We start from the raw sequence: 144,179 nt of genomic DNA on the forward strand, positions 1-144,179 counted from the left end.
GGAGAGTCAAGTTGAGGGGTCCGGCAGCTGGAAAGGTGCACTTTGGCCTCAGTTGCGACACACTGCGTGTCTGATGGAGTGGAGGAGAGGAGACAGGCCGTTGAGCTGCCCCGGGTTATGCCGGCACACCCGACTGAGCAGCGATAGAGAGAGGGCTGCCTTCCGATGAGGACAAGTAGCTGCTGAAAGGCTGCACAGAGTCAGCAAAGGAGACCGGGAGGTGTAAGTACTGCCCGTGGAGTAGATGTGTCGGCTGTAATCCGAGAGCGGTATGACCGGAGGGCTGGGATCAGTCTGAACTCCTGGGCGCAGTAAATCCGGGAGTTTGTTAAAGTGAGCACCAGATGAAAGTGCGGCGCAGTAGAAAATTTCCCAGGCAGGCTAGGATAATTAGAGGTCTGGAATAAAGTCCGATCTTGAAATTTACAGAAAGGTAGTCCCAAGGAGTTAGGGAAGTGAAATGTGATAAATAAAAAAAGGTTTTAAAGGTTTTAGAGGGTACAAAGAGAGAAAAAAACAAAATTGTTCTGCAGAGCTCTTCTGTAATGCGACCACTCGCTATGATGGCAAACTCCGCCCCCGGAACACACCTATTTTAACTAGCTTATCGTACTAACTTCATTTCTATTGGGTAAAGACATAAAGGAGACGTTGTACTATACAATACGTCATGTCTAAACCTCCCATAGATACCCGAGACGTCATCCTTAGTGACACCAATGGGAGACAGCAAATGTGTCTCCATTGATGGTATATACCTATCAGAATTTGATACTTCATTGAATAGTAAAAGACTGACTAATGCACTGTGTATACACACTGCGAATATATATTGTTTACAACCAAATCGTAAATAAACTTCCTAAATAATACAAAAAAACGTACACATATACTTTTAAAATCACAAATTTACGAACATGCGGTTAACTGATGGGATTGTCATTACAAAATGTATTACGAGCGGATCAAAAAACAAATTGAGGAAGGGAACAGGTATGATGTAGACCAAATGGGTCATGTTAATTACAACTGCATGATAATACTGATGTCGTTTGAAACTATTTATCAATTGCTGGGTCATTTATATGTTTTATATTTTATGTATCAACTATAAGCAAATGCGCAAAAGTGTGTTGTCACATATGATGTTTGTTTATAGGATCAAACCTGTTATATTATATTATCAACTTAGACATGTCACTAATGTTATTTGTAACCACCTGAGAATCATGTGATTAATTAAGAGAAACTAGGGTGTGTTTGCTAAACAACCATTACCATTGGTTATTTTAGGGTATATTAAGTAGCAAGTTTTGTATATTTTTATTCAGCCTGAGGAAACAGTACCTGATACTGAGAAACGCGTTGCTGTGTTTTTAATGTGTTTAAATAAACACTTGTAATCATACAAACTTGCTACATTGCCTCTTTTGGATATCCTTGTTTGGAGTAACCCTCTAATTGCTGGAGGTGTTTAGTGCTTCTCCTGATACCCAAGTATCACAGCTTATTTGGTGATTACTATTTTGGTTCCTGGGAGTGCAAGCCTGAGAGGAGAGTTTTACCGGGCAACTCTGAGATTCCGGTCTGTCCAGCCAGCACCACATCTTGGTGCTTTCCAACACGTGAGTGTACCAGAGCTACAATATTATATTTGGTATATCACACAGAATTATGCTATGTGGCGCCTTCTCTGCTTCTTTATAGATTAAACTCATTGTGGATGGCCTTATACTTCGAGTAGAGCTGCCTTACACCCCCCTAATTATTGGGGACTCTTTGGACTCTAATTGTTCATTGGGAAAATATTGTTTGTACAGGTCTAACACCTGGATTTCTTATATGCATGTATATATATACATAGATGATACTCCATCTTGAGACTATATTATACTTAGAATTGTGATTATCTTTTTCTCTGTATATTTTGTCACATTGCATATCTTGTTAGCACCCCTATTTTATATTCCTCTTTTGAGTGTGTATATATATTGTTCTTATTGACTATAATAAAGAGTATTAACCCCTGCCCTCCCTAACATCACTATAATAAATTTATTAACCCCTAAACCTAAGTCTAACCCTAACCCTAACACCCCCCCCTAAGTTAAATATAATTTAAATGAAACAAAATAATATTCCTATTAATAACTAAATTAATCCTATTTAAAACTAAATACTTACCTATAAAATAAACCCTAATATAGCTACAATATAGTGGTTAGGATTTATTTTACATTTAATTTTCTATTTATTTTAACTAGGTAGCTATTAAATAGTTAAAATAAATACAAAGTTGCCTGTAAAATTAATATAAATCCTAAAATAGCTACAATGTAATTATTAGTTATATTGTAGCTATATTAGGGTTTATTTTATAGGTAAGTATTTAGTTTTAAATAGGATTAATTTAGTTATTAATAGGAATATTATTTAGTTTCATTTAAATTATATTTAATTTAGGGGGGTGTTAGGGTTAGGGTTAGACTTAGGTTTAGGGGTTAATAAATTGATTATAGTAGCGCCGACGGTGCGGGCGGGAGATTAGGGGTTAATAATTGCAGGTAGGTGGCGGCGATGTTAGGGAGGGCAGATTAGGGGTTAATACTATTTATTTATAGTGATTGTGAGGCGGGAGTGCGGCGGTTTAGGGTTAATACATTTATTATAGTGGTGGCGAGGTCCGGTCGGCAGATTAGGGGTTAATAAGTGTAGGTATGGTAGCGGCAATGTTGGGGGGGCAGATAAGGGGTTAATAAATATAATATAGGGGTCGGCGGTGTTAGGGGAAGCAGATTAGGGGTTCATAGGGATAATGTAGGTTGCGGCGGTGTCCGGAGCGGCAGATTAGGGGTTAATAGTATAATGCAGGTTTCAGCGATAGCGGGGGCGGCAGATTAGGGGTTAATAAGTGTAAGGTTAGGGGTGTTTAGACTCTGGATTCATGTTAGGGTGTTAGGTGTAGACTTAGAGAGTGTTTCCCCATAGGAAACAATGGTGCTGCGTTCGGAGCTGAACGCTGCTTTTTTGCAGGTGTTAAGTTTTTTTGCAGCCAGCTCAGCCCCATTGATACGTATGGGGATATTGTGCACGAGCACGTTTTCCCAGCTTACCGCTACCGTAAGCAACGCTGGTATTGAGGGTTGAAGTGGAGCTAAATTAGGCTCAACCAACCCTTTTTTGAGCCTAACGCAGCCCCTCAGACAACTCTAAATACCAGCGTTGTTGGAAGGGTGCGTTGGGAAAAAAAGCAGCGTTAGCTACGCGGGTTTTTACCGACAAAACTCTAAATCTAGCGGTAAGAATGCAATATATGTTTTCAATGGTCTTGACCGTTTACTTATATATTGGTGCTATACATAACTATGTGGAGCTTAAGAGCTATGGTATGTTAGGGCCGTGGAACAAAAACATTTCAAATAAATGCAAAACAGATATAATGCTAAATGAGCCTATACATTGGGTTTATAGCGGATGCCTCTTGGTGACTTGCTAAAAACACAAAACACTTTGAATCAGGGGATTCAACTAAACTCCAACAGCCTAATTGAGTGCTAAATCTGTTCACTCATGGCTGAAGTGAGTGAGGGGCTGGAGATCTATCCAACTCCGGTCCTCAAGCGGATCCTTTTTATTAATTGCAATGAGTCCCCAATATCGGCAATGTCCATTCAGTACTCCTCTGGGCATTCCATACACCCCTGATATATTGTTCCAGCAGTGCTGATGTGGGGAGAGCTATCCTTAACCTTAACCGTGGGGAACGATGGGGACTCCCCCTTCGATAGCTAAGTCTGTTGGTGAGCAGGGAAGGCCATGTGAAGTCTCCAACTCAGTGTACTCGACCAAGGAATCTACCACCTCTACTTCTTTGTTCCAAGGAGCATGCCCAACATGTGGCTCTGGTGAGCTTGGAGACACGGCGAAGCCCTTGGCGATTTTTCTAGAGCCATTTTTAGCCTGCATAGTAATCGCTCCCACTCCTGACTCCAGCCATCTAAGAGCTGCATCATCTGGACCTCCCAACCCTCCAACGCCTCCAGGGCTGCAGAGGACCCGGCACCACTTTGGGTAAGCATCCTCTGGTAAGTTTGGCAAAGCTATAAGGGTGTGGCTCAGTCCAGATGCTCGAGAGGGTGGGAGACTGAAGTATTCTTGGCCTGTAAATTGGAGAGCACGTATCTTAAGCCCCCTCCAATACAGGAGACATTCAGGCCTGTGACTGCATCTGATGGATTCCAAAATGGCCGCCACTCGACTATGTTCATTGGCGTATGGCACAAAAGAAAAACAGCACCATTTAAACCATGCTGGTCCTCTATTTACTCCTTAATCTCCAAATTAGGTTTGTCAGCATTAATCCCCTTTGTTGGGTCAATTGGATAGTCCTGAGTGGTCTTAAAACTTGTAAAAATCTGGCTTACAGTCGGAGCTGTGTGAATATGCGACCGCTCGGGTATCTTGCTCACTCCACCCCCCTTGTTGATCTTTTTTTAATATTTTTTTTAAGGGTCTATAAACACCACCAATATTTAATTCTCAATATTTCATTATTTGTTTAAATATTGCCAAAATAAGTGTAAAGTTTTAGGGGCATATTTATCAAGCTCCGTATGGAGCTTGAGGCCCCTTGTTTAAAGACCGCAGCATATTAACTTGTCCACCTGCTCTGAGGCGGCAGACAGAAATCAACCCGATCGAATACGATCGGGTTGATTGCACCCCCTGCTAGCGGCCCATTGGCCGCGAATCTGCAGGGGTGGCATTGCACCAGCAGTTCACAATAACTGCTGGTACAATGATAAATGCCGAAAAGCTTATGCTGTCGGCATTTCTCAATGTGCATCGGACATGATACGCTACTTTGTATCATGTCTGCTCGCACATTGATAAATTCACCCTTACAGTCTTTAAAACAATGGGAGCTGGCATGTTGTAACTTAGGTTACCTTCTCTGCTGTGGTCAATTAGGGACAGTTATAAATAGGTAACTACAGTGTGCAGCCAATGGTTGTGTGGAATACAATAGTGTTCTACACTTCCATTTCTGGCAGGAACTGAAAAGCTCACAATTTTAGAATGAAATTACAGGAAAAGGGGACACAATAAATAATGAAAGTTATTACAGATTTTTTTTTATATAAACAAACAATTTATCATTTTATATTACCAACTCAAAGTGTTTAATGTCCCTTCAACTGGCCACAGGAAGGGAGACACTGTAAACAACAGTCAGAATACTTTTCAAGTGAGTTTCCCAGGACTGCAAAACAATGTAATTTTGCTAAGAGCATGTTATACATACTAATGTTTTGTAATGCAGTGATTAATTCTGATGCATACATTTTACTTAAATGTACCTTTAAGGGCACCAGTTGCATGGGTGTAACTACACCTCTAGTGGGCCTATCTGGCCCTACAATAACTAGCGGTGTCGCTACAGTGGGGAACTGGTGAGACCAGACAGGGCCAGTGCTAGGATTTTTGGCTACACAGGCAAAGACACATTTTGTTCCGCCCCCCCATAAATATAGTGCTAAGCGGCTATCAATAGCTATTTTTTTTTTTTTTTTTTAAATGATAGAGAAAATAGATATGTTATCACATTATTCTGATTTATTATAACTGTAAAAGCTATAATGGTTAATTTTAGCATGACATAATGTGCCAATGTGGTGGCTCTGCACAACATAGCAGGTAACAAAATGTACCTGCACACAAACAAACATTTACATACACACATTTATACTGTACATAAACATATTTACACACACACAACCACATTGATAGTGGAAGGCCCTCTAGTGGGCCAGTAACAACATTAAGGGATTACCAACTTGAAGTCTGTAGAAATGCTAAGCTATGTTTTGTTACAATGTTGCATTTGGAGAGGCAGTGTCTGTTCATACCTTTATAGGGTCCTGCAGCAGTGAATTCAGCCTCTTTCGGTTTCCAGACTTCAAGGAGAAGGTTTTGAAGTTTTGCTGCAAAGAGTAGAGCATGGAGAGATCCAGAAGGAAATCTGTGCCTCCCAAACGTTACAGGGAGGTGGTGGAGCTGTCTGCCAGGAAGAAGGGACCTGCAAAGCAAAGACAGGAACCTGAGTCTGATGATTTGGTACCCCCCACACCCCAAAAGTCCCCACCAGCCAGGCGTTTCAATAAGGAGAAAGGGAAGAAAGGGAGTGGGTTGGGGGATGGAGGCCCTAGTTTGCAGGCCCAGGGGGAGGGGGCCTTAGAGGGATCGCCCAATTTGGATGTGCAGGCCCAGAGGTCAGGTAGGGAGAATCTAGGTGGGCCCAGTAGCCACGAGGTATCACAGGGTACGCAGGGCTCACTGGAACCAGGCATTATTAGCCAGTTTGCGGCCTTGCCGCCGGAAGCCATGGCGGCGGTCCTGGCCTTAGCGCAGTCCTTATCAGGGAGAGCCGCGGTGGCCCCTGCGCAGGGCTCGGGGGCCGTTGTGGTGGCCGGCGGTGAGGTAGGGGGAGTGCGCCCTATTGCAGAGTGCGCAGCGGTAACGGCTCCCTCTGATGGCGGCTCACGCGAGAACTCCTCCTCCGAGATTTCGTCTGAGGAGGAGGAGGAGAGTAGCGGCCGCCATCTTGGGAGCAGGAAGTTGCTGGAAGAGACACCCTCATGCGACCGGAGCTCCACAAGTAACTTGGGGAGACTACCGGTCGCTGGAGGGGCAGCAGCGGGGCCCGTGGTGTGTGAGAGGGGGCACTTACCTCGCGCAGCAGAGGTGGCGGGTCCGAGCGGGGCGCGGCAGTTGTGTGGCGCAGATGTGGGGATGTCTGACAGGCCAAGGGCTGGTGCGCATGTGCAAGCAGGGGTGAATCCCGGTCAGGTGCGGAGGGATCCTGAGGTGGGAGTGAGACCAGATGTGAGGCCTAGCACTAGCGCACAGGCGCAGGCGGAATTGAATGTACGTGTTGGGCAGAGGCCCCAGGAGTTTGCGGTTGCAAGTGAGAGGGGCACATATAGAGGACATATGGGGATTTTGGCAAATGAGGCGCAAGTGGTGGCACGTATGGATGAAGGTGTGATGAGGGGCCGAACGGGGCCTATAGAGCGAGATGATAGGTCAATGTATAGGTCAGGTCTGCCACATGGTTCTCAAGCAGGGTATGGTCAGCATGGGGGGTGGACCCATGCGGGGATAACGCATGGTTATCAGCAGTCAAGCCAGGTTGTGACTGGTGAACGTTGGAGACAGGGTGATATGGAGCGTGACAGGCAGTATGATATGGCGCACATACAAATAGGAGTGAATGAGGACACGATTAGAAGGGCAGTAGAAGCTGCACTGCATGAGGTTCATGATGCTAGGCCCCTGCCTGGGTTTAGTGATCACGCCCAGGAGGTGGCACGGCAGGAACAGGCTATTAGGAGTGCTGTGGCTAGAGCTTTGGGCATGCGCGGGGGTGAGAGAGAAGGGGGGGAGAGGATGGGTGCTTCTGTTGATGCACCTCCTGTAGACCGGAGTACTCCCCAAGTTGTTTTGTCCCAGCAGGTGCCGGAACAGTCGACAGCACGAATGGATGCGGGATCCAATAGCACCATGGTGGTGGCAGGGCCCAGCAACAGTCAGCAGGGTGCAACACAGCAGGGGCCAGCAGGAGCAGAGATGACAGGAGATGGTGAGTGCAATGCACATGACAGTATGCACACTGACACGGGGTCTTCCACAAGTGGGTCTGGTTCTGACAGTGGGGAGGATCTAGGCCTAGTGGGAAAGGGACAGCGCAGAATGTTCAGATGGATAAAGAAGATGGCGACTGCGCAGGCTAAGGACAGGGCAGGGGTCAAAAGCCAGGCAATGGAGGTTCAAGGGTCACAGGGACCAGGGGGCTCTATGGCCCCGGTGGGCCCGGTGCCCTGTAAGGTAGCAGCGCAAGGGGATACTTACCCCTGTTTAGTACACTCACTTTACGGACATCTGAAGCAGAAGGTCGTAAAGAAGATTCAGGAGGGTAAATACATGAACGTGTTTGACCTCTCCCTGGATGCTTATAGGGCGAAAGAGAGGGCGGCCGATGGGTCTGGCCCTAAGAGGGTGCGTAGGGCAGAGACATACGAGGAATGGCTTAAATGCTTCCGTGTCTTGGCCGCGTGCTACGTAGACAGGTGGCCCTTGCAGGGGCACAACCTGTTTAAGTACCAGGAAACAGTGGAGGATATACACACGAGGTTTAAGGAAGGCGCATGGCGGGAGTACGACATGGCCTTCAGGAGAAAGATGGTGGGTAACCCTTTGCTGCATTTTGGCACTCAGGACATGCACCTGTGGTCTAAACTGGGGCTGGAGGGAGGTTCACCCTCCCCGGTGGCGGCACGCCAGACGCAGCAACGCCAGGGTGCCCGGCTCGGTAGACGGGGTAGGGAATGTTGGAAATTCCAAGATAAGCAGTGTGACAGGGGGAGTAACTGCTCCTTTCGTCACATATGCAAATTCTGCGCGGGACCACACCCAGGAGCTGAGTGTGGAAAATGGAGAGAGCAGGGTCAGATCAAACCGGCTCCTAAGCCTGGAGTTACGGTCAAGGGCCCCAACCCCGCTTAGGTTGTCGGCCATGCTGATATGGCTGGCTAACTACCCTGACCGGGAGGCGGCAGAATTGCTCAGGTCAGGGTTGGAAGGGGGGTTTCACATTCCAATTACTGGGATGGTTAGGGGTTCGTCAGTGCACAGGAACCTCAAAACAGCCTACGAATTCCCGCATGTAGTGAGGGAAAAATTGGCTAAGGAAGTCGCATTGGGCAGGGTCTCTGGCCCATTCGCGGATTGCCCACTGGGTGATCTTGTGATCTCGCCATTGGGGGTCGTACCAAAAAAGGAGGAAGGGAAGTTCAGGTTGATACACCACCTGTCCTTTCCGAAGGGGAGTTCGGTCAATGACGCAATCGATCCCGAGATAAGTTCGGTACATTATCAATCATTTGATAAAGCGCTGGACGTTGTTCGGACATGCGGTTCAGGCACACTCTTAGCGAAACTGGACATCGAATCGGCATTTCGGCTGCTGCCCTTGCATCCCTCGGCCTTCAGACTGATGGGCATGAAGTTTGAGGGTGCATATTATGTGGATCGTTGCTTGCCGATGGGGTGCTCCCTGTCTTGCTCGCTGTTTGAATGCTTCAGCTCTTTCCTCCATTGGGTGGTATACAAGGCTTCAGGGGGTGGAGCATTGGCCCACTACCTTGATGATTTCTTATTGGTAGGGAGAGCAGGTTCGACAGAGTGTGAACAGCTCATGGGCGTTATGCAGGATATGATGAAGCGTTTTGGCGTCCCGCTTGCGGACGATAAAACACAGGGCCCGTGCACGTGTCTGACTTTCTTGGGAATTGAAATCGACACCGTGCTGGAGATATGCAGGTTACCAATGGAGAAGGTGACGCGTATGCGGTCGGCGGTACGGGCAGCATGCAGCAGGGACAAGGTCACTGTCAGGGATGTCCAGTCCTTGCTTGGTTTGCTGAATTTCACGGGGAGAGTTATACCTATGGGACGGATTTTTAACCGTAGGTTGGAGGGCCTGTTGAAGGGCCCTACTGGCCACACCAAATGGGTACTCGTCACATCTGAGGTGAAGGAAGACCTGGCGGTCTGGGATCATTTCCTTCAGAGCTTTAACGGGGTGTGCTTATGGAGACAGCCATCTGTACCGAACCGTTTGCTGAACCTGTTCACGGACGCAGCGGGCGGTTTTGGTTATGGGGCATATTTGGATGGGGAATGAAGCGCAGCTCCGTGGCCACGGGAGTGGGTGGCATCAGGTTACTTCAAAAATCTGACTTTGTTAGAGCTATTCCCCATCGTTGTGGCTATTGAAATCTGGGGAGAGAAGTTAGCCAATAGGTCGGTGGTGTTCTGGACAGACAACATGAGTGTGGTGTATGCCATTAACAGGTTGTCCGCGTCATCACCAGCAGTAGTGTGCTATCTGAGGCACTTGGTGTTGCGCTGCTTACAGCGTAACATTCACTTCACCGCCAAACACGTCCTGGGAGTGCATAACGTTATCGCGGATGCACTCTCTCGATTTAAATGGGGGCAGTTTAGGGAAGCAGCTCCCATGGCGGCGGTTGAGGGTCTAACGTGCCCAATTTTTCTTTGGCAGTTATTGAAGATTGGGCAAGCATCTTACCGTTAGTTAAGGCATCTTTGGCGCCCAGGACGTGGTCGGCATACAGGAGCCACTGGAGCAGCTGGGAAGCTTTCTGCCTACAAAGGGGCGTGCAGGTACAAAGGGCCACTAGGGTGCAGACTTTAGATTGGTTGGCGCAGCTGAGGCGTGATGGGGTCAGTAGGGCTGGTGCGGCTGGGAGACTGTCGGCTGTTGCATTTTTTAACAAACTCTAGGTCACGCCGACCACTCTGGAGCCTTTCTGGTTAGGAAGGTGTTGAAAGGGTGGGGAAGGGTGGCTCCCCGGCCGAAGGACCGAAGGGAGCCAATAACACAGGACAGGCTGAGGCGGTTAGCCTTGAGCGTGGCTTTTGTGTGTAAATCTGAATACGAGAGGCTGTTGTTTAGGGCAGCTTTTGCTGTGGCATTTGCGGGAGCGCTACGAGTGGGGGAGCTCGTGGCTTCTTCCAAGGTGAAAGGCTCAGGGGGTGTACGGTTGGAGCACGTCCGGGTGACGGACGGGGGCCTTCTATTGTTCGTGCCAAGGTCGAAAACTGACCAGGAAGGCAGAGGAGCGTGGTTGCCACTTACAAAGTAGGATTGCGTTGACAGTTGTCCGGTCAGTTGCGTTGAACAATACCTGTCTGCGCGACCGGCGGGAGGTGAGCTGTTCTTTGTACATGAGGACGGGTCAGCATTGTCCTCGTTCCAATTCCGTAGGGTGCTCGCTAAGGCGACTGAGAAAGCGGGGTTGGACCCCAAAAGGATTGCTCCGCATTCATTTAGAATAGGCGCAGCAACCAGCGCGGCGCAGAAGTGCCTCCCAGCAGCGGAGATTAAACGTCTCGGTAGATGGAAGTCTACACAATATAGAACATACATTAGACCGACAGAGGGGCAAAATTAGTAGCAGTTCTGGGCTGGGAGTCTGGGGTTCTTTATTGTGGTCAAATTTGGCGGGTTAGTCATGATGGTACTCTGTTTTAACAGGTGTTGTAAATGAGAAAGCCCCGACAGTTCGCGTGTGGATTGTAGGGCATTCATACGTCCACTGGGCTCACATCAGGGTGCTGCGGTCGCCGGAGGGACAGCAGCTTGGATTCCCAACGTCCAAGGCAAACTTCCGGTGGGTAGGGCGCAGGGGATTGTTGTGGGCTGATTTGCCGGCGCTCTTGCAGGATGCGCACAGACGGTGGGGGAGGCCTAACATTTTAGTGCTGCACCTCGGGGGGAATGATTTGGGGGCACTTCCTGCATTGGACCTGATCAAAAGGATGTCAGCAGATGTGCATTGGGTGCACACTTGGTTGAAGGAGGTGACTGTGGGGTGGTCGAATGTGGTTGCTAGACTGCATTGGAGACACATTGTCACTCAGAAGGCCGCGTATAACATGCGCAAAAAGGTGAACAGGGAGATGGGAAGGACGGTCACGGGCTTGGGGGGTTTCATGATCAGGCACGAAACTATAACGGCCGACAAAAAGGACCTATTTAGGCCTGATGGTGTCCACCTGACAGACGTTGGGCTGGATATCTTTCTAAAGGACATCAGGGGAGCCCTATTGAGGGTTATTGTATAAAGTTCAGAAATATGGTTATGTGATTGCTGTTGTTATTGTTATTATTGTTACTGTTATTGTAGTGTTTGAGTTATAGGTGCCTGTTGGTTTTGTTTGGCGGCAAGAGTTCACCTGGCTCTTGTGGCGGGTGGTCAATGCCCTGGGGTGCGGGCACAAGGAGAGAAGAGTGACGGTCCAAAAAGAAAGGAGAAGTTATGCCCGCCAGGCGCCGGTCTGGGGGTCCCCTCCCTCGCGAATGTGGGCCGAAGATCTCTCACCATCACAACTCTCTCTGAGTGCCATTGGGCGTGTCAGCCGGGTGTCACGCTGCAGGTATCGGAAGGGGCCTTGACCATCTGCTAGTAGGGGCTAGGATAGGGAGAGATGCCGCCAACGTTGATTCATTACGAACTTGTTGCCAAGTTTTGATTAGGTTGATTAAGTGCATAAGCGTAATTAGAGTAACGCTTAGGCACTAGTTAAAGCGTTTATTTAATAAACGTGGACCGTGACCAGTTCTTTCTCCCAATAATGGTGTGTGTTGTCTTATTTATTTAGATAAGCATTACAGTTTGGAGGACGGAATAGGGGGTTTAGACCTTAATACATTTACATACACACATTTATACTGTACATACACATATTTACACACACACAACCACATATACATTTACATACACACATTTATACTGTCCATACACATATTTACACACACACATCCACATATACATTTATACACACATATTTACACACACACAAAAACACATTTATACACATACAGACACATACACATTTAGACACATACAGACACACACAGGCACATACACATTTATACACATACAGACACACACAGGCACATACACATTAATACACATACAGACACACACAGGCACATACACATTTATACACATACAGACACACACAGGCACATACACATTAATACACATACAGACACACACAGGCACATACACATTTATACACATACAGACACACACAGGCACATACACATTTATACACATACATACACACACAGGCACCCACACATTAATACACATACAGACACACACAGGCACATACACATTTATACACATAGAACAAAAAAGGTGTCCAATGGCACTACTTAAAATGAAATGATATTATCCCCTCTATTCATAAATGACTTATGTGTATTCTACACATTAGTACGGTTGAGGAAGTAGGTGCTATGTAGTAAAAGGAGTTTAGACAAAAAACTGGCAGATAGGTTGGGTGACCTTATCTGGGATAGACTACATTTATAGCACTCTGGGGATTACTCAATTAAATCAAATTGTGGTAACAGAGAGAGTCGTGCAAGGATGTGCAAAGAACAAAGACAAAACTGTCTGAATAAACTAAATTTTTTTAAAAATTAACTTTTATTAAAGGCTAGTTAAAATTGGAAGACAAACACTCTTAGGAGCCAAGATAATCTTACTTATAGAGCGTGTACTAGTTGGTATAGTGGATATATAGTATCTTGAATAAATTGAATATATGGTATGGGGGCTAGTAGCAATACTTCGTATTCAATGTACACCAATAATGAAAACTTGAGTAAGGTTAATCAGTGTGTTATTACTGATGATTGTTGAATGGTTATACACTTTTATTCACTAGTCGTGATATTAGGGACTTTCTATAGAATCCCTTTAAGTTACTCTTTGAGTTTCAGTACATATATACATGTATGGCTATATTATAGCCTGTTCAGGAGCTCAAATGTTAACATTGTCATGGTTTAAATTGTGAGCATTTAATAAAATAAAGGCTTCGTACTAAATATTTGATAATGTCTTCGATATTTAAATATACAAAGTCTGGCAAACATACACACTGTCATACAAGGTATCAGTGAAATTAGAGGTCACACTTCTTAGTAATATTATCACCATTAATAATACAGTGTTTTAATGTTTGTATCGGTGTTACTGTATCTTACATAAGAGATTTATACCAAATGAGGAGATATTGTTAATCTAACATTCATAAGGTTCCATTAAATTTATCCCTGCAGGTGCAAAGATACCTGATATTTGGGACCCTTTGAAAAAGCCGCGAGGCGAAACATGTTAGGGACGTTAGGGACGCTAGGGTACTGGTGATGAGCCCTTGGAGCTCATGTATTTTTAGCTAGCCTTAGGAACCTTGATCATAAACTATACTTTGTACCGTATTAAACTAACCGTAGTTGGGAGTAGTCAATGGGGGCAGAACGCTGGCGTTCATATAAGCTGCTGGATAATTTACAGCTCAAACTTTTTACTATGACAGCCAGCTTATGATTGAATATTGTTGAACGTCAGCAGTAGGAACACCGAAGTATAACTATACATGTATTATCGGTTATGTAATACCTATACACAATACTGAATTAAAGCAACAGGAGTAAATTACTCGTTAATCCACTTAGCTGTTTTCCAAATCAGCCTGTGTTTTGGCTAACAGCATGACAGTCTTCAAAATTAGATTAACTGAGATTTAACTGTTAGCAGTACTCATATTATTTCTAAAAAGCTTTGACTATACAGGTGCTAAATACCGCACTTATATGTTTTCGTCTGGGAATGCTAAACCGCAATTAATATATATTTATCTACTGATTATATCTGCTGGATTGTAACACAACGAAGTTGTTGTGCAGTCTATGTAGCAGCGGTCATTCTATTACTACCCAGAGCACTGATATTATGCTATCCACTTAAAGGCACATTTAGAACTTTTATAACAACAGTCTGTATTATATAACAACAGGAACGCCATTTACTCAGTGTTTATCACTATGTAATAACATTGACAGGGGTATTCAAAAATAAGAATTTTAGAACCAATCTAAATACAATATTAACTAATAAGGTCCCAGTCCCAAATATCAGGTATCTTTGCACCTGCAGGGATAAATTTAATGGAACCTTATGAATGTTAGATTAACAATATCTCCTCATTTGGTATAAATCTCTTATGTAAGATACAGTAACATCGATACAAACATTAAAACACTGTATTATTAATGGTGATAATATTACTAAGAAGTGTGACCTCTAATTTCACTGATACCTTGTATGACAGTGTGTATGTTTGCTAGACTTTGTATATTTAAATATCGAAGACATTATCAAATATTTAGCACAAAGCCTTTATTTTATTAAATGCTCACAATTTAAACCATGACAATGTTAACATTTGAGCTCCTGAACAGGCTATAATATAGCCATACATGTATATATGTACTGAAACTCAAAGAGTAACTTAAAGGGATTCTATAGAAAGTCCCTAATATCACGACTAGTGAATAAAAGTGTATAACCATTCAACAATCATCAGTAATAACACACTGATTAACCTTACTCGAGTTTTCATTATTGGTGTACATTGAATACGAAGTATTGCTACTAGCCCCCATACCATATATTCAATTTATTCAAGATACTATATATCCACTATACCAACTAGTACACGCTCTATAAGTAAGATTATCTTGGCTCCTAAGAGTGTTTTTAAGTGTGTGTCTTCCAATTTTAACTAGCCTTTAATAAAAGTTAATTTTTAAAAAAATTTAGTTTATTCAGACAGTTTTGTCTTTGTTCTTTGCACATCCTTGCACGACTCTCTCTGTTACCACAATTTGATTTAATTGAGTAATCCCCAGAGTGCTATAAATGTAGTCTATCCCAGATAAGGTCACCCAACCTATCTGCCAGTTTTTTGTCTAAACATTTATACACATACAGACACACACAGGCACATACACATTAATACACATACAGACACACACAGGCACATACACATACAGACACACACAGGCACATACACATTAATACACATTCAGACACACACAGGCACATACACATTTATACACATACATACAAACACAGGCACATACACATTTATACACACACACACATACACATACACATTTATACACATACAGACATACACAGGCACATACACATTTATACACATACATACAAACACAGACACATTCACATTTATACACATACATACACACACAGGCAGGTGCACATTTATACACATACATACAAACACAGGCACATACACATTTATACACATACAGAAACACAGGCACATACACATTTATACACATACAGACACACACAGGCACATACACATTTATACACATACATACAAACACAGGCAAATACACATTTATACACATACACACACACTAAGGCACATATACATTTATACACATGCATACACACACAGGCACAAATACACATGCATAAACATACAGACACACACAGGCACATACACATTATTACACATACAGACACACACAGGCACATACACATTTATACACATACACATACAAACACAGGCACATACACATTTATACACATACAGACACACACAGGCAAATACACATTTATACACATACATACACACAGGCACATACATAATGTATACACATACAGACAAACACAGGCACATACACATTTATACACATAGAGACACACACAGGTGCATACACATTTATACACATACATACAGACACAGGCACATACACATTTATACACATACAGACACACACAGGCACATACACATTAATACACATACAGACACACACACAGGCACATACACATTTATACACATACAGACACACACAGGCACATACACATTTATACACATACATACACACACACACAGGCACCCACACATTAATACACATACAGACACACACACAGGCACATACACATTTATACACATACAGACACACACAGGCACATACACATTAATACACATACAGACACACACAGGCACATACACATTTATACACATACAGACACACACAAGCACATACACATTTATACACATACATACAAACACAGGCACATACACATTTATACACACACACACACATACACATACACATTTATACACATACAGACATACACGGCACATACACATTTATACACATACATACAAACACAGGCACGTGCACATTTATACACATACATACAAACACAGGCACATACACATTTATACACATACAGAAACACAGGCACATACACATTTATACACATACAGACACACACAGGCACATACACATTTATACACATACATACACACACAGGCAAATACACATTTATACACATACACACACACACACTAAGGCACATATACATTTATACACATGCATACACACACAGGCACAAATACACATGCATAAACATACAGACACACACAGGCACATACACATTATTACACATACAGACACACACAGGCACATACACATTTATACACATACACATACAAACACAGGCACATACACATTTATACACATACAGACACACACAGGCAAATACACATTTATACACATACATACACACAGGCACATACATAATGTATACACATACAGACAAACACAGGCACATACACATTTATACACATAGAGACACACACAGGTGCATACACATTTATACACATACATACAGACACAGGCACATACACATTTATACACATACAGACACACACAGGCACATACACATTAATACACATACAGACACACACAGGCACATACACATTTATACACATACAGACACACACAGGCACATACACATTTATACACATACATACACACACACACAGGCACCCACACATTAATACACATACAGACACACACACAGGCACATACACATTTATACACATACAGACACACACAGGCACATACACATTAATACACATACAGACACACACAGGCACATACACATTTATACACATACAGACACACACAGGCACATACACATTAATACACATACAGACACACACAGGCACATACACATTTATACACATACAGACACACACAGGCACATACACATTAATACACATACAGACACACACAGGCACATACACATTTATACACATACAGACACACACAGGCACATACACATTTATACACATACATACACACACAGGCACCCACACATTAATACACATACAGACACACACACAGGCACATACACATTTATACACATACAGACACACACAGGCACATACATATACAGACACACACAGGCACATACACATTAATACACATACAGACACACACAGGCACATACACATTTATACACATACAGACACACACAGGCACATACACATTAATACACATACAGACACACACAGGCACATACACATTTATACACATACAGACACACACAGGCACATACACATTTATACACATACATACACACAGGCACATACACATTTATACACATACAGACAAACACAGGCATATACACATTTATACACATACATACACACAGGCACATACACATTTATACACACACAGGCACATACACATTTATACACAAACAGACACACACAGGCACATACACATTTATACACATACAAAGAAACACAGGCACATACACATTTATACACATACAGACAAACACAGGCACATACATATACAGACACACACAGGCACATACACATTTATACACATACAGACACACACAAGTGCATACACAATTATACACATGCATAGAAACACAGGCACACACATTTACCCACATACAAACATACACAGGCACATACACATTTATACATATACATACAAACATACACAGGCACATACACATTTATACATATACATACAAACACAGGCACATACACATGTATACACATACAAACAAACACAGGCACATACACATTTATACACATACAGACAAACACAGGCACATACACATAGAGACACACACATGCACATACACATTTATACACATACAGACACAGACAGGCACATACACATTTATACACATACCGACACACACAGGTGCATACAAATTTATACACATACATAGAAACACAGACACACACACACATTTACACACATACAAACATACACAGGCACATACACATTTATACATATACATACAAACACAGGCACATGCACATTTATACACATATAGAAACACACAGGTGCATACACATTTCTACAGTCTACACATACATACAAACACAGGAACATACACATTTATACACATACAGACACACACAAGCACATACACATTTATACACATACATACAAACACAGGCACATACACATTTATACACATATACACACACACATACACATACACATTTATACACATACAGACATACACAGGCACATACACATTTATACACATACATACAAACACAGACACATTCACATTTATACACATACATACACACACAGGCACGTGCACATTTATACACATACATACAAACACAGGCACATACACATTTATACACATACAGAAACACAGGCACATACACATTTATACACATACAGACACACACAGGCACATACACATTTATACACATACATACAAACACAGGCAAATACACATTTATACACATACACACACACACACTAAGGCACATATACATTTATACACATGCATACACACACAGGCACAAATACACATGCATACACATACAGACACACACAGGCACATACACATTATTTATTACACATACACATACAAACACAGGCACATACACATTTATACACATAGAGACACACACAGGTGCATACACATTTATACACATACATACAGACATAGGCACATACACATTTATACACATACAGGCACATACACATTTATACTAGTGATGTCGCGAATTGTTCGCCGGCGAATAGTTCCCGGCGAACATAGCTTGTTCGCTTTCACAACGGCGTGCGAACATATGCGATGTTCGATCTGCCCCCTATCCATCATCATTGAGTAAACTTTGACCCTGTATCTCACAGTCTGCAGACACATTCCAGCCAATCAGCAGCAGACCCTCCCTCCCAGACCCTCCCAGCTCCTGGACAGCAGCCATTTTAGATTCATTCGGAAGCTGCATTCTTAGTGAGAGGAGGGACAGTGTAGCTGCTGCTGATAGGGAAATTGATAGCTAGGCTAGTGTATTCAGTGTCCACTACAGTCCTGAAGGACTCATCTGATATCTGCTGTAAGGACAGCACCCAAAAAAAGCCCTTTTTAGGGCTAGAACATCAGTCTGTTTTTTTTTTTTTTCCTGTGTAATCTAATTGCAGTTGCCTGCCTGCCAAGCCACTTGCCCAGTGCCACCACTCATATCTGGTGTAACAGTAGTGTAAATAAAAAATAAAATAAAAAATTTTTGACTGTGAAACATCAGTCTGCTTGTGTAATCTAATTGCAGTTGCCTGCCTGCCAGCGTGTGTGCCAGGCCCACCTGCCCAGTGCCACCACTCATATCTGTTGTAACAGTAGTGTAAATTTAAAAAAAAACTTTTTTCACTGTGAAACATCAGTCTGCTAGTGTAATCTAATTGCAGTTGATCTAATGGGAATTAGGTCTATTGTGTCCAGTGTGGTGGGTCTGTCGCCTCACATCCTGTATGTACCCAGAATTATCATCATGGTCATATATTTCTCTATGGTATTGAGTTGATTGAAAACCCCTATTTTGGCCATATTGGGGGAATCTCTCCCTATATCCATAATATTGCTTAGGTCCTCCATATCTATGATTTTCTTTAAATCTATTTGTGGGTGGCCCATTATGATGTTGGGGTCTATAATTATGGCCAGATGGGGTACAATTTCTACTGTCCCTCCTATCTCTGTATTGGTCATTATTGGCATATTGTTCAGAATATACCCTCATATTTATATCGGATTCATAAGAATATTCTGGTGTACGAGTCATCTGTTGTTTAAACAGTCTATTATCACCCCCTCTCCCTATATGTCTATTGGGGTAGATGTATTTTTTATTATTATTATTGGATGTGGTCCATTCATCTCTCTTAGGTTTATTAATGACCGCATCTATTTTAGGTTCTGTTTCTATAGTCTGTGCAGAAACATTATTCTCTAGTCTCTCTTGTGCCATATTCAAAACTCTATTGATTTTTTGGTCTTTTTAGCAATAGTATCGTCCTTTAATTTATTGATCTTAATATATAGATTTTCTTGTTTTTCCTTAAATGTCTGTGAATCCTTAAAAAGCTCCATATTGCTTTCCTCAGTCTTGATCTCTAGATCAATATTAATTAATAAGAATTCCTATTTAATAATCACTTTCATTAATTCTCTTGAGGCGTCATTAATGATTCGGTTCCATTTGTCAGAGATTTCTTGGGAGTTAAGTGTGAAAGCACAGACTTTGACTATAGTCAGACCTTTAGGAACTATATTAAGTTCCAGACACTTATTAAAAAATGATATTTCAATTTTATATTTGGTTTCTGAGACTAGAAGTTTCTCCAAATTCTTAAAGATAGTGTTAATATCTGTCACTGTGTTAGTCCCAGTATTGTCTTCTCTGTTAAGAGCAGAATTAATGTCTGAGCTCACATCAGCTCTGAGACTGCTTAAAGACATATGGGAAGTCATATAGAGACAGATGATAAGCTTTAGAGATCAAAAACAGTATGTTATAATATAGCAGTTCTCAATAATTGAGATCAATGTATTATAAAATAAGAATATAAAAAATATAAAAATACTAGCAACTCTTTACAAGTAAATAGTACAATAAGGAGCATAAACTCAATATTGTTTCTTGAGATATCCGAGGACAGATATTATAACAAACCAGAGGGAATCAACTAAAAACAGAGTAAGATAACCAGTGGCTAACCCTAACAACCGTTACCAAAGTATCATGTGAAATAAACACTATATAAGTGTAAGTACATAGGCAGAGGAAAATTGCCCTAAAACCTTAAATCCTGGTAGCTGTCAATACCTGTTAGGGGGAAGATGTGTATCAATTATGACAATGGTGAAGGACTGCACCCAGATTATGAAACCAAGCTCACTATAAAGGGACCTCCTAACAACAGGACACAAAAAAATGAATGAGATAAAGACGAAATTATAAGAGCGCCAGATGGCTTGAGGTTACTAATAAGCTAAATGGTGTTAAGAAACCAATAAGACAAAACAGATTATAAGTAAATAATAAAACTGTGGTTAAATCCAAAACCAAGTATTTAATATAAATAAACTACAACAGGCTAATATCAAACAGATCAATAGGACTGATCAAATGAGTGAAACATAAAATTTTGCTAATGACCACCTAAAGGTGTAGAGAGCATTGACCAATCGGGCAGTGTTAAAAGTTAAACAATGCTAAAACAATACAAGTAAATGTTTAAAGTGTACATAAACAGTAAACATAAACAGCAGACTCCCTGCTAGGGCAGGTGGGCCAAATCAAAAAGTGAAATGGGAGGATGGTACACGTGTACAAAAATGAAAAAATGAAAAAATAAAAAATATAAAAATAATAATAATAACAGTGTCAATCAAGTGGCAAAAAGAGCCAATATTGGTAATGAAAATTGATCCTATATAAAGTCCTAAATGATGTCCTGGAGAGCGACCAAAAAGAATCCTTATACAAGATCCCAGGTGATGCAGAAAACAATGTGAGGCGTGGGACTTGGTGATCCGTGGCCTACGGATACGTCTAACATCGCACAACTGGAAGTAACAATACCGCGCGAAAATCGGAAACACAAAGACGGATATGACGTATGTCCACTAAACCTTAAGTACTTCTGACGGAACCGGAAGCATCTACGGCGTCACATACGTGATACGCTTGTGGACGCTATTGTTTTTTGGCGGCAATCCTTTCTTTAGTAATATTAATATGATTGATAGATAGATAATTTATAAGGTCCATCTTTATATTCCTCCTTATGTCTTAAAAAAGGCCCATTTTACGGGCCGAAACACGTAGACCTGAGCATAAGGAGGCTTTTATTCTTCCCTGGTGAATCTATTTCCTATAAGACTACTATAAGGATTTTTTTTTTTGGTCGCTTTCCAGGACATCATTTAGGACTTTATTTAGGATCACTTTTCATTACCCATATAGTCTCTTTTTGCCACTTGATTGACACTGTTATCATTTTTATATATTTTTAATTTTTTTATTTTTTTATTTTTGCATATGTGTACCATCCTCCCATTTCACTTTTTGATTTAGCTCACCTGCCCTAGCAGGGTGTCTACTGTTTATGTTTACTGTTTATGTACACTTTAAACATTTACTTGTATTGTTTTAGCATTGTTTAACTTTTAACACTGCCCAATTGGTCAATGCTCTCTACACCTTTAGGTGGTCATTAGTAAAATCTTGTATGCATTTGTTACTTATGTTTCACTCATTTGATCAGTCCTATTGATATGTTATTAGCCTGTTTTAGATCATTTACATTAAATACTTGGTTTTAGTTTTAACCACAGTTTATTATTTACTTATAATCTGTTTTGTCTTATTGGTTTCTTAACATCATTTAGCTTATTAGTAACCTCAAGCCATCTGGCACTCCTATAATTTCATCTTTGTCTTGAAAAAGGCTGTCTAGAACAGCCGAAATGTCGAATTTGCAATGTTGTGAAATACATAAATAAAAACAAATCTTTTTGGAAAAGACCTGTGAGTGCCCTCCCACTTCTTCCACTGCATATCCTGATTTGAGGATTCACCTAGGCAATTCATTGATGAAAGGGGAGTGAGTGCATGTCTCTTTTGGATGATATAAATAAATATATACAGTGTATATATATATATATATATATATATATATATATATATATATACAGGTGGCCCTCGATTTACAACGGTTCAGAATAACAACCTTTTTTTTCAGTCATGTGACTGCTATTGAAAAGCATTGAGAAGCAGTGCATTGATTAAAATAGCCAGTAGGTAAAGCTGTCCTCTTGTGTTGCAGCAAAGATATGCAAGCCAAGCATGCTAAAATTAATCAGTTTAACCAGACCTGAGCTATCGAGCAGCTTGCAAAGGAACAAGATCTTCCTGTCTATAAATCAGTCCAGAACTGTTTGCAGAAAAATGCAAGTAAAGTTTGTGTTGTGTGATTATTCTATTTGGTATATAATGCTGTTTAGCAAATGTATTTGTTCATTTAATTAAGTTTAATTATGTATGCTGTGTTATGTGATTATTTTATTAGGTTTATAATGCTGTTTAGCATTTAAAGTCTTCATTTCAAAGCTTTAAAAATAATGTATTAGGTGTTACTTATGCCAAGTTTGAGAGGGGCCTGGAACCTAACTGCCTCACTTCCCATTGACTTACATTATCAATTTACAATGTTTTAGATTTACAACCATTCCTCCTGGAACCTAACCCTGGCGTAAACTGAGGGCTATATATATATATATATATATAGAGAGAGAGAGAGAGAGAGAGAGAGAGAGAGAGAGAGAGAGAGAGAGCAAGACAGAGTAAATACAGAGAAAATTGGACCAAGGAAAAAACCTACAGCATTAAAACAGAGAAACAAAAAAGGGGAGGTGAGGACTACAACTGCAAGAAAGGAACGATTGGGTGCTTGAGGGAAACGGAGCAATATTTGCATTCCACTGTGTAATACCAGTGCATGCAAATGTGCGCTGGTATTACAGGTAAGGTGCAATGTGAACGCGACCTCGGGTTCGCATTGTACAGAATCATTCTATGGGAGCCTCTTTCTCATGCCCTAAGACACAGCCTGAGAACCTAGCACAGCGAAAATGGTAAGTTGCGCAGTGATGGGCAGCAAATGTAAATATATATATATATGCTTATATACACGTTAACGCATAAATATATATGTATATAAACATATACATATATATTTACAGGAAAAACACAGTTCCCATGGACCGCAATGTACTTTTTAGTGCCGTTTTTTTTTTCTAAAACACCAAACTCGTCAACTTTAATCCCTCATAACTGCTTATTGCAGTTATTTTATTAAAAAATAAAGATGACTATCTATTACCTAGATTACGAGTTTTACATTGCGGCTTTTAACGCTGAAAAAATGGCAATTTCAGCGTAAAAGCCGGAACGCACTATTGGGAGTCGTGTCGGTATAGCTATACCACAAGCATTGAAGCCTGTGACACAACGTCAACCCCACACTAAAAAAAAATATGTTTTTGTGTGGGATTTCCATAGCGCCGGTATAACAGGTTGTGCGGTGGGGCTAAAATGCTTGCCTATACCAACACAATCCATACCGCCATCTGAGAGCAGTAGTTATGGTTTTTTTGTAACAAAAATGTTTTACAAAACTCATAACTAAACTGTTACAAAGTACACTAACACCTATAAACTACCTATTAACCCCTAAACCGAGGCACTCCCGCATTGCAAACACTATATTAAACTTATTAACCCCTAATCTGCCACCCACCCACATTGCGGCTATTAAATAAACATATTAACCCCTAATTTGCTGCCCACCCGCATCGCCAACACTATTTAAATATACAGTTGTGCTCATAAGTTTACATACCCTGGCAGAATTTATGATTTCTTGGCCATTTTTCAGAGAATATGAATGATAACACAAAAACGTTTCTTTCACTCATGGTTAGTGTTTGGCTGAAGCCATTTATTATTAATCAACTGTGTTTACTCTTTTTAAATCATAATGACTACAGAAACTACCCAAATGACCCTGATCAAAAGTTTACATACCCTTGTGATTTTGGCCTGATAACATGCACACAAGTTGACACAAAGGGCTCCATGTACTAAGCAGTCAGCGAGCTACCCGCAACAAATCTCGCATCAAAACTCGCAAACTGATATGTACAAAGCCGTCAATTATGTTAAAACTCGCATCTTTAAAATTGCGAGCGTACTTATCCGCCAAACCTCGCTACCTCTCCATTTTTTACTGTAATTAGACACATTTGACCACCAACTCGCCAAAAATGAATGTACTAAAAAATCTATTTGTCCGCTCGCGTCAATCTCCGCCCCCACCTCGTTATTTTTGCCTCGCCACCTTTTAGGTGGCGGGCAAGGTACAAAACAATAGGAAAGTCACTCTAGACGCCAGTCTAGACATATATAAAAGGCAGTAATATCAGCATTGTACTTACATTGTTCATTTCAGCAGCTATGGAGAGAATTCTGTTTTTGTTTATTCTCCGTGTGATGCAAATCCGGGCTAGAAGACAGAATACTGGAAATGTAGCTAATCAATAATCATGTCAATCAAAATGACGTTTTGCTGATGAGAAAAGTGAGGATTCTTGGATTTTGAAGCGGTTTCAGATCCAGATGAAGCCATATCGAATTTGTAAATAAAGATCACAAAAAAGAGGTGCTCTGTAATTACTCTCCAAAACAATAATAAAGTTGTTTAGAAAAGTTGTACATTTATAGGAGCAAAATTCTATTCCCGCGACTACTATGACGTTCATGACACCTTACATGTCACGTGTTAACAATTGGCCAGACAATTCAACTGAAAGTTAAGTACATCAGCTTAGTCGCGGCGAGCGAGGCGTCAAATTTATCAATATTCCGCCACTGCTTGCGGCGGGCTAGATGTGTCTATTTATTGTGGGATTATTAGTACATAGCAACAGCGGACACCATTTCGCCCGCGGCGAGTAAGTTTAGCCGTGTCTAAAATGATGGATGAATTGACGGCTTAGTACATGGAGCCCAAAGTGGTATTAAAGGTAACCATCCTCACCTGTGATCTGTTTTATTGTAATTAGTGTGTGTGTATAAAAGGTCAATGAGTTTTAGGACTCCTGACAGACCCTTGCATCTTTCATCCAGCGCTGCCCTGACGATTCTGGATTCTGAGTCATGGGGAAAGCAAAATAATTGTCAAAGGATCTGCGGGAAAAGGTAGTTGCACTGTATAAAACAGGAAAGGGATAAAAAAGATATCCAAGGAATTGAGAATGCAAATTAGCAGTGTTCAAACTCTAATAAAGAAGTGGAAAATGAGGGATTTTGTTGAAACCAAACCACGGTCAGGTAGACCAACTAAAATTTCAGCCACAACTGCCAGGAAAATTGTTTGGGATGCAAAGACAAACCCACAAATAACTTCAGGTGAAATACATGACATGTGGTGTGGCTGTTTCAAGATGCACAATAAGGAGGCACTTGAAGAAAGATGGGCTGCATGGTTGAGTCGCCAGAAGAAAGCCATTACTACGCAAATGCCACAAAGTATCCTGCTTACAATACGCCAAACAGCACAGAGACAAGCCTCAAACCTTCTGGCACAAAGTCATTTGGAGTGATGAGACCAAAATTGAGCTTTTTGGCCACAACCATAAACGCTACATTTGGAGAGGAGTCCACAAAGCTTATGATGAAAGGTACACCACTACTACTGTGAAACACGAAGTAAATCAAACAGAAATGCCTCATTTTCTACTTCTTGATTAGAGTTTGAACACTGCTGATTTGCATTCCCAATTCCTTGGATACCTTTTGATATCCCTTTCCTGATTTATATACTTCAACTACCTTTTTCCCACAGATCCTTTGACAATTTTTTTTTCTTTCCCCATAACTCAGAATCCAGAAACGTCAGTGCAGCACTGGATGAAAGATGCAAGGGTCTGTCAAGAGTCCAGAAACTCATTGACCTTTTATACACACACACTAATTACAAGCAAACAGATCACAGATGATGATGGTTACCTTTAATAGCCATTCAAACCCCTTTGTGTCAACTTGTGTGCATGTTATCAGGCCAAAATCACCAGGGTATGTAAACTTTTGATCAGGGTCATTTGGGTAGTTTCTGTTTCATTATGATTTAAAAAGAGTAAACACAGTTGATTGATAATAAATGGCTTCAGCCAAACACTAACCATGAGTGAAAGAAAAGTTTTTGTGTTATCATTCATATTCTCTGAAAAATGGCCAAGAAATCATAAATTCTGCCAGGGTATGTAAACTTATGAGCACAACTGTATTAACCCCTATTCCGCCGCACCCCGATATCGATGCCACTATAATAAAGTTATTAACCCCTATTCCGCCTCTCCCCGATATCGCCGCCAGTAAATAAAGTTATTAACCCCTAAACCTCCAGCCTCTCACATCTCCACCACTAAATAAACCTATTAACCCCTAAACCGCCGGCCCCCAACATAGCAAAACACTATATTAAAATATTAACCCCTAAACCTAACACCCCCTAACTTTAAAATAAAATTACAATATAACTATAGTTAAATAAAAACTTACCTGTGAAATAAAAATAAACCTAACATTAAACTATAAATTAACCTAACCTCTCTATTATAATAAAATAAAAAAACTACCAATTAAAATATCGAAATTACAAATTTTAAAAAAACTAATACTACGAAAAAAAATAAAAAATATAAATTACAAATATAAAAAACAAATCCTACGAAAAATTTAAAAAATCTAAGTTTACCAAAAATTATAAACACTAAAATCACGAAAAATAAAAAAAACACTAAGATTACAAAAAAATAAACGAAATTATCAAAAATAAAAACAATTACACCTAATCTAATAGCCCTATAAAAATAAAAAAGCCCCCCAAAATAAAAACAAAAGAAATCAGCTCTTTTACCTGTAAAAAAAATACAAAATACAGAATAACTCACCACCCAACCAACCCCCCAAAATAAAAAACCTAACTCTAAAAAAACCTAAGCTACCCATTGCCCCTAAAGGGGAATTTGTATGGGCATTGCCCTTAAAAGGGCATTTAGCTCTTTTGCATTGCCCAAACCCTAATCTAAAAAAAAAACCACCCCCCCCCAAAAAAAAAAAAACTAACACTAACCCCAGAAGATCAACTCACGGTTTCTGAAGTCTTGACATCCAGGCGGCGATAAGTCTTCATCCAGGCGGCGAGGTCTTCATCCATCCCGGGGGCGTCTTCTATCTTTATCTCGGCCGCACGGAGCAGAGCCATCCTGGAAGCTGATCCCCTCCTGTGCAGAGCATCCTCTTTATATAGTCGCCGCCGTACACTGACGTTGAATGCAAGGTAGCCTTTTCAAAATGGCGTTCCCTTGCATTCCTATTGGCTGATTTGATTCTTCCAATTCATATTTAATGCAAGGGATGCCTGGCATCAGCCAATAGGAATGGAGGGGTTTAGGGGTTAATAGATTTATTTAGTGGCAGAGATGTGGGAGGCCGGAGGTTTAGGGGTTAATAACTTTATTTAGTGGCGGCAATGTCAGGGAGCAGCGTAATAGGGGTTAATAGCTTTTATTAGTGGCGGCAATGTCGGGGCGGCAGATTAGGGGTTAATAACTTTATTATAGTGGCAGCGATGTCAAGGAGTGGCGGAAAAGGGGTTAATAACTTTATTATAGTAACTTTTTTTTCCCCCTTAGACATCAATGGGGTTGCGTTACGGAGATCGCCATTCCGCACTTCAGGTGCAAGGTTTTTTTCTAACACTCTCTGCCCATTGATGTCTAAGGGGGAAAGCATGCACAAGAACGTCAAAGCAGCCCTTGGATTTTGTGCGTTATGGAGCTTAACGCCACCATATCGACGGCACAAGGAGGCTTTCCTGAAACTCATAATAGCAGCAATATGGAGGGTGAAATAACGCAACTTTTGTTGTGTTCGTTTTGCACCCTGTTTACCGCAAAACTCGTAATCTAGGTGTTCATTTTTTAATAAAGAACATGAAACTTTATTTTTGGGGCATTTGGGGGACATTTATACAATTAACCAGAGATTTGTTTTCTGGTTAATTTTATAAGCACTAATTGCTACAGAGAGCTCATGGTAACCCCTAATCTGCCGCCCCCAACATCGCTGACACCTACATTATACTTATTAACCCCTAATCTGCTGCCTCCAACATCGCCGCCACCTACATTATATTTATTAACCCCTAATCTCCTGCCCCCAATGTCGCTACAACTTACCTATACTTATTAACCCTTAATCTGCCGCCCCCAACATCGTTGCCACTATAATAAACATATTAACCCCTAAACCACCGTACTCCCGCATCGCAAACACTAGTTAAATATTATTAACCCCTATTCTGCCGTCCCTAACATCGCCGCCACCTACCTACATTTATTAACCCCTAATCTGCCGCCCCCAACTTCGCCGCCACTACACTAAATTTATTAACCCCTAAACCTTAGTCTAACCCTAACACCCCCTAACTTAAATATAATTAAAATAAATCTAAATAAAACCTACTATTAATAACTAAATAATTCATATTTAAAACTAAATACTTACCTATAAAATAAACCCTAAGCTAGCTACAATATAACTAATAGTTACATTGTATCTAGCTAAGGGTTTATTTTTATTTTACAGGCAAGTTTGTATTTATTTTAACTAGGTAGAATAGTTACTAAATAGTTACTAACTATTTACTAACTACCTAGCTAAAATAAATACACATTTACCTGCAAAATAAAACCTAACCTGTCTTACACTAACACCTAACCTTACACTACAATTAAATCAAGTACATAAATTAAATACAATTACCTAAATTACAAAAAAAAACCCACTAAATCACACAAAATAAAAAAATAAATTATAAGATATTTAAACTAATTAACCTAATCTAATAGCCCTATTGAAATAAAAAAGCCCCCCCAAAATAAAAAATAAACCCTATCCTAAACTAAACTACCAATAGCCCTTAAAAAGGCCTTTTGCAGGGCATTGCCCCAAAGAAATCAGCTCTTTTACCTGTTAAAAAGATACAAACAACCCCTCAACATTAAAACCCACCACCCACACAACCAACCCCCCAAATAAAAACCTAACTAAAAAAACCTAATCTCCCCATTACCCTGAAAAGGGCATTTGTATGGGCATTGCCCTTAAAAGGGCATTTAGCTCTTTTTCTGCCCAAACCCTAACCAAAAAATAAAACCCACCCAATAAACCCTAAATAAAACCTAACACTAACCCCCGAAGATCCACTTACAGTTTTTGAAGACCCGACATCCATCCTCAACAAAGCCAGGAGAAGTCTTCATCCAAGCCGGCAGAAGTGGTCCTCCAGACGGGCAGAAGTCTTCATCCAGACGGCATCTTCAAAAACTGTAAGTGGATCTTCGGGGTTTAGTTTTAGGTTTTGTTAAGGGTTTATTGGGTGGGTTTTATTTTTAGGTTAGGGTTTGGGCAGAAAAAGAGCTAAATGCCCTTTTAAGGGCAATTCCCATCCAAATGTCCTTTTCAGGGCAATGGGGAGCTTAGGTTTTTTTAGTTAGGTTTTTATTTGGGGGGGTTGGTTGTGTGGGTGGTGGGTTTTACTGTTGGGGGGTTCTTTGTATTTTTTTTTTTTACAGGTAAAAGAACTGATTTGTTTGGGGCAATGCCCGCAAAAGGCCCTTTTAAGGGCTATTGGTAGTTAAGTTTAGGCTAGGAGGCTAGGGGTTTTTTTTTTGGGGGGGGGGCTTTTTTATTTTGATAAGGCTATTAGATTAGGTGTAATTAGCTTAAATATCTTATAATTTATTTTTTTATTTTGTGTAATTTAGTGGGGGGGGGGGGTTGTAATTTAGGTAATTGTATTTAATTTATGTAATTGATTTAATTGTAGTGTAAGGTTAGGTGTTAGTGTAAGACAGGTTAGGTTTTATTTTACAGGTAAATTTGTATTTATTTTAGCTAGGTAGTTAGTAAATAATTAATAGCTATTTAGTAACTATTCAATCTAGTTAAAATAAATACAAACTAAAAATAAACCCTAAGCTAGCTACAATGTAACTATTAGTTATATTGTAACCAGCTTAGGGTTTATTTTACAGGTAAGTATTTAGTTTTAAATAGGAATTATTTAGTTATTAATAGTAGGTTTAATTTAGATTTATTTTAATTATATTTAAGTTAGGGGGTGTTAGGGTTAGGGTTAATAAATTTAGTACAGTGGCTGCAACGGTGGGGGTGGCAGATTAGGGGTCAATAAATGTAGGTAGGTGGCGGCGATGTTAGGGACAGCAGATTAGGGGTTAATAATATTTAACTAGTGTTTGCGTTCCAGGAGTGTGGCGGTTTAGGGGTTAATATGTTTATTATAGTGGAGGTGATGTCCGGAGCGGCCTATTAGTGGTTAATAATTTTATTTTAGTCTTTGCGATGCGGGAGGGCCTTGGTTTAGGGGTTAATAGGTAGTTTATAGTTGTTAGTGTACTTTTTAGCACTTTAGTTATGAGTTTTATGCTACAGCTTTGTAGCGTAAAACTCATAACTACTGACTTTAGATTGCGTTACGAATCTTGCAGGATAGGCTGTACCGCTCACTTTTTGTCCTCCCAGAAAAAGCTTGTAATATCGGCGCTATGGAAGTCCCATTGAAAAAAGACTTTACGCAAATTGCGTAAGTTAATTTGCGTTACGGCCAAAAAGTGTGCGCTACAGCTTTTTTGACAAGACTCGAAATAGCAGCGGTAGTGAAAAAGCAGCATTATAACCCACTGCTTTTTCACTCATAACGCAAGACTCGTAATCTTGCCGATTATTAATTAATATTAAATTATTTAAACATATTATATTGTGTTCTGTTGCAAATTTGGGTTCGCGAACGGCGAACGCGAACTTCCGCAAAACCGGGCGAACCGCCATAGACTTCAATAGGCAGGCGAATTTTAAAACCCACAGGGACTCTTTCTGGCCACAATAGTAATGGAAAAGCATGCTGGAGGGGGATCCATGGCAAAACTCCCATGGAAAATTACATAGTTGATGCCAAGTCTGGTTTTAATCCATAAAGGGCATACATCACCTAACATTCCTAAATTGTTTGGAATAACGTGCTTTAAAACATCAGGTATGATGTTGTATCGATCAGGTAGTGTAAGGGTTACGCCCGATTCACAGTGCGCAGTGTAGGTGACATGCTTTGCAGACCAGGTATCAGTGGTCAGATAGACCCTTGCCCCAACACTGTGTGCCAGACATGCCATTATAGCACACTTATATGGCTTTGGCGTTCTTTTTGGTAAATAGAAGGCTGCTAAATGCCACTGCGCACCACACGTGTTTTATGCCCAGCAGTGAAGGGGTTAATTAGGGAGCATGTAGGCAGCTTGTAGAGTTAATTTTAGCTTAAGTGTAGTGTAGTAGACAACCCAAAGTATTGATCTAGGCCCATTTTGGTATATTTCATGCCACCATTTCACCGCCAAATGCAATCAAATAAAAAAAAATTGTTCACTTTTTCACAAACTTTAGGTTTCTCACAGAAATTATTTACAAACAACTTATGCAATTATGGCATAAATGGTTGTAAATGCTTCTCTGGGATCCCCTTTGTTCAGAAATAGCAGACTTATATGGCTTTGGCGTTGCTTTTTGGTAATTAGAAGGCTGCGAAATGCCACTGCGCACCACACTTGTTTTATGCCCAGCAGTGAAGGGGTTAATTAGGGAGCATGTAGGGAGCTTGCAGAGTAAATTTTAGCTTAAGTGTAGTGTAGTAGACAACCCAAAGTATTGATCTAGGCCCATTTTGGTATATTTCATGCCACCATTTCACCGCCAAATGCGATCAAATAAAAAAAAATTGTTCACTTTTTCACAAACTTTAGGTTTCTCACAGAAATTATTTACAAACAACTTATGTAATTATGACATAAATGGTTGTAAATGCTTCTCTGGGATCCCCATTGTTCAGAAATAGCAGACTTATATGGCTTTGGTGTTGCTTTTTGGTAATTAGAAGGCTGCTAAATTCCACTGCGCACCACACGTGTTTTATGCCCAGCAGTGTAGGGGTTAATTAGGGAGCATGTAGGCAGCTTGTAGAGTTAATTTTAGTTTAAGTGTAGTGTAGTAGACAACCCAAAGTATTGATCTAGGCCCATTTTGGTATATTTCATGCCACCATTTCACCGCCAAATGTGATCAAATAAAAAAAAATTGTTCACTTTTTCACAAACTTTAGTTTTCTCACAGAAATTATTTACAAACAACTTATGCAATTATGGCATAAATGGTTGTAAATGCTTCTCTGGCATCCCCTTTGTTCAGAAATAGCAGACTTATATGGCTTTGGCGTTGCTTTTTGGTAATTAGAAGGCTGCTAAATGCCACTGCGCACCACACGTGTTTTATGCCCAGCAGTGAAGGGATTAATTAGGGAGCATGTAGGCAGCTTGTAGAGTTAATTTTAGCTTAAGTGTAGTGTAGTAGACAACCCAAAGTATTGATCTAGGCCCATTTTGGTATATTTAATGCCACCATTTCACCGCCAAATGCGATCAAATTTAAAAAAAACAAATTTTTTCGCAATTTTAGGTTTCTCACTGAAATTATTTATAAACAACTTGTGCAATTATGGCACAAATGGTTGTAAATGCTTCTCTGGGATCCCCTTTGTTAAAAAATAGTAGACATATATGACTTTGGCGTTGCTTTCTGGTAATTAGAAGACCGCTAAATGCTGCTGCGCGTCACACGTGTATTATGGCTAGCAGTGAAGGGGTTAATTAGGTAGTTTGTATGGAGCTTGCAGGGCTAATTTTAGCTTTAGTGTAGAGATCAGCCTCCCACCTGACGCATCAGACCCCCTGATCCCTCCCAAACAGCTCCCTTCCCTCCCCCACCCCACAATTGTCCCCGCCATCTTAAGTACTGGCAGAAAGTCTGCCAGTACTAAAATAAAAGGATTTAAAAAAATGTTATAGCATATTTACATATGCTGTGGTGTAGCATCCCCCCTTAGCCCCCAACCTCCCTGATCCCCCCCAAAACAGCTCTCTAACCCTCCCCATCTGCCTTATTGGCGGCCATCTTGGGTACTGGCAGCTGTCTGTTATTATTTCACAGTCAAAAAAGTGGTGTTTTTTTAAGTGTACACTACTGTTACACCAGATATGAGTGGTGGCACTGGGCAAGTGGGCACAGTATACGCTGTGAGCCTGACACACACGCTGGCAGGCAGGCAACTGCAATTAGATTACACAGGAAAAAAAAAAGCAGACTGTCTGATGTTCTAGCCCTAAAAAGGGCTTTTTGGGGTGCTGTCCTTACAGCAGAGATCAGATGAGTCCTTCAGGACTGTAGTGGACACTGAATACACTAGCCTAGCTATCGGTTTCCCTATTAAATCAGCAGCAGCTACACTGTCCCTCCTCTCACTAAGAATGCAGCTTCCGAATAAATCTAAAATGGATGCTGTCCAGGAGATGGGAGGGTCTGGGAGGGAGGGTCTGCTGCTGATTGGCTGGAATGTGTCTGCTGACTGTGAGGTACAGGGTCAAAGTTTACTCAATGATGACGTATAGGGTGCGGACCGAACATCGCATATGCGGCGAACGCAAACATGCTATGTTCGCCGGGAACTATTCACCGGCGAACTATTCGCGACATCACTAGTTGCAATATATTTTTATTTTTAATATTCTGATGCTTAAGAATAGCAGTATTATAATTCACCCTAGCTTTTGAGTGCTTCCCACTTTAACAATTCTCTTTGCAATTTCTTGTCTGTGTATTGGGAGATCACAGATTTTCTGGGACAGCCAAGGGTTTGAGCTATAGACCTATCTTGTTTGTTTTTTCACACATAAATATATATGTAAATCATGCAAAATATTTGGGGGGATTTTAACATATGTTTTACCTTCACATTCTGTACCCTGAATAACTAGTTAAATAGCTCTCACGCTAAAATTTGCCTTTCTAATTTTTTGTGGAAGGACCTTGAAGTACTAATGAGATAATCTTCCCATATCCAAGAGCTTTAGATCATGAAGCCTTAAAGAGACTTTCCAGCCAAAATTGGAATCCACGTAGATGCATTTCAGTTTTGATTAGATGTATTTTTGTAATATGCATGCATTAGCAAAAAAGCTGCTACTAAAAGTTATAGCTGTTTCAAAAGTGTATTTAAGTAAGCACCGTGCGCAGAACCGTCTTTAACACAGGGCAAAAGGGGCAGCTGCCCTGGCCCCAGTCTTTGTTGAGGGGCCCAAGAGTCCTAAAAAAAAAAAAATTTTTTTTTTTTTTAGTTCATGCCAGACTGCTGATGTCATGTGACATGGAGGACACACACAGTCAGTCCTAATATTGTCACAGTCAAAAGTTCTTTGCTTATATTTATTTGTGAGAAACTGTGCCAGACCATGCCGATGTCATGTGACATTCCAAGCTAGTGCCATGTGCTGTTTTAGATGTGCACTGTGCAGCACTGGATGCTAAGCCCTAACTAGGCATCCAGTCAATCCCACTGCATCAGAAAAGGTCCTGCTGGGGTTACTACTGTCACCAGGTAACTGCTCTGGTGGTGGAGATTGTTTCTGGGTAGGGCTCACTATAGGCGCATGCAGCAGAAAGCTGGAGTGGCAGGCACGTGAGGATTTGAGCATCTGTGCAGCTGCACACACTGCTCTCTTCAGTCTTGAGGCTGTGTGACTAGTCTGTATCCATGCAGCCTTGGGCAGACAGCATCCAGTCTGCTGGTCCCCTTAGCCCTGCTCTTTCTGCTGTGGCTCTAAGATCAACTAACTGAAGTTTGTTAGGAAAACAGTGTTTTGTAGAAAGGTGTCAGAAGAATAAGTGAGTGTACACATGCCCGTCCCCCATGCAGCATTGTCTAGTGCAGGATGAGAGGGAACTTGTTCCTAGCAAAGTAGTGACATGTGCTGCTGTGGCTGATGTATAGTGTCATGCTGATACTTCACACATTAAGGTAAGGTTTATTTTTATAGTTTTTATTTCTCTCTGTTTCAGATTTTACAGCTTCCCATAGTAGTTCTACTGTTCCAGTCAGTAAACTTCTGTCTGCACCTCTATGCTTCCGCCTCAGTCTTTACCTTGCTTTGCTCCTGTTGGCTGCCCTAAATCTCTTTAACCAGCTAACCTCACACCAGAATCACATTCAAAAGCATATTAAATTAATCCAGAGGGGAGGAATTTATATATTTATTTACTTATTAGTACTGCTTAGGTCCAGTTTCACATATTGCAATTTTTTTTAATGATTAGCCCAGCAGTGATTTAGTTGTTTTTTTGGTATATTGGGGTGGAGAGCGAAATTGCATGGGGGGGGGGGGGGGCAAGAAAATGTTTGCCCAGGGTCCAGTCAGTAATAAAGACGGCCCTGACCGTGCGCAAGCATTTTAAACACAGCATTTGCTCAGAGAGCCTAAGGTGCTTTTACCATATGGTAACGACTACGTTTGTTAATTTCTGATACAATACAAGCCCCTCTAGAGCTCTTAGCAGCTGCAGTATTTAACATGCTGGTGTACTGAAATTATTTAATTATGTTTCACATGCACGTGCAGAGAAGAAATGTTAACACTAAAACAATGATAACTTTTAATAGAAGCATTTTTGACAATACATGTATATTGCAAAAAAGTTTCTAAGCAAAGATGTAATTCATCTATGTGCATTTAAATTTTGACCGGAATGTCCCTATAAGTAATAAATTGTGATTTTAAGAATAACCATTATGTGAATTGATGTGTATATAATGAGGCTGATTTACCAAATGTCTGTCTGACAAAGCAATACGCTCTCCATATTCAGCATTTCACCACCGCAACTCCGCCCCTGCAGACTCACGGCCAATGGGCCACCAGCAGGGAGGTGTCAATCAGCCCAATCGTACTCGATCGGGTTGAATTTTGGTGATTCCTGTCTGCCTCATCAGAACAGGCGGACAGGGTTATGGAGCACATGTCTTTAGACCGCTGCTACATAACTTGTGTTTCAGGCGAGTCTGAAGACTCGCCAGAAACACGGAGCCCTCAAGCACCGTTCGGAGCTTGATAAATGGGCCTCAATGACCCTATTCCTCCATAGTTTGAGTAAACAAATATCTTCTTTACAGAGTTAATAAGAATATAATAAATATGTATTCAAGCAAATATCAATCATATTTGAAGAACAAAGAAAAAATATGTGTTCTGCAATGTTTTTGCATCTAGGGCATAAAACTACCACATTTAAACTCCAAATCACATTACAAGTAAATGTTTTGTTCAGTTCCAATTAACCTTTTGTTGTTGGTTATCGCTATTTCTCTTGACTTTACAGTCAGTATTTGTAAAGATATCTATTGAAAAATGACATCAATATATTGTAACGTTAGACAGAGAGCAGATAATATTCAGAGGTTACAAAGCTCCAAGTTCTCACTTTTAGATCCACCACAACTATTTAGAACAACAACATTGCTAATTACTAATGTGCATTTTTAGCAAAAATTTGATATTTGTTGCCTTTAATTTTGTAAGGGGTTTATACTTACCTTAAAGTGAAGGTCAATTTTTGGGCTTTTAAATACATCATGTTGAAGATTATGTTTAAAACATTAAAATCGCTGACTTTATATGTTTAAAAAACTAACCCTTTGCCAAAAATATGTATTTATAATGTTCCTCCGTTACTGCGATTATCTCCGCCCATACCAGACTTCCTGATTCTGCTTTGATGACTTCGTTTTTTTTATTACAAGCGGACTACTCTTGTGCATCCTTGTAATGTTTGAAATGCGCATGCGTATGGTCAGCTCAATAGTGCATGCGTTTCATTAACGGTCGTCACTTTGTATGCAGTAAAGGAAACAATTTGCGCGTAACATGGACGAACATGCCGATGATGACGCGCTATGTATTAACACGCATGCACATTAGGTTTCGATGACGAAACTGAAAAGGGGCTGGACGCCACGGGGTTAAACAATCGATTGGAGCGTGAATATGTCAATCAAGGAAGGCACAAGGTAGAGATGAAGCGGAGCGGTTATAAAAAGTAAAAATTAAAACTTTTGATTGAATTTATCGATAATTTGATGAATGAACCTCATACTTTTTTTAGGTAACATATTGAATACTGCTACCCACAACCCCAGACTTGACCTTCACTTTAACGAGCTCTAGAGAACGCACTAACCTGAAACTCTTCATGCCAGAGCCCCGCTGCGCTAACAGGAGACTTAGAGCACTTGGCTCTCAGAATCTGCACTAAAGTTATTACACTCTACTCATGCTGAAATAATATTTTTATTATTTTTTGCTTTACTACATGTTTCAACACTCATGGCTGTTTAGTCAGTAACTACTGTATCTTGTACAGTGTTCCTTCCCATCCATTCTAGTATTCTGGTAACCAGCACGACCTACCTAGGATTTCTGGTGTTTCTCTGTGGTCAACCATCAATCTGTGAGTCTTCAGTTTTTCTACAGTTGCAATCTGAAGCTTTGGTCTGTGCAATAAAAATCCTGTTTTCATAGGTTAATAGCTGAGTCCTTCCTGTGCAACACTTGTGGATCTGTAGCTAACAGCTCCATTATCACTGCCTCTTATGGCTAAATAAAGTCAGAACTAGTGATGTCGCGAACATAAAATTTTCCGTTCGCAAACGGCGAACGCGAATTTCCGCAAATGTTCGTGAACGGGCGAACTGGGCGAACCGCCATAGACTTCAATAGGCAGGCGAATTTTAAAACCGACAGGGACTCTTTCTGGCCACAATAGTGATGGAAAAGTTGTTTCAAGGGGACTAACACCTGGACTGTGGCATGCCGGAGGGGGATCCATGGAAAAACTCCCATGGAAAATTACATAGTTGATGCAGAGTCTAGTTTTAATCCATAAAGGGCATAAATCACCTAACATTCCTAAATTGTTTGGAATAACGTGCTTTAAAACATCAGGTATGATGTATTGATCAGGTAGTGCAAGGGTTACGCCCGCTTCATAGTGACAGACCAAACTCCCCGTGTAACGCACCGCAAACAACCGCAAACAGTCCATTTGCACAATCGCAAACTCCCCGTTTGCACAAGGTTGGATACCAAGCTAGCCATGTCCCGTTCCTTGTCCTCACTGATGTCATTGAAGGTCTCTTCCTCCACCCAGCCACGTACAACACCAAGGGTCCCTGAAAGGTGACAACAAGCCCCCTGGAACGCCTGCTGTGTTTGGTCTTCCACCTCCTCAAAGCCACCTTCCTCTTCTGACTCCTCTTCTTCAGACTCCTCTCTCTGCATTGCCTCTCTCTGCATTATTATAAGGTGTGTTAAGTAGTACTATTCCTATCAGTTTAATCCCTGTTACGTCCCCTATCAGGGGACGTGTATATGGCATGGATTTTAGGAACCGGGAGATGGAAAAAGATGCTTGGTCGGTCCTCCTACTTCAAATTTGGGCACTGCGCGTGCAATCTAATGTGCCACCAGATAGGAGTGGTGTGTTAAGTAGTACTATTCTTATCAGTTTAATCCCTGTTACGTCCCCTATCAGGGGACGTGTATATGGCATCGATTTTAGGAACCGGGAGATGGAAAAAGATGCTTGGTCGGTCCTCCTACTTCAAATTTGGGGCACTGCGTGTGCAATCTAATGTGCCACCAGATAGGAGTGGTGTGTTAAGTAGTTCTATTCTTATCAGTTTAATCCCTGTTACGTCCCCTATCAGGGGACGTGTATATGCCATCAATTTTAGGAACCGGGAGATGGAAAAAGATGCTTGGTCGGTCCTCCTACTTCAAATTTGGGGCACTGCGCGTGCAATCTAATGTGCCACCATATAGGAGTGGTGTGTTAAGTAGTACTATTCTTATCAGTTTAATCCCTGTTACGTCCCCTATCAGGGGACGTGTATATGGCATGGATTTTAGGAACCGGGAGATGGAAAAAGATGCTTGGTCGGTCCTCCTACTTCAAATTTGGGGCACTGCGCGTGCAATCTAATGTGCCACCAGATAGGAGTGGTAAGTTAAGTAGTTATATTCTTATCAGTTTAATCCCTGTTACGTCCCCTATCAGGGGATGTGTATATGGCATCGATTTTAGGAACCGGGAGATGGAAAAAGATGCTTGGTCGGACCTCCTACTTCAAATTTGGGGCACTGCGCGTGCAATCTAATGTACCACCAGATAGGAGTGGTGTGTTAAGTAGTACTATTCCTATCAGTTTAATCCCTGTTATGTGCCTTTTTTTTTGGTTTGGTTTTTGAAGCCACAGTGCAGCACCAGAGGCCAGAAAACTTAGGCATGTACACATGCCTGAAAAATTAGGTATTGTTGCAGCCGCTGCTGTACCAGCAGCCAGAAAAATTGATGTTTGTTTCCCAGGCAGAAAGTGCCCTAAAACATTGCGGCTTGAACCCTAGTTGTTGGCGGATAAGTCACGCAAGTCATCCGGCATTCAGAGATAAAATACAGCAGCGTGTGGACCATTTTTAGCCCAAGGCAGCTCATCTCATCAGGCCTTTTTTAGTCGAATGTATCGCCCACTGTCAGTCCCTTCGGGATCCATCCCTCATTCATCTTAATAAAGGTGAGGTAATCTAGACTTTTTTGACCTAGGCGACTTCTCTTCTCAGTGACAATACCTCCTGCTCCACTGAAGGTCCTTTCTGACAGGACACTTGAAGTGGAGCAGGCCAGAAGTTCTATCACAAATTGGGATAGCTCAGGCCACAGTTCAAGCCTGCACACCCAGTAGTCAAGGGGTTCATTGCTCCTCAGAGTGTCAATATCTGCAGTTAAGACGAGGTAGTCTGCTACCTGTCGGTCGAGTCGTTCTCTGAGGGTGGACCCCGAAGGGCTGTGGCGATGCGTAGGACTTAAAAAGCTCCGTATGTCCTCCATCAACAACACGTCTGTAAAGCGTCCTGTCCTTGCCGGCGTGGTCAAGGGAGGAGGAGGATTACTTTCACCTCTTCCCCTGTTAGATTCCCGTTGTGCTGTGACATAACCCTTATACGCTGTGTAAAACATAATTTTTTATTTATTTTGGAACTGCTGCATCCTTTCTGACTTGCGGTAATTTGGTAACATTTCTGGCACTTTCTGCTTATACCGGAGGTCTAGTAGTGTGGACACCCAGTACAGGTCGTTCTCCTTCAGCCTTTTTATACGAGGGTCCCTCAACAGGCACGACAGCATGAAAGACCCCATGTGCACAAGGTTGGATGCCGAGCTACTCATGTCCCGCTCCTCATCCTCAGTGATCTCGCTGAAGGTATGTTCTTCCCCCCAGACACGTACAACACCACGGGTACCAGATAGGTGACAACAAGCACCCTGGGATGCCTGTTGTGGTTGGTCTTCCTCCTCCTCCTCAAAGCCACATTCCTCCTCTGACTCCTCTTCCTCACAATCCTCTTCCAGCGTTGCCGCAGGTCCAGCAAGTGATGCTGAAAAGGATGTTTCTGGTGGTGACCACAACTCTTCCTCTTCACGCTCATCTATGGCCTGATCCAGCACTCTTCGCAGGGCACGCTCCAGGAAGAAAACAAATGGTATGATGTCACTGATGGTGCCTTTGGTGCAACTGACTAGGTTTGTCACCTCCTCAAAAGGACGCATTAGCCTACAGGCATTGCACATGAGCGTCCAGTAACGTGGCAAAATAATTCCCTGCTCCGCAGAGGCTGTCCTAGCACCCCGGTCATACATATAGTCATTAACGGCTTTTTCTTGTTGGAGCAGGCGGTCGAACATTAGGAGTGTTGAATTCCAACGTGTCGGGCTGTCGCAAATCAAGCGCCTCACTGGCATGTTGTTTCGCCACTGGATATCTGAAAAGTGCGCCATGGCCATGTAGGAACGCCTGAAATGGCCACACACCTTCCTGGCCTGCTTCAGGACGTCCTGTAAGCCTGGGTACTTATGCACAAAGCATTGTACGATCAGATTACACACATGTGCCATGCACGGCACATGTGTCAACTTGCCCAAATTCAATGCCGCCAACAAATTTCTTCTGTTGTCACAAACCACTTTGCCGATCTCCAGTTGGTGCGGAGTCAGTCACTGATCCACCTGTGCGTTCAGGGCAGACAGGAGTGCTGGTCCGGTGTGACTCTCTACTTTCAGGCAAGTCAACCCCAAGACGGCGTGACACTGCTGTATCCGGGATGTGGAATATTACCTGGGGAGCTGGGGGGGTGCCGTTGATGTGGAGCAAGACGCAGCAGCAGAAGAGGACTCAGCCGAGGAGGTTATGGAAGAGGATGGAGTATGAGGAGTAGAGGAGATGGCAGCAGGCCTGCCTGCAAGTTGTGTTGGTGTTACCAACTCCTCTGCAGAGCCACACATTCCATGCTTGGCAGCCATTAGCAGGTTTACCCAATGCGCAGTGTAGGTGATATACCTGCCCTGACCATGCTTTGCAGACCAGGTATCAGTGGTCAGATGGACTCTTGCCCCAACACTGTGTGCCAGACATGCCATTACTTCCTTTTGCACAATTGAGTACAGGTTGGGGATTGCCTTTTGTGCAAAGAAATTATGGCCGGGTACCTTTCACTGCGGTGTCCCAATAGCTACAAATTTTTGGAACGCCTCAGACTACACCAGCTTGTATGGTAAAAGCTGGTGGGCTAAGAGTTCAGACAAGCCAGCTGTCAGATGCCGGGCAAGGGGGTGACTTTGTGACATTGGCTTCTTACGCTCAAACATGTCCTTGACAGACACCTGACTGTGGGCAGATGAGCAGGAACTGCTCAATGCGAGAGACGGAGTGGCGGATGGTTGAGAGGGGGCAAGGAGGATAGCAGTGGTTGACGTGGCTGAAGATGCTGGACCAGGAGGAGGATGGCGGCTTTGAGTTTGTGTGCTGCTTGTACACATGGGTTGATCCCATAGGCATTTGTGATGTGCGATCATGTGCCTTCGCAAAGCAGTTGTACCTAGGTGGGTGTTGGACTTCCCAGGACTCAGTTTCTTTTGGCACAGGTTGCAAATGGCATCGCTGTTGTCAGAGGCAGACACACAAAAAAAATGCCACACGGCTGAGCTTTGCATTGACGGCATTCTGGTGGTGGCAACAGCATGCGTTGATTGGCGTGCTGTCTGGCTGACCCCGGGTGCTGATGCATGCTGTCTGACTGTGCCACTAGCTCCTTGCAATGACCTCCCCCTGCTTCCAACTCGTCTCCTCCTTCTCTCTGTCTCCCCATCTGAACTTTCCCCCCTGTTCTTCTTCTCTTCTAGCGGGCACCCACGTGACATCCACGGACGCATCGTCATCATCAACCGCTTCACTTGTATCTGACAACTCAGCAAAGGAAGCAGCAGCGGGTACAACATCATCATCATCACACCGTACGTCCATGTGTGTAATGCTGCCTGACTGAGACATATCCCTGTTATCTACATCCTCTGGCAATAATGGTTGTGCATCACTCATTTCTTCCAACTGATGTGTAAATAACTTCTCTGACAGATCAAGTGAAGCGGCTGTTGTGCTAGTGTTGGTGGTGGCGGCAGGCGGGTGAGTGGTAACTTGAGAGGGTGGAGGAGGTGCCCGAAGCTAAGCTGGAGGAGGATGGTGCGTCAAGGTTCCGAGCGGAAGCTGTAGAAGATTGGGTATCCTGTGTTAGCCGCTCAACTATGTACTCAGAACTTTTCGAGTTCAGGGTATGTGGCCTCTGAACACTGGGCATTATTCTAGGGTCAAAGGGAATCACAGCACCATGACCACGACGGCCCCTGCGGGGTGGCCTGCCTCTGCCTGTCATTTTTTTTTTTCGATTAGTGGTACTATGCATGCAAGCTACTGTGACAACAGATATGAATGGCACTGTGCACTGGCAGAAGTTGGCAGAGTAGACGCTGTAGGCCTGACACACACGCTTGCAGACAACTAACTGCTATTCAATCTATTACAGTCAAAAAAAATTTTTTTTTTTAAATGTACTCTACTGTTACACCAGATATGAGTTGCACTGGTGTGACACTGTGCCCTGGCAGGCCCTGAAATGCACACGTGTGAATGAAACTGACTGCTATTATTTCACAGTCAAATTTCTAGTTTTTTTTTTAATGTACACTACTGTTACACCAGATATGAGTTGCACTGGTGTGACACTGTGCCCTGGCAGGCCCTGAAATGCACACGTGTGAAGGAAACTGACTGCTATTATTTCACAGTCAAAAAAGTGTTTTTTTTTTTAAATGTACACTACTGTTACACCAGATATGAGTTGCACTGGTGTGACACTGTGTCCTGGCAGGCAGGCCCTGAGACGCACACGTGTGAAGGAAACTGACTGCTATTATTTCACAGTCAAATTTCTAGGTTTTTTTTAATGTACACTACTGTTACACCAGATATGAGTTGCACTGGTGTGACACTGTGCCCTGGCAGGCCCTGAAACGCACACGTGTGAAGGAAACTGACTGCTATTATTTCACAGTCAAAAAAGTGTTGTTTTTTTTTTAAATGTACACTACTGTTACACTAGATATGAGTTGCACTGGTGTGACACTGTGCCCTGGCAGGCCCTGAAACGCACACGTGTGAAGGAAACTGACTGCTATTATTTCACAGTCAAATTTCTAGTTTTTTTTTTTAATGTACACTACTGTTACACCAGATATGAGTTGCACTGGTGTGACACTGTGCCCTGGCAGGCCCTGAAACGCACACGTGTGAAGGAAACTGACTGCTATTATTTCACAGTCAAAAAAGTGTTTGGTTTTTTTAAATGTACACTACTGTTACACCAGATATGAGTTGCACTGGTGTGACACTGTGCCCTGGCAGGCCCTGACGCACACGTGTGAAGGAAACTGACTGCTATTATTTCACAGTCAAAAAAGTTTTTTTTTTTTTTAAATGTACACTACTGTTACACCAGATATGAGTTGCACTGGTGTGACACTGTGCCCTGGCAGGCCCTGAAACGCACACGTGTGAAGGAAACTGACTGCTATTATTTCACAGTCAAATTTCTAGTTTTTTTTTTTAATGTACACTACTGTTACACCAGATATGAGTTGCACTGGTGTGACACTGTGCCCTGGCAGGCCCTGAAACGCACACGCGTGAAGGAAACTGACTGCTATTATTTCACAGTTAAATTTCTAGTTTTTTTTTTAATGTACACTACTGTTACACCAGATATGAGTTGCACTGGTGTGACACTGTGCCCTGGCAGACCCTGAAACGCACGCGTGTGAAGGAAACTGACTGCTATTATTTCACAGTCAAAAAAGTGTTGTTTTTTTTAAATGTACACTACTGTTACACCAGATATGAGTTGCACTGGTGTGACACTGTGCCCTGGCAGGCCCTGAAACGCACACGTGTGAAGGAAACTGACTGCTATTATTTCACAGTCAAAAAAGTGTTGTTTTTTTTAAATGTACACTACTGTTACACCAGATATGAGTTGCACTGGTGTGACACTGTGCTCTGGCAGGCCCTGAAAGGCACACGTGTGAAGGAAACTGACTGCTATTATTTCACAGTCAAATTTCTAGTTTTTTTTGTAATGTACACTACTGTTACACCAGATATGAGTTGCACTGGTGTGACACTGTGCCCTGGCAGGCCCTGAAATGCACACATGTGAAGGAAACTGACTGCTATTATTTCAAAGTCAAAAAAGTGTTGTTTTTTTAAATGTACACTACTGTTACACCAGATATGAGTGGTGGCACTGGGCAAGTGGGCACAGTATACACTGCAATTAGATTACACAGGGAAAAAAAAAAAGCAGACTGATGTTCTAGCCCTAAAAAGGGCTTTTTGGGGTGCTGTCCTTACAGCAGAGATCAGATGAGTCCTTCAGGACTGTAGTGGACACTGAATACACTAGCCTAGCTATCGATTTCCCTATTAAATCAGCAGCAGCTACACTGTCCCTCCTCTCACTAAGAATGCAGCTTCCGAATGAATGTAAAATGGATGCTGTCCAGGAGGTGGGAGGGTCTGGGAGGGAGGGTCTGCTGCTGATTGGCTGGAATGTGTCTGCTGACTGTGAGGTACAGGGTCAAACTTTACTCAATGATGACGAATAGGGGGCGGACCGAACATCGCATATGTTCGCCCGCCGCGGCGAATGCAAACAAGCTATGTTCGCCGGGAACTATTCGCCGGCGAACTATTCAGGACATCTCTAGTCAGAACACTTCCCCACTTCACCATCTTTGTTTTTCTGTGCACCTGCAATTAAGGAAGCCTTACTGAATACTCTTCATTTCTCTGAACTTTACTTTAAAAAGTATTATAAAGTTTTGCCTGCAGTCTGACCTTTGACCTTTTGATCTACTCTATAGACTCTGGACACTTTCCCTATTTTATAGAGGCTTTGGTTTGTACTCCACTGTTACTTTTTTTTAGTAAAGTTTGTATTGACTTTATCTAATACACTTGCTCCTTGTGGCTCCACATCTGGCTAATATTGACAAGCTTAAAACTTTTACAATGTTGACAGCTCCTGATATTCTTGTGCCAATGTGGAATGCTTGATTATAACACATGGTATGTTTGGTTGTACTCTATACATGATGTATGATTCCAACTTATAGGGGCTGTCAAAATAATATATGATACAATTAATATAAGTTTTATAAACTAGTTTGATGAAAATATATAATTAATTCCCTTATCAGCATGATATATTTTTCACACACCATTGATGATCTGTTCCATATACATATCATGACAGTACCCCAACATCGTTATAGTTTAAAATACACCATAACTGTACAAAGCTATATTTTATAGATTTAAAAAAAAAAAATAAGATAATTGTCTGGAACACTGAAACATTGTTCACAACTGCTTGTGTTTCAGAATTGTACCATGATACTTTTCACGTTCCTACGTTGAAAAAAACAGCATCTCACACACTGATGTAACTGATGAGGTGCAGTGTTACTTTAGATGTAGAGGGCAACTAATAAATAGCCTGATGAATTGGAATATTTGATCCATTTGAAAAAGAGTGAATTTATTAGCTAAAAATCCTATGTGTTCCAAGACATGAGGGAGATTAATGTCATAACCTACTCTATAGAAAGCAAATTCATTCATGAGGTCATTAATCATATTTTGAGACATAATCCATTATGGACCCTAGTTTGCCACAAAATAGCCCTGAAGATGGGCATGAATTTTAAAATGTTGTGTATTAAAAGGATTCACTATTCCGTGAATTACAATTTTGTCTACTGATGCAAAACCAATTATAGGTGAAGGGTTCAGGCATTTTAAAGTTTCTGCACCTAACTTGTTCCATTGCAACTTTTATTTTGAACTACTGGTGCTTCACATACAAACATATTTGAACTTAAATATTTTTTTCTTCTTGAGTATGGGCTTTGATTAGTAACATACATGTTTTTTTATCTTTATTATGTAGTATATTTGATGTGCCTATTATTATCAATGAATACAATACACATAGCAAGTGCACGACCAGTCAAACATATTTTAGATTTATATTTAGTTAAACAACATATAGATAGGCAAATTGATCCTGATTAACCCTAAAAAAATGTTCACTAAACAAACACAATTTTCCTGTGTTATTGAATACTACAGGCCATTATGCCTACAGCAACATGCCCTTATTCATCAGCTCCACACTGCATTCTGAATTAGTTTTTTTATTCCTTCTCCGTGCATATCTTTATAATTGTGATTAGTTAATCCATTAAACCAATCAGGACTGTGAACAAGCGGGCCATCAACAGATAAGCCTGTCCACTCTTCTAATTTTTTAATATAAATTTTACATGGGCATATATTAGGGTGTGAGAAAAACACATCTACTTGTCAAATGTATGTAAAGAATATTCAGTTACTTATATTTTTTTCTGACAACATGAAACCTCCTCATTATCGCACTTGGTGAAAACAAAAGATACTACAACCCAATTTCCGAAAAAAGTTGTGACAGTATGGAAAATGCAAAAAAACAAACAAAAATAGTCATTTGAAAATTCATTTTTAATTTGTGAATTTCCATAGTGACCAGGTGGGTTTTACTTTGGGGACGTCAGGGACCTGACAATACTAGGAGACTATTGAATAATTATTTCGAGACCCATAGACTATGTCTACCCTGTGTCACCCTGTCGTTGGATGCTGAAAAAGCATTCGACAGGGTGAACTGGAAATACATGTTCGTGGTTTTACGACGGTTTGGTTTTCCTGCCTCATTTATCACTTCTATAGCGGCCTTGTATTCCAACCCCTCTGCTGCAGTCAAGGGGCTGGGATTTTGTTCTGAGCCCTTCTTAATCTCTAACGGTACCAGACAGGGGTGTCCTCTGTCACCCCTTATATTCACTCTTATCATGGAACCGTTAGCCACAGCCATACACTCCTGTCCCCAAATAATAGGTGTAGAACTACACCATACAATCCAGACCACAGCCCTGTTCGCAGATGACCTGACAGTGCTGGTTTCAGATCCTATCGCCTCCCTACCACATCTATTCTCTCTACTCAAGAGATTTGCGTTAGCTAGTTATTACAAGCTTAATATATCAAAAACGGAAGCCTATGTCATACATATTCCTGAAGACACTCTTTCTACCCTTAAGAATATATATAAATTTCAATGGTCCACATCACACATTAAACATCTGGGTGTTTATTTGTCTCATAATATTCCAACCATAATCGCTATGAACTTTTCTCCCCTTTTGTCAGACATCGCAACGTCCACGGAGGCATGGAGTGTTCCATCACTGTCCTGGATGGGGCGAATAGCTGCCTTCAAAATGAGTCTCCTCCCCAAATTGACCTATCTTTTTAGGTCCCTACCTATTCCAATCCCCAAATCCTTGATACGCAAATTTCAACAACAGTGCAATAAATTCATTTGGCGCAATAAAGTCCCCAGAATTGCTACCAATACTCTACAGCAACCTATATTGTCCGGAGGGGCAGCAGCTCCTAATATACTCCATTATCACGAAGCTGCTAGATTATCTCAGGTAACACAATGGGGTACAACCACACAGAGCAGATAGGCAGAGATAGAACAGGCATCGATTCTGCCAGGATACTCCTTGGGGGATTTGATCTGGCTCCCTAAACACTCTAGGCTGCAAACTTTCGGCTAGATTACGAGTTTGGCGTTAGGCTTCAAAAGCAGCATTGGCCGGTCCCAATGCTGCTTTTTAACGCCCGCTGGTATTACGAGTCTTGAAGGTACAGGTGTACCGCTCACTTTTTTGGCCAGACTCAGAAATACCGCAAATCCACTTACGTCAATTGCGTATCCTCTTTTTTCAATGGGACTTGCATAGCGCCGGTATTACAAGTCTGACAAAAAGTGAGCGGTAGACCCTCTCCTGTCAAGACTGGTACCGCATTTTAAAGTCAGTAGTTAAGAGTTTTACACTACAACGCCGTAGCATAAAACTCTTAACTAAGGTGCTAAAAAGTACACTAACACCCATAAACTACCTATTAACTCCTAAACCGAGGCCCTCCCACATCGCAAACACTAAAAGAAAAAATGTAACCCCTAATCTGCCGAACCGGACATTGCCGCCACTAAAATAAATATATTAACCCCTAAACCGCCTCGCAAACACTAGTTAAATTTAATTAACCTCTAATCTGCAGTCCCTAACATCGCCGACACCTACCTAAATGTATTAACTCCTAATCTGCTGCCCCCCAACGTCGCTGCCACTATATTAAAGTTATTAACCCCTAAATCTAAGTCTAACCCTAACCCCCCAAACTTAAATATAATTTCAATAAATATAAATAAAATAACTATCATTAACTAAATTATTCCTATTTAAAACTAAATAATTACCTATAAAATAAACCCTAAGCTAGCTACAATATAACTAATAGTTACATTGTAGCTATCTTAGGGTTTATTTTTATTTTACAGGAAAGTTTGTATTTATTTTAACTAGGTAGAATAGTTACAAAATAGTTATTAACTATTTAATAACTACCTAGCTAAAATAGAGACAAAAGTACCCGTAAAATAAAACCTAACCTAAGTTACAATTACACTTAACACTACCACTATAATTAAATTAATTCCCTAAATTAAATAAAATTATCTAAAGTACAACCCCCCCCCCCACTAAATTACAGAAAATAATACAAAAATTACAATATTTTTAATCTAATTACACCTAATCTAATCCCCCTAACAAAATAAAAAAGCCCCCCCAAAATTAAATAAACCCTACCCTACACTAAAATACAAATAGCCCTTAAAAGGGCCTTTTGCAGGGCATTGCCCCAAAGTAATCAGCTCTTTTACCTGTAAAAAAAATTACAAATCCCCCCTCCAACATTAAAACCCACCACCCACACAACCAACCCTACTCTAAAACCCACCCAATCCCCCCTTAAAAAAAACTAACACTAACCCCCTGAAGATCACCCTACTGGGAGACGTCTTCATCAAACCGGGCAGAAGTGGTCCTCCAGACGGGCAGAAGTCTTCATCCAAGCTGGGCAGAAGTGGTCCTCCAGACGGGCAGGTCTTCATCCAGATGGCATCTTCTATCTTCATCCATGCGGAGCGGGTCCATCTTCAAGACATACAACGCGGAGCATCCTCTTCTTCCAACGGCTACGACTGAATGAAGGTTCCTTTAAATGACGTCATCCAAGATGGCGTCCCTTCAATTCCAATTGGTTGATAGAATTCTATCAGCCAATCGGAATTAAGGTAGAAAAAATCCTATTCGCTAAACTCGTAATCTAGCCGTTTACTTCTTAATCCCATTATAGCTTCTCACTTGAAATTTTAAAATAAGATCCATAATTTGATTACCATAGCTCCGCATCCGTCTCCATCCCATACGATAAAAGGGTTACTTCTTGCACTACCAGATACCCATCCAATACTCTGGTCTGATTTATGTATCACTAAAATTGTAGATCTCTATGAAGATAATTACTTGATCACATACCAAACTTTCCTCCAAAGGTTCAACCTGCCCCTATCGCTACACTTTGAATTCTGGAGATTACAGAGTTTTCTCCAATCTTGGGGCTTTGACAAGGGCCCATTGAGAACTAGAACTAAGTGGGAAGTGAGATGGGACTCCAAAATTCCTTTAAAAAAATTACTCTCGCTCTCATATCAGGATATCTTGCACCCCCCACTCTTCTATAAATCCCATCCGATAAAGCACTGGGAATCCTCCCTTGAAATAACTTACGAACCACTTGTGTGGAAATCGGCGATCCGGCTAACCAAAAAAGGGGTCCATTGCATCACCTTATATGATCTGTTCCTCAAAGTCCTGTTACAATGGCATATGACGCCTATTCACTTGTTTAAAATCTCACACGCTAACTCTACGAAGTGTTGGAGAGGTTGTGATGAGTTGGAAACACCACTACACATATGGTGGATGTGCCCAATATTTAGACCCCTCTGGCAAAAGGCAATTTAACACTGCACTGTGAAAAACACCCAAATATCACTCTCACCGAGTGTAGGCATGCTCCACATCCTACCCATGGACCTTACTCTCCCACAGAAACTGTTCTGCATCTACCTATTCCTAGCAATCAAGCTATCCATAGCCCGAATGTGGCTTCAATCAGCTTCACCGCTCTGGGAACAGGTTGTAGATACCCTACAATATATGAAATCGATGGAATCATATGAATCCCACATGCAAGGCTCTGAAAACCTCCAAGCCCTTATCTGGAGTCATGGCCCCATGTAAGTCCTCCCTCTATCCTCATCACATAATACCCCAGATTATAATACTGCTTCATGTCACAGGGACATGAACTGTACTAAATAAGTCCCTATGGCTGCCCCCCCTTTTTCCCCAACCCCTCTCCCCTCCCGCCCCTTCTTTCTCCCCTTTTTTATCCTTTTTGTCCTTCTTTCTCTTTTCTTTTCACTCAGTGATGTTTCGACAGCTGATAGTCGGCAAAAATTGGTCAACTGACGGTACTGATGAGAACAGATCTATCACCACGTGTTTAATATATGTTTGCATACCAAGTGTCTAATATGATGTTTTAGTTATCTTGTTATACACTTTCTGTTGGATATTGTCAAAGAGCATGAGTATCTTTTCCATGATGTTAAGTTAACTAAAGACACTGGACCCCGCCTAACTGGAGAGCTTAGGGGTACCTTGGATAATGGACTAGGTTTACTAAAGCATACTCTCTGATGTAGTCCCTTTGTCGATAATGGCTCCTTGACAATACTATGTTATATGCTTTTATTCTATATGTATTTTGAATATTCTAATAAAAAAACTATTAAAAAAAAATAAAAAAATTGTGAATTTAATCTATATTTGGAAAATATACACTCATTTCAAATCTGATGACTGCAACACACTCCAAAAAAAGTTGGGACAGTTGACTGTTTACCACTGTGTAACATCACCTTTTCTTTTAATAACACTTATTAAACGTTTGGGCACTGAAGCCACCAGTTGCTTAAGTTTAGCAAGCAGAATTTCCCCCAATGTATCCATTATGCATGTCTTCAGCTGGGCAACTGTACAGGGCCTCTGTTGACTTATTTTGAGCTTCATAATGCACCACACCTTCTCAATTGGAGGCAGGCTAGGACTGCAGGCAGGCCATGCTAGCACACACAATCGCTGCTTATGCAACCATGTGCTTGTAATCTGGGCAGAATGTGGTTTGACTTTGTCCTTCTGGAAAATGCAGGGACATCCTGGAAAAAGAAGATGTCTGGATGACAGCATATGTTACTCCAAAATGTATACATACCTTTCTGCAATCATGGTTCCCTCACAGATGTGCAAGTTACCGATGCCATGGGCACTGATACACCCCCATACAATGACATACGCTAGCTTTGGACCTGACACTGATAACAGCTTGGATGGTCCTTTTCCTCTTTGGCCCTGAGAACACAACGACTATTTGAAATGTTGTTTTGTCGGACAACAAAACACGATTCCACTGTGCAACTGTCCAGCTCAGATGAGGCCGAGCCCAGAGAAGTCGGCCGTGCTTCTGGACAGTGTTGATGTATGACTCATATTTTGCATAGTAAATCCTTAACTTTACCAAAGTATTCCCAAGCCCATGTCAGGATATCCATTACACACTTATGACGGTTTTTGAGACAGTGACACAGAGATCATGCGCATTCAAAAGTGGTTTTCGACCATGCCCTTTATGCAACTGAGATTTGACCGGATTCCTTGAATTTTTTAATTATATTGTGCACTGTAGAAGGTGAAATGCCCAAAATCCTACTGATTTGTCTTTGGGGAAAGTTGTTCTCAAAGTGTTCGACTATTCACTGACCGCAAAAGGTTCCAAAGCACTTATATATATGTCTATATATGTATACATGTGTATTTATGTGTTTATATGTGTACATATGTCTGTAAATACACATATACACATATAAATACATAAATACATATTTACATATATATATATATATATATATATATATATAAAACACAATTTATGCTTACCTGATAAATTTATTTCTCTAGTGGTGTATCCAGTCCACGGATCATCCATTACTTATGGGATATTCTCACTCCCAACAGGAAGTTGCAAGAGGACCCACAGCAAAGCTGTTATATAGCTCCTCCCCTCACTACCATATCCAGTCATTCGACCGAAAACAAGCAGAGAAAGGAGAAACCATAGGGTGCAGTGGTGACTGTAGTTTAAATTTAAAAATAACCTGCCTTAAAATGACAGGGCGGGCCGTGGACTGGATACACCACAAGAGAAATAAATTTATCAGGTAAGCATAAATTGTGTTTTCTCTAGTAAGGTGTATCCAGTCCACGGATCATCCATTACTTATGGGATACCAATACCAAAGCTAAAGTATACGGATGAAGGGAGGGACAAGGCAGGTACTTAAACGGAAGGTACCACTGCCTGTAAAACCTTTCTCCCAAAAATAGCCTCCGAAGAAGCAAAAGTATCAAATTTGTAGAATTTTGAAAAAGTATGAAGCGAAGACCAAGTCGCCGCCTTGCAAATCTGTTCAACAGAAGCCTCATTTTTAAAGGTCCAAGTGGAAGCCACAGCTCTAGTAGAATGAGCTGTAATCCTTTCAGGGGGCTGCTGTCCAGCAGTCTCATAGGCTAAGCGTATTATGCTTCTAAGCCAAAAAGAAAGAGAGGTTGCCGAAGCCTTTTGACCTCTCCTCTGTCCAGAGTAAACAACAAACAAAGCAGATGTTTGTCGAAAATCTTTAGTAGCTTGTAAGTAAAACTTTAAAGCACGGACCACGTCCAGATTGTGTAATAGACGTTCCTTCTTTGAAGAAGGATTGGGACACAAGGATGGAACAACAATCTCTTGATTGATATTCTTGTTAGATACCACCTTAGGTAAAAACCCAGGCTTGGTACGTAGAACTACCTTATCAGAATGAAAGATCAGATAAGGAGAATCACATTGTAAGGCAGATAGCTCAGACACTCTACGAGCCGAGTAAATAGCTACCAAAAAAAGGACTTTCCAAGATAAAAGCTTTATATCTATGGAATGAAGAGGTTCAAACGGAACTCCTTGAAGAACCTTAAGAACCAAATTTAAGCTCCATGGTGTAGCAACAGGTTTGAACACAGGCTTGATTCTGACTAAAGCCTGACAAAATGCCTGAACGTCTGGAACATCTGCCAGACGCTTGTGCAAAAGAATAGACAGAGCAGAAATCTGTCCCTTTAAGGAACTAGCTGACAAACCCTTTCCCAAGCCTTCTTGGAGAAAAGATAATATCCTGGGAATCCTGACCTTACTCCATGAGTAACCCTTGGATTCGCACCAATAAAGATATTTACGCCATATCTTATGGTAAATTCTCCTAGTGACAGGCTTTCGTGCCTGTATTAAGGTATCAATGACTGACTCAGAGAAGCCACGCTTTGATAAAATCAAGCGTTCAATCTCCATGCAGTCAGTCTCAGAGAAATTAGATTTGGATGGAGGAAAGGACCCTGAAGTAGAAGGTCCTGTCTCAGAGGCAGAGTCCATGGTGGCAATGATGACATGCCCACTAGATCTGCATACCAGGTCCTGCGTGGAAACGCAGGCGCTATTAGAATCACTGATGCTCTCTCCTGCTTGATCTTGGCAATCAGACGAGGGAGCAGAGGAAACGGTGGAAACACATAAGCCAGGTTGAAAGACCAGGGCGCTGCTAGAGTGTCTATCAGCGTCACCCTGGGGTCCCTGGACCTGGATCGGTAACAAGGAAGCTTGGCGTTCTGTCGAGACACCATGAGATCCAGTTCTGGTTTGCCCCAGCGATGAATCACTTGTGCAAACACCTCCGGATGGAGTTCCCACTCCCCCGGATGAAAAGTCTGTCGACTTAGAAAATCCGCCTCCCAGTTCTCTACACCTGGGATATGAATAGCTGATAGATGGCAAGAGTGTATCTCTGCCCAATGAATAATCTTTGAGACTTCTAACATCGCTTGGGCACTTCTTGTTCCCCCTTGATGGCTGATGTAAGCCACAGTCGTGATGTTGTCCGACTGAAATCTGATGTACCTCAGAGTTGCCAACTGAGGCCAAGCCTGAAGAGCATTGAATATCGCTCTTAGCTCCAGAATATTTATTGGAAGGAGAGACTCCTCCTGAGTCCACGATCCCTGAGCCTTCAGGGAGTTCCAGACTGCACCCCAACCTAGAAGGCTGGCATCTGTTGTTACAATTGTCCAATCTGGCCTGCGAAAGGTCATACCTTTGGACAGATGGACCCGAGATAGCCACCAGAGAAGAGAATCCCTGGTCATTTGGTCCAGATTCAGTTGAGGAGACAAATCTGTGTAATCCCCGTTCCACTGACTGAGCATGCATAGTTGCAGCGGTCTGAGATGTAAGCGGGCAAACGGCACTATGTCCATTGCCGCTACCATTAAGCCGATTACTTCAATACACTGAGCCACCGAAGGGCGCGGAATGGAATGAAGAACCCGGCAGGAATTTAGAAGCTTTGATAACCTGGACTCCGTCAGGTAAATCTTCATTTCTACAGAATCTATTAGAGTCCCTAGAAAGGAAACTCTTGTGAGTGGGGATAGAGAACTCTTTTCCTCGTTCACTTTCCACCCATGCGACCTCAGAAATGCCAGTACTATGTCTGTATGAGACCTGGCAATTTGGAAATTTGACGCCTGTATCAGGATGTCATCTAAATAAGGGGCTACTGCTATGCCCCTCGGCCTTAGGACCGCCAGAAGGGACCCTAGAATCTTCGTGAAGATTCTTGGGGCTGTAGCTAATCCAAAGGGAAGAGCTACAAACTGGTAATGCCTGTCTAGAAAGGCAAACCTGAGAAACCGATGATGATCTTTGTGTATCGGAATGTGAAGGTAAGCATCCTTTAGAGCCACTGTAGTCATATATTGACCCTCCTGGATCATAGGTAGGATGGTACGAATAGTTCCATCTTGAATGATGGAACTCTGAGGAATTTGTTTAAGATCTTTAGATCCAGAATTGGTCTGAATGTTCCCTCTTTCTTGGGAACCACAAACAGATTTGAGTAAAAACCCTGTCCCTGTTCCTCTTTTGGAACTGGATGGATCACTCCCATAACTAGGAGGTCTCTTATACAGTGTAAGAGTGCCTCTCTCTTTATCTGGTTTGCAGATAATTGTGAAAGGTGAAATCTCCCTATGGGGGGAGAAGCTTTGAAGTCCAGAAGATACCCCTGGGATATAATTTCCAACGCCCAGGGATCTTGAACATCTCTTGCCCATGCCTGGGCAAAGAGTGAAAGTCTGCCCCCACTAGATCCGTTACCGGACAGGGGGCCGTTCCTTCATGCTGTTTTAGAAGCAGCAGCAGGTTTTTTAGCCTGCTTACCTTTGTTCCAGGTCTGGTTTGGCCTCCAGACCGCTTTGGACTGAGCAACAGTTCCCTCTTGTCTTGCATTAGAGGAGGTTGATGCTGCAGTTGCCTTGAAGTTTCGAAAGGCACGAAAATTAGACTGTTTGGCCCTGGATTTTGACCTGTCCTGAGGAAGGGCATGACCTTTACCCCTAGTGATATCAGCAATAATCTCCTTCAAACCAGGCCCGAATAAGGTCTGCCCCTTGAAGGGAATGTTAAGCAGCTTAGATTTTGAAGTCACGTCAGCTGACCATGATTTAAGCCATAGCGCTCTGCGCACCTGTATAGCAAAACCAGAATTCTTAGCCGTTAGTTTAGTTAAATGAACAATGGCATCAGAGACAAAAGAATTGGCTATTTTAAGTGCCCTAAGTTTGCCAAGTATGTCATCCAATGGAGTCGCTACCTGTAAGGCCTCTTCCAGAGACTCAAACCAGAACGCCGCAGCAGCAGTGACAGGGGCAATGTATGCAAGGGGCTGTAGGATAAAACCTTGTTGACAAAATATTTTCTTAAGGTAACCTTCTAATTTTTTATCCATTGGATCTGAAAAAGCACAACTGTCCTCGACAGGGATAGTAGTACACTTTGCTAAAGTAGAAACTGCTCCCTCCACCTTAGGGACTGTCTGCCATAAGTCCCGTGTGGTGGCGTCTATCGTAAACATTTTTCTAAAAATAGGAGGGGGAGTAAAACGGCACACCTGGTCTATCCCATTCCTTATTAATAATTTCTGTAAACCTTTTAGGTACTGGAAAAACATCAGTACACACCGGCACTGCATAGTATTTATCCAGTCTACACAATTTCTCTGGCACTGCAATTGTGTCACAGTCATTCAGAGCAGCTAAAACCTCTTTAAGTAATACGCGGAGGTGTTCAAGCTTAAATTTAAATGTAGAAATATCAGAATCAGGGATTCTCCCTGAATCAGAAACATCACCCACAGACTGAAGTTCTCCTTCTTCAGCTTCAGCATATTGTGAGGCAGTATCAGACATGGTTCTTAAAGCGTCAGTATGCTCTGTATTTAGTCTAACTCCAGAGTTATCTCGCTTTCCTCTAAATTCAGGTAGTCTGGCTAATACCGCTGACAGTGTATTATCCATGACTGCCGCCATGTCTTGTAAAGTAAACTCTATGGGTGCCCTTGATGTACTTGGCGCCATTTCAGCGTGAGTCCCTTGAGCGGGAGTCAAAGAATCTTACACGTGGGGAGAGTTAGTCAGCATAACTTCCCCCTCGTTAGATTCCTCTGGTGATAAATTTTTTAAAGACATAATATGATCTTTATTACTTAGAGTGAAGTCAGTACAATTGGTACACATTCTAAGAGGGGGTTCCAACATGGCCTTTAAACATAATGAACAAGGAGTTTCCTCTATGTCAGATATGTTTATACAGACTAGCAATGAGACTAGCAAGCTTGGAAAACACTTTAATTCAAGTTAACAAGCAATATAAAAAAAACGGTACTGTGCCTTTAAGAGAAACAAATTTTGTCAAAATTTGAAAAACAATGAAAAAAGGCAGTTACACAAACGAAATTTTTACAGTGTATGTAATAGGCTAACAGAGCATTGCACCCACTTGCAAATGGATGATTAACCCCTTAGTTCAAAAAACGGATCAAAAAAACAACATAGACGTTTTTTAACAGTCCCAGCAAAGTGCCACAGCTTTACTGTGGCTCCTACCTTCCCCAATAAACAATTTTAGGCTCTTTAGAGATGTCCTATAGCATTCAGGGGACTCCTGTTGAAAACTGGATGTCTCAGTCTGTAATTTTAACTGCGCAAAAAAGCGCTAAAATAGGCCCCTCCCACTCATATTACAACAGTGGAAAGCCTCAGGAAACTGTTTCTAGGCAAAAATACAGCCAGCCATGTGGAAAAAATTAGGACCCAATAAGTTTTATCACCAAGCATATATAAAAAACGATTAAACATGCCAGCAAACGTTTTATATAGCATATCTATAAGGGTATTACCCCTGAGAGTAAGCATGATACCAGTCGTTAATTAAATCACTGTATCCAGGCTTAACTTACATTTATCAGGATTCAGCAGCATTTTCTAGCATTTCCAATCCTAGAAAAAATCATAACTGCACATACCTGATAGCAGAATAAACTGCACGCCATTCTCCCTCTGAAGTTACCTCACTCCTCAGACATATGTGAGAACAGCAATGGATCTTAGTTACAACCTGCTAAGATCATAGAAAACTCAGGCAAATTCCTCTTCTATCTCTGCCTGAGAAAAAATAGCACAACTCCGGTACTATTTAAAATAACAAACTTTTGATTGAAGTTAATAAACTAACTATTTTTCACCACTCTCCTCTTACTACCTCCATGCGCGTTGAGAGTTGCAAGAGAATGACTGGATATGGTAGTGACAGGAGGAGCTATATAACAGCTTTGCTGTGGGTCCTCTTGCAACTTCCTGTTGGGAGTGAGAATATCCCATAAGTAATGGATGATCCGTGGACTGGATACACCTTACTAGAGAAATATATATATATATATATATATATATACTGTATATAGCAAAAATTCCCAGGAGAGAAATTAGGGGGGACGTACAAAGTTAATGGTTTGACGATGTGTAAATTGTTACCAGAGTTCCCTCCTTGTGGAATTGAGGTAGTAATCCGGCAATGTGGATCTGTGTCATAATTAAATGGTTAAACAGAGACTGCTCCACTTGGACCCGGTGTGACGTAATCTATAGAAATGATATAAGAAAAAGAGGGCGCCTCATAGTGTAAAATGTCCCCAATGGGCTTGTAAGTGTAGAAAGTGAAAGACTTACCAGGAGTAGCACAATACTATGACAGGTGCCAACGAGCAGGCTAGCACTAAGCAGTGGCTAGTACATTGTTCTTGAAATCCCCAATCTGTGCTGTCAATGCTGTCAACCAGAGTCCAATGGTAGGTATACATTTTTATTGCCTGAAGAAACGACCTGTATGTTTGGTTGAGAAACGCATTGCTGGAAAGATTAAAGCGTTGTTTTTATTATATAAAAACATCGGAAGTTGTCCTTATTGTTTTTCCTAACACCCACTTGGTGGACTCAGAGGGACATCACACCCCTATCTGAAAATATACCCACCATTGGACTCTGGCTGACAGCATTGACAGCACCGATTGGGGATTTCAAGAACAGTGTACTAGCCACTGCTGAGTGCTAGCCTGCTAGTTGGCACTGGTCAAAGCACGGTGCTACACCTTCTGATATACTGTATATAAACTGCGCGCATACAAAAGCAAAACCCTGATATCACTTGTGCGCAAACGTTTGCGCTCCACTTGTAATCTGGCTCAAAGTAGTTTATTTTAACCAATAGCACTCTTTATTTATATTTAGGAAAATAAGACTGACATTTTAAATTAATTTTATTGAAAACTGATAGTATTAGAAGACATATTTAGCAGTTTAAATGCATAATATAGGTTTTATGCAATCCCTAATTGTAGCGTGTCTAATTGGTGACAAACGTCCAGTTATACTACACAGTAAAAATGTTAATTTGAAGTTCAGCTTTGAGGAAACTGAAATTGCAAAACCATCTGTCATATATAAGCAAATCGCAGGATCATTTAGGCTATTCATGTCATTGCAAATCAGATCTTACTAGATCTTCTCTACAGCTATCATCTGTTTTCAAGTACAGTAGCAAATGAAAAGTGTAAATTGGGCATAGTTGTGACCTTTTCTTATTTCATCTAATTGTACAGTTAAAATATGTTCATGGAAGAATATTGCACTTTAAAGTCCTAACATTAATCTGCCCTTCAATTAACTTACATTTAACATATTTTAAATTTGAAAGGACATTAAAGTATTTTTTTTTTCTATGTTGCATTTAATATGGGCCTTTTTTAAATATATTTGTTTTTGATTTTTGTTTTTTTTTAAATTTAATTTTATTTGGTGAAAAATATTTTCCTGCACTGAGAAAACAAACAAATATTTGTATGTGTTCTTATGAGGTTTGTCACTGTTCACAAATAACTCAGTGAGAGTTTTTCATGTTAGCCAGTGAGAAATCAGTCTTAAAGGGATATGAAATCCAATTTTTTTCTTTCATGATTCAGATTGAGGGGCCAAATTATCATTGTACGAGCGGACATGATCCGATATTGTGGATCATGTCAGCTGCACATCGATAAATGCCGACAGCATACGCTCTCGGCATTTATCATTGCACCAGCAGTTCTTGTGAACTGCTGGTACAATGCTTCCCCCTGCAGATTCGCGGCCAATCGGCCGCTAGCAGGGGAGTCAATCAACCCGATCGTATTCGATCGTGTTGATTTCTGGCGATGTCTGTCCGCCGCCTCGAGCAGGAGGACAGGTTATGGAGCAGGAGTCTTTAGACCGCTTCTTCATAACTTGTGTTTCCGGCGAGCCTGGGGCTTGAAAAATATGCCCCATAGCATGCAATTTTAAGCACCTTTCTAATTTACTCCTATTATTATCAATTTTTCTTCATTCTCTTGGTATCTTTATTTGAAAAAGCAGTAATGTAAGCTTAGAAGCCAGCCCATTTTTCGTCCAGCACCTAGGTTGTGCTTGCTGATTGGTGGCTACATTTAGCCACCAATAAGCAAGCTCTGTCCAGGTGGTGAACCAAAAATCATCCAATAGAATGAGAGCTGCTTATATCCTATTGGCTGATTTGAACAGTCAGTAGGATTTTAGCAGCTCTTATTCCAATTGGCTGATAAAACATTTTCAGCCAATAGGAATACAAGGGACGACATCTTGGATCACGTACCTTGCATTGAAGATTCAGTGTACGGCGGCGACCGTATAAAGAGGATGCTCTGCGCCGGATGTCTTCAGGATGGACCTGCTCCGCGCCCGGGATCAAGATAGAAGATGCTACCTGGATGAAGATTGAAGAGGCCGTCTGGATGAAGACTTCTCGTCGCTTGGATGAGGACTTCGTCGCCGGGATGAAGATGGAAGAGGCCGGGGTTAGTGATAGGTTTTTAAAGGGTTTTTTGGGTGGGTTTTTATTTTAGATTAGGGGTTGGGCATGTAAAAGAGCTAAATGCCATTTTAAGAGCAATGCCCATCCAAATGTCCTTCCCAGGGCAATGGGTAGCTTAGTTTTTTTAGATAGTTTTTTTATTTTGTGGGTTTGGGGGGGTGGGGGTTCGTAATGTTAGTGGGTGTAATTTTTTTTCATAAACAGAGCTGATTTCTTTAGGGCAATGCCCTACAAAAGACCCTTTTAAGGGCCATTGGTAGTTTATTCTAGATTAGGTTTTTTATTTTGGTGGGGTTTTTTTTAATGGGTATTAGAATAGGAATAATTTTTATTATTTTTGATAATTTGTTATGTTGTGTAATGTATTTTTAAGGGGGTGTTTGGGTTTGTTGTAGCAAAAGAGCTGTTTAATTTTGGGCAATGCCCTACAAAAGTCCTTTTTAAGGGCCCCCAAAAGGCCTTTTAAGGGTCCTTGGGGGGTGGGGGTTTCTATACTGTTAGGGTTTTTTTGTTTTTTTGTAGCAAAAGAACATTTTAAATTAGGGCAATGCCCTACAAAAGGCCCTTTTAAGGATATATATATATTTTTGTAATGGTAGGTTTTTATTATTTTTTGCAATGGTAGGTTTTTATTATTTTTTGTGATGGTAGGTATTTTTATTTTTTGTAATGTTAGGTTTTAGTGTAGGGCAGCTTAGGTTTTATTTCACAGGTAATTTTGTATTTATTTTAACTAGGTAGTTATTAAATAGTTAATAACTATTTACTAACTAGTCTACCTAGTTAAAATAAATACAAACTTACCTGTGAAATAAAAATAAAACCTAAGCTAGATACAATATAACTATTAGTAATATTGTAGCTAGCTTAGGTTTTATTTTACAGGCAAGTATGTATTTAGTTTTAAATAGGTATTATTTATTTAATAACTGTAAATTTAATTTAGGTTTATTTTAATTATGTTAAAGTTAGGGGGTGTTAGGGTTAGGGATACATTAGGGTTAGGATTAGGTTTAGGTTTAGGGTTAGGGTAAGGTTTAGGGTTAGGTTTAGGGGTTAATAGTTTAATTTAGGTAGTTGCGATTTGGGGGGCTGGCGGTTTAGGGGTTAATAGGTTTATTTAGTGGTAGTGATGTGGGGGGCCAGAGGTTTAGTGGTTAATAACTTTATTTAGTTGCGGCGATGTTGGGGAGCAGCGGAATAGGGGTTAATAACTTTAATATAGTGGTGGCGATGTTGGGTTGCGGCGGAATAGGGGTTAATAACTTTAGTATAGTGGTGGCGATATCAGAGTGGCAGATTAGGGGTTAATACCTTTATTTAGGTGGTGGCGATATAGGGAGCAGCAAATTAGGGGTTAATAACTGTAGGTAGGTTTTGGCGATGTCGGGGGCAGCAGATTAGGGGTGTTTAAAAGTGGAGTTTATGTTAGGTGTAAGGTTTAAACATAACTTATTTTCCCCATAGACATCAATGAGGCTGCGTTACGGAGCTTTTCTTTCTGCGATCGCAGGTGTTAGACTTTTTTCTTACCCGCTCTCCCCATTGATGTCTATGGGGAAAGCGTGCACGAGCACGTCAAAATAACGCTGGTTTTTGGTGCGGTATGGAGCTTAAAAGCATCATATCGCCCGCAAAAGCCGGGTTTTTTTAAAACTTGTAATGGCAGCGCTATAGGGGATTAAATTAAAAACCACTTTTGTTGCGTTTGTTAATTTTCCTTTAGCGCTCAAAACTTGGAATCTAGGCGTATGTGAGGCAGAGCAGTACCTTAAACTATCAGTTCATCTGCAAGCTGATACCAGGCATATGTGAGGCCAGAAAGAGGCAGAAACAGATTTACTATAATCAGATATACACAAATACACACCAGATATAAACACACACACATACAGATATGTGCACACACACACACACAGATATATATATATATACACATACGCACACATAGATGAACACACGCAGATATATACACACACACACACATACACACACATACAGATATACACACGGACACACATATAGATATATACACACACACGCAAACAAACAAATAAATATATATATATATATATATATATACATGCACACACACATACACACATAGATACACACACACACACACAAATACATATACATACACATACAGATATATACATGCACACACACAGATATATATACACACATACACGTACAAACACACAGATATATGTACACACACACAGATATATATATATATATATATACACACACAGATATATACACACACACATAGATATATACACACACACACATATATATACACATGCCCACCCATGTATACACACACACAAACAAACATGCACACAGATATATACACATGCACACACACATACAGATATACATACACGCACACACACACACACACACACACACTCACAGATATAAACACACGCACACACATATACATATGACTGTTGGCAACTATGAGCCACATCAGTAAACAGTACTGTGCAGCCAACACTAGATGAAACTCTTTGCAACACCAGAACTATTTTATAACCGTTATTAGGGAACTGATTCACAATAGCATCAGTTCTGGTCCTGGCGTCTGGGAGCTGTTGGGAGGGGCAATTGCCACCCTGGGGCGCGATCTGATATACGGCGTAGTTTTCGGCGCAAGCAAGGGAACCCGCGCCGCCTGTAGTTTCACCTCGAATATCGGGGTATTACATATACCCCGTTGGCAGTTGCTAAAGTGCCGTAAGTCGGACAAACTAGCGATGTCCAGAAATAAGCGTAAGTACAATTTTCTGGAGTCGGCAGTGACTTATGGCACTTTAGAAACTGCCTGCGCCTACAAAAACTTACTAAAATATGAAATCTCCCGTAACTGTCTAACACGGACACGTATACCCCTATATCCGCAATCCCCCCTCTCACTCCTAATAATAAATGTATTAACCCCTAGACCGACAACCCCCACAATGCAAAAAGCCTAATTATTAACCCACCACAACGCCATAGCCCACACTGCAATAAACCTATCCTAGTATTAACCCCTAAACCGCCGCTCCCGGACCCCACCGCCACCTACATTATATGTATTAACCCCTAAACCGCCACTCCCGGACCCCGCCACCACCTACATTAAATATATTAACCCCTAATCTGACCCCCCTACACCGCCGCCACCTACATTAAATATATTACCCCCTAAACCTAAGTCTAACCCTAACACCCCCTAACTTAATTATTATTTAAATAAATCTAAATAATATTAATATTATTAACTAAATTATTCCTATTTAAAACTAAATACTTACCTATAAAATAAACCCTAATAATTACATTGTAGCTATTTTAGGATTTATATTTATTTTACAGGTAACTTTGTATTTATTTTAACTAGGTACAATAGCTATTAAATAGTTAATAACTATTTAATAGCTACCTAGTTAAAATAATTACAAAATTACCTGTAAAATAAATCCTAACCTAAGTTACAAATACACCTAGCACTACACTATCAATAAATTAATTAAATAAATTAACTTCAATTATCTAATATAAAATACAATTAAATAAACTAAACTATATTACAAAAAAAACAAACACTAAATTACAAAAAATAAAAAAATATTATAAGAAGTTTAATCTAATTACACCTAATCTAAGCCCCTAATAAAATAAAAAAGCCCCCCAAAATAATAAAATTTCCCTACCCTAAACTAGGATGGATGAAGATAGAAGATGCCGCTTGGATGAAAACTTCTGCTGGATGGAGGACCTCTTCTGCCCCGATCGGATGAAGACATCTGCCGCTCCGGATGTCCTATTCTGGCCCATCGGTGCCTGGCTGGGTGAACACGGCTCAAGGTAGGGTGATCTTCAATGGGGTAGTGTTAGGTTTTTTTAAGGGGGGATCGGGTGGGTTTTAGAGTAGGGGTGTGTGGGTGGTGGATTGTAATGTTGGGGGGGTATTGTATTTTATTTTACAGGTAAAAGAGCTGATTACTTTGGGGCAATGCCCCGCAAAAAGCCATTTTAAGAGCTGGTAAAAGAGCTGATTACTTTTGTAATTTAGTATAGGGTAGGGAATTTTATTATTTTGTTTTTTTTTATTTTATTAGGCGGCTTAGATTAGGTGTAATTAGATTAAAATTCTTGTAATATTTTTTTATTTTTTGTAATTTAGTGTTTGTTTTTGGTAATATACTTTAGTTTATTTAATTGTATTTTAGTTTAGATCATTGTCGGTAGTTTATTTAATTAATTGATTGATAGTGTAGTGTTAGGTGTATTTGTAACTTAGGTTAGGATTTATTTTACAGGTAATTTTGTAATTATTTTAACTAGGTAGCTATTAAATAGTTATTAACTATTTAATAGCTATTGTACCTAGTTAAAATAAATACAAAGTTGCCTGTAAAATAAATATAAATCCTAAAATAGCTACAGTGTAACTAATAGTTATATTGTAGCTATATTAGGGTTTATTTTATAGGTAAGTATTTATTTTGAAATAGGAATAATTTATTTAATTATAGTAAATGTATTTAGATTTATTTAAATTATATTTAACTTAGGGGGGGTTAGGGTTAGACTTAGGTTTAGGGGTTAATAACTTTATTATAGTAGCGGCGACATTGGGGGCGGCAGATTAGGGGTTAATAATTGTAGGTAGGTTGCGGCGACGTTGGGGGGCAGATTAGGGGTTAATAAAATTTATTATAGTGTTTGCGAGGCAGGATTGCGGCGGTTTAGGGGTTAATACATTTATTATAGTGGCGGCGATGTCCGGTCAGCAGATTAGGGGTTAATAAGTGTAGGTAGGTGGCGGCAACATTGGGGGGGCAGATTAGGGGTTAATAAATATAATATAGGTGTCGGAGATGTTAGGGACAGCAGATTAGGGGTTCATATCTATAATGTAGGTGGCGGCGGTGTCCGGTTGGCAGATTAGGGGTTAAATAATTTTATTATAGTGTTTGCGATGTGGTGGGGCCTCGGTTTAGGGGTTAATAGGTAGTTTATGGGTGTTAGTGTACTTTGTAGCACTTTAGTTAAGAGCTTTATGTTCCGGCGTTAGCCCATAAAACTCTTAACTACTGACTTTTAAATGCGGTAGGAGACTTGGAGGTAGAGGCTGTACTGCTCACTTCTTCCTTGTAATACCGGCGTTAGGCAAATCCCATTAAAAAGATAGGATACGCAATTGACGTAAGGGGATTTGTGGTAGCCAAAAGTCGCTGAAGAAAAGTGAGCAGTACACCTGTACCTGCCATACTCGTAATACCAGCGGGCGTTAAAAAGCAGCGTTAGGACCCCTTAACGCTGCTTTTTAAGGCTAACGCAGAACTCTAAATCTAGGCGTATGTGCGCTAACCCAACACTCCATTATACCTATATAGCAAAACATGAAAAGCGATATGCATATTTTACATTGCTATGTTCTTCAAATAGAAAATAATATAATTTGTATTATTAAATATATATATATATATATGATAATGTTAATGTAAAATAGATATCGATACCTATATACCTATCTATACCTAAGACGCTATTTCCAGGCTTGGTTTTTTTAAGAAACACTTATGTTTTAATGTGTTTTTGCCTCTGCGTCAATAAAGTTTGTTTTACTTCACACCTAGAGACTCGCCGGTTCTTTCTGTTTTTGCTATCTATACCTATATATCTATAGGAATATAGCTGAACACAAAACTGGCACTGGCTGGTCTTTCCAAAAAAATCTTTTACTGTGAAAGTAGTGACGCTTCGGGGACAAAGTATCCCCTTCCTCAGACACAGTGTATACAAAGTGCAAAAAATATATAGCAAACATTGCACAAACCCCACCCCCCAATTAGGACAAAAAAAAACCGCCAAAAGGTAGTCATGGTAACCACCCAATCACATAGTAAACAAATATAGTGTGTAATTAATTACAGCAAAGCTAATGCACAAATCTGTCTGAGCTTAATAATAAGTGCATGTGAATGAGATATATGTGACATGTATCATGTAACAAGATCAATATGGTCTGCATGAGGGAGTAGGCACAACATAGAGGAACAGGCAAACAATGAAATGCACAGTAGCATGTTAGCATGCGTATCTTACTTTGACCGCAACTTAATCACTATACAGCAAATTTCATATACTGTACAGACAATGCAAAAAAAACCTGTTATACATAAATGGGGCTCTGTAAAGCCATTGTTACTTACAGAACCGTTACAGCCTGATCAGAAAACATAATCCAACAAGTACTTACTGAAAGGGCACATGCCTACTATGCCCAATCAGCAGCTCGCATCAGTGTTGCCATGGCAACGCATCGTTCACTGCCAAAGTGCTCATAATAGTAAAAGGAAGACCCAATCGATAACGCAGATCCAATGGGCGGTGCGTGGTCACAGCAAACCAAGGCCATGTTAATTGCATTAATCAAATGAGTACATAATGAAAAGTCTAAAACATTGGCTAACCCTAAGGATATATATCCCCATATATAGTATGCATTGAAAAACATATTACTAGATCCAATACAAAATAATGTGTGTATAAAAACATAATTTGTGTATAGTACGGATAAGAGCCTATGACAAGAGGAAACAATTAACGTTAAACTCAAAGGCATACACAATACAAACTAGTAGAGGCAAATACAGTGTTATCAAAACTATGTGAGGGAAGCAAACCATTCATGTTTAATGCACTATGCCCCAAATTGAATTGTTAAAGGGAAACTGTACCCAATTTTTTTCTTTTGTAATTCAGAAAGAGCATGCAATTTTAAGCAACTTTCTAATTTACTCCTATTATCACTTTTTCTTCGTTCTCTTGCTATCATTATTTGAAAAAGAAGGCATCTAAGCTTTTTTTTGGTTTCAGCACTCTGGACAGCAGTTTTTTATTGGTGGATGAATTTATCCACCAATCAGCAAGGACAACCCAGGTTGTTCACCAAAAATGGGCCGGCATCTAAACTTACATTCTTGCATTTCAAATAAAGATACCAAGAGAATGAAGAAAATTTGATAATTGGAGTAAATTAGAAAGTTGCTTAAAATGTCCTGCTCTATCTGAATCACGAAAGAAATTTTTTGGGTACAGTGTCCCTTTAAGGAAGTTATCCTAAAACCAAAATATACTGCAAGGGGATAATCGTCTATTGGAAATAAATAATGTACCAAATCTAGTACATGATTAATACTAACCTATTATGTATAATCTAAAATGGAGCCTATGACAAGAGGATAAAGTGGACCCTAAACTCAAACGTTTATACCAATGGTCTTGGACTCTCATTAGATTTAAAACAGACATGGACCCTCATTATTGATGACAAGATAGTCCCAAAGTCACAAAAAACAGTGCCAGTCTATGACGGTATTGAGTCCATTAGGTTGCACAGTGTTCAGGCGATAGATCCACCTCGCTTCTGTTTGCAGGAGTATTCTATTTCTGTCACCCCCACGTTTCAGAGGGGGGATATGATCTATCAGAACAAAGCAAAGATCATTCACCATATGGCCAGCCTCGAAGAAATGCCTCGCCACTGGCTGCTCACTCTTCTGATTCTTTATGGCAGTCCTGATGGCTGATCTGTGGTTGGCAATCTGTGTCCTGGCATCATCTGAGGTCTTAAATAAAAAGAGAGAAGCGCTCAACCTGGGAACGAAGCTTGTTCAATGGCTAGTTACCACCCAAGAAGCAGCCTCTTTTCCTGAAGCATATCAGTCTGATCCTGACTTCACAGTACAGTCCAGCCCTGAAATACCAGGCAATCCCTCTCTGAACGAGAGAAACAGCAAAACCCCAGACGTAAGTTCCGGCCTATTGTGGGCCTCATCAGTGAGGTGCAGCCATATTCCTCTAGGCACACTGAGCAACGGGTCCACGTCTGGATTCCCGCATCACACTTAGGGAGACTTCCCTAAGTGTCATAATTTGCATAAATAAAAAGAGAGAAGCGCTCAACCTGGGAACAACAATAGCATAATAGCTTGTTCAATGGCTAGTTACCACCCAAGAAGCAGCCTCTTTTTGCTCAACATGTGAGGTCTCACCAACGTAAAATCTCCAACAACTACAATTCAACAAATAGACCACATAAGTGGTAGTGCAGGTGATGAAATGCCAGATAGAAAATCTCTTTTTTGTATGTGGATGTCAAAAAGTAGAGCCAGGTAGCATAGCATTGCAGGTCATACACCCTGCACACCTGAAACAGCCCTGTTTTTATTTCGTTGGAGCCCATTCGTTTTCTTATACTGTACAGTATATGAAATTTGCTGTATAGTGATTAAGTTGCGGTCAAAGTAAGATACGCATGCTAACATGCTACTGTGCATTTCATTGTTTGCCTGTTCCTCTATGTTGTGCCTACTCCCTCATGCAGACCATATTGATCTAGTTACATGATACATGTCACGTATATCTTATTCACATGCAGTTATTATTAAGCTCAGACAGATTTGTGCATTAGCTTTGCTGTAATTAATTACACACTATATTTGTTTACTATGTGATTGGGTGGTTACCATGACTACCTTTTGGCGTTTTTTGGGGTCCTAATTGGGGGTGGGGTTTGTGTAATGTTTGCTATGTATTGTTTGCACTTTGTATACACTGTGTCTAAGAAAGGTTATACTTTATCCCCGAAACGTCACTACTTTCACAGTAAAAGATTTTTTTGTAAAGACCAGCGAGTGCCAGTTTTGTGTTCAGCTATATTTAATTACACTAGCACCCTGGCAGTTGATACTGAGTGAGAGTGCTCTCCCTTGTTACTATATCTATAGGAATAGATATTCAGGTAAGGGTATATATATATATATATATATATATATAGTTAACAATAGCAATATGTATTTACAATAAAAATTACATTGTTCTGTATGTGAAGAACATTGGAATGTGAAATATTCATAACTCATGTCGGGTTAGTGCACGTGCGATAGGTGTTCTTCTGCGCATTCTAACGACTTCTATGGATAGAATACGTTAAATTGGTCACAATGTTTGGTTAGTGCACTTCAGGTTTTGCTCTCGTGCTAATTTTTTGCTTTCAACTTGTAATTCGAGCACAACCCAACACAAGCAAAAAGCTTACTTCTAGCAAAGTTTACGATCAAGCGAAAGCACTAAATAGCATACCACTTGTAATCTGGTCCTTGATATTGCATACATCTCTCTTTTTAAAAGTGTCAGAATAATTATACAACTTGTATTTCATCCTACATATGTCAATGGCTATGACTCATACTCCTCCAGAGATATGAATCTCCCATCAAGATTAGACACCCATGTGTATTTATTAGATTGTTGTTTTCAATGTACTTTTTTTATTTGCGTGCCTCCTAATTAGTCTCTGGAGAGAAATATTTGCAGATGTGAAAAAACCCAAAGTAAAATGACAAACAAATGCAAACTGAAAGTCATTTAATTGAATTCAGAAGTAATAAATGAACGTACATGTCAACTATTCTGCATCTTTATCAATTATATTCTGAATGTCATAAAACCACTGCAGGTATCAGTTGTATAAAAACATGTATTTGATGAGCAACATAAAAGGTTATTTACAGTACAGTGGAAAATGTCATAAATGTTCTAAAAGGAAGAAAAAACACACCCATAAAAAAGCTTTGTTATATCAGTTATATTTTATTGCTTTATTAGTATAATTACTTTTATAAATGAGGATTAGTTTTATGAATGCAAGTGTTGGCTCAAAGGCTAGGTGCAGAATACAGGCAGATGGTGATTATGCTCAGTTGTTATATTTTGAAAGTAGCTATTATACTTTATGACAGTGATGATGTACTCGCTTATTGATTTTCACGTCTTTGTTTTCAATCCAAACAATATAATGTAGTCATAGAATGTAGATACAGATGCATTTTAACACCTGAAGCAAATTGTGAAAATTTATGTTTTGCCTCATTTTTTTTGCCAGAAGCCAAATTAATAGGCACAAACATCTGTACATACAATGCAAAATTTATGAGAAGTATATGTTTTGACTTATTTCTACCAGCTGAGAGGAAGCAAACTAATGAAACTGCTCATGTGTATGTGGGAAAGCTGGTTCAGTATGACTACTTATTCATTTTGCAATGGGATATAGTTAGCCCGGAGTGAATGCCTAGAATAGGAGGGCTTTTGACCTCATGATGCCTTCAGCAAGAGGGTGGGATTTTGTGTGAGTACGTGGGGGGTATTAGATGGCAGTGGGACAGGAAGTAGGCGTCTTTTGAAGAAGCAAGGTGTGAAGCTGTTACCTGTTCACACCTCAACCTCGGGACAGCACGCCTAATTGAGGCCTCAATGGAGCTGCAGGAGCTGCTGGACATTGCGAAAGCCTTGTCGCGGGACAGAGGGGCTGGATGGGTGCTCGAGCAATTGCAGCTGGTGGCAGGAAGGAACACAGAGCAGGAGACAACGGCGGCGTGGCCACCCAGGAGTGCAGGACCAGGCCCATACAGCGCTCCAAACCACCAGAGTGCCTGAGCCTGGATGCGGCTACTCATCAGAGAGCCAGAGGGGGGTTGGCCCTGGCTGGGGAACGGAGCAGGAGGACCCGGACATCAGTGGCATCGGCCGGAGGAGATCAAAGGAGTGATGCGGCAATGGATGGAGAGGGGAGGAGTGCGGCAGGACCGGAGCTGGTAGTGCGGCCTGTGGGGGCCTCCGGGAGGAGCAGCGCATCAGCTGTAAGAGCCGGTAAGTTATGCTAAACTGCCAATGTGGGGGCTGACATGCATGGAGCTAATGCTGGGACGGCCACGGCTATGGTGGGCTAAGGGGTGTGTGGTGGGTGCCTGATGGCCAGATCATATGGGAGTAGCCTAGGCAACATGAGACAGAGTTAGGTACCGCGGGGGGTCTTAGAGGTTTAGTCAGGGTAAGGACAGCTAGTCCAGGATGCGGGAATGCGGGAGGGGAACCTGAAGGTATGACACTTGTGCTTTAAAAGCACGTCAATGTGTGTGTGAGGGGAGATTAGACAAACCATGGGGTTTATTGGTTAGTGTAGCTTGGACAGGGATAGGATTAATAAGGCTACTGGGGGAGTATAGTGAATGTTTTGGGGTCCGGGCAGATGGTGGGAGTGGCAGCAGGGGAAGAGCTGCTAGAAGCCAGGGGGCACTGGGGGTAAGAGGATAGGGCTGGAGGCAGGCAAAAAAAAAGAATAAATAAATAAAAAAATAAAAAAATTGTTTTAATAATAATTTGTTAGTGCATAGATCATGGCCAATACATTCTTGGAGAGTAGTGATGTGTACACAGTGAGGACAGCCTGTGAAGGAAACTATTTTACTTCTTCCTTTTATGCTCCTTATCCGGAGGTGGTGAGGGAAAAACTAATGAAGGAGGTGCATTTAGGGTGAATGGCAGGTCCCTTTTTGGAGTGTCCCATGTCCAATCTGCGGGTGTCGACATTGGAAGTAATTCCTAAAAATGCGGCAGGTTAGTTTCGCATGATACATCATCTATCGTATTCGAAAGGATCATCTGTGAATGACGGAATCGACCCAGCACTGGCTGCCGTTTGGTATGCCTCCTTTGAGCAGGCTGCGGCATTAGTGTGGAAGATGGGAAAGGGGGCTTTATTGGCCAAAGTTGATGTTGAAGCTCCTTTCTGGCTGCTCCAGGTGCACTGGACCTGTCACCATTTACTGGAATGTTTCTTTGACGGTTTATATTTCATAGACTTAGACTTCCTATGGGTTGTTGAATTTCATGTTCATATTTCGAAAAATTCAGTTCTTTTGTTGAATTGGTGGTGGCGCGGCAGGCGGGAGTTTCATTCGTCGTTCACTACCTATACAACTTCCTGTTTGTGGGACCGCACAATGGCGGTGAGTGCCAGCGGTTATTGGAGGCTTTTCAGGGGGTAGCGGAGGAATCTAGAATACCAGTGGCAGAGAAAAAAACTGAGGGGCCCTGCACGTCCCTGAATTTCTTAGGAATCTGCATTGATTCGGTCAAAATGAAGTGTAGCTTGCTGGAAGACAATCTGGCAGACCTGAAGTCGACATTGGTGGTTCTGACGGAAAGCAGAAGGAGACGTTGAGGGAGTTGCAGTCTTTGCTAGGGAAGCTTTATTTCGCTTGTCATATCATTCCAGTGGGGAGGTTTTTTTTCAACATGGCTATCATTGGCCATTGCTGGGGTTAAGCATCGGCACCATTGCGTACGTATTACTAAGCAGCATAAGGAGAATTTGCAGGTGTGGTGGGATTTCCTGGATGATTTCAATGGGAGATCCATCCTCCCCCAGCCTAGAGTGTTGAACTCTGATCTGGAATTATTCACGGATGCGACTGGGGGGATAGGTTTTGGAGCTTATCTTGGGGGGGCAGTGGTGCATAGGGCAATGCCCGGCGGGTGGGTGGAATCGGGGCTGACAAAGAACCTCACTTTCTTGGAACTCATTCCATTGTGGGTAGCGTTGAGGGTTTGGCCGGGAGAGTTAGCTGACAAGAGGGTTACATTTAGATCCGACAACATGGGGGTGGTGATGGCACTTACCAGACTGACGGCCAGCTCTCTGCCAGTGATACACTTACTTAGGATGTTTGTTTTGGAGTGTATGAGGAACAACGTGTTTTTTAGGGCTATGCATGTAGCAGGGAAGATGAATGGGGTTGCTGACGCTCTTTCCTATTTACAGTGGGATCGCTTTGGAGACTGTCTCCAGACGCAGAAGAAATTGGGGATAAGTGCCCAGAAGATCTGTGGTCCATGGTGTTCCCAAATTAGCTATGCTGGTGAGGGGAGCTTTAGCTCAAAGCAAATGGAGAGCATATTGGCAGGTATGGCAGCAATGGTGGTTATTTATGGTCGAGGAGGAGCGGAGTGGTAGGTCTGGGGATAAGCAGCAAGCCTTGTTGAGATTGATGGGGATATGGCAGGAAGAAGGGGTGTCTAGGGTTATAGTGCAGCGGAGGTTGGCAGCGTTGGCTTTCCTTTTTCAAATGAGGGGTTGGAAAGATGTGACAAAAACATTTTTTGTACGTTTGGTGGCTAGAGGATGGAAAAGGGGGAAGAGTGTAGGAGATGCTTGGATACCTGTTGTATTTTCAATTTTGAAAAGAGTAGTTGGGGTTTTACAGTCTGTTTTCAGTTAACAGTTTGAGTTTTTGTTTGTTTAGGGCAGTTTATATTTTGGCATTCTTTTGGGCTTTTCGGATTACTGAGCTGGTAGGGGGGAATAAGCGGGATCCAAGGAGCATCCATTATTCTGAAGTGTGGTTCGAAGGGGGCCGGGTTCACATTTGGTTAAGACGGTCAAAAACTGACCAGCAGGGGAAGGGGTGTTTGATCAACTTAGGGGCTATTGGAGGGGATTGTTGCCTGGTTTCAAGCTTAGAGAGATATCTGACAGTGCGGGGACAGGTTGGGGGTCCCTTATTCATTCATGAGGATGGATCTTTTCTATCAAGTTTTTAATTTGTGGCTGTGTTTAGGAGGGCACTGGCAAAGGCAGGGTTTGAGGCCTCAGATTTTGCTCACACTCATTTAGAATAGGAGCTGCTACTGAGGCCAGTTAATTGGGTTTGGGGAAACATGTGATTAGGAGAATTGGGAGGTGTGAATCGGGGAGATTTAAATGTTATGTATGGCCGGCTTTGGTGATTTAAGTAATGTTTGTGGTTTTTGTCTCATTGCTGTATTTCAGGTCCCATTTCATGTTGGTTGATTGGGCACTCTTACATTGCAAGAGCTAGGAAGACAGCCATGTTAAAGGAAAAGGGTGGCCAGTTGGGGATTGGTATCGACATGGCTGCTTTGAGGTGGTTTGGTTTTGGGGGCATGAAATGGGACCAGGTTCTTATCAAAGTGCTTGAGTACGCTTGATTGTTTCAACCTCCAGGTATGATGTTATTCATGCAGGGGGGAATGATTTAGGATCTATGCCACGGAAGGTTTTGGTGGACAAGATTAAGAGGGACATAGGGAGGTTGTTAGATTTGTTCCTATGTTAGATTTTGATTTGGTCCGAGATGGAGACTAGGTTGGAGTGGAGGTTTGCATGGGATGAGGCAAGACTGGATGCTTCCAGATGGAAGATCAACAGAACGATCAGTAGTTTTGAAGCAAAAAATGGTGGAGTTTTGATTAGGCATACCAAATTTGAAGGGGATTCAGGGATTTTTTTTTTTTCAAGAATGATGGGTTGCACTTGAATGAGGTGGGTTGCTATCGCTTTATCTTTAACTTGAGGGAAGGGATTGTAAAGGCCTTGCAGTTCTGTGGCGGGGCTTGGCTTTGACTGCCGGGCCTGTGGCGGGGGGTGCTTACTGGGGAGAATTAATCAGGAAAAGTGGAGTGTACCCCCTGGGTGTCCAGGGGAGATAAAAGATTTGTGAGGATGTGGTGGACTAACTATGAGGAAATGGACTCATTAAGTAATACGTTTTAGGCAAGCACCTCCTGGGGGTTTTGTGGGAATATTCTGTTTACAGTTGTTTATATATTTAAGGCAAATAATACAAATATAACCTAAAGTAAACTAAGTCACACTAGGATATTAAAATGTGGTGTCGCTAGCAACCAAATTTAATAGGTAACAGTCTGTGGGATATACAATAAATTTATATGTATGTTCAAAACTGTGGATAGAGAGAGTAGGGCTCACTGTGTGAGAACTAGCTATATGTTAATATTGCCTATATGTCAAGCTAGGTGTTAGCGAATATGCGCAGCATATGAGTTTTATGTGTTTATATTTATAATAAACCAATAACGGGTTAATAACCTGGATGATACTAGACCCGGAAGGGGTCTTCTCGATCTAATAATATGAGTGTAGTATCAGTCCTATAGAGGAGACCTCTAAAAAAAAATACTAAATTAGTGTATTGAACCACATAAAAACAGTACATTAAATTGCGATCACAATTCACATATAAATTAAAAACAAAATGGAAAGTCCATAAAAAAGGGGGTCCAATTGCGTTCCGGAAAAAAAAGTTAAAATCATGTAAGGCAGATCCAAGTATTTCCTGCAGTGATACAAGTATGGACAAGTAATTACTTTAAGGTGTTTATATTTACTTACACCGTAAAGTTTAAAGTTGTGTCCCGCTGGCTCCTATTCGACTTGTCTTAGCCCTTGATTGTATGCAGCTCTGATCAAACTACGGATCCTTCCGGTGGTCAAATTAGTGCAGGGTTCTTGATTGTACTGCGGATCCTTGCCGCAGTTGATATTATTGAGACTGTCCTTATTTAAATGGACATAATACTCAAATGCTAAATCACTTGAAACTGATGCAGTATAACTGTAAAAAGCTGACAGGAAAATATCACCTGAGCATCTCTATGTAAAAAAAGATATTTTACCTCACAAGTTCTGTGTAGAAAAATATACTTCAGCTGTTGCTCAGCTGCAGGTAAAAAAAAAAAAATGAAGAAATGAACAGCAGCCAATCAGCATCAGCAGTGCTGAGGTCATGAACTCTTTTTCTGTGATCTCATGAGCTTTTATAGTGAACTTCCTTAAACTGAATAGGTAAATAAGAGGAGTGTGCTTCCCTTAGCTGTCCCGGGACAGACATACTGATTTGCTGCTTAGAAATCCTTTGCAATGGGATGTGGCTACTGAGGAATTTTTGGGGTAAAATATCTTTCTTTTTTACATAGAGATGTTCAGGTGATATTTTCCAGTCAGCTTTTTACAGCTATGCTGCATCACAAGTGTTTCAACATTTGGGTATCATGGCCCTTTAAGGTACGCTACTTCAGTCTGTAAGTGCCCTAGTATAGATTTGCCTCTATGTACTCCTGGGTGCTTTATTTTCTGTTGATATTATGCTTTATTGGATTGCATGCTTGTTAGTGAATCCTGCATTGCCTTGTGACCATTCCTTTGCTTAACGTTTGGGGTCTCAGAAAAATTGAACTGCCTGCTCTCATTGAACTGTGCACCACCTACTGAGCATTCCTTTTAATTTTTAGCTTCTCAGGGGTATAGAACTTCTTACTTCTGATCCTTACTCAGCTCTGTAACCAGCTCCTTATTAACCCCTTGCTGCTTATGGTTTTTGTTGTTCCTGTACTACCTTATTCCTTCTATCTGTTAATCTTAGTTCTGGGATTTTCCCTTATCTTTACACTTGATGCTGGTATAAGAAGACTACTGGCCATGATTGGTCTGATAATAAAATATCCCATGAACATTACACTGTCCATCCAACGTTTTTCAAGTTATCATGATACTGACAGGAATTTGTAAGGGAATGAGATATTGGGCTATATTTATAGTTGGTCATGAGGTTTCTGAGGGGCCTTGATGGTAAGGGGAGATTATGTTAGAAATATTTTAGCATCTCTTCACCTATATTTCTTCAGATTTCTTAGTGAGAGTTCCTACCATTAACATCTAAAGCTGCATTATGTCCCAAATACATGAAATATTGCGCATGAAAAAGCAGTTAAAACATTTACTGAAATTTACTTTGCATACATGCTTAAAACACAGTTAATTTAAAAGTATAAAATATTCGCAATGTCTGTTTGGTAGTTAAATGAGGATAGAATGAGAGCTGTCTCAGAGACCACAGTGCATGAATGAAGGGCGCAGTTCTATGGGAGTGCTGAGGGTTGATATGCAGCCCCTTTGAGCTGCAAAGGACTTCATGTATTATGTTCATCTCCTTTTTTAGACCCCCAAATATTAAGCAATACTACTGGAAGCTTATAGGGGGCCTGGTCAGGGTTTTTAACCTACACTAATGCTAACCATGTGGAATTCATAAAGATTCTAATTTCTAGTGAAGTATCTTGTTTCACGTTCATGTTTCACAAGCTGAAAAGATTTACTTGAATCTTTTACGACTTTTTTTCGTGGATAAATTAAAGTAGACTGTATATTCGTTTGTTCTGTGTTAAAGGTATTTAGGGATGTATGTATCCTTAACAGTGGATTATGTGCAAAGAGGTGAACTGTTATGAGATAGATGCTGCTCCACTGATTATAATTAAGAGTCAATTGCAGCTTGTGGATATGATGGTGTCAGGTACAAATATCATTGAATTGTGCAATTTTCAGCTTGCAACGTTACAGTAAGTTTTTTCCATAATATATTAGTTTCCTTTTTATTTTATTCAATGCCATTGTGGTTAGAATGTTTGTTCCTTTGCTGTACACTCACCCAGTGATTTCAGGGATACATAACCTTAACTTTTGGTTAAAATAATGTTGCTTATACAGTATCTCACAAAAGTGAGTACACCCCTCATATTTTTGTAAATATTTTATTATATCTTTTCATGTGACAACACTGAAGAAATGACACTTTGCTACAATGTAAAGTAGTGAGTGTACAGCCTGTATAACAGTGTCAAATTTCTGTCCCCTCAAAATAACTCAACACACAGCCATTAATGTCTAAACCATTGGCAACAAAATTGAGTAAACCCCTAAGTGGAAAAGTCCATATTGGGCCCAAAGTGTCAATATTTTGTGTGGCCACCATTATTTTCCAGCACTGACTTAACCCTCTTGGGCATGGAGTTCACCAGAGCTTCACAGGTTGCCACTTGAGTCCTCTTCCACTCCTCCATGATGACATCACAGAGCTGGTGTATGTTAGAGACCTTGTGCTCCCCCACCTTCCGTTTGAGGATGCCCCACAGATGCTCAATAGAGTTTAGGTCTGGAGACATGCTTGACCAGTCCATCACCTTTACCCTCAGCTTCTTTAGCAAGGCAGTGGTCATCTTGGAGGTGTGTTTGGGGTTGTTATCATGTTGGAATACTGCCCTGCGGCCCAGTCTCTGAAAGGAGGGGATCATGTTCTGCTTCAGTGTGTAACATGTTCTGCTTCAGTATGTAACAGTACATGTTGGCAAGACTCACCTGGTTGCCGCCACACACGCTTGAAATCATCTAAACCACAAAGTTTATCTTGGTCTCATCGGACCACAGGACATGGTTTCAGTAATCCATGTCCTTAGTCTGCTTGTCCTCATCAAACTGTTTGCAGGCTTTCTTGTGCATCATCTTTAGAAGAGGCTTCCTTCTGGGACGACAGCCATGCAGACCAATTTGATGCAGTGTACGGCGTATGGTCTGAGCACTGACAGGCTGACCCCCCACCCCTTCAACCTCTGCAGAAATGTTGGCAGCACTCATATGTCTATTTCCCAAAGACAACCTCTGGATATGATGCTGAGCATGTGCACTCAACTTCTTTGGTCGACCATGGTGAGTCCTGTTCTGAGTGGAACCTGTCCTGTGAAACCGCTGTATGCCCACCATGCTGCAGCTCCGTTTCAGGGTTGTGGCAATCTTCTTATAGCCTAGGCCATCTTTATGTAGAGCAACAATTCTTTTTTTCAGATGCTCAGAGAGTTTTTTACCATGAGGTGCCATGTTAAACTTCCAGTGACCAGTATGAGAGTGTGTGAGAGTGATAACACCAAATTTAACACGCCTGCTCCCCATTTACACCTGAGACCTTGTAACACTAATGAGTCACATGACACCGGGGAGGGAAAATGGTCAATTGGGCCCAATTAAAATAGAGCTCTGCTTGAAAGCTTTTTTTGGAAGCAGCAGAATTAATCCTCAGAGAGTTCTTTGCCATGAGGTGCCATGTTGAACTTCCAGTGACCAGTATGAGAGAGTGTGAGAGCGATAACACCAAATTTAACACGCCTGCTCCCCATTTACATCTGAGACCTTGTAACACTAACGAATAACATGACACCGGGGAGGGAAAATGGCCAATTGGGCCCAATTTGGACATTTCCACTTAGCGGTGTACTCATTTATGTTGCCAACTGTTTAGACATTAATGGCTGTGTGTTGAGTTATTTTGAGGGGACAGCAAATTTGTACTGTTATACAGTATCTACACTCACTACTTTACATTGTAGCAAAGTGTCATTTCTTCAGTGTTGTCATATGAAAAGATATAATAAAATATTTACAAAAATGTGAGGGGTGTACTCACTTTTGTGAGATACTGTACATGCTCAGTGAATGGACAATTCCAACATTTGCTAATCTGGGAATTAGAAGAAGCCTTTTTTTCTACACAGATTCTTTTTAGCTTTAAATTAATTTTGCCTAAAAATTGAGATATGAGGAGAAAGAGCTCAGTAGGCACAATTGGCTCATTTAGTATCCTAAAAACGTAGGTACTTAAATGAATATTAAAATAGAGCTCTGCTTGAAAGCGTTTTTTGGAAGCAGAAGAATTAATTGCTCCTGTTGCAAAAAAACAGATACCTGCTTCACAAGACGTCAAAGTCAGATAAAGCATTTGAGCCCCTTGTACTAAGTGACTGATGGACATAGTTCCCAACTAAGGGAGCCTGTCTGCCCATCTTCACATAAAGTGGACAGCAGATGTTGTTTGTCCACTGCCCACAGTTACTGATCACAAAAGAGCAGGGACCGTCAATCATCCTAAATGAACAAGATTGGGGTGATATAGCTTCACAAGCTCAGAGGTAGTGGAGGGATTAAGAAGCAAACGGTCCTGTGAAACTTTCGCCCACATAACAATTTGATCATTTTAAAAATTATTTATTGAATAAAAAGGCATCTCTCCTTATAAAATGCTAGTTATAATGTAATTATCAAGTGTATTCATGTGTAAAACAAAGTATGTTTTCTCATTCAATATTGCTCAGGTTGCCAATACTTTTGGAATAAGCAGGAACAATCCTGGCTATGAAAGTAATTGTGAGCCCATACCATCTGGTGATTGATGTGACCTTTGATAGTAGCAACTAACATACCCTCTAGACAACAGATTAGATATGAGAAGGAAAACAACTGTATAATTGTTGGACAATGGAGGAGACACAGGAAAGTGCTGAAGGTATTACTAACCAAACATGGGCTTGATGCCCTAATAGACAGAGAAATACAACAATTAAAACTAAAAAAAAAGAATGACTGTAAAGACTCACTGCCGATTGTATTGCATTTGGTTTATATAAAAGGTGTCATGAGTTTCCAGAGATTATCTTATTAGGGCTAGATTACAAGTGGCGACTGAATGTTAAATTTTAGCGCAAAAGCAAAACCCGATGCATGCTAACTTGATGAGTTCGGCTATCGCAACCTCCTTCTTTTCCCCATAGATTTCAATGGAGTGTGCTGTAAAACAAACAAACACTTAGCGTTCGTGCACTTACCCAACAAAATGTAAGACCTACAGTGCTAAACCCTATCGGCTAGATTACGAGTTGTGCATTAGGGTTAAAAAGCAGGGTTGAGAGGTCCCAACGCTGCTTTTTAAAGCCCACTGGTATTACGAGTCTTGAAATGACAGGCTCACCGCTCACTTTTTTGGCCAGACTCGGAAATACTGCAAATCCACTTCACGTCAATTGCTTATCCTATATTTTCAATAGGACTTGCATAGCGCCGGTATTACGAGTCTAACCAAAAGTGAGCAGTAGACCCTCTCCTGTCAAGACTGATTCCGCATTTAAAAGTCAGTAGTTAAGAGTTTTACGCTACAACGCCGTAGCATAAAACTTTTAACTAAAGTGCTAAAAAGTACACTAAAACCCATAAACTACTTATTAACCCCTAAACTGAGGCCCCCCCCCCCCACAACGCACACACTAAAATAAATATTTTAACCCCTAATCTGCCGAACCGGATATCGCCGCCACTATAATAAATATATTAACCCCTAAACCACCGCACTCCCGCATCGCAAACACTATTTAAATATTATTAACCCCTAATCTGCCTGCCCTAACATCGCCAACACCTACCTACATTTATTAACCCCTAATCTGCCGCTCCCAACGTCGCTGCCACTATATTAAATGTATTAACCCCTAAACCTAAGTCTAACCCTAAACCTAACACCCCCTAACTGAAATATAATTTTAATAATTCTAAATAAAATTACTATCATTAACTAAATTATTCCTATTTAAAACTAAATACTTACCTGTAAAATAAATCCTAAGGCCTAGATTTAGAGTTTGGCGTTAGCCGTGAAAACCAGCGTTAGAGGCTCCTAACGCTGGTTTTAGGCTACCTCCGGTATTTGGAGTCACTCAAAAAAGGGTCTAACGCTCACTTTTCAGCCGCAACTTTTCCATACCGCAGATCCCCTTACGTAAATTGCGTATCCTATCTTTTCAATTGGATTTTTCTAACTCCGGTATTTAGAGTCGTGTCTGAAGTGAGCGACAAAACTCCAGCCGCAGGAAAAAAGTCAGTAGTTAAGAGCTTTCTGGGCTAACGCCGGTTTATAAAGCTCCTAACTACTGTACTCTAAAGTACACTAACACCCATAAACTACCTATGTACCCCTAAACCGAGGTCCCCCCACATCGCCGCAACTCGATTCAATTTTTTTAACCCCTAATCTGCCGACCGCCAACTACGTTATCCTTATGTACCCCTAATCTGCTGCCCCTAACACCGCCGACCCCTATATTATATTTATTAACCCCTAATCTGCCCCCCTCAACGTCGCCTCCACCTGCCTACACTTATTAACCCCTAATCTGCCGAGCGGACCGCACCGCTACTATAATAAAGTTATTAACCCCTAATCTGCCTCACTAACCCTATAATAAATAGTATTAACCCCTAATCTGCCCTCCCTAACATCGCCGACACCTAACTTCAATTATTAACCCCTAATCTGCCGACCGGAGCTCACCGCTATTCTAATAAATGTATTAACCCCTAAAGCTAAGTCTAACCCTAACACTAACACCCCCCTAAATTAAATATAATTTTAATCTAACGAAATTAATTAACTCTTATTAAATAAATTATTCCTATTTAAAGCTAAATACTTACATGTAAAATAAATCCTAATATAGCTACAATATAAATTATAATTACATTGTAGCTATTTTAGGATTAATATTTATTTTACAGGCAACTTTGTAATTATTTTAACCAGGTACAATAGCTATTAAATAAATTAATTAAATAAAATACCTATAATTACCTACAATTAAACCTAACACTACACTATCAATACATTAATTAAATACAATATCTACAAATAACTAAAATGAAATAAACTAACTAAAGTACAAAAAATAAAAAAGAACTAAGTTACAAAAAATAAAAAAATATTTACAAACATAAGAAAAATATTACAACAATTTTAAACTAATTACACCTACTCTAAGCCCCCTAATAAAATAACAAAGACCCCCAAAATAAAAAATGCCCTACCCTATTCTAAATTACTAAAGTTCAAAGCTCTTTTACCTTACCAGCCCTGAACAGGGCCCTTTGCGGGGCATGCCCCAAGAAGTTAAGCTCTTTTGCCTGTAAAAAAAAACATACAATACCCCCCCCAACATTACAACCCACCACCCACATACCCCTAATCTAACCCAAACCCCCCTTAAATAAACCTAACACTAAGCCCCTGAAGATCATCCTACCTTGTCTTCACCTCACCAGGTATCACCGATCCATCCTGGCTCCAAAATCTTCATCCAACCCAAGCGGGGGCTGGCGATCCATCATCCGGTGGCTGAAGAGGTCCAGAAGAGGCTCCAAAGTCTTCATCCTATCCGGGAAGAAGAGGCGATCCGGACCGGCAACCATCTTGATCCAAGCGGCATCTTCTATCTTCATCCGATGACGACCGGCTCCATCCTGAAGACCTCCACCACGGACCCATCTTCTTCCGGCGACGTCCAACTGAAGAATGACGGTTCCTTTAAGGGACGTCATCCAAGATGGCGTCCCTCGAATTCCGATTGGCTGATAGGATTCTATCAGCCAATCGGAATTAAGGTAGGAATATTCTGATTGGCTGATGGAATCAGCCAATCAGAATCAAGTTCAATCCGATTGGCTGATCGGATCAGATTAGGGGTTAATAATTGAAGTTAGGTGTCGGCGATGTTAGGGAGGGCAGATTAGGGGTTAATACTATTTTTATAGGGTTAGTGAGGCGGATTAGGGGTTAATAACTTTATTATAGTAGCGCTCAGGTCCGCTCGGCAGATTAGGGGTTAATAAGTGTAGGCAGGTGGAGGCGACGTTGTGGGGGGCAGATTAGGGGTTAATAAATATAATATAGGGGTCGGCGATGTTAGGGCAGCAGATTAGGGGTACATAGGGATAATGTAAGTAGGGGCGGTTTACGAAGCGGCAGATTAGGGGTTAATAATAATATGCAGGGGTCAGCGATAGGGGGGGCGGCAGATTAGGGGTTAATAAGTGTAAGGTTAGGGATGTTTAGACTCGGGGTACATGTTAGAGTGTTAGGTGCAGACGTAGGAAGTGTTTCCGCATAGCAAACAATGGGGCTGCGTTAGGAGCTGAACGCGGCTTTTTTGCAGGTGTTAGGTTTTTTTTCAGCTCAAACAGCCCCATTGTTTTCTATGGGGGAATCGTGCACGAGCACGTTTTTGAGGCTGGCCGCTTGCGTAAGCAACTCTGGTATCGAGAGTTGAAGCTGCGTTAAATATGCTCTACGCTCCTTTTTTGGAGCCTAACGCAGCCTTTATATGGACTCTCAATACCAGAGTTATTTTTATGGTGCGGCCAGAAAAAAGCCGGCGTTAGCTTTTCGGGTCCTTACCGACAAAACTCTAAATCTAGCCGTAAGATAGCTACAATATAAATAATAGTTACATTGTATCTATCTTAGGGTTTATTTTTATTTTACAGGCAACTTTGTATTTATTTTAACTAGGTACAATAGTTATTAAATAGTTATTAACTATTTAATAACTACCTAGTTAAAATAAATACAAATTTACCTGTAAAATAAAACCTAACCTATGTTACAATTACACCTAACACTACACTATAATTAAATTAATTACCTAAACTAAATACAATTAATTACAATTTATTTATTTTTTCTAAAGTACGGAAAAAAACACTAAATTACAGAAAATAATAAAATAATTACAAGAATTTTAAACTAATTACACCTACTCTAATCCCCCTGACAAAATAAAAAAGCCCCCCAAAATAAAAAAAGCCCTACCCTACACTAAATTACAAATAGCCCTTAAAAGGGCCTTTTTGCGGGGCATTGCCCCAAAGTAATCATCTCTTTTACCTGTAAAAAAAAAGTACAAATACCCCCCCAACATTAAAACCCACCACCCACACAACCCACCCAATCCCCCCTTAAAAAACCTAACACTAACCCTTTAAAGATCACCCTACCTTGAGAAGTCTTCACCCAACCGGAATTAAGGTAGAAAAAATCCTATTGGCTGATTTTTTCTACCTTAATTCCGATTGGCTGATAGAATTCTATCAGCCAATCGGAATTGAAGGGACGCCATCTTGGATGACGTCATTTAAAGGAACCTTTATTCTTCAGTTGGACGTCATTTGAAGAGGATGCTCCGCGTCGGATGTCTTGAAGATGGAGCCGCTCCGCGCCGGATGGATGAATATAGAAGATAACAACAAATTTGTATAAGATTTGCACAGATCTTTGTGTGTAGCACTATTAAACTAATACATCTGGCTCCAAAAAGAGCTAAATGCTGCGACTCACTGCCATATTCAGCCTTTTTGTATACAAATGAATGTCAAATGCACATGTCCAATTGCTACACGGCTGTATAATGGGGGGAAAAAGCTAAATCTTCAACCAATCCAAGTAGGAAGGAGACAGTCCAAACAAACAAGAGGAAAATGGTCCCCTCACAATCACATTAAGTGGGCAGCATCGTGCTTCATGCATTTATCATTGAAGCCAATCACACAAAAGCAGGGACTATCAATCACACCATTCTAATTAGTTTGGGGTGATTTTAATTCTCAAAAAAAAAATTACTTTAATACCCCTTTAAGTTTGCTCGTGTCAATAGTACCCTCAATATTTCTTGCATCCTGGAAAATCAATGATAAACAATTTGATTTTTTTTTTAAGTTTTGGATCTGTGCGACAAGTTATTGCAAGGTTAGTAGACTTGTTTTCATGCAGGAAGAAAAAAATCTTTCTTTAAAATGTGATAGTGTTTTGTTCTCCCTTAAACATAGTCACTTGGTCCATTCACAACTATAATCAAAATGAAAACCACTTACCATGAAGAGAAACACAAATCTTTGTCACTTTTCTAAATCTAGTTAAAAGGTTCTGTAAGTAGGAAGAGAATTTATCACCTCATGACAAAAAAAATCACTAAAATTGATCAACAAAGGAAATGCCATAGCTCAGTGAATTTTATCTCTAAGTGCATTTGTTCAAGGGAATTCCCCAGATTTATTTGCCCTCCTTAAAAATAAATAAATTAGTACCAAAAAGAAGCATATTTTTATGTCCATTATATTATTTGTATAGGGCATTGATTCAACTGATGCCAAGATTCACTAATATGTGTCATATATTCCTCCCTTTATAAGATAGGAGAGATAGGAAGAGGAGTGTTATTATTATCATCGGTTATTTGTAGAGCGCTAACAGATTTAACAGATGTCACAGGACAAACATTTCTGGTTTACTTTTCACTTTACATTATACTGTTTAACATGTTTATCTCTTAACATTAGAAGTGACATGTTTCTCACATATATATATAATTCAGGCATTAATTAGTCACTTCTTTGCCAGAAGCTATATTTCTGATGTAATATAACTGTAAAATGTTTAATGGGACAAACCAGATGTGACTAATGCTTTTCATATGGTTCCATTTTTTATGTTTTGTATCTAACTTGGACCCCATGACATTAAAAAAAAATGCCATGCTGAATAATGCAATGGTAACAAAATGTACATATATGAATATAAAACATAAAACATATATAAACACATAAAAAAATGTTCTTTTAATCTGAAGGGACACTTAAATGCAGAAAGCTGTGCAAATGTGCAGCCTTATATGTACCGTCCTATTATGTTTTATAAAAAAAAAATATTCAGATTAAAAATAAATGCATATCTTTCCATTAACATACTTATTGTAAAGTAAAATTAGTATTACATGTAAGCTTAGGGCCGCTAAATACAATGCAATAACACTCTGAATTTCACAAAAGCACTAGATTTTTTTTCTGCCAAATTTATTTTTCCTCCCGTTTGCCAGCCCACTGTACCATGTGACAGACATCAGCCAATCACAGACTAGTATGCATATACCCTGTGAGCTTGTGCATCAAAAAATGTGCATATAAAAGATTGTGCAAAATTGATAATGAAAGAAAATTTGAAAAATTCTTAAAATTGTGTGCTCTTTCTGAATAATGACAGTTTAATTTTGACTTGAGAGTCCCTTTAAGGTTTTTAACTGCATATTGATTGAAAGACTTACCAGCACTACAAATAATTGGGACCTTCAGTAGTGACTTTTTAAAAATGGTATGTTAAAGGCACTGTGCCGTTTGCTAGCTTGGCTATTGGCTAAAAGGTGGAACTTAGTACATTTAACATACCTTTTTAAAAAGTGATCACTAAAGGTCCCATTTATTTTTAGTGCTGGTAAATCCTAACATTTTTGAAATGCTAAGATTTACCATCACTTTAACCACTTTGATGCACATAACAAGCTATGCTCTTTATGCACATTGCGGCTTGTGAGTGCATGGCAAGCCCTTTTCATCATGCAAAGGGATCCCCAATCAAACACTGTTTTCATCAATTCCCCACACTACAAGCTGGGGTTTATTGGTGGTCTAGTGGGCAGCACTTCTAGGCTTCACTGGTGATGTTACCACGTACGCACGTGGTGATGTCACAAAGGGGGCAGAACCGGGAAGTTTAATGTAGCTGCATGGAAGCTGGATCGGGAGAGAATCTTCAAACCTCTCAATCTCAACTCATTTAAAAGCTACAAACCTCCAAGACTCCAAGAATCGCTTGTTCTTTCAAATGGTGGTGGTGGTTGGAGCAGTACTACACAGCAGATGTTTTAAAATAAAGTAAAAAAGCACACAGGGATTTGCTTGGGAATGGGTCATGACCCCACATTCCACATACTTAATTTTATAAATAAGACTCTGACACAGATATGGGTGAAAAGGCCGTAGCCCGCAAGTTAAATATTAACCACAACTTTAACTTTTAAGAAGGTCCTTGCCCCTCAACACATAATGTGCCTTCCACTGGCACTTAGCCAGGCATGCCCCCCAGGAAATAACCTCTCCCCCTACATGAGGAGGTACCATTTTAATCAACTTAACCCAAACTCACCCTGCCACAGCTGCAACAACCACTAAAATCAGGGCGGGAGGGCAGCATCTTCCCGCTCAACTGTGACAGCTTCTGCTGACAACCCCTCTTATCACTCCCTTACACTCCCACATTACGTGGCTTAAGTGGGGTCAAAAATCCCTCCAGACAATTTCATTGTTCCGGGGTTGCCTTTATATGTGCAATAAAAACAGAAAATCTGGTAACTGTGAACACCTTGCAAGAAAAAACTGCTTTTATTTCTCTACTGCACAATAGGGCCTCTCTAATCTATATTATAACCCCTAAAAGCCCATATGGGTCCCTATCTCCCATGTGGCTACTGTTTATGACAATTTAATAAGGTGATCACAGTATCTTCAGTGATCACTTTGCCAGTTTCAAAATTATTTACTAAAATCTAAGCAAAAGTTTTATAGGTTTTTTTTACAGTTTTTGCTGTAGCTATCCCACATGCCATTAATTATAAACATAATAATAGTATATTCTGAATCAGCAGGGCCTGCTGAAAAAAAACCAATATATAATTTGTGTGGGTCACTCATTGAAATTTGACTTACAGTAAGGTTTAAATGTATGTAGCAAAAAAGCTCAAAATTGGCTCAACAGTGGGGTGAAAAAAAGGCTTAGCTGTGAAAGGGTTAAGGGAAATGAAAACTTAACTCTGGTGGAGGAGTGTGTCATGTCTATCTCCAAAACAACAATGCGCACACAGCTGCAGGCAGGGCAGGCACTCAGTCTTGCAATGCTTCGTGTAGGAGTAGGACTAGCATGTCAGACAGTTAGAGACAGGACGAGAAGAAACCTGCAGGGAGGCTGCAAGGGAAGAAGTAAGGAAATAAAAAACAGAGAAGCACTCAACCTGGGAACGAACAACAGCATAATAGCTTGCTCTATGGTTAGTTATCACCAAAGAAGCAGCCTCTTTTTGCTCAACATGTGCCTTTCACAGAGAATAACTGTCCTGTAGCATATCAGTCTGATCCTGACTTAACAGTGCAGTCCCTCTCTGAACGAGAGAAACAGCAAAACCCCAGACGTAGGTTTTGGCCTAGTGTGGGCCTTTTCAGTAAGGTGCAGCCATATCCCTCTGGGCACACTGAGCAACAGGTTCATGTCTGGCTTCCCACATCACCCTTAGAGAGACTTCCCTCAGGGTCAATAATTACTGACGAGGCCCACACTAGGCCGAATCATACGTCTGGGGTTTTGCCGTTTTCTCTCATTCAAAGAGGGATTGCCTAGTATTTCTGGACTGGACTGTACTGTTAAGTCAGGATCAGACTGATATATTAAAGGAAAGTTCTTCTCTGTGAAAGACACGTGTTGAGCAAAAAGAGGCTGCTTCTTAGGTGGTAACTAGCCATAGAACAAGCTTTAATACTATTGTTTGTTCCCAGGTTGAGTGCTTCTCTCTTTTTATTTATGCAAATTATGACCCTGAGGGAAGTCTCACTAAGGGTGATGAGGGAAGCCAGATATGGACCCGTGGCTCAGTGTGCCTATAGGGATATTGCTACACCTCACTGTTATATCAGGATCAGACTAATATATTACAGGAAAATTCTTCTCTGTGAAAGGCACATGTTGAGCAAAAAGAGGCTGCTTCTTGGGTGGTAACTAGCCATTGAACAAGCTAATACTTCTTTCTTTTTATTTAAGAAGTAAGGAAATGCCAGACAGCAGAGACTAAAAGAAGGCAAGTTACATCTCTATTAGACAGGAGACAGAGTAAATTATTTAGTGAATATGTGAGCAATACAGAGAGTTCATGCTGGAAATGTGGCAAAGTCCATGGTTTTCGTAATGTCAAGCACATGGGCAGAAATTTAAGCTTTGCAAGAAATATAATAATTTTGCCTCACTGTCCTAACAGGTACTTGGCTAGGAGAGTAATTTCTGTCCCTGCTGCAGTAAGACATACTGTACCTTTAAGGAGGCCTAGAAGATCATGTAGGCCCTAATTGTAGTAGTCTTTATAAGCTCTCTGTTTTCAGCATCAGGTTGCTTGTGTATTGCGTTAGTCTTACTCTGGCAGTTAACAAATTGGGTTTACTGAGTTGACTTCTGCTTCCCTTGACAACGCTTTTGTATTTACCATTGGTTTTAGACTGACTTGGTATATGACTTTAGCTTGTTTGTTGACTCTATATTTGTTTCACTATTTGTGCTGCTTTTCCCTGTGAGGCCTTGACTCGGACTGCCTGACTTAGATTTCCTTACCCTGGATTCCTCTGCTATCAGATAATTTGCATTTAAGTAACTTATGCAAATTCCCCTTCATCTGGATAGTAAGACTAAACTTTTACAAAGGTATGGTTTTCTTTGATTGAATTTATAACTTCCAGTTACTTTCTTGTATTTAATTGATGTGTTTTTTTGAAACAACAGTGATCCACCTAACACTAGAGAAGAGGTGTGCCGGCCAGGAAAGTGGTTTGCTGTTTGTTACATTCAATGTCTAAGCAATGCATGCTGTTGAGACAAATACCACTGGCGAGAAGGATATGATGAAGCTGGTGTCCATGCCTGATAAAAAATCAATAGTAAAAGTGGTAGCTCATGGCACAGTGATAGCATTCAAAGTTGATACTGGAGAAAATACTAATGTGATTCCTGAGATACTATGGACAAGCCTAGACTAAAACTGCAGATACAAAAGAAAATATTGAGAGCATATAATGGACTTGACATCCCTATACTTTGTTTACAGTCTAAACAAAAGCTAGGGCTGGTCAAAAAACTGTTTGAAATTACAGAAATAAAACATTAGAGCACTACTACCTTGCTAGAGGACTACAAGGTCTGCTTTGTAAGCTCCTGTAGAAAAAAAATATATATTTAAAACCTGGAGCAGCACCAGTAATTGATTCAGCACAGAAAGTACCAGTAGCCTTAAGAGATAAGCTTAAAATGAGCTACACCACCTCCTAAAATTGTCATAGAACATGTTACATGAGCCAACATAGTGAGTTCCCTTTTTAGCTATTGTGACTAAAAAGGATGGTTCATTAAGACTGTGTTTGGAACCATAGGGTTGAATGCCAACATTAAAAGAGAACATTACCATATTCCAACAAGAAAGATGGCAGGTTGGATTGTGGGAGGAAAAGGGTCATAAATATGTATCCCAAGCTCTTTCAGAGAGTAGGGAAATGTTCCCTCACGGGGCTCTTTTTCATCAATTTGGTCTATCTGAGAATAATCTATTTGCTTACCTTCAATTATGTCACTTTTATTATAAGCAGCTTGGTGCTTCAGCGACTCTCAGTAATTGGGCAGAGATTGATATATGTATTAACAGCTACAGGAAAGGTAATATTGCAATCTCTCTAGTCTATGATCTTATGTTAGCTAAAGAGAGCTTGCCTTTTATTGACAGCTATGTAATGTTTGGATCAGTATGTTCCCGGAGATTGAGGCAGACACCATTAAGCAAAGCTTTGTCTCTTTAGAGAAATGCATTATCCCGATAAACTGGAAATAATCTCACTTTAAACTTATTAATAACTATTACCTATCACCATTTAAGATGTTGCTTTTTTTTCCTAAACAGCTTTTCGCTTGTAATCGATGTCGATATCTGAGTGCTAATGTATTGCAAATGTTATAGTTATGTCCTAAAGTGTTTCAGTTCTGGCAGAAAATTCAGTATTGGTTTTCTCAATTGTTTAAAGTATCTTTTCAATTTCTGCCAGAACAGATAATATTTTTGAGGACTCCTAGTGATTTGTCTCCATATTATCAATATGCGTTAAAAACTGTCATTCTAACAGCCAGGTTTCTGATTATTAAGAATTGGCTAGCTTTTACAGCACCTTCCATGGCTAAATTTATTAAAGAAATTCAACTCCATATAATATTTGAATCCTTTTACAAGTGATTAGCTTCAGAAAAAAAAATCTCTAAATTTATACATAGCTGGTTGCCAGTAATTAAATCTTACCCTCTATCGGTGCAAAAAAATATTCTCACCCCTTTCCTCAGCTCCAAGTGTTTTGCGGATCTGGTACTTTTGAATGAATTTCCTCCTATGTGGGCTGCGAACTTTAGAGAGATGTGACAGGCCGTGGGAGAGTTGGGGTGTTTTTTTGTTTTTTGTTTTTTTTCTTCTTCCTCCCCCCCCCCTTTTTTTCTTCTCTTCTTTTTTGCCTTGTCAGAAAATTGTATCCATTTAGGGGTAAATAAGATGCTATGTCGATCATTAAGATGTAACAGTATGAATATTGTTGGGGGGTTTTATTCGTGCTTTGTGGCCTACTTGTATCTTATTCCCCAAGTATGTAAATATTGTGTTAATATTCTGTCTTTTTTTCTGTACCCTGAATTGGATTACCATTAAAAAGTAAACTTTAAAAAAAAAAAAAAAAAAGAAAGATGGCAGGTACCCAGGTGTTTTGGACTATGAGTAGAATGTATATAGTCTAAGAAGCGCCTCAAAGTGCGCAAAGGATTTAGTTAGGAGTATATTAAAACATTTATTATATAATGCAATCAAAAACAATAAAAAATAGTAGAAAATTACCAGTTACAGTGCTAAGTGCTAATAGTCACTGTTCATATAATCACTCATGGATCCATGTGATATCTTAAAAATATATAAAAATACATAAAAAATACAATACAAAAATACATAACAAAGTTTGGGTAAATGCAGTATGTCTTATCCTGTGCAGAATTTGCCTGTTATGTATCTTGTCCCAGTCCAAAATGTTTGTAAAGTTCAGTGTGTAGATCCTCACAAATGTGATATAAATCCTGCTTAGTGGTGCATGCAAGGGTATGTAAAAGGTAATAATCCAAAAACCCTGTAATGTTCCCAAATCCAAATGTGGGAAATTCACAAAAAAAAACAATAAAGATATAAGAAAACTCCAATGATGTGCAAAGTAAAAAAATTGTTGTGTTCTCAAAAGAAAAAAATTGAAAAAATTATAAATTAAAGACGAAAAAATGTGAAAAACTGTGAGTCTGAAAGATGTGAAACAAAGATATAACTTTCTGGTGCTCCTTAGTTCTGTTAGAATGAGTAATCCTACAGAAGGTAGCAATAATCCAAAATTGAAGATATAAAAAAAAAAAAAAATACTCCCAGTGTAGACCTGTGGAATACAAAAACAAAATAGTGCAAAATCGCTTATAATAACATAAATATGAATGAAATGAGGCTTACCATAAAAAGACAGTCTTGAGAAAGGCCTAAGGAAGGGCCGAAACGCGTATACATTCTACTCATTATCATATTCAAGATAGACTAGGTATCCTGATTTTAAGGAGCTATAAGGATCTTGTTTGGGAGGGCGCTGTGAGACACCAATTTTCCATTGCAACTCTGTTTTGGACTATGTTTAGCCCCTGAAACATTTAATCAAACCATACAGCAATTATTTGACAAGGTGTCTAAGTTTACATTGATGACATACTAATTTGGGGTACTACAGAAAGTGAACATAACAACAGACATAGCAATTGCATGTAACACAGATTGCTCAGGAAAATGAATTAAAAACAAAATGTAATCTGGGAGAAATCATCTCCAGCAAAGGTGACCTGTTCCAACTAAAGTACAGGCTACTGAGGAAATGGAATCCTCTCCTAGCAAGAAGGATTTACAGATAAGTCTGGGCATGGTAACTTACTTGGGAATATTTATACCTAATCTGTCAGAAAAAAATAAACATATGAGATGGTTATTGTTGAAGGATGCTGAATGGTATTGGGAAAAGAACATAAAGCAGATTTTTTGTTAATGATAAAATTGCTCAGCATAGCACTTACTTTGCATTATTTTGATATCTAACATAAAACTAAGATTTTCCTGGATGCATCTAAAGATGGACTAGGTACAGTTGGAGGCCTATTGTATATGCTGCAAGAACTGTCACTGATATACTACTTGTGCTTCAGTAATATAGTCATAGTGAAAAGCAATATTATAACAATCTGATATTTTCTTGATACAACATAAATTAAAGTTGTTTTCATTCAATCAATAAATCAATCAGAAATATCAACACAAAACAAAAAAAAAAACGTAGTGGCTTATTCACAAGAGCATCTTCTCTTTGCTTGTCGCTTGTACTCCTCTTCTGGGCCATCTTTTGTCAATGTCCAACAGTAATCAGCATACATAGAAGTGTTCCTCCTACCCTGATATCCATGAAATGCCTTGGTGGAACCGTTCACTGTGTTCATCACTGCACTACAGTTGTCATGAAAGAAGTCCAAATGAGAGTCAAGAAAGCTAGGGCTTCAAAGTATATACACATATGTATATGTGTATACATTTATATATATATATATGCATGTGTTTATATGCATACATAATGTATGTATATACATAAATATAAATACACATATAAACATAAAACCATATGTAAACACACACACACACACACACACATATATATATATATATATATACATATATATATATATATATACATATACATACATACACATACATCCATTATAGTCCTTTACATTCAAGCACCTTGTTCACATAACATATACCTTTTAACCCTTATAACTTATTTTTTTTATATTTATATGAATAATATTTATTAGATATTGTATATATGAGTGTAACACGTTGTGTTAATGTTTTATGCAACTTTTTTTTTAGTCCTAACCCTTTACACAAGGTCTTCAGTTGTGTTAACTGGACAAGCACAAATTTAGTTTGCGCTCGTGCAGTTGCTTTTATTTTAAACTTGTAATACACAAGTAAGTTAAAGGCACACTGAACCTAATTTTTTTCTTTCATGATTCAGATAGAGAATGCAATTTTAAGCAACTTTCTAATTTACTTCTATTATCAATTTTTCATAGTTCTCTTGCTATCTTTATTTGAAAAAGAAGGCATCTTAGCTAAGGAGCCAGCAAATTGTTGGTTCAGAACCATGAACAGCACTTGTTTATTGGTGCTGTCCAATCAGCAAGGACAACCCAGGTTGTTCACCAAAAATGGGCCAGCATTTTAACTTACATTCTTGCTTTTCAAATAAACATACCAAGAGAATGAAGAACATTTGATAATAGAAGTAAATTAGAAAGTTGCTTAAAATTTCATGCTCTATCTGAATCACGAAAGAAAAAACTTTGGGTTCAGTGTCCCTTTAACACAGGAGCTATATTCCAATATCGTGTGCATGCTAATGTTAGCACGCCACTTGCAATCTAGCCCAATGTGAGTATTGTTATTTAGTGAGATACAGTATATAGATACATAGATAGCTAAGTAATATCTTATATATTGAATTATTAATTACCTTATAATATTTCATGTTTTAATATAATTTTATATGTATATTTTTAGGTACTTTTGTATATAACATATTAGATTCAGCATCATTCGTAAATATTCATATGATTTCATTGAATATGTAAATTAAAAGTGTTTCATGTTTGCATTACAATTTGTAATGGTCATTCTGTCCCCTTAGAGGTCAATATAATTTTTGTACACTATCAGCATTTAGTTAATGGAAAGTTGCTAATGGCTTCAGAATAAATTGAACCAAAATTAACACTTTAGGTTGTAATGGAAGCTGAAAGTGACCCTTAGGTACTGTAATGTAGTTAGCGCAAAACAAAAATTTAATAGTTTTGTGAGCAGCCATTGTAACTGTTGGACCGTCAAAAATAATTGCAGACCTCAAAATAAACATGACCTAAATTGTTAAAAATACAAATAACTCTATTATATTAAAACTATATTTATACTATTTAATGTTTAGTTAGTGAGAGGCCTTACAAAATAGCATAAATATAGTTTTAATATAATAGAGTTATTTGTATTTTTAACAATTTAGGTCATGTTTATTTTGAGATCGGTAATTAATTTTGACAGTCCAACAGTGTCCACTAGAATTGCATAATCAACAGATGCAAAAACAAGACAATGCAATAGCAGTTACTCTGAATTTTAAATGAGCAGTAGATTTTTTTTTTGGATACATTTTAAGATTGACGTTGATCTGATAAATTTCAAGATTGATTTCAATTTATCAGTCCCCTATATCATGTGACAGTCATCAGCCAATATATATTGTAAACTCTTGCAAATGCTCTGTAGTAGTTGCAGAGGGCTTAAAGGGACAGTAAAGTCATAATTAGACATTCATGATTTAGACAGAGCATACAATTTTAAACAACTTTCCAATTTACTTTTATTATTTAATTTGCTTCCTTCTCCTGTTATCCTTTGCTGAAAGGTTTATCTAGGAAAGCTCAGGCGCAGCAAATAATCTAGGTTCTAGATACTGATTGGTGGCTGCATATATATATCGATTGTCATATGTTCACTCATGTTTTCAGTTAGAAACAAGAAGTGCATTGCTGCTCCTTCAACAAATTAAATACATTTTATAAGCACGGTTTTTTGAGGTTATTCCCCACCTCCCTCTAGTCAGGGGTCTCTTTAAGGAAGCTGAATGGAAGGGTAAGTATTAGCTCTCTGCTTCCTTAAGCCCTAGGGACCCCCAGGCAATATTTTGCTCTTTCAAACAATGGCAACTTGGTTTAAAAAACAAAACAAAAAAACAAAAAAAAACACACATTTTGTAGGAAAGGAATCTCTAAAGGCCTGTAACAACTAATCAAAAGATGGCTACAGACCCCCCAAGACGCCTAGATTTTAAGGTCTAAACCCCCTATTACGTCCTACGTAGTGTAGCATAACCTGAATAAATAAGACAGCACACCAAGTTGGGAGAAAAAGACCGGTCACGGTCGCGTTTATTAAATAAACAAATAACTAGTGCCTAATGTGTTATTCAAATTATCTTAGGCACTTTAAACTCTTAATTCCAAAAGTTCGTAAACAAAAAATGTTGGCGGCATCTTTCCCTAACCTAGCCCCTTTAAGCAGATGGTCACGGCCCCTTTCGATGTTTGCAGCGTTACACCCGGCTGTCACACCCAATGGCACTGAGAGAGAGCTGTGATGGTTTAGAGGTATTCAGTCTTGTTCGCAAGGGAGAGGATCCCCAGACCGGCGCCTGGGGGGCGTAACCCCTCCCCTTTTTAGACCATCACTCTTCTCTCTCCATGCCCGCTCCCCAGGGTCCTGACCACCCACCTGCCAAGGCATCAACCCAACCCGGTAAGGTGACCTCCATCAATCGAATTGTACAACTCTATTGATAGAGGTGGGTGACTAAATTAAGAACCCGGTCTTACACAAAGCTAGCTCAAGTAAACCTACCCCTGCCGGGTTAACTCACCCTACCACAGCCACATCGCCGCCAATTCACTGCTACTCCAGGGACAGGTGGGCGGGAAACTTTCTCCTTGAAGTCTGGAACCCAAACGAGGCCGGATACCCTGCTGCAGGACCCTATAAAGGTAAGAACAAACACCGCCTCCTCTCCTGCAACATTGTAACAAAACACAATCTCACATCCTCCAGACTTCAAGTTGGTAATCCCTTAATGTTGTTACAGGCCCACTAGAGGGCCCTCCACTCTCATAAGGTCTAAACCCCTATTACGTCCTACGTAGTGTAGCATAACCTGAATAAATAAGACAGCACACCAAGTTGGGAGAAAAAGACCGGTCACGGTCACGTTTATTAAATAAACGAATAACTAGTGCCTAATGTGTTATTCAAATTATCTTAGGCACTTTAAACTCTTAATTCCAAACTTGGCAACAAGTTAGTAAACAGAAAACGTTGGCGGCATCTTTCCCTAACCTAGCCCCTTTAAGCAGATGGTCAAGGCCCCTTTCGATGTTTGCAGCGTGACACCCGGCTGTCACACCCAATGGCACTGAGAGAGAGCTGTGATGGTTTAGAGGTATTCAGTCTTGTTCGCAAGGGAGAGGATCCCCAGACCGGCGCCTGGCGGGCGTAACCCCTCCCCTTTTTAGACCGTCACTCTTCTCTCTCCGTGCCCGCTCCCCAGGGCCCTGACCACCCGCCACAAGAGCCAGGCTTTCTCTTGCCACCACACAAACCGACAGGCACCTATAATAACTTAACATATCAACTGTAACAATAACCTTAATAACAAATAACAATCAAACTTTTTTTTTTAAAAACTATAGTACCCTTAACAAAGCGCTCCTAATGTCCTTTAAGAACATGTCCAACCCAACATCGGTCAGGTGGACCCCATCAGGACAAAATAGGTCCTTCTTGTCGTCTGTTATCCCATCTTGTCTAATCACGAAGTCCCCCAACTCTCTTTTGACCTTTTTTCGCACGTTATATGCAGCTTTCTGGGTCACAATGTGACTCCAATGCAGCCGAGCAACCACATTGGACCAACCTATTTTGACCTCTTTCAACCACGTGTGAACCCACTTAATATCCACTGTCATCCTCTTAATAAGGTCCAGGGCCAGCAATGAGCCTAAGTCATTACCCCCCAGATGCAGCAATATAACATTAGGCTATCCCCACCTCCTATGTGCCTCCTGCAACAATGCTGGCAAATCGTCCCACACAAGGCCCCTGCATCCTAACCACCAGAAGTTGGCCCTGGATGTTTGGAATCCAAGCTGTTGCCCTTCCGGCGTCCGCAGCACCCTGATGGATGCCCAATGGATAAATGAGTGGCCTATTATCCACACTCGAACAGGGGGTGAACTTCCTAATGTACCTGGTGAAACAGACAACACCCTATTAGCCTGAGCCAGAGCCCTGGCCCACGATACAGCCCCCACTGCTCAACTCCCTTATCAGCAGCCCCCCACCCCTGCACCAACCCACTAACCCCCTCGGGTACCCCTTTGGTGCCAACCTTACATGAATCAATTAAGTGTAATTGAACCACATCCTTTCCTAGGAATGTGGTCCTGGTGTGGGCCTAATATACGTTTTATACTGGGCTGATCTCCATCTTCCCAAGCGCTTTATCTCGGCTGATGATTCCCTTTTCCCCGCTGTGCTAGTTGCTGCGCCGATCCTAAACGAATGGGCAGCTATTCTTTTGGGGTCTAACCCAGTTATCTCCGCTGGTTTTGCGAGAACCCTCCTAAACTGAAATATCGACAATGCAGTCCCATCCTCGTGCATGAGGAACTGAGCACAATGCCCCGGACGGAGTTTCGCAAACTCTTCCACACATCGCACAGGGCAGCATACTGCTTCCTCCTGTCTCGCCAGGGGCAACCATGTGCCTTTACCCTCCTGATCCGTTTTGGACCTTGGGACAAATAATAGCACACCCCCTTGGGCTAACCGCACATGTTCCGCCAGTACCCCCCCCTGTCCCTTTCGTTTTGGATGATGACACTAATTCGCTCACACGCAGAGTCCCTGCAAATGCTATTGCAAAAGCTGTTCTAAAGAGTAACCTCTCATATTCCGATTTGCAGACCTCCTGTAAACCAAGTGCCAACTGCCTCAGTCTACTGGATGTAATAGGTTCCCTGTAGTCCTTTATACAGGGAACCATTCTCCCCCACCCCTTCAGCACTTTTCTAAGCAGAAAAGCCCTTGAGTGATCCACACAACCCAGTGCCTTGTTAAAGAAGGACACTGCTGCCAGCCTACCTGCAGCTCCTGCCTTGCTAATGCCTTCCCGTCTCAACAAAGCCAGCCATTCCAACACATGCACCCTAGTGGCCCCTTGTACCTGTACGCCCCTCTGACGAGAGAAAGTCTCCCATCTGTTCCAGTGGCCCAAGTAGGTCGCCCAAGTCTTCGGAGCCAAGGGACGCCTTAACTAAACTGAGGATGCCTTCCCAACCTTCATCAACTGCCAAAGAGAAGATGGGCACGTTAGACCCTCCTTCGCCGCCCTGGGTGCTGCTTTCCTAAACTGCCCCCAATTGAATCGAGAGAGTGCATCAGCAATCACATTCTGCACTCCCGGGACGTGTTTGGCGTTGAAACAGATGTTGAGCTGCAAGCAGCGCAACACCAGGTGCCTCAAATAGCATACCACATTTGGTGAAGCCGCAGACAACCTATTAATGGCATACACCACACTCAGGTTGTCCGTCCAGAACACCACAACCTGTTCGCTAACCGAACACCCCATGTTTCTACAGCTGCAACTATGGGGAACAGCTCCAATAGCGTCAAGTTCCTGACACACCCGGCCTCTATCCATTCTCTGGGCCACGGAGCTGCACTCCACTCCCCATCCAGGTAAGCTCCATACCCAGAGCCGCCTGCCTCGTCCGTGAAGAGGTGAAGAGCTTGATTAGAAACTGGCGGGTGCCTCCAGAGGCAAACCCCGTTGAAGTTGACCAGGAACCTGGCCCAAACCTCTAAATCCTCCTTCACCTCAGCCGTGACACGCGCCCATTTAGCCCGCCCCGGAGGGCCATTCAATTGGCCCTCAAGGCGGCGATTGAATACCCTTCCCATTGGAATCACACGCCCTGCAAAATTCAGAAGGCCGAGCAATGACTGAACCTCCCTAATAGGGACCCTATCGCGCCCCATAAATGACCTGACCATCTGCAGCATTCGCTGCACTTTGTCGTCAGGCAATCTGCAGACCGCATGCACCGTGTCAATTTCTATCCCAAGAAATGTTATACACGTACAGGGACCCTGCGTCTTCTCATCCGCCAGGGGTACCCCGAAACTGGCCATCAATTCCTTCATGACTTTCATGAGCTGTTCACAATCTGCGCAACCCGCTCTCCCCACCAAAAGGAAGTCGTCGAGGTAATGAGCAATCGCCCCACCTCCTGACGCCGTCTCGACCACCCAGTGCAAAAAGGAACTGAAACACTCGAACAACGAACAGGACAAGGAACACCCCATTGGTAGGCACCTGTCCACGTAGTAAGACCCCTTGAACTTCATCCCCATGAGCCTAAATGCTGAGGGATGGAGGGGCAGCAGCCAGAACGCAGACTCTATGTCGAGCTTTGCCAGCAGCGCCCCCGGGCCACACGCCCTAACCACCTCTAGAGCATTATCAAAAGATTGATAATGCTCCGAGCTGATTTCTGGGTCAATACCATCATTGACTGACCCCCCTTTTGGGAAAGACAGGTAATGAATCAACCTAAATTTCCCCGGCTCCTTTTTTGGCACCACTCCCAAAGGCGAGACCACAAGGTTTGCGATGGGGAGCTCCGCGAATGGGCCAGACACCCTACCCATCGCGACTTCCTTTGCCAATTTTTCCCTCACCACGTGTGGGAATTCATAAGCCGTCTTCAAATTTTTGTGCACCCCTGACCCCAGGACATTCCTCGTAACTGGGATCTCAAAACCCCACTCCAGACCCGCCCGGAGCAGCTCCGCTGCCTCCCGGTCTGGATAATTTGCCAGCCATGCTAGTATAGGAGACAGCTTAAGCAGGGTTGGGGCCCTTGACCCCAACTCCAGTTTTCTGTGCTGGTTTAAGCTGCCCCTGGTCCTTGCGTTTACTGCAATCGGCTCCTGGGTGGGGACCCCCACAGTACCTGCAGATGTGCCGAAAGGAGCAGCTGCTCCCCCTGTCACACAACTTGTCCTGAAATTTACAGCACTCTCGCCCCCGCCTACTGACCCTCGCGACCTGCCACGGCAACCCCTGCTGCGCCTGTGCAGGGGGCGTGGCGCCCCCTTCCAGCCCTAGTTTCGACCACAGGTGCATGTCCTGTGTGCCGAAATGCAGTAAGGGATTCCCCACCATCTTACTCCTGAAGGCCATGTCATATTCTCTCCATGCACCCTCTTTAAATCTGTTATGGATATCCTCTATAGTATCCTGATACTTAAAGAGGTTGTGGCCTTGCAGTGGCCACCTATCCACGTAACAGGCCGCTAGCACTCGGAAGCATTTCAGCCATTCTTCGTACGTTTCAGGCCTGCGTACCTTTTTGGACCCAGAGCCGTCCTGGGCCCTTTCTTTTGCCCTAAACGCATCCAGTGAGAGGTCAAAAACGTTCACATAACGACCCTCCTGTATTTTCTTTACTATTTTCATCTTAAGGTGCCCGTATAGTGAATGGACCAGACACGGGTACATATCCCCCTGCACCGCCACCTTACGAGGCACTGCGTCCCCTGGGGTACCGCCCCCAGGCCCTATAGCCCCTTGGTCCCCTTCCACGGGCCCCGGCCCCCTGTCCTCCAGGTCCTCCCCACTATCTGAACCTGATCCGCTAGATGAAGACCCTGTGTCAGCGTGTAATGTGTGAGGTGCATAGTACTCACAATTTCCTGGGCGGTCTGCTTCGATGGGTGCCTGAGTTGTTGATCCAGTCTGATCCAACTGCTCGCTGCTCTGACCTGCCACTACCAGCGCACTGGAAGCCTCGGTTGCCATTGCTGAAGCAGTCCTATTCTGTACCTGTGGAGACAAGGCAACTTGGCCAACAGGTGGTGTGTCAAAAGAGACATTCCTCCCTTCCACCCTATAATCCCCCCCAGCATTCATCCCCAGAGCCGCTGACACAGCCCTTCTAATCAAAACTTCCTGTCCAGGCCCCTCCTGGGCATGGGCACTCAACCCCTGGGGGGCCTGCTGCCTGGCCACCTCATGCAGCGCAGTCTCTACAGCCCTCTTTATGATTTCCTCCTGCACCTGCATACTATTAACCTGGCTTGCAGCCGTCATGCACATAGAAACCCTTAGTCTAGGATAACCCTGCTCCTGGTTCACAGACACCACACACCTATGCTCACCAATCGCCGTATCCCCACTCATGCCATACTGTGACCCATGAGCGCTAACGTGCGTTATCCCCGGATGTGTCCTCCCTCTGCCTCTAGTGGCATCCCCCACACACATGCCACTACTAGAATCTATGCCCCTCACAGTCCTGCTGCCAACGTTTGTGCTCCCTGCTGCTCCAGACATACTCACATGGCCGCAAGCGTCATCCCCCATGTGCGCATGTGCACTTGCATGGGGACCGCTGATACCCAAGGCCGCTGGCGCAATCATCCTAGGCCCATCAGTCCCTGCTGCCACTGACACACACCTCTGGCAGCCAGCCTCAATGCCCATGCGTGCATGCGCCCTTGTGCTAGGCCCATCAGTACTCGCGTGCGCCTGCGCACTTGTACTAGGCCCCTCGACCACGCTGCACCACAGAGCCTAGGGTTGCCACCTCAGCCATGTTTTCCTGGACACTTATAAGTTAAACATTCTGCAGGGTGTGCAGGGAGGAACATGTATTGTGTTTCTGGACAGCGCTATTTATATTCCTCCCTGCACACCCTGCAGCATGTGTAACTTATAAGTGTTCTGTATTTTAAGGGACAGGTGGCAACCCTAGCAGAGCCTCCACCTCACCAGCTGCCCTAACGGCACCCGGTGAGTACTCCTGCCTCCCTCCTGTGCCGCCTGTTGCCACCCCACCCGCGGCCGGAAGCCTCCCCAAGTTACCTGAGCCGCTCCGGTCGCGAGTAGCGTCTACTCCTCCTGTGACCCTCCCTCCAAGATGGCGGCCGAGATCCTCCTCCTCTGACGAACTTGAGGAGTACATCTCCCGCGATCTGACATCTGAGAGGGCTGGGCCCGCTGCGCACTCTGCACTACCTGACCTTGGGGGCCCCGACCCACCGGCCTGAACTACTGCCGCACCACCGACAGCCTGGGCCGCATCCTGGCCCTGCCCTTGCACAGATGGGGCCATGGCTGATGCCAGAGATTGGGCTAAAGCCAGGACTGCCGCCATGGCTGCCGGTGGCAATGCTGGCAAAGAACCAGCATGATCACCCCCCATTATCGACCCCGGTCCACTACTAGGAACCCCCAGCTCCTGAGGGCCTTCCCGCCTTCACTGGGACCAGCCTGGGCCTCTCCACAGCCCTCTCCACCAGGCTGAGAATGAGACACACCCCTAGGGCCTTCCCTAACTGAGATACTAGCTTTGGTCCCAGTACCCCCTCTCCCACCCTTGGCAGGCCCCTTTCCTTTATTAAAACTCCTCTGGGGTGGCGTTTTTTGGGGTGTGTGGGGTACCACATCATCAGACCCATGCTCCTCTGACTGTCTTGCAGGTCCTCTGATGAACTTGAGGAGTACATCTCGCGCGATCCGCCATCTGAGAGGGCTGGGCCCGCTGCGCACTCTGCACTACCTGACCTTGGGGGCCCCGACCCACCGGCCTTAACTACTGCCGCACCACCGACAGCCTGGGCCGCATTCTGGCCCTGCCCTCGCACAGATGGGGACATGGCTGATGCCAGAGATTGGGCTAAAGCTAGGACTGCCGCCATGGCTGCCGGTGGCAACGCTGACAAAGAACCAGCATGATCACCCCCCATTATCGACCCCGGTCCACTACTAGGAACCCCCAGCTCCTGAGGGCCTTCCCGCCCCCCACTGGGACCAGCCTGGGCCTCTCCACAGCCCTCTCCACCAGGCTGAGAATGAGACACACCCCTATGGCCTTCCCTAACTGAGATACTAGCTTTGGGCCCAGTACCCCCTCTCCCACCCTTGGCAGTCTCCTTTCCTTTATTAAAACTCCTCTGGGGTGGCGTTTTTTTGGGGTGTGGGGGGTACCACATCATCAGACCCATGCTCCTCTGACTGTCTTGCAGGTCCTTTCTTCCTGGACGTCATCTCCACGACCTCCCCGTATCTCTTGGGTTGCAGAGATTTCCTCCTGGATCTATCCATCTCCAAATCTTCCTTCAGGGACACAGAAAACTTTCTCCTTGAAGTCTGGAACCGAAAAGAGGCCGGATACCCTGCTGCAGGACCCTATAAAGGTAAGAACAAACACCGCCTCCTCTCCTGCAACATTGTAACAAAACACAATCTCACATCCTCCAGACTTCAAGTTGGTAATCCCTTAATGTTGTTACAGGCCCACTAGAGGGACCTCCACTCTCAAAAGCCCAGTAGGCCCTCTTTAAAAACCATGGCCCCATATAGCTTTTAATAGCCAGTTGATCACTATGGTAATAATGATCACCTGGCTAAATAATTGTTTATTACTTGAGTACAGGCTCAATGGAGCCCCTATCTGCAGATCAAAGTTATTACTAATTTGCCTTTTTGTATATGAGGCTAACCTCTTTCTCTTTTTACAAAAGAGTTAAAACACACATACTATTATTTACATTTAATTATTATACTTTTAATAACAATAACAATTGTATAGTTTCAATCTGCTTCCTCTGCAAAAAAACAAACAAAAAAAACAAGATTTTGAATGTGTAATTTTCTCATTAAAATGATTAAGAGTAGGACTTTGATGTGAGCAGCAGCTAAAACTTCAATAAAATTCAGCACAGGGGTTGGAATAGATTGTCAGTTAAAGGGTTAAATACCAATTACTCTTTAAATTAGAAATGTTAAAATACTGTCTGTCTGATTTTTTTTTACACCTGAGACCTCATATCTTTGAGTCCTTATAACATTTGTGTGCAATATTTTTTTTAATAATATTTATTAGGTAGTGTTATTATAAATGTAAGTGTACTTTGTAATGTATTGTTGATGTGGTTTGTGACACTTTTTTGTTAACCAGGTAACCAGAGCTCTGAGGAGTGGACGCGGTAATCATTCTAGAGTAAATCGCATTTGCGCTCAAGCGATTGCATTTACCTTCAACTCGTAATACCAGTGGCAAACCCAAGGAGTGGGAAAACCCACGATTAACCACTTATCGCTTGCGTGCAAACGTTTGCACTTCCCTCGTAATCTGGCCCTAAGTTGGCAATATTTTGTATTATTAAATTTAAATAAGTAAAACCTGTTTTTATGATTATTCTAAGTATTGTACCATCAGCCTAAACTATTTTTCCTGTTTCAACTATCGGAGGTTATAACAGTTAAAAAGTCCACATTCATATATAAGTGAAAAATACCTGTAGCATAAAATGGAAGTGCAGCTAGAAAGTGGATAATAGAATGCAGCAGGCTAGGGTTGCCACCTTGAAAGAAAAGTGTTTTAGAGAACCCTTAAGAAAGAATACACTTATGACACACACATTCGGCACTCTTCTTGTGAATCAATAACCAAACATGACAAAGTTTTGGGTACAAAAGGCCGCAGCCCGCATTTATTAAACAAACAAGTGTTTACAAATAACACAACCACCTAACCAATGTGGTTACAAAAACTCTGGGGTGCTGTCCATCATCCACCACACGTGCCTTCCACTGGCTGTTGCCAGGCACGCCCCCTTTTCTTAAACTCTCCCCATCGTCCGATGAGGTACCATTACCACATAAAACTCGCCTGATAAGGCCAGCACCCGCCTTTAGCTGCGACTTCCAAATTCTTAAAACAGGGAGGGAGGGAGGGAGCTTTTCCCGCTTCACAAGGGAAATGATGCTGGCTTCCGCCTCACAACCCTCAATATTTATACTCGCTCCTGCTCCTCAGAATTCTGCCTAGCAACCCACTGCTATTGGCCTGTAGTGTGGTCACATGCCCCTGCTCTCAATTCATTCCTTCCGGGGCTTCTTTGACACACACATTCGGCACTCTTCTTGTGAATCAATAACCAAACATGACAAAGTTTTGGGTACAAAAGGCCGCAGCCCGCATTTATTAAACAAACAAGTGTTTACAAATAACACAACCACCTAACCAATGTGGTTACAAAAACTCTGGGGTGCTGTCCATCATCCACCACACGTGCCTTCCACTGGCTGTTGCCAGGCACGCCCCCTTTTCTTAAACTCTCCCCATCGTCCGATGAGGTACCATTACCACATAAAACTCGCCTGATAAGGCCAGCACCCGCCACAGACCGACCTACCGTCGGACACCGCCCAACCGGGCTAAGGCCTTCTGTACCCCTTCTTTTAGGTTAAAATTAAATAAGTGCAACCCCACTTCATTGAGATGCACCCCATCCTTAATAAAAAAGCATCTGCCTGATTCCCCTTCGAATTCAACATGGCGAATGCCAAAACCCCCCAACTGAACAACAAAACCTGATAGAGTCCTGTTAACCTTTCTCCTGGATAAATCCAGCCTCCTGACATCCCAAGCTGAGCGCCATTCCAACCTTGTCTCAATTTCTGACCACACAATTAACACCTTCGGGAACAAAACCTTCAACCTACGCATGCCACCCTTCAACTGGTCAATCAAATCTTTTTGAGCCATAAACCCTAAGTCATTTCCTCCAGCGTGTAACACCAAAATGTCAGGAGGCTTGTACAGCCTGGCAAACTTACTCACTGTACTCACTACCCCTTCCCATTTTAGACCTCTTACCCCAAACCACTTTACCCCAACCTGTTCCCGAGGAAGGCCCAACTGGATTCCCCCTTCCTTTGTTGCTGCAGCTTTTCTCGCCCAGTAAATGAAAGAATGTCCAACTATCCAACACTGAACTGGACCTGTTAAGAAAAACAAAACTATACTATCATGTTAGGACGAACATAACGCTTAAAACACCCCGACTTCCACCTTCCCACCTTTTTCACAACTTCCTCACTCAAACCCAATTCATGCGCCTCAGTTGCCGCGCCTATTCTAAACGAATGGCATCCAAAATCTTTAGGGTCCACCCCAGCCACGGACAAAGCCCTTTTAAGTAACGCTCCAAACTGATATTTTGACAATGCTCCTCCATCCTCGTGCCTCAAAAGAGGGCCCTCACCACAAGGCCTGATCCTAAGATAATCCACCAGAGAACCTACCGGGCAACAAACACCCCCGATAGCAAATAACTTGATTAAGCGGCCCATACCCTCCTGATCTGTCTTAGATTTTCTAAGCCAAATGGACACTTCCTCCCTTGATATCACCACATCACCAAACCCGATACCGCCATTGTCCTTTCTATTAGCCCCAACCAATTCCAACACTCTAAAAGCCCCGAAAAAGGCTAAAACAAAAGCCACCCGGAACAAATAATACTCAAACTTAGAATTGCACACCACCTCCAAAGCCCCAACTACCTTTAATAGTAAACTAAATACAAGTGGACGTCTTTTGTCCCCCCTAGCTCCACCTCTACAAACACCTCTCACCGCCAATTTTACCCAAAACTCCTTTGTTAAATCAACCCATCCCATCAGCTTAAACAGAAAGGCTAACGCCGCCACCTGACGATTCACCATGGATTTTGACATCTTTGACAATCTTTCCATTCCTGCACCCAATCAACCAAGTACCACACCCAATCCTCTTTTGATAGCCTGATTCCATCCCTGTGCAGCCTACAAAACCACCGTTTCCATACTGGCACGTAAGCTCTTAACGTACTCTGGGCTAAAGCCCCTCTCGCCAATTTCAATCCTTTAAGAAGTCTATCTGCCACAAAGCCCTTGGGCATTCTTCCCCATCCAACTTCGCCTCCGGGGCTGCTTCCCGAAACTTCTACCACTGCAACCAGGAAAGAGAGTCAGCAATCACATTTTGCTTCCCGGGTACATGCACCGCCCTAAAAAACACATTCCCCCTCAAGCATTCCAGGACAAACACTCGGAGAAGCCGAATCACCGGCCTTGACTTCGCTGTCAACTTATTAATCGCAAATACCACTCCCAGATTGTCAGAGTGGAAAGTCACTTTCCTATTCCTCAGCTCACCATTCCAAACCATAACAGCCACCACCAACGGAAACAATTCTAGAAACACCAAGTTCTTGGTTAAACCTTGTTCCTTCCATTCCACAGGCCATGTATCCACGCACCATCTGCCATCAAAATATGCCCCAAAGCCATGTGCTCCTGAAGCATCTGTGTATAGGTGCAACATCTCATCCGATACCGGCCCCTCCTGAATGAGCGACCGCCCATTGAACTCTTCCAGAAAAATCAACCACACTCTAAGATCCTCCTTCAACTCCTTTGAAAGCCGGATCCTGTGGTGTGGTTCCTTCACCCCAACCGTAGCCAATGCCAGGCGCCTTCCAAAAACCCTTCCAACTGGGATCACACGACAAGCAAAATTAAGCTTGCCCAGTAGCGATTGCACTTCTCGCAACGACACTTTCCCCTTCCCAAGCATCTCAGTTATGACCTTTCTCAGATCTACCACCTTATCCCAAGGTAACGAGCACTCCATCAATACTGAGTCAATCTGGATCCCCAGAAAACTCAACTTAGTCACCGGCCCTTCCGTCTTTCCTGGTGCAATCGGAATCCCGAATTGCTCAGCCACTTCAACAAATGTTTTCAACAACATTTCACAAACTCCAGAACTAGCTTCCCCCACAAACAGGTAATCATCCAAATAATGGACCATCGATGACCTGCCCGCCTTTTTCTTCACCACCCATTCCACAAATGTACTAAATTTTTCGAAGTACGCACAGGATATGGAGCATCCCATGGGTAAACACAGATCAACGAAAAATTCCCCTTGAAATTGGCAACCCAATAAATGATGACACACCGGATGGTCTGGTAAAAGCCGAAAGGCTGCCTCCACATCCACCTTTGCCAACAAAGCTCCAATCCCCGCTCTCCTGACCACACTCACCGCCTTATCAAATGAAGCATAACGTACAGCCGTCAAAGACGGGTCAATCCCGTCGTTAACAGACGCGCCCTTAGGATGAGACAGGTGGTGAATCATTCTAAATTGTCCCTCCGTCTTCTTTGGGACCACCCCAAGTGGGGACACCCTCAAATTCGGGAATGGAGGGTCCTTGAAGGGGCCCGCCATTCTCCCCAGTGCCACCTCCTTTTCCAACTTAACTTGAACCACCTCTGGGAATTGCTCAGCCGATTTTAAATTCCCAGGAACTCCCGAACCCTTTGAACCCTCGAACGGGATACGAAATCCGGAACTGAAGCCCGTCATTAACAGCTCCGCATCCCCCGCTCTACCCTTTGTCTTACCGTATTGGCTTAGCCACGGGGCCATCTCTCTTACCCTCACCGGGGTCCGAGCCCGTAGCAGCACCCTCACCTCCTTTACCATTCCCCTTTCCTTTTCGGAAACATTTTGCCCCAGAGTGCGCACCTCCGCATCCTGAGCACTCGTGCTTGTATTTGCACGCCCCTCCGAACCTACACACCCCTTCATTAAACTGGAAGCAGAGGCCTTTTTTAATTGCCACCGATGTGGCCCCCACTGTTGTTCCACTAGCCCCCGTTCCTCCACTCCGAAAGGACTGCCCCCTCAAAGGAGTCATTAACTCCAGCCACACCCCCATCTCTCTGTCGTCCCACCGCATCTCTGGTCGTACCGCCAGCCTCTGGCGGAACTGTTCATCGTACCGCCACCAGGCAAGACCCCCATATGTCCTCTGAGCCCCTGATATTTCATCAAAATAGCAAAACATAGTCGAGCTCTGCTCGGGGAATTTCTCCCCGATCACGCTGGCTAATATGCAAAAAGCCCTCGTCCAGTTTGAAAAAGTTTTAGGTAATTTCCTCCACTTTTTCTTTCTCTCCTCCTCTTCCTTTTTGCCCTGTTCCCCTTTTGGATCTTCCTTTAACTCAATAAAGTGGTCCAACGGCAACAATGAAAAGATCTCTACGAATTCTCGTTTCCATATCTTTTCTTTAACCTCTTTACTCAGATGGATCCCAAGTGGTCCAATCGAGCACAAGCAAGGCCTACTCAAGGCTTAATCTGCCACAATTAACACTTCACCGCTTGTAACCGGCACCGACCCTCCTTTTTCTACCCCACTCCCCGAAGGGGTTCCAACCACCGGTACACTACCCTCCTTCACTGCCGGTACCCATGCTCCCGCTACTGTTCCTACATCACCCCCAACTTTCCTTTTGTCTTCTAATTGAGCCACCAGCTCCTTCAGACCTTTCATCACCGTCTCATACACTCCCCCCGACTCTTCTTTTTCCTTCCCCCCCTACAGGGAACCCGCCGTCTCACCTGGCGGCCTTGACTCAGGCTCCTGCACCACTATTGTATCCTCTCTTCTCCTTTCCGCCCTGTCACCTGCAGATCTTCTCCCCCTATCATCAATGTTATAAGACATAGAGCTTTCCCTCCTACGTGTGTGTTCACGATCTCTATCCCGCCTGCCCCATGTGGGGGACGTATGCCTTTCCCGCTCCCTGTAGTCTATCCTTGGCGTCCGAGATCTCTCCCTCCGCCGTGTCCCTCTGCTCCTGCTCCTGTCCCTTCTGCTCTGTCCACCTGAACCTCCACCTGCTCTCTGTGGAGAATGATTAACATGATGTCTCTGCCTCCTAGTGTCTTCCTTCTCTCTTCCCCTGCCCCTCTCTCGTTCTTCCCTCATTCCCCCAATTTGTCCTTCACTCTGAGTTACGTGTCCCCCCCCCAGGCACCAGAGAATTGAGCAGCTGCATTAAAGTAGCCATCTCTCCTACCTGTGCCGAACTCTCCGGTTCCGTCTGCTGTCCCAATTGCAATTCTTCACCAGCGAAGTCACTGTAAGATTCATTCATCCACAGGACGTCCTCCTCCAGCTCCTGTAATGAAGACTGCACCGCAGGCAACCCCGGCCTTTCCACCGGGACGCCGTCCGACTCCTCCGGTTCTGAAACACAATCATTAACTTCCAAATTATTCCTTTTCTCAGTCCTTTTACCCCCACTCCTGTTCTCCCTGCCCCTCTCTGTCTCTGTACCCCTATTCTCCCCATCCCCCCTACCCCCTGTAACCCTATCCCTTTCCCTTATATCCTGTACCAAAACCTCAACGGCCTCTCCAATCCCACTTGATATCCCTCCTGCACTATGCCTGCCGTCCCTATTCGCCTCAGCTCCCCTTTCTCCACCTACCTCTTTTCCCTTTTTTCCTCTCGCCTTAGCTTGCCCCTTCCCAAAACCTCCTCTTCCCCTACCCAAACAACGTCCACTATTCTCCCTCATGTTCCCTCCAATTCCTCCGCTGCCACTCGCAGCACCTACAGTTACCTTATCCCTCCTCTCACTGCTCCTTAAGTTTACACCTGTTCCTCCAACGCCCCTACCGCTTCTCACATTCCCACTCATCCCCTCCCCCCTTCTCCTTCTATCCACACTAGCTCCCTCAAAGCCCGAGCCATCCCTTCCCTTCTCAGCCCCCTGTTTACTTATACCGCTCCTGGCGACTGCCACCTCACCCTCCCTGCTCCCCGCACAAACCTCATGTGTCACCATTACTCCCCCCTCCACGCTGCCTACGCTCGTCCCCAGCAACCTAGGCCTCAGTGTTCCCCTCCTACTCCCTGCTGACACTGGAGATGTGCGCAGCTCCTCCATAGCCCTTCTCTTGCCTCCTGACTTTCCGCTAACCTCACCCCTGGCCGTATCAGGCCTCCCTTGACCCAAAGCTCCCCTCCTGTCATCCGGACTAAGCCACACCGGCGGCTTCGTCCGCCTCACCGGCCGACCGCACCGCTCCTGACCTGATGTTCCTGCTGGCTCGACTGTCGACGACCCTGCACCGGAACCGCTGTCCTCTGAAAAGAGCCTCTGCTGGAGCCAGGTAACACCTTTTTCCGCTACCAAGGTTTTTACCTGTTCCAGCAAAAGGCTCACGCTCTCCATTCTGCCTGTCAGCTTTTCCCGCTTCACAAGGGAAATGATGCTGGCTTCCGCCTCACAACCCTCAATATTTATACTCGCTCCTGCTCCTCAGAATTCTGCCTAGCAACCCACTGCTATTGGCCTGTAGTGTGGTCACATGCCCCTGCTCTCAATTCATTCCTTCCGGGGCTTCTTATAGCACTCATGAGTAATGGCCCGGACAGTTCAGGTTTCCATTTGTGTGCTCGGGTTTGAACCCAGATATGCAAATATCTGGGTTTGGTAGAAAACAGCCACAACCAGAAAGGGTGACGTGCATTTGCAACATACTATACAAGCCTATAGTTATTTAGCAATCAGATATATAGTTCAGCCAAAATACCTGACTGTAATCAATCTAAATCTGTTTATTCCATCATGTTCTTAAAATTCACAAGAATTATAATACTGTAAAATAATGTATAATACTCAAGAAACATAAATGGCCTAACTAAAAAAGTAGACAATCATTAAAAAAAATAAGGAATTCATTTTAAAATATATAAATGTTAGGAATTCTTGCAAATGGAGAAAGCGTAAATTTTGCATAACTATAATTTTATATTGCGCTTTTATATACGAATATTAGACAAGTTCTGAAAATCACTCTCTTGCGTGTGTTTGTGTCTTTGTGTGGGAGTGTGTCTGAGTGTAAGAGTGTGTCTTAGTGTGGGAGTGTCTCTGTGTGTGGGAGTGTGTCTGTGTGTGTGTGTGTGTGTCTTTGTGTTTGTCTGTGTCTTTCTGTGTGTTTGAGAGAGTATGTGTGAGCGAGTGTGTTAGTGTGTGTGAGAGTATGTGTGAGTGAGTTTGTTAGAGTGTGTAAGATTATGTGTCTGTGAGTGTGTTAGAGTGTGTGTGAGAGTATGTGTGCGTGAGTGTGTTAGAGTGTGTGTGAGAGTATGTGTGCGTGAGTGTGTTAGAGTGTGTGTGAGAGTATGTGTGCGTGAGTGTGTTAGTGTGTGAGAGAGTATGTGTGAGCGAGATGTGTTAGTGTGTGTGAGAGTATGTGTGCATGAGTGTGTTAGAGTGTGTGTGAGAGTATGTGTGCGTGAGTGTGTTAGTGTGTGTGTGAGAGAGTATGTGTGAGCGAGTGTGTTAGTGTGTTTGAGAGTATGTGTGAGTGAGTTTGTTAAAGTGTGTAAGAGTATGTGTGTGTGAGTGTGTTAGAGTGTGTGTGAGAGTATGTGTGCGTGACTGTGTTAGAGTGTGTGTGAGAGTATGTGTGCGTGAGTGTGTTAGTGTGTGTGCAAGAGAGTATGTGTGAGCGAGATGTGTTAGTGTGTGTGAGAGTATGTGTGCGTGAGTGTGTTAGAGTGTGTGTGAGAGTATGTGTGCGTGAGTGTGTTAGTGCGTGTGTGAGAGAGTATGTGTGAGCGATATGTGTTAGTGTGTGTGTGAGAGTATGTGTGCGTGAGTGTGTTAGTGCGTGTGTGAGAGAGTATGTGTGAGCGAGATGTGTTAGTGTGTGTGAGAGTATGCGTGCGTGAGTGTGTTAGAGTGTGTGTGAGAGTATGTGTGCGTGAGTGTGTTAGAGTGTGTGTGAGAGTATGTGTGCGTGAGTGTGTTAGAGTGTGTGTGAGAGTATGTGTGCGTGAGTGTGTTAGTGTGTGTGTGAGAGAGTATGTGTGAGCGAGATGTGTTAGTGTGTGTGAGAGTATGTGTGCGTGAGTGTGTTAGAGTGTGTGTGAGAGTATGTGTGCGTGAGTGTGTTAGTGCGTGTGTGAGAGAGTATGTGTGAGCGATATGTGTTAGTGTGTGTGAGAGAGTATGTGTGCGTGAGTGTGTTAGAGTGTGTGTGAGAGTATGTGTGCGTGTGTGTTAGTGTGTGTGTGAGAGAGTATGTGTGAGCAAGATGTGTTAGTGTGTGTGAGAGTATGCGTGCGTGAGTGTGTTAGAGTGTGTGTGAGAGTATGTGTACGTGAGTGTGTTACTGTGTGTATGTGAAAGAGTATGTGTGAGCGAGTGTGTTAGTGTGTTTGAGAGTATGTGTGAGTGAGTGTGTTAGTGTATGTGAGAGTATGTGTGCGTGAGTGTGTTAGAGTGTGTATGAGAGTACGTGTGCGTGCGTGTGAGAGAGTATGTGTGAGCGATATGTGTTAGTGTGTGTGAGAGAGTATGTGTGCGTGAGTGTGTTAGTGTGTGTGTGAGAGTATGTGTGCGTGAGTGTGTTAGTGCGTGTGTGAGAGAGTATGTGTGAGCGATATGTGTTAGTGTGTGTGACAGAGTATGTGTGCGTGAGTGTGTTAGAGTGTGTGTGAGAGTATGTGTGCGTGAGTGTGTTAGTGCGTGTGTGAGAGAGTATGTGTGAGCGAGATGTGTTAGTGTGTGTGAGAGTATGCGTGCGTGAGTGTGTTAGAGTGTGTGTGAGAGTATGTGTGCGTGAGTGTGTTAGTGCGTGTGTGAGAGAGTATGTGTGAGCGAGATGTGTTAGTGTGTGTGAGAGTATGCGTGCGTGAGTGTGTTAGAGTGTGTGTGAGAGTATGTGTGCGTGAGTGTGTTAGTGCGTGTGTGAGAGAGTATGTGTGAGCGATATGTGTTAGTGTGTGTGAGAGAGTATGTGTGCGTGAGTGTGTTAGTGTGTGTGTGAGAGTATGTGTGCGTGAGTGTGTTAGAGTGTGTGTGAGAGTATGTGTGCGTGAGTGTGTTAGTGCGTGTGTGAGAGAGTATGTGTGAGCGAGATGTGTTAGTGTGTGTGAGAGTATGCGTGCGTGAGTGTGTTAGAGTGTGTGTGAGAGTATGTGTGCGTGAGTGTGTTAGTGCGTGTGTGAGAGAGTATGTGTGAGCGAGATGTGTTAGTGTGTGTGAGAGTATGCGTGCGTGAGTGTGTTAGAGTGTGTGTGAGAGTATGTGTGCGTGAGTGTGTTAGTGCGTGTGTGAGAGAGTATGTGTGAGCGATATGTGTTAGTGTGTGTGAGAGAGTATGTGTGCGTGAGTGTGTTAGTGTGTGTGTGAGAGTATGTGTGCGTGAGTGTGTTAGTGCGTGTGTGAGAGAGTATGTGTGAGCGATATGTGTTAGTTTGTGTGAGAGAGTATGTGTGCGTGAGTGTGTTAGTGTGTGTGTGAGAGTATGTGTGCGTGAGTGTGTTAGTGCGTGTGTGAGAGAGTATGTGTGAGCGATATGTGTTAGTGTGTGTGACAGAGTATGTGTGCGTGAGTGTGTTAGAGTGTGTGTGAGAGTATGTGTGCGTGAGTGTGTTAGTGCGTGTGTGAGAGAGTATGTGTGAGCGAGATGTGTTAGTGTGTGTGAGAGTATGCGTGCGTGAGTGTGTTAGAGTGTGTGTGAGAGTATGTGTACGTGATTGTGTTACTGTGTGTGTGTGTGAAAGAGTATGTGTGAGCGAGTGTGTTAGTGTGTTTGAGAGTATGTGTGAGTGAGTTTGTTAAAGTGTGTGAGAGTATGTGTGTGTGAGTGTGTTAGTGTGTGTGAGAGTATGTGTGCGTGAGTGTGTTAGAGTGTGTGTGCGAGTATGTGTACGTGAGTGTGTTACTGTGTGTGAAAGAGTATGTGTGAGCGAGTGTGTTAGTGTGTTTGAGAGTATGTGTGAGTGAGTTTGTTAAAGTGTGTGAGAGTATGTGTGTGTGAGTGTGTTAGTGTGTGTGAGAGTATGTGTGTGTGCGTGTGATAGTGTGTGTGTGAGAGTATGTGTGCGTGAGTGTGTTAGTATGTGTGAGAGAGTATGTGTCAGCGAGATGTGTTAGTGTGTGTGAGAGTATGTGTGCGTGAGTGTGTTAGAGTGTGTGTGAGAGTATGTGTGCGTGAGTGTGTTAGAGTGTGTGTAAGAGCATGTGTGCGTGAGTGTGTTAGTGTGTGAGAGTATGTGTGCGTGAGTGTGTTAGTGTGTGTGTGAGAGTATGTGTGTTAGAGTGTGTTAGAGTGTGTGTGAGAGTATGTGTGCGTGAGTGTGTTAGAGTGTTTGTGAGAGTATGTGTGCGTGCGTGCGTGCGATAGTGTGTGGGTGAAGAGTGTGAACTTGTGAATATCTATGTGCGAGTTTGTGTTTATGTTCTATTATACATAGTGTGCTGTGTTTGGCACAAGAGTGTTCGGGTTTGGCCTGAACTAAAGGGGGTAACCCTACAGCAGGCCAGGTAGCAATCAGATATATAGTTCAGTCAAAATACCTGACTATAATCCATCTAAATCTGTTTATTCCATCATGTTCCTAAAATTTACAAGACATCTAATACTGTAAAATAATGTATAATACTCTAGAAACATAAATGGCCCAAACTAAAAAAGTAGACAAACATTAAAAAAATAAGGAACTCAATTTAAAATATATAAATGTAATGCATTCTTGCAAATGGAGAAAGTGTAAATTTTGACATAACTATAATTTTATATTGAGCTTTTATATACGAATATTAGACATGTTCTAAAAATCAAATTACTGTTCGATTAAACATGCACACACTGATTATTTCCTATTGATGTCAAATAAATAAATAAATAAATAAATAAATAAATATAACTCACAAAGGGTTTTTACCATAGAGAATATGTATTGATTTGCAAATTAAAAATAAAAAAAAATAAAGATTTTTTTTTTCTCATATGCTAAAATAGTTTGTAATATATATCAGATATACATGACACATTGCACGGATAAAAATAGCTAATATACATATATACAAATCAAGTCAGTAAAACTACATGCATACCTATTTTTCCTAGATACAAAGTTTCTCCCTTGAAAAGGTTTTTTCCTGTTTTGTTTCTTGCTGTTTTTCTAATCAATAAACATTTGGCCCAATCATGCTTTTCCAATGAAATGCACACATGCACATATATTTTGCTTTTCTCAACCTTGTTTAAACGGATTATTAATATAAAGGTAACAGTATGCAGTTACTAAGATAATTAATTCATTGTTTTTAATCTAGGTGTCAATTAAAAGAATGTTGCCTATTATAGAAGTTTTGATGAAAACCATTAGTTATCTTTGATAATATGATTTTCTTAAATGTATAGCACAGCAGTTAGTGTGACCAATTTATGCTTATGACGACCAGGGACACTGCCAAGTCCCTGTGTATCCATATGTCACTGTAAATGGTCCACGGCAACAGGTTAAAAAACTTAACTTTATTTCAGACAGATAAAATACAAGCTGTGGATGATGTATGATTAAGGGGGAAATTTTGGAACATCACAGCTTGTATTCTATCTGTCTGAAATAAAGTGAAGTTTTTTAACCTGGTGCCGTGGACCATTTACAGTGATATCTGATAATATGATTGGTAGAGGAAAACCAATGCCCTAAGCCTTGTGAGTGATAAAAAAAATTGGTTAGGAGGGGAGACCTCTAAATCAACAGCATCTTGTCATGTTCTTTTTTACACCGAGAGATAATTAGGACTATTAGATTACATTGTTATTAGTTATTGCTAAATAGTGTTTCCAGTACTCCATTAATTTGTGTCAACTAAGCCTGTACCAATAAATGGTGTTGTTTTCCTTTCCATCTTTTGTTCTTATCTTGTAATATGTGCACACACATATATTTTATAATAATTCTGGGCATAAGCTCTCAAAGTGAATTTTTCCCATGCTCATGTCACATGCTAATAAATATCATAGTTTTCTTGTGAATAGAACAATGTGAAGGTGATGGGTAAAACAATGCATGGGCCTACTATGCTTAGATGGCTAAAATGTACATTTGAGGCTGTATTTCTCTCATTCAGAAGGAAATCTGTCTTTTTTAGGTGCAATCAGACTGATGTACTGCAAGAAATGGACACATTTGTTACTAAAAGAGGCTGCTCCTGGGGACTGACGAGAAAAGAACAATATATTATGCTAATACTAGTGCATTTCTATGTTGTCATGTACAATAGTTTCCTTGCTTGGAAAAAGAAAAGCAATCACGTTAAAAGTTGGGGTGTGAGCACAACCTACTGTGTGGGATGTGCATCTATTTTGTTCCAGGAAAGATGCCCACAATATTGGATTTGCACACAATTTATACTGTGAGTGCTGCATATGTTGTTAATCTTTGTTTGTATATGTACATCTAGATAGATAGATAGATGGATAGATAGATAGATAGATAGATGGATGGATGGATGGATAGATAGATGGATAGATAGATGGATAGATATATAGATAGAGAGATAGATAGATAGATAGATAGATAGATAGATAGATAGATAGATAGATAGATAGATAGATAGATAGATAGATAGATGGATGGATGGATGATAGATAGATGGATGGATGGATGGATAGATGGATAGATAGATGGATAGTTAGATAGATGGATAGATAGATAGATATAGATAGATAGTTAGATAGATATAGATAGATAGTTAGATAGATGGATGATAGATAGATGATAGATAGATAGATAATAGATAAGCAACAATAAATTCAGTAATATAATACTTATTAGTTTTTTTAAATATCTTAAAATACACCCTTTCTTTCAGTAAGAAAGTCAAACAAACCTAATTGTGTAATCTTCATTTCTGTAAAAAGTGACTTTGTTGTGCTGGACATTTTTTAAAACCATGGATAATTCTCTTCCCACACATTTGTCAAAATGGCATGTTAATTGTTACCTAACCAATATGACTGAGAGGATGTCATTTTTATAAAGCTTTAGTAGCTATTGTGTAATTTAACAAAGGAAATTAATAATAAAAAAAAACTTACATAAGATTTCTATATTAACAAAAAGCTAGAATCTTTTTATTTAGAAAGGAATTTTTAATTTCTACAAAATTGCACACAAGTCCTAATCTATTCCAAATAAAAATGACAATTTTACTCAATATATAGTATTTGCAACTATTTCCTGGGTGTTCCTAATGGAGAATTTTATTAGAAAAAAGCTTTTCAACCCGAAATAAAATCAGCTCTGAATGTGCAAAAGTATACTGTCAATACAAGCACTGTTTTTAATTTGTGACTCTACTCATCTAACTCCCTTGCTTGGCAACCAGTCTCCACATCCTGGTTACTGTCTATGACATTTTGGTTCGTATATAGATCCATATAACTTTGTGCTTTAACTTGCATACCCAAAGGTTTCGAGAGCCAGAAAAGAACATGACAATAATATTTATATAAAGCTTACTGGACCTTACTGTTTGTTCCAAATACAGATAAAAAGGGTTAATACAAGACAATGTTACTTTTATTCAACATTGGGTTACTTGGTAACTAAAGTCAACAAACCAAGCAAGGAACATTCTATACATGAATAAAAAAATGTTAAATCCGACAGGTGGGTATAAAACATATAGGTGTTACAAAAATATCATGCTTTTCAAATTTCAGCATTTTCACATCTTATAGGATAACTTTGTACAAAGAACTAAGTAAATATGAGCTGGATGATGGCAATTTAGACAATAGTTTATTGAAAAGAGAAATTTAGTGGATGTTAACTTTAGCAATATTATCCCCAGGTGGTTTGAATGAAAAGACTAACTATAGCCTAGATTATAAGAGGAGCGAACAAATATTAACACTGTTGAGCTTTAACACTGCTCAAGTCAAATCAATAGTGATATTATTCTTGCGCCACATGTAAGCTAACATTTGGAGTTCGGAAAGTGTGGTTGTGCTTACTCCCTCACCTCATAGACTTGTTGGGGGTATGCTCCAAAACTGTGTTCTGGCTTTCGCTCGAACGCTAAACTTAAAGGGACATGAAACCCAAATTTTTTCTTTCATGATTTAGAAATGCATGCAATTTTAAACAACTTTCTAATTTACTTCTATTATCTATTTTGCTCCATTCTCTTGATATCCTTTGCTGAAAAGCATATCTAAATATGCTTAGTAGTTGCTGATTGGTGACTGCACATAGATGCCTCATGTGATTGGCTCACCCATGTGCATTGTTATTTCTTCAGAAAAGGATATCTAAAGAATAAAGCAAATTAGATAATAGAAGTAAATTGGAATGCTGTTTAAAATTGTATTCTCTACCTGAATCATGAAAGAAAGATTTTGGGTTTAGTGTCCCTTTAAGGTGAACTAAGACAAAGAACACTAAAGCTGATGGTGTATTCAGATATAATTGATATATATATATATATATATATATATATATATATAGTATATATATATTTATTTATATATAATATATATCTGTATATGTCAGCACTTTAACATGACATGGTATATGAAAAGGTGTTGGACTGAGAAGAGCTCAGACTGGTTTATATATATGTGTGTGGATTTGTATGTGCATATGTATGTATGTTTGTGCACGCAAATATACCGTATATATATATATATATATACATACATGCATAACAATCCACATATATATATATATATACACCTTTGAGCCCTTCCCAGTCCAACACTTTGTTATATGCCATATCATGTTAAAACACATGTGGTATACCTTTATTGCAGCCCTAACACTTTATTTCAGTCACATGCAACAAAAAACTCAAAACTAGTAATATAAGTGATGTTTAGCAGGGCGACCCTATCCATTAAAAGTATAGGGTGCTCGAAGGATATGTCGGCCACACCAAATATTCTCTTGAAATTCCGTTTAACCATTCATTTGTAATACAAGATTTTGCTCTATTCTGAGCACAGGCCTGCGATATAGCGATCTACTTTAAACTTGGGCCTATGCCTGTTATGTAGGTAGTTAGGAATAATTCCTTTATTACACATCTCCCAGTTTTGTTTATTAATACACTTTTTATCTCTGTGATTACATTGTATCTAAGCTTCTGCAGACTGCCCCTTATCTCAGTGCTTTTGACAGACACGCATTTCAGACAATCAGTGCTGACTCTTAAATAACTCCACAGAAGTGAGCGCAATGGTATCAATATGGTACACATGAACTAACACTGTCTAACTGTGAAAAACTGTCAAAATGCACTGAGATAACAGGCAGCCTTCAACGGCTTAGAAATCAGTTTATGAGGTAAAAACAAAAGGGTGCCTCATGGTGTAGACTCTGTGATTTATAAAACAGATACTCACAAGTATGATGGTACTATATAGATGGATAGTGCAAATAGGCAGGCTGGATGTCACAACCACCAGCTGGCTGATTCTCCCTGCAATAACCTCCAGAGGAATTCCTCCTTAGACACAAGAGTATCCAAATTCCGGCCACAGGCAATCAGGAAAAATCCAGCAGGTACTTAAGTACGCTGCAAATGTGTCACAATTTCATAGCTGTTTAGAGAGAAATGCTGTTAGTTGGAGGTAGAAATCAGTTTATGGGCCTACCCAGGTTTAGCATTCAACTAAGCATAACAAGAAAACAGAGCAAAGTTGATGATAAATGTAAATTGGAAAGTTGTTTAAAATTGCATGCCCTATCTGAATCATGAAAGTTTAGTTTTACTTGACTGTCCCTTTAATCTTTAAAAACTTTTTGAAGTTGCAATTAGTTTTAAACTTGTTCAGTTGTGCTTATATGCGAATAGGTTTTGAACTATTGTTGGAGTGGCCTGTGGGTTTTTTTTTTTAAAACTGCTATGAAGCTTTGCTTACACAGTCTCTGAAGACGCCCTGTCCAGATGGGAGGAACAAAACATATCCTCCTAGAAATATGCTGAAGTGATGTAAGCAAGCTTCAGCGTTTTCCTGCAAACTGGTTTGCTGCTTGTTCCTTGTGTTGAAGTTGCTTTTCCATTCGTCCTAGAAATAGGGTGTATTGATCACAGATTTCCTGTGGTACCTTAAATACATACTGGGGTTGAGTATTAGGTGAGGATATGTTGCTGTTAATTGTTGTTGCCCTGCATGTTTTCTATCCTGATTGCCACTACTCGTACAGTGATTGTGTGGTATAATAAAGTCACAGGGCTTATGTATAAGTTACAAATCCCAATATGTACCCACAGATAGGCAGAAAATACATTTCCTGTCTATCCCTCCTAAGCTATGGGGGTTGCTTAGTGCCAATATTTTATAAAAATATTTTAAAAAAAGGCGGGAAAAGAAAAAATAACACTCACTAAAAAATACTAGAGCTGCAACAACTAATCGTCATAATCGATTATGAAAATAGTTGTCAACGAATCTCATAATCGATTAATCGATTAGTTGGTTTGCAATTAGTTGGTCTGTGCACAACACCAGCTGCTTCACTCCAATGAACTCCTGCACATGGTATTGTGTTTTATGGTTATTTCCTTAGCCTAAAGGACGTCTACAGACGTCTACTTTTCACTTTTTCAGGACACTATAAGTTTACAACTACCCCTGGCTTATGTGCAACCCAGATATAATAGTCATCATTTGGATTGTTTATATTAAATCTGGTGATTTGGAACTATACTTTTCATGATATAGTGCCAAGCTTGTTGTTTACACCTTGCCCCTAGATTGATGGGAGTTATTTAAATTGATGTGCACTATTATCTGTTTGCACAATTATTAGCGTATTGCTGATTATATGTACTGTATAAATAAATGTGTAAGGCTTTGTCCTGTTATTGATATACAGTCCTTAGCGCTTTTGATTTTGTTTTTTATTGTTTTTTATATATTTTTAATAAATTGTGATATGTACCAGATTCAACCTTTATAAGTATATATTCGTTATTTTTAGAGCGGACTAGATATTTCCCCTAACCTTATAGCTGGTTATTTACCATTGCATATAGTTATTCAAGATATTTTTATGTTAGAATGAAGTCAAGGGTTACTTTATTGAGAGGCCCTTGCCAAGGTAGAAAACACTTAGCATTGGTGAAGAGCTAACAAAGATAAATATCCCACTTTGGTGAAATTGGCAAAAACCCTACTTATACACCTCAACAGCCTTTTCTCTGCTGCAGGAAATATAGCTGCAAACAGAGAACCAGCCTTAGCCAGAAGCATGTGGACATGTTGAGATGTTTGCATTTCAATGCAAAGTTTCTGAAAGAGTGAATAACAGAATTTTATTAACAGTAATAGTCTAACTCTTTCTAGTTCTACCTCTTTTCAAACAGTTTGTGGTTTGGTTTTGTTTAATTATAAAACTGTGCTCTGCTGCTTAAAAATTGAAGAAACAGTTGTGTTAATGTAAAGTTTTAGTCTGAAGTTTATATTTGTAACACTCATCATGTGGATTTTATTTAAAACATAGAAAACTATTATTGATTCTCTTTTTATCCGATTAGTCGATTAATAGAAAAAATAATCGGCCGATTAATCGATTATGAAAATAATCGTTAGTTGCAGCCCTAAAAAATACTATATTATGACCCAGGAAGAGGAATGTAGAAAATAAAACTTAACTTTTACTAATAAATATAAAAACATTTTTTTAAATAAATTAAAAATAAAGATACCTCAAAACAGGACTGGTTCTCACAAACTTGAGATATCTATAACATCCAAAATTAATTATTAAATAGCTGGGTGTAGTTATGGAGCAATCTGCATTGGTGGTCCCATTATATATGCAAAACCCGAAAAGACAATTAGGTAAGAGGATATCATCTTCCAAATATTGAAAGTAGCTGTAGTGCATACACAATTATTGAAACTGTTTGGGTCTGTGATTCCAATCCCTGCAAAAATATCTTAGATAAACCCATCCAAATAAGACTGGTTTATAGCATTTAAACAGTCCTGTAAAGACAAAGGAGAGTGCCTGATGTGCATTTCGGCATTTGGCTTTTTCAAAGGCGACCCCAAGCAAATCTCAAACTGAGTTTAAACATCGCTATTTACCAATCATATGTGATTATACAAACCCTAATTATTATCCTATCTACATCAAGGAGGCAATGATTGGGTCGGTCTGTATCGCATGACATTGTTTATCCAATTACAAAGTGTTTTACAACTTGTTGATAAGCTGTCACAACATTACCAGCATGCTTACAATGATCTGTACAATTTAATAAATATGGATTACATACTTTATATATTAAGGGCCATATTAAAAGTGGAGCGCTAAATATCGCTTTCAAGAAAGCGATATTTTAGCTCCACTGTGTAATGCAAGCGCACGCTAATGTGCGCTTCTATTACTTGTTCAAAGCAATGCGAAAAAAACCTTGTGTTCGCATTGCTGTGAAGAATTGCTCTCACGAGAGCGGGCATCCATAGGCTCCTATGGGAGCCTTGTTATAATACCGTCTTTGACGGCATCAGTACGTGAATGGGGTAAGTTGCGCAGTGATGACAGCAATTTTAAATATACAGTATATGTATATGATTATATACATATATATTTATGTGTAAATATGTGTATATACACATATTACCACTTAATTTATATGTACTAAGCATATCATATATATATATATATATATATTTCCAGGGAACACACAGTTCCCATAGACACTTCACTCCCACCATTTTTAGCCCCAAAATACTGCCTAGTGCAGTAATTTTATTAAAAAATAAAGATGCTGCTATCTTTGGGCCAGATTAAAAGTGGAGCAATAAATATTGCTCGCATAATGTGCGCTGGGCAGCATTTCTAAATATATATGTGTATAAATATATACATAAATATGTATGTGTTAATATATGTATATACACATATTAACACATAAATATATGTATATAATCATATACATATATATTTACATTGCGGTCTATGAGAACACACAGTTTCCGTAGACCGCAATGTAAAGGCATTTTTCATTACCTTTTCTTTTTCTTTTTAACAAATCACTCCCACCACCTTTAAAGCCCCAAAACTGCCTGGTGCAGTTTTTTTGTATTAAAAAAATACTAGATTTTTTTTAATAAAAAACTATAATGCTCTCTATTTGAGGGCATTTGAGGTACTTTTAGAAAATTAACAAGAGATCTCATCTCTGGTTAATTTTTGGAACGCTAATTGCTACCCCGAGCTTGACGTAGCAATAGCTAGTCCCTTGTAATGGCTGATAAATTATCGCGCCCCCAAATGGGCAAATTTGCCAGTTTGCGGGCGAGCGATAATTTAGCGATCCACTTGCAATCTAGCCCTAAGTTGTTAACGACAGTATTTACCACCGGATGACTAATCACTCTCCTCTCTATCATGAGTAACCTCCGGGGTATGAACTATATCCTATAATCACATGCATTCAGTTGGGGATTCATTGATTGTGCATCTTTCACAAATGGTCCTTTCTCTTGATCTCCTGAAACAGTACAGAAGCACATACTATGGCAAGCACAGGAGTGTGCACGTACCTTTGTATGGCAACCCCTTCACAGCAATAGTGTATAGTGCACACATTATATTTTTCCCTTACTGTTTACCACAATTTAGTATAAAGTAGATTTTATTTCATTACGGACTATTAATGCCCAATTATTCATATAGTGGAACCTGGCAGTGTGTTTTCCTTTAAAACACTCATTATTTTTACCCAATATATATACACATTGCAGAAAACAGGTTCTACATTTGCTGTGACAGTGCATGTTTTTTTATCACCATCTCACAAATATGTTTAGGTTTATCTCTACCAATCTGAGAACAAAAAAGTGGTAAGCAGTTTATCACAAAAAGAACAATAACCTTCATTCTCGGTGTCTTCAACCTCCCTGTTGATAATCCCACTGCCTCCTCTGCAAAACAACTTCTTCAACTCACTTCCTCTTTCGGCCTGTCACAATGGACTGATTCTCCCACTCACAAAGATGGTCACTCCCTTGATCTGATTTTCAGTTATCGATGCACTATTTCAAACTTCACAAACTCACCTTTTCCTCTTTCTGACCACCACCTCCTCACTTGTACCATCACCTTCCTCCCTACAACTCTCCCTCCTTCTACCCCCCACACTAAACTTCACAGAAGAATCAAGTCATTAGATCAGCAACAGCTCGATAGCTCTTTCGAACCTCTTCTCTCTTCCATCCCCTCCTTTTCCTGTCCTGATGAATCAATATTCCACTATTACTCCACCTTTACATCAGTCCTTGATAACCTGGAACCACCTACCATAGCTCGGAAAACATACACTCATCCTCAGCCCTGGCATACTCCTCTGACACAGTACCTACGCAGATGTTCCTGTACTGCTGAGCGACACTGGAGGAAATCTCGGAGTTCTCCTGACTTTCTTCACTATAAGTTCATCTTGAACTCTTACTATTCTGCCCTTAATCTATATAAGCAACACTACTTCTCTACTCTTATTTCTACTCATTCTTCAAACCCAAAACGTCTGTTCTCCACATTCAATACTCTTCTCCGCCCACTCCCACCTCCCACCTCCCACCACAACTTCTCTCTCAGTCCAAGATTTTGCCAGCTACTTCAACAACAAAATTGACTCCATCAGAACTTAAATCAGCTCTCAACATTCTACCGGTCTCCCACCCCCTCAAAAGCAAAATCAAAAGGCCACTTCTCTCTACTTATCTTCATTTATTTGTCTGCAGCCTTTGACACTGTTGACCACCCTCTTTTGCTCTATACCCTTCAATTCTTTCGGCATCTGTGACACAGATCTCTTGGTTCTCTTCCTATCCGTCTAACCATATCTTTAGTGTAGCCTTCTTTGGGGTATCCTCTGCTCTGTTATTTCTTTCTGTTGGGGTACTGCAAGGCTCTGTCCTCGGTCCCCTTCTCTTCTCAATCTACACGTTCTCACTAGGTTCCTTAATAAAGTCCCATGGGTTTCATTATCATTTGTATGCTGACGATACACAAATCTACCTCTCTGCACCAGAATTATCTCCTTCCTTGCTAACCCGCAGTGGCGTCACTAGGGTTGGTGTCACCCGGTGCGGTAAGTTATGGTGTCACCCCCCCCCCCCAGAAAGCAGACACACACAAAAACACAGGCAAACACACATACAAAACCTCAGACACACTTAAAAACATTCTCAGATGCACAGACAAACACTCGGAAACACACTCAGACACACACACAAAAACACTGAGACACACACACACACAAAAACTAGACACACACATACAAAATATGTAAACTGCACTGCATTAATTATAAAGCGCATGCCTAGAGCTGCTCCCTGGCTCAGCAGAGCATCAAATGAAAGATAAACAGAGCACTCTTAAAATTAAATCACTAAAGAAAAGGTTTAGGCGCAAACTATGAAAATTCTGCTCTCTGACTCTGTTCCAAGCCTGTCAGTGCACAGCCCCGGGCCGCGTGCCTACCGCTTCTTATGGCCAATCACCTCTGCACTCTGCCCACCCCCAGACCCCCGCCCGCCCTCCTACCTGTTCAGTGTGCACTTAGTGTACCGTAACCGTAATGGTCTGGTGGGCATCATACGTGGCTCCTTCCCTTTAAAGACAGTGTCAAACAGTCATGCGGTCAGGTGCCAGGCATCCCCTCATGATTTGCCAGTTCCGGTTTAAAGAGACAGCACAGCAGTGAGTGACTCCACTGCTCCACATGTCACTGAGCAGTGAGCACAGATAGGCAGGCAGGTTTAGGCTAGCAGAGCAACTTTGCAAGCCCCACGGCATGCCCACAACATTCATAGCGAAATTGGGCAGGGGAGAAGCAAAGTACAAACAAGCAAAAGCAGGCGGGGAAACTATTTGTTGAAATTGCAGCACTGGCTCAAGGGGCAAAAAAATTGTGTGTCTACAACTTCCCCAGTCCCACCAATGTTCACAAATGCCAGCCCCTCTAATAAAAAAAAAATCTATGCATCTCAACATTGTATTTCTTTGAATTTCAATAAAATGAAAAAAGAAAAAAAAAAATTTTTTTTTTTTTTTTGGTGTCACCCCCTGGAGGGTGTCACCCGGGTGCTCATCTTGGATGTCCTCTCACTACCTCAAGCTAAATCTCTCCAAAACTGAGCTCTTTATTTTCCCCCCTTCTTCAAAAATGTCCACACCCCCATGTATGTCTCTATAACTGTTGACAACAAGGTTACAGTGTCTTTACTTGAAGTGGTTAAACTTGACATTAGAGGAGGTGATATAGAACATACTCTTCTTTAATCTGAATGTAAGTGGATCTTCTGGTTGCAGAATTTAATACCCAAAGGGCTAAACAAACATGCAGGTTATTATTATTATTATCAGGTATTTGTAGAGCGCCAACAGGTTCCGCAGCACTATGAACATGGGTGGTATATAAAAAATGATTACAGGGATCAAATGGGTGAAGGGTCCTGCCGAGAGTTGCACTGTTGTAGTCAGTCGGCTCTTATGAAGGTGGACTACAAACAGCTGGGCTCATAGGCTTACATGCTATGGGGTTTAAGGGGATAGCAGTGGAGATAGGAAGGTTAGTGTAGGTTGTAAGCGTCCCTGAATAGTAGAGTCTTCAGGGAGCACTTGAAGCTTTTAAAACTAGGGGAGATTCTTGTGGAGCGAGGCAGAAAGTTCCATAAGATGGGAGCCAGTCTTGAGAAATCTTGTAGACGGGAATGTGAAGTAACAAGAGAGGAGGAGAGTAGTAGATCATCATGAGCGGAGCAAAGGAGGTAGGGGGGGGGGGAATATCTGGAGACAAGGTCTGAGATGTAGGGGGGAGCAATGCAATTGAGGTTTATCCTGAAGGCAAGAGGAAGCCAGTAAAGGGATTGGCAGAGAGGTGCGGCAGATGAAGAGCAACGTGCAAGGAAGATGAGCCTGGCACAGGCATTCATAATGGTTTGCAAAGGAGCTAGGTGGCAGCTAGGGAGAACAGAGAGGATAGAGTTGCAGTAGTCGAGGCGGGAAAGGATGAGAGAGTGGATTAAAATCTTAGTTGTGTTTTGTGTAAGGAAATGTCTAATTTTAGAGATGTTTTTAAGGTGGAAGCGGCAAGCTTTAGCCAAGGATTGAATGTGAGGAGTGAAAGAAAGATCTGAGTCAAATGTGACCCTGAGACATCGGGCACGTGGGGTAGGGATAATGATGGAGTTGTCAACAGTTATAGAGAGATTGGGGTGGAGATTTTGGAAGGAGGAGGGAAAATAAGGAGCTCAGTTTTGGAGAGATTTAGCTTGAGGTAGTGAGAGGACATCCAGGAAGAGAAGTGAGCAAGACAGTTAGTGACACGGGAAGGAAGGAGATAGGTCTGGTGCAGAGAAGTAGATTTGGGTGTCGTCGGCATACAAATGATATTGGAAACCGTAGGACTTTATTAGGGAGCCTAATGATGACGTGTAGATTGAGAAGAGAAGGGAACCGAGGACAGAGAGACTTGCGGTACCCCGGCAGAAAGTGGTGACGGCGCAGAGGAGGCCTCAGAGAAGGCTACACTAAAGGTACGGTTTGACAGGTAGGAAGAGAACCACGAAAGGGCTGTGTCACAGATGCCGAAGGATTAGAGGGTTTGGAGCAAAAAAAGGTTGTCAACAGTATTACAGGCTGTGGACAGATCAAGGAGGATAAGCAGAGAGAAGTGGTCTTTGATTTTGCTGTAAGTAGGTCGTTGGTAACCTTAACGATTGCTGTCTCTGTGGAGTGATGGGGATGGAATCCAGATTGCAGTGGGTCAAGGAGGGAGTTTAATGTAAGGAAATGGGATAGGCGTGCATAGACTAGTTTTTCGAGAAGCTTTGAGGCAAGAGGGAGGAGGGAAATAGGGCGGTAGTTGGATGGGGAGGTTGGATCAAGAGAAGGTTTTTTAAGGATAGGTGTGACCAGTGCATGTTTCAGAGATGAAGGAAATATACCAATTCTGAGGAAGAGGTTGAAAATGTGTGTGAGTATAGGGGCAAGGGTAGAAGAGAGGGTGGGAAGTAGCTGTGAGGGGATAGGGTCAAGGGGACAGGTAGTGAGGTGAGAGCGCAGTATAAGTGCCGAAACTTCTTCCTCAGTAACAGGGGAAAAAGAGCTAAGTTTATGGCTATGTGGGTTGTGGTTGGTTGCGAGCGTTTGAGGGGGTGAGAGAATGGAATTATGTTGAGAGCTGATTTCATTTCTGATGGAGTCAATTTTGTTATTGACGTGACTAGCAAAGTCTTGAGCTAACAGATAAGTTGTATTAGGAGGTGGGGGTGGGCGGAGAAGAATATTGAAAGTGGAGAATAGATGTTTTGGGTTTGGAGAAAGATTAGAGATAAGAGTAGAGAAGTAATGTTGCCTATAGAGATTAAGGGCAGAATAGTAAGAGTTCAAGATGAATTTGTAATGAAGAAAATCAGCTGAACTCCGAGATTTTCTCCAGTGCCACTTAGCTGTACAGAAACATCTGTGTAGGTACCGTGTCAAAGGAGTATGCCAGGGCTGAGGATGAGTGTTTGATTTCCGAGCTATGGTAAGAGGGGCCAGATTGTCAAGGACGGATGTAAGCGTGGATTTATAGTGTCAGATAGATTGGTCAGGGCAGGAAAAGGAGGAGAAGGATGAGAGGAGAGGTTTGAGGGACTTATCAAGCTGTTGCTCATCTAATGACATAATGCTTCTGTGAAGTTTGGTGTGAGGAGAAGAAGGAGGGAGAGTTGTAGGAAGGGATGATATGTTGCAAGTGAGGAGATGGTGGTCAGAAAGAGGAAAAGGGGGTTTGTGAAGTTTGAGATAGTGCATTGATAGCTAAAGATCAGGTCAAGGGAGTGACCGTCTTTGTGAGTGGAAGAATAAGTCCATTGTGACAAAACGAAAGAGTAAGTAAGTTGCAGAAGTTGTTTTGCAGAGGAGGCAGTGGGATTGACGAGATGTTGAAGTTGCCAAAAGAATGAGGGCAGGGGTGTCTGAGGAAAGGAAATAAGGTAGCCAGGCAGCCAAGTGATCTAGAAATTGAGTTGAGGAACCAGTATATATATATATATATATATATATATATATATATACTGTATATGTGTGTGTGTATTACAGGACACTGGTTTCATTAACCCTAATAAATCTTACAGTTGCTGCAAACTTTTAATGTAATCAATTTCTTCCTTTTTATCTACTATGACATGATAAAAAATGTGCTTAGAATCTGGAGCAAAGACAGATTCTTGAAAATAAAGATAAAGAACACTGATCTTTGAAGCCAATTATTAATTTTATTAACTCCTTAGAGAATAAATATACTTTTATGGGGATACATTTAGAAGGGGATACTTGTGGCATTATAACTAAAAGATCTATAAGAAAGAGGCTTTTCTTATTCTCAATCATTTCAAGGTATGGGGAGTCATGCTGTCTCCTTCAAAACTACACGGAAGCAAAATATATTTGGTCAATTCATTGATGATAAATGCATATTTTTTATATACAAGTTTTTGAACTTTGCAAATAATAATTTATCATATTGTGCAGTTAACAATGTCATATAATGTAGTGTTATTAACATTTTAATAAATTTTAAAACATCTATTTAATTGCAATCATAAGTGAACATTCTGTTGTATAAAATTCTATAGTTTAAAGGGACAGTCTAGTCCAAAACAAACTTTCATTATTCAGTTAGGGCATGTAATTTTAAACGATTTTCACATTTACATCTATAACCAATTTTGCTTAGTTCTCTTGGTATTCTTAGTTGAAAGCTAAACCTAGGAGGTTCATATGCTAATTTCTAAGCCCTTGAGGCTGCCTCTTAGCTCAGGGCATTTTGACAATTTTTCACGACTAGAGGGTGTTAGTTCATGTGTTTCATAAAGATAACACTATGCTCATGCACGTGGAGTTCCTAGGAGCCAGAACTGATTGGCTAAAATGCAAGTCTGTCAAAATAACTGAAATAAGGGTCAGTTTGCAGAGGCTTAGATACAAGATAATCAAAGAGGTAGAAAAGGTATTAATATAACTGTGTTGGTTATGCAAAACTAGTATGAGGACTTAACTGATATATGGATCTCAACTGCAAGAGCGAAATATGTTTTGTGTATGTGTCACTTTATTATCAGGCTATTGGTTCTGCATAGACTGAAGTTGAAAGGGAAGAGTTAATTTTCATATAAACCAGAATGCATTACATTCACTTGAATTATCAAACTGGAATGAATTAAATGTATGCAAATCTAGGCAGGAGCAAAGCTGTGTAACTTCCAAGGTACATGATACTATGCAAAAATATTATCAGAGAGAGTAATCACTTTAGTAGTAGAGAGCGTAGTCAGGAAAGCCAGTACTGTGGATGTGCTGACAGGCAGCTGATACGTTCAGTGAACAAGCTAAGTCTCTGAATATACTACTCTCTCTTACCGTTAGCTGGATTTGACAGTGTTAGCAGGCGGAGCTGGGAGGAGGAGGTTGTGCTGTGCTGGTGACGTCACTGTGAATAACGAGTGTCCAGAAAACAGTACAGAATTAACCCCTTTCAGCTCCGGAATAGGTATCCGCTGATTTACCATGCTTTGCTTGAGTGAACAATGCTCCTGCTTCTGCTGCGAGTGATCCTGTGAATGGCAGCACTTCTGAACGGCTAGCAGCGAAACCGCTAAATTTACAGATCTCCCTTTTTAGGTAAGGTTAAGGCAAGAGTAGTTGTAGTAGGAACAAATGAAGCTCAGGTAATAGAAGCGAACACAGGTTGCTCCCAGGAGTGTGAAGCACTCTAGAAAGTACAATTGCTTAATATAAAGAAACAGAAACCCAAACTGCAGCAGGTTATTTGTAATCCAAATGCTGTGAAGAAGTACTAGTATTTTAGCAATATTGCCAGCTGGAAAAAACACAAATGTATGCTCATGAGCTTAGTAACTATACACAATAACTAAGCACTTGTTTGGGACGTGGTGAAGACTTATATACAGGTGGGAGCAGGTAACTGCAGGAGGAGTGGAAAACATGAAAACACGGAGTGGAATCCTCACAGACCCCCCTCCTCAAATCAGCCGTCCATGGCTTGATGCTTTGGTATATCTGGGTATCGCCTATGGAAACGGGAAATGAGTCTTGGAGCACTAATATGAGAATGAGGCTCCCAGGTGTCATCATCCGGGGAAAATCCTTTTCATCTTACAAGGTATTGTAACTCGCCTCTCACATATCTGGAATCCAGAAGAACCTGAACTTCGAATGTATCGGAGTCCAATCGGACAGGTGTAGGTGGAAGAAGAGGCTTCACGCCACGATCGCCAGAATATGGTTTCAGCACGGACACATGAAAAGTGGGATGAATGGCCAACGTGGAGGGAAGATCGAGACTGACTGCGTTTGAGTTGATGATTTTATTAATACTAAAGGGGCCAATGAACAACCCAGCGAGTTTTTTACTCAGAAGGTGCATTTTGATGTGTTTGGTTTACAGCCAAACCATATCACCGACCCTGATGGTCTCCGACGTAGGTCATAATATTTTTTCTGATATACCTGAGCCAGTTGAATATTTTGGTGTAGTTGTTGATGGGTTTCAGCGAGTTTTTGTGTGAATTCATCCACAGAAGGTGAGTTCTCTGAACCTGAGATTTGGAGGGAGAATCGGGGGTTAAAGCCTAAGGCCTAGATTTAGAGTTTGGCGGTAGCCGTGAAAACCAGCGTTAGAGGCTCCTAACGCTGGTTTTAGGCTACCGCCGGTATTTGGAGTCACTCAAAAAAGGGTCTAACGCTCACTTTTCAGCCGTGACTTTTCCATACCGCAGATCCCCTTACGTAAATTGCGTATCCTATCTTTTCAATGGGATTTTTCTAACTCCGGTATTTAGAGTCGTGTCTGAAGTGAGCGTTAGAAATCTAACGACAAAACTCCAGCCGCAGAAAAAAAGTCAGTAGTTAAGAGCTTTCTGGGCTAACGCCGGTTCATAAAGCTCTTAACTACTGTACTCTAAAGTACACTAACACCCATAAACTACCTATGTACCCCTAAACCGAGGTCCCCCCACATCGCCGCCACTCGATTAAATTTTTTTAACCCCTAATCTGCCGACCGCCACCTACGTTATCCTTATGTACCCCTAATCTGCTGCCCCTAACACCGCCGACCCCTATATTATATTTATTAACCCCTAACCTGCCCCCCTCAACGTCGCTTCCACCTGCCTACACTTATTAACCCCTAATCTGCCGAGCGGACCGCACCGCTACTATAATAAAGTTATTAACCCCTAATCCGCCTCACTAACCCTATAATAAATAGTATTAACCCCTAATCTGCCCTCCCTAACATCGCCGACCCCTAATCTGCCGACTGGAGTTCACCGCTATTCTAATAAATGTATTAACCCGTAAAGCTATGTCTAACCCTAACATTAACACCCCCCTAACTTAAATATAATTTAAATCTAACGAAATTAATTAACTCTTATTAAATAAATTATTCCTATTTAAAGCTAAATACTTACCTGTAAAATAAACCCTAATATAGCTACAATATAAATTATAATTATATTATAGCTATTTTAGGATTAATATTTATTTTACAGGTAACTTTGTATTTATTTTAACCAGGTACAATAGCTATTAAATAGTTAAGAACTATTTAATAGCTAAAATAGTTAAAATAATTACAAAATTACCTGTAAAATAAATCCTAACCTAAGTTACAATTAAACCTAACACTATACTATCATTAAATTAATTAAATAAAATACCTACAATTACCTACAATTAAACCTAACACTACACTATCAATACATTAATTAAATACACTACCTACAAATAACTACAATGAAATAAACTAACTAAAGTACAAAAAATAAAAAAGAACTGTTACAAAAAATAAAAAAATATTTACAAACATAAGAAAAATATTACAACAATTTTAAACTAATTACACCTACTCTAAGCCCCCTAATAAAATAACAAAGACCCCCAAAATAAAAAATGCCCTACCCTATTCTAAATTACTAAAGTTCAAAGCTCTTTTACCTTACCAGCCCTGAACAGGGCCCTTTGCGGGGCATGCCCCAAGAAGTTCAGCTCTTTTGCCTGTAAAAAAAAACACATAAAATACCCCCCCAACATTACAACCCACCACCCACATACCCCTAATCTAACCCAAACCCCCCTTAAATAAACCTAACACTAATCCCCTGAAGATCATCCTACCTTGTCTTCACCTCACCAGGTATCACCGATCGGTCCTGGCTCCAAAATCTTCATCCAACCCAAGCGGGGGCTAGACATCCATCATCCGGTGGCTGAAGAGGTCCAGAAGAGGCTCCAAAGTCTTCATCCTATCCGGGAAGAAGAGTAGATCCGGACCGGCAACCATCATCTTCCAAGCGGCATCTTCTATCTTCATCCGATGAGGACCGGCTCCATCCTGAAGACCTCCACCGCGGACCCATCTTCATCCGGCGACGTCCAACTGAAGAATGACGGTTCCTTTAAGGGACGTCATCCAAGATGGTGTCCCTCGAATTCCGATTGGCTGATAGGATTCTATCAGACAATCGGAATTAAGGTAGGAATATTCTGATTGGCTGATGGAATCAGCCAATCAGAATCAAGTTCAATCCGATTGGCTGATCCAATCAGCCAATCAGATTGAGCTCGCATTCTATTGGCTGTTCCGATTGTTAGTGTTAGGGTTAGACTTAGCTTTAGGGGTTAATACATTTATTAGAATAGCGATGAACTCAAGTCGGCAGATTAGGGGTTAATAATTGAAGTTAGGTGTCGGCGATGTTAGGGAGGGCAGATTAGGGGTTAATACTATTTATTATAGGGTTAGTGAGGCGGATTAGGGGTTAATAACTTTATTATGATAGCGGTGCAGTCCTCTCGGCAGATTAGGGGTTAATAAGTGTAGGCAGGTGGAGGCGACGTTGTGGGGGGCAGATTAGGGGTTAATAAATATAATATAGGGGTCGGCGGTGTTAGGGGCAGCAGATTAGGGGTACATAGGGATAATGTAAGTAGCGGCGGTTTACGGAGCGGCAGATTAGGGGTTAATAATAATATGCAGGGGTCAGCAATAGCAGGGGCGGCAGAATAGGGGTTAATAAGTGTAAGGTTAGGGGTGTTTAGACTCGGGGTACATGTTAGGGTGTTAGGTGCAGACGTAGGAAGTGTTTCCCCATAGCAAACAATGGGGCTGCGTTAGGAGCTGAACGCGGCTTTTTTGCAGGTGTTAGGTTTTTTTTCAGCTCAAACAGCCCCATTGTTTCCTATGGGGGAATCGTGCACGAGCACGTTTTTGAGGCTGGCCGCTTGCGTAAGCAACTCTGGTATCGAGAGTTGAAGCTGCATTAAATATGCTCTACGCTCCTTTTTTGGAGCCTAACACAGCCTTTATGTGGACTCTCAATACCAGAGTTATTTTTATGGTGCGGCCAGAAAAAAGCCGGCGTTAGCTTTTCGGGTCGTTACCGACAAAACTCTAAATCTAGCCGATAGTTAGCAAAGAAAGGAGTGTACTTGGTGGAACTATTGATAGTAATATTGTATTCAAATTCTGCGGTTGTCAGGTAGGTTCACCATTCAGATTGGTGATAGGAACAGTAACTGCGTAAATACTGCTCTAACCACTGATTCACCCTCTCTGTTTGGCCGTTTGTCTGCGGGTGAAAAGCAGTGCTCAATCTTTGATCGATTTTTAGAGTGTTAGTGAGGGCCTCTGTCAGTAGTCAAAATGGTTGGGAGGCCATGATAACGTACTATGTTGTTAATGAATAAGTGAGCTGTTTGCAAAGATGTGGGTACCTTATTGTAGGGAATGAAGGCCGAAACGATCGTCTGGGGTTGTTGTTTCTCTTGTTCAGAGAAGAATTGCCTGGTATTTCGGTGCTGGACTGTCATTGGGCAGGGTCAGACTGATATGCTACAGGATATTTTTTTTCTGTGAAGGGGCATAGTGTGCTAAAAGAGTATGCACCCTGAGTGGCACCCAAAAATGAACAGGCACGGAAGTTTTTCCAGCTTCTGTTCTGTCTCAGCTGAGTGCATCTCTCTCTCTTTTTATATTTATGCAAATTGCTCTTGGGTCTCCCTAAGAGTAAAAGGGGAAACCAGACGTGGACTCCTTGCACACATGCCCTTAGAGAGATGCGACTGCACCTCACTGACGAGGCCCACAGAAGGCCGAAACGATCGTCTGGGGTTGTTGTTTCTCTTGTTCAGAGAAGAATTGCCTGGTATTTCGGTGCTGGACTGTCATTGGGCAGGGTCAGACTGATATGCTACAGGATATTTTTTTTCTGTGAAGGGGCATAGTGTGCTAAAAGAGTATGCACCCTAAGTGGCACCCAAAAATGAACAGGCATGGAAGTTTTTCCAGCTTTTGTTCTGTCTCAGCTGAGTGCATCTCTCTCTCTTTTTATATTTATGCAAATTGCTCTTGGGTCTCCCTAAGAGTAAAAGGGGAAACCAGACGTGGACTCCTTGCACACATGCCCTTAGAGAGATGCGACTGCACCTCACTGACGAGGCCCACAGAAGGCCGAAACGATCGTCTGGGGTTGTTGTTTCTCTTGTTCAGAGAAGAATTGCCTGGTATTTCGGTGCTGGACTGTCATTGGGCAGGGTCAGACTGATATGCTACAGGATATTTTTTTTCTGTGAAGGGGCATAGTGTGCTAAAAGAGTATGCACCCTGAGTGGCACCCAAAAATGAACAGGCACGGAAGTTTTTCCAGCTTTTGTTCTGTCTCAAATGAGTGCATCTCTCTCTCTTTTTATATTTATGCAAATTTCTCTTGGGTCTCCCTAAGAGTAAAAGGGGAAACCAGACGTGGACTCCTTGCACACATGCCCTTAGAGAGATGCGACTGCACCTCACTGACGAGGCCCACAATAGGCCGAAACGATCAGCTGAGGTTGCTTCTCGGGCCTTTGGCTTGGATCAAGTGCAGTTTTCTTTGCTTGGTCTTGGGCTTGGTTTGCTGCCTGGAGACCTGCTCCTTCGGCCTGGGGTCCTTTCCCATTGGGGTTTGGGCTCCTGCTGCTATTGGGGGGGTGGCTACTCCTTAGGCGTAGAGCAACTGGGTAGTAGGGCCATCCCCTTGGCCTTGTGGCATCGTCCCTGGACTTCAGCCACATGCTGCTTTTGGGGGGGCACTCTGAAATCCAGCCTAAAGAGGCAATAGGGCAAATATGGCTACCAATGTGCCAAATGTTCCCCATACACTTCGGGTGTTGATTTCTGAGGACTTTCGAGAGAAGATTGGTTTGGCTCATGTCCAGTAGGTGGTTTTGGAGGGTGTTTTGAAGATGCCAAGAGCAAGTTTGCATTGTGTTCAGTCATTCCCTTCAAGAGGAATTTTTGATGTGGCTTTCACCGATGAGCATTATTTACAGACCTGCTATCAACGTTCTATTGATATGGCTGCTGCTCCAGAGTTGGTTGGCATGAAATTTGTTGCCTGTGTGCAGAGGGAGAGAAGAATCCCGGTGACAGTACATATGTACAACCCTTGGGTGACTGATGTGGAAATTCGTCTGTTTCTTTGTCGCTACTTTGATGATGTTCAAGGAGGTAGCAAGCTGAAGAATCAGTTTAGGACTTTCAATGGAAAGCGCAGGTTCTGGGTGCGGTTTGTGCCTGATGAATTAGGTATTGGTGGAAAGAAACACCCTCCACAGACTTTCGCCATTGGTGGAAATAGAGGTTTCCTATACTATGATGACATGCCTCTTTTTTCCCGTAGTTGCAACCTGTTTGGTCACATTGCTGAAAATTGCCCAGGTGCCAGATGTCGAAATTGCGGTGAGGAGGATCATCTTGTTGCCCACTGTAGTAAACGCCGGACCTGTGACCTGTGTGGTTCTTCAAGTCATCTGTGCAGGATGTGTCCTTTGATGATGTTGCAGGGCTTGATAGAGTGAAGCCTTCCTATGCTGATGTTGCAAAAAAAACATCTTCAGTTGCAGTTGAGCCATCTGTGAATGAGGAGGAGGTCTCTGATGAGGCATTGAACTCTATATTACCTCTTTTGTGCAAGAAATCTGCATTTGGGGTCCCTGTCGGAGAGGTGTCTGATGCTCCTGTGGTGGATCCTGTGGCTGAGAAGGTGGAGGAAGCCCAATCTCATCTTCAGGAAGTGGATCTTGCTACATCTAATGTGATAGCTGCTTCAGATGTTCTTGAAGCCCTGTTGCCCAATTCTGTGGATGATACTGTTGCTGTTCCTGGGACAGAGAATGTTTCCTTCACTGAGTCATCTTGTGATGCTGCTCCTGATGCTGTTCTTGGTGAAGGGGAGAACATTGATTGGTCTGCTGCTGTGTCCTCTAGTTCTGAGGAGGATATAGACACTGAAGGGAAAAAATCTGCCTCCAAGCGAAAAATAGATCCGGATTCTGATGGATGGGAGAGTCCTGATTTGAATCTTCCAGTAGTTAAGGGTGCAGATCCAGATACTACAATTGATGCTGACTCTTTAATTTCAGAGTTTCCTTCTGTCTCTACTAAAGACGTTCCTTCTGACTCAAGCCAGTGTATAGGTGACTTTTCTGATGCCTCTTCTGTTGGTTATCTAGATAAAAGAGATGTGAACCAACTTGCTGAAGTTACTGGTTATGAGGCTGGCAAGGGGGAGCTTAGGAGGTCGGAACGTCACAGAGGCAGATTTAAAGGATCTCCTTTGAGTCCTAAGAAAAAGAAACGAAAGAAGAAGTCCTGATTTTATTTCTTTTTTTGTTTTTCTTTAATTTATTTTTGTGATGTTTCTGACCATTTCTTCCCTTAATGTCAGGTGTATGACAACTATAGCAAGGAGAGCTGCAATTTTTAAATTATTATCTGTATGTTCTGCTAATATTTTTTGTTTGCAGGAATGTGGTCTCTCTGAACATCCTAAATGTACTGACTGGGAATATGGTCCTAAAGTATGGTCTTGTTCTTCTGATAGGAATGGGGGGGGGTGGGAGTTTTGTTTAAGGGTTTTAGTTTTTCTATCCTTAATGTAGTTCATATTGTCCCAGGTCGGGTACTTTTGGTTAGTTTTAGTTTTTGTGGGACTGTTTTTCGTTTGTTTAATGTATATGCTTCTCCAAATAGGGTAGAACGTTTGCTTAATTTTGAAACTTTAAAGTTTTTTCTGCCAGGTCGAGAGCCAACTTTTTTGGTGGGGGATTTTAATTGTATTATTAAGAATGGGGACAGAGAGGGTGGGAGTGATTGTAGGGTGGATAGCTCAGGGAAGTTTTTACTTGATTTGCTTAAATCTTTTAGTTTGAAGGATGCCTTCGGGTCTGTTTCTTTTTCAGGGGAGGGTTTTACTTTCTTTAGTGATAGTGGTGGTATAAAATCTCGAATTGATTTTTTTTTTATCTAAATTTTTATGTGTTGATGATTTTTCTTTAAAGCTGATGCCCTTTACGGATCATGCCCTTTTGATGTGTAAGGTGAATTGTGATTTGAAGATTAAGTATGGTAAGGGTGTTTGGAAACTGAATGTGGATTTGTTAAAAGATGAGAAGTTTAAGCGTCAGTTTGTTTGGATGTATGAAAGGTGGTGTGAAAGAAAATGTGATTTTAGTAATGTGCTTATGTGGTGGGAATGGTTGAAGGTGGAAATAAAGAGGTTTTTTATTAAGAAAGGCTGTGAGAAAGCTAGAATGGAAAGGGAGTTGTATGATAAATGGTATCTGAGGTTGTTGTATTTGTATGAATTGAGAAATTGTGGTATTGATGTGCATGAGGAAATTGCTGAAGCAAGAAAGATAATTAAAAAGTGTATGCATGAAAAAGGAAAGAAAATTGTTTCTATGGCAAGATTGGAGAAAATGGAAAAGGATGAGTCTTGTAGTAAATATTTTTTTAAGAAAGCTTTTGAAGGAAAGACTGGTTTTGTTAGATTTTTTGATAAGGTTGAGTGTGAAGTTAATGGTACGGATGGTGTTTTGCGTGAAGTTCATGAGTTTTACAGTGAGCTGTATAAAGAAAAAACAAGAGATGTTTTATTGGAAAATGAGTTGTTGGAAAACATTGAGGTTAAGTTGGAAAAATATGATAATGATTTGTTAGAAAGGGATCTAAGTTTGGATGAGATTGCAGAGGTTGTTAGGAGTTTTAAGAATGGGAAGGTACCTGGTTGTGATGGTTTGCCTGTTGAATTTTATACTTGTTATTGGAATTTGATTGGGGTGGATATGTTGGATGTTTGTAAGTTTGTTTTTAGAATGAATGTTTTGCCTGTTTCAATGAGGAAAGGTTTGATTGTTTTGTTATTTAAAAAGGGTGATAAGAGAGATTTGAGGAATTGGAGGCCGATTACGTTGTTGAATGTTGACTATAAGGTTATTGCAAAGGTGTTGGCAAATAGAATGCGTGGAGTGATTGGTAAGGTTGTGGGTGAAGAGCAAGTGTGTGCTGTTCCTGGGCGTCAGATTTCTGAAAGTTTGTTGTTACTACGTGATGTACTGTGGTATGTGAGGGAGAGGATGAGGTCTGTTGCTGTTGCTATTGTGGATTTTGAAAAAGCGTATGATAGGGTAGTGCATGATTTTATGTTTCATGTTTTAGAACGTTTAGGTTTTTCTGCTAAGATTATTGGATGGTTTAAATGTTTGTATAGTGATATTGTGAGTCAAGTCCAGGTTGATGGTTTTTTGACTGAGGAATTTTGTGTTAAATCTGGAGTGCGTCAAGGATGTCCTTTGTCTCCTGTGTTATTTGTATGTGTCATTGAGCCATTATTAACTAGTTTGAGGAAGGATAAATTAGTTAGAGGTGTGAGTGTTCCTGGTAGTAATGGAAGGTGTTTAAAAGTGATTGGGTATATGGATGATGTGAGTGTGGTATGTGAGACTCAGGCTGGTTTGAGGAGGGTGAAAACTTTAGTTGAATGTTTTTGTATGGCAAGTGGTTTCAGAGTTAATTGGAATAAGTGTAAAGTTAAAGTTTTTGGTAATGATAGGGAGATTGATTCCTGTGGATGGCCTGTGACTGAAGGTGCAATTGAGGTGTTGGGTGTGAAATTTGATGTGGATTTGAAAGGCTTGGAAAGTTGGGAGAATGTTTTTGATAAAGTGAGTAGAAAACTTCAGTTTTGGTCTTTAAGGACTTTATCTTTGGAAGGAAAAATGTTAGTTATTAAATCGGTTTTGATCCCTATTATGTTATATTTGGCGTTAGTTTTTCCGCCACCTGAGAGGATTTTTTGGAGAATTTTGAGAGTGTTATTTTCTTTTTTCTGGAGTTCTGGTATGGAGCGTTTGAAAAGAGATGTTGTTGTTAAGAGTAAGAATGTTGGTGGTAAGGGTTTTCCAAATGTGGAGAGATTTTTGGCTGTGAAATATGTTAGTAGGTGTGTGGTTCTGAGTGGTAAGGATAGCATGGCTGGTTGTATGGTAAAGTATGCTTGTGGAAATGTTTTAAGACGATATGGTTTATTTGAGATTGATAGAAAGAAACCGGTATGTTTTGCTGTTCCGTGGTTTTATGTAAGGGTGGAATGTTGGATTAAAAAATATGGTTTGGAGAATGTTAGTAGGGAGATGTGGTGTGCAAAAAGAATGGTGTTGAAAATGTTGGAGAAGAAGGAAGGTCTTGAGTTGATTGGGGGTTTGAATGAAAATGAATGTGTGTTGGTATGGAAAAATGTGTGTAATAAGTATTTGATGAATAGGCAGAAAGATATTAGTTGGATGAGTGTGCATAAGTGTTTGCCAACAAGGGATTTTCAGAGAATGCGTCGTTTAGTGGCTTCAGAAGTGTGTCCTAGAGATGGTTGTTTTCAAAGCGAGAGTGTTATTCATTTGTTTTGGAATTGTGAGTATGCTAGGGATGTTTGGAGAAGTTTGAAAAGGATGATTAAGGGTTTGACTGGAGTGCAGTTTTTTACTTTTAATATGATGATGTATGGTTTGTGTGGAAGTGGTGTGGAAAAAGAAGAAAGCAAGATTGATATGGTTGTTGGCATGTTGTGTGAAGGAGGTGTTGTGGGATGTGCATAATATTTAGATTTTTAAGAAAGAGGTAGTTACTGTAGGTAATTGTGTGGGTATGGTCCGTGGGAAGTTGTTTTTGTATTTTTCTTTTGATAGGAGG

At 41.3% G+C, this 144,179-nt stretch overlaps 1 long non-coding RNA gene across 1 annotated transcript; it reads left to right on the top strand.

The window, feature by feature from the left end:
* The first annotated feature begins 24,229 nt into the window (after positions 1-24,229).
* LOC128647756 (uncharacterized) lies at positions 24,230-105,668 on the top strand. The gene is made up of 3 exons (XR_008400406.1): positions 24,230-24,254; positions 65,780-65,923; positions 105,647-105,668. It is a non-coding gene; the product is annotated as an uncharacterized LOC128647756 (long non-coding RNA).
* Positions 105,669-144,179: the final 38,511 nt, after the last annotated feature.

The sequence above is a fragment of the Bombina bombina genome, chromosome 2 (assembly GCF_027579735.1).
Source record: "Bombina bombina isolate aBomBom1 chromosome 2, aBomBom1.pri, whole genome shotgun sequence".
Lineage (NCBI taxonomy): Eukaryota > Metazoa > Chordata > Amphibia > Anura > Bombinatoridae > Bombina > Bombina bombina.